Source organism: Juglans regia, chromosome 11, assembly GCF_001411555.2.
Source record: "Juglans regia cultivar Chandler chromosome 11, Walnut 2.0, whole genome shotgun sequence".
NCBI classification, from domain to species: Eukaryota; Viridiplantae; Streptophyta; class Magnoliopsida; order Fagales; family Juglandaceae; genus Juglans; species Juglans regia.
This window is the reverse complement of record NC_049911.1, coordinates 27,437,912-27,578,905: the sequence shown is the minus strand read 5'-3', so window position 1 is coordinate 27,578,905 and position 140,994 is coordinate 27,437,912. Positions and strand designations below refer to the sequence as shown.

At 37.0% G+C, this 140,994-nt stretch overlaps 17 protein-coding genes and 1 pseudogene across 25 annotated transcripts; 11 read left to right on the top strand and 7 right to left on the bottom strand.

The window, feature by feature from the left end:
• Positions 1-2,057: 2,057 nt before the first annotated feature.
• Positions 2,058-4,151, top strand: LOC109011696 (glycosyltransferase family 92 protein Os08g0121900-like). Its single transcript, XM_035695555.1, has 2 exons — positions 2,058-2,179; positions 2,280-4,151. Exon 2 carries the CDS (start codon positions 2,353-2,355, stop codon positions 4,087-4,089), a length of 1,737 nt encoding a protein of 578 aa, XP_035551448.1. The 5' UTR covers positions 2,058-2,179; positions 2,280-2,352; the 3' UTR covers positions 4,090-4,151.
• Positions 4,152-5,127: 976 nt separating this feature from the next.
• Positions 5,128-10,780, bottom strand: LOC109002947. Its single transcript, XM_018980881.2, has 9 exons — positions 10,275-10,780; positions 9,623-9,659; positions 9,425-9,503; positions 9,291-9,336; positions 9,110-9,208; positions 7,107-7,175; positions 6,676-7,024; positions 6,408-6,556; positions 5,128-6,062 (listed from the first exon to the last, which is right to left on the bottom strand). Exons 1-9 carry the CDS (start codon positions 10,707-10,709, stop codon positions 5,247-5,249), a joined length of 2,079 nt encoding a protein of 692 aa, XP_018836426.1. The 5' UTR covers positions 10,710-10,780; the 3' UTR covers positions 5,128-5,246.
• A 731-nt stretch (positions 10,781-11,511) lies between these two features.
• LOC109011475 (disease resistance protein RPP13-like) lies at positions 11,512-14,808 on the bottom strand. Its single transcript, XM_018992702.2, has 2 exons — positions 11,879-14,808; positions 11,512-11,792 (listed from the first exon to the last, which is right to left on the bottom strand). The coding sequence occupies exon 1, from the start codon at positions 14,613-14,615 to the stop codon at positions 11,910-11,912; it is 2,706 nt and encodes a 901-aa protein (XP_018848247.2). The 5' UTR covers positions 14,616-14,808; the 3' UTR covers positions 11,512-11,792; positions 11,879-11,909.
• A 905-nt stretch (positions 14,809-15,713) lies between these two features.
• LOC109002907 lies at positions 15,714-16,433 on the top strand. Its single transcript, XM_018980830.1, has 2 exons — positions 15,714-16,046; positions 16,122-16,433. The coding sequence occupies exons 1-2, from the start codon at positions 15,714-15,716 to the stop codon at positions 16,431-16,433; spliced, it is 645 nt and encodes a 214-aa protein (XP_018836375.1).
• Positions 16,434-20,440: 4,007 nt separating this feature from the next.
• LOC109002908 lies at positions 20,441-24,927 on the top strand (annotated as a pseudogene).
• Positions 24,928-38,002: 13,075 nt separating this feature from the next.
• Positions 38,003-40,433, bottom strand: LOC109011502 (putative disease resistance RPP13-like protein 3). Its single transcript, XM_035682591.1, has 2 exons — positions 38,154-40,433; positions 38,003-38,044 (listed from the first exon to the last, which is right to left on the bottom strand). Exons 1-2 carry the CDS (start codon positions 40,431-40,433, stop codon positions 38,003-38,005), a joined length of 2,322 nt encoding a protein of 773 aa, XP_035538484.1.
• A 7,235-nt stretch (positions 40,434-47,668) lies between these two features.
• On the top strand, positions 47,669-48,022 carry LOC118343801 (disease resistance protein RPM1-like). The gene has a single exon (XM_035682590.1). The coding sequence runs from the start codon at positions 47,669-47,671 to the stop codon at positions 48,020-48,022; it is 354 nt and encodes a 117-aa protein (XP_035538483.1).
• A 520-nt stretch (positions 48,023-48,542) lies between these two features.
• LOC118343800 (disease resistance protein RPP13-like) lies at positions 48,543-49,543 on the top strand. Its single transcript, XM_035682589.1, has one exon. It carries the CDS (start codon positions 48,602-48,604, stop codon positions 49,541-49,543), a length of 942 nt encoding a protein of 313 aa, XP_035538482.1. The 5' UTR covers positions 48,543-48,601.
• A 76-nt stretch (positions 49,544-49,619) lies between these two features.
• Positions 49,620-50,486, top strand: LOC109019095 (volume-regulated anion channel subunit LRRC8B-like). Its single transcript, XM_035682588.1, has one exon. It carries the CDS (start codon positions 49,620-49,622, stop codon positions 50,484-50,486), a length of 867 nt encoding a protein of 288 aa, XP_035538481.1.
• Positions 50,487-60,652: 10,166 nt separating this feature from the next.
• Positions 60,653-68,458, bottom strand: LOC109011476 (pentatricopeptide repeat-containing protein At2g01860). 2 transcript variants are annotated; one of them, XM_018992707.2, is made up of 2 exons: positions 68,364-68,458; positions 60,653-62,185 (listed from the first exon to the last, which is right to left on the bottom strand). In XM_018992707.2, exons 1-2 carry the CDS (start codon positions 68,433-68,435, stop codon positions 60,722-60,724), a joined length of 1,536 nt encoding a protein of 511 aa, XP_018848252.2. In that variant the 5' UTR covers positions 68,436-68,458; the 3' UTR covers positions 60,653-60,721. The 2 variants fall into 2 exon arrangements, with proteins under 2 accessions (XP_018848252.2, XP_018848250.2); XM_018992705.2 differs by having other exon boundaries at positions 60,653-62,237; positions 68,416-68,458.
• A 6,522-nt stretch (positions 68,459-74,980) lies between these two features.
• On the top strand, positions 74,981-77,001 carry LOC109011479 (HMG1/2-like protein). The gene is made up of 8 exons (XM_018992712.2): positions 74,981-75,209; positions 75,294-75,348; positions 75,535-75,657; positions 76,063-76,120; positions 76,220-76,264; positions 76,347-76,427; positions 76,515-76,613; positions 76,702-77,001. The coding sequence occupies exons 2-8, from the start codon at positions 75,302-75,304 to the stop codon at positions 76,717-76,719; spliced, it is 471 nt and encodes a 156-aa protein (XP_018848257.1). The 5' UTR covers positions 74,981-75,209; positions 75,294-75,301; the 3' UTR covers positions 76,720-77,001.
• Positions 77,002-79,817: 2,816 nt separating this feature from the next.
• LOC109011478 lies at positions 79,818-82,667 on the bottom strand. Its single transcript, XM_018992711.2, has 2 exons — positions 82,285-82,667; positions 79,818-82,158 (listed from the first exon to the last, which is right to left on the bottom strand). Exons 1-2 carry the CDS (start codon positions 82,295-82,297, stop codon positions 79,922-79,924), a joined length of 2,250 nt encoding a protein of 749 aa, XP_018848256.2. The 5' UTR covers positions 82,298-82,667; the 3' UTR covers positions 79,818-79,921.
• Positions 82,668-84,428: 1,761 nt separating this feature from the next.
• On the top strand, positions 84,429-88,999 carry LOC109011477 (disease resistance protein RPP13-like). Its single transcript, XM_018992708.2, has 3 exons — positions 84,429-84,535; positions 85,219-88,581; positions 88,664-88,999. The coding sequence occupies exon 2, from the start codon at positions 85,347-85,349 to the stop codon at positions 88,542-88,544; it is 3,198 nt and encodes a 1,065-aa protein (XP_018848253.2). The 5' UTR covers positions 84,429-84,535; positions 85,219-85,346; the 3' UTR covers positions 88,545-88,581; positions 88,664-88,999.
• Positions 89,000-89,716: 717 nt separating this feature from the next.
• Positions 89,717-105,524, bottom strand: LOC109011481 (Fanconi anemia group J protein homolog). 4 transcript variants are annotated; one of them, XM_018992714.2, is made up of 28 exons: positions 105,129-105,524; positions 104,565-104,658; positions 103,699-103,774; positions 101,856-101,920; positions 101,706-101,750; positions 101,500-101,600; positions 101,278-101,419; positions 100,846-100,907; positions 100,686-100,759; positions 100,533-100,603; positions 97,115-97,202; positions 96,956-97,028; positions 96,764-96,859; positions 96,346-96,451; positions 95,830-95,923; positions 95,664-95,747; positions 95,421-95,577; positions 95,015-95,208; positions 94,432-94,476; positions 94,214-94,242; positions 94,002-94,123; positions 93,762-93,809; positions 92,983-93,110; positions 92,604-92,896; positions 91,105-92,041; positions 90,904-90,975; positions 90,364-90,480; positions 89,717-90,276 (listed from the first exon to the last, which is right to left on the bottom strand). In XM_018992714.2, the coding sequence occupies exons 1-28, from the start codon at positions 105,469-105,471 to the stop codon at positions 90,232-90,234; spliced, it is 3,801 nt and encodes a 1,266-aa protein (XP_018848259.1). In that variant the 5' UTR covers positions 105,472-105,524; the 3' UTR covers positions 89,717-90,231. The 4 variants fall into 4 exon arrangements, with proteins under 4 accessions (XP_018848259.1, XP_018848260.1, XP_035551266.1 ...); XM_018992715.2 differs by having other exon boundaries at positions 92,983-93,107; positions 105,129-105,523; XM_035695373.1 differs by having other exon boundaries at positions 104,565-104,668; positions 105,129-105,309.
• A 6,819-nt stretch (positions 105,525-112,343) lies between these two features.
• On the top strand, positions 112,344-123,094 carry LOC109011482 (epidermal growth factor receptor substrate 15-like 1). Of its 3 annotated transcripts, XM_018992720.2 has the most exons (14): positions 112,344-112,511; positions 112,610-112,826; positions 113,660-114,641; positions 116,294-116,512; positions 116,602-116,828; positions 117,870-117,944; positions 118,463-118,534; positions 118,623-118,721; positions 119,406-119,477; positions 119,745-119,859; positions 120,794-120,862; positions 121,034-121,349; positions 121,442-121,529; positions 122,460-123,094. In XM_018992720.2, the coding sequence occupies exons 2-14, from the start codon at positions 112,680-112,682 to the stop codon at positions 122,934-122,936; spliced, it is 2,958 nt and encodes a 985-aa protein (XP_018848265.1). In that variant the 5' UTR covers positions 112,344-112,511; positions 112,610-112,679; the 3' UTR covers positions 122,937-123,094. The 3 variants fall into 3 exon arrangements, with proteins under 3 accessions (XP_018848265.1, XP_018848266.1, XP_018848264.1); XM_018992721.2 differs by having other exon boundaries at positions 112,344-112,826; positions 121,445-121,529; XM_018992719.2 differs by having other exon boundaries at positions 112,344-112,826.
• A 4,103-nt stretch (positions 123,095-127,197) lies between these two features.
• On the top strand, positions 127,198-129,493 carry LOC109011483 (uncharacterized protein At5g43822). 3 transcript variants are annotated; one of them, XM_018992723.2, is made up of 6 exons: positions 127,198-127,481; positions 127,598-127,716; positions 127,992-128,171; positions 128,288-128,344; positions 128,574-128,638; positions 128,973-129,493. In XM_018992723.2, the coding sequence occupies exons 1-6, from the start codon at positions 127,350-127,352 to the stop codon at positions 129,014-129,016; spliced, it is 597 nt and encodes a 198-aa protein (XP_018848268.1). In that variant the 5' UTR covers positions 127,198-127,349; the 3' UTR covers positions 129,017-129,493. The 3 variants fall into 3 exon arrangements, with proteins under 3 accessions (XP_018848268.1, XP_035551376.1, XP_035551375.1); XM_035695483.1 differs by having other exon boundaries at positions 127,562-127,716; positions 129,038-129,493; XM_035695482.1 differs by having other exon boundaries at positions 127,562-127,716.
• A 1,404-nt stretch (positions 129,494-130,897) lies between these two features.
• Positions 130,898-135,696, top strand: LOC109011484 (U-box domain-containing protein 44-like). The gene is made up of 4 exons (XM_018992724.2): positions 130,898-131,159; positions 131,974-132,545; positions 132,643-132,952; positions 133,769-135,696. Exons 2-4 carry the CDS (start codon positions 131,991-131,993, stop codon positions 135,343-135,345), a joined length of 2,442 nt encoding a protein of 813 aa, XP_018848269.1. The 5' UTR covers positions 130,898-131,159; positions 131,974-131,990; the 3' UTR covers positions 135,346-135,696.
• Positions 135,697-137,120: 1,424 nt separating this feature from the next.
• On the bottom strand, positions 137,121-140,359 carry LOC109011485 (F-box/kelch-repeat protein At5g42350-like). The gene is made up of 2 exons (XM_018992725.2): positions 140,100-140,359; positions 137,121-139,289 (listed from the first exon to the last, which is right to left on the bottom strand). Exon 2 carries the CDS (start codon positions 139,283-139,285, stop codon positions 137,453-137,455), a length of 1,833 nt encoding a protein of 610 aa, XP_018848270.1. The 5' UTR covers positions 139,286-139,289; positions 140,100-140,359; the 3' UTR covers positions 137,121-137,452.
• Between the last annotated feature and the right edge of the window lie 635 nt (positions 140,360-140,994).

The window sequence follows — 140,994 nt, the reverse complement described above, 5'->3', positions numbered from 1 at the left end:
CAAATGAAATGGATGCCCCAGGCCGGCCTCATGTGTCGTACGCGGCCCAAGGCCATTGGATTGGAGCAGCTAGCTGTGCATGCAGAACTTTTCACCCATCTAATTTATTCTATATATTAATTCAATTATTGATAGATATAATATCTTAATTATTATAAGCAAATCAATACTAGATCGAGACCATTGGCTGAGGTCCTATGTCTATCTTTCTTTTTTATACGCCTCTCTCGATCGTCAACAAAGTTACGTATTAGATTTTTTTTATTGTTATTTTGAGTCTCATGATATATCATATATAAATGGTGTATTAATAATAATATGATTAATTCTATACATCAATCATTATTCAATTTCACATTTCATATTTATAATTTATAATTTTTTTTTTACAAGATACGGAGATAATTTTTATAAGGTGTAGGATAGTGAATAGTGACAGATAGGGATAATTTTTCTAATCATATATCCACTTACAAACATGATTAGACGTTTTATGAGAATTTAGAAGAAGGTATTAAATTGATCTTAAAGATGAAATTAATAATAACAAATAAGCATATATAATTAAGGGAAATGTGGAATTTTTGGTTAAATCGATCGGGAACCGGATAAAGCTTCACGTTAGGTTAACTTTGGAAACAATCAAAGGATACAATGATCCCTTTCGTCATCAAAATGGAATGAAGTTTTCATTTGGAGCCAACTTTGTGTGCATTGGAAGGAGAATATATCTTGGGACAACAAAAGCGATCTCAATTTTTTTATAAAATATTATAAAATATACATATATATTACATAAATTAATTAATAGATATTGCACGAAATTAAATTTAATAATCGTCAACCTTTTGCTCAAGAGTCAAGACATGTTAATATTAACGTGCGAGATGACTTTATAGCCTGAGATTTAAAGCCATACATGGACCCGCCGGCGGGCGTCGGTATTTTACTGTGTATTTCACGCCACTAATCCCATTGATTTGATAGCAGAAAATCCAGACGTTCTAGCATATTCTTTCTTTATTAGGAATACAGATTTAATTACCACGCGTCAACAGCTCTAATTCCTTCCTTTTTTTTTTATTTTTAATCCTAATTACATCCAACTTACATTATTTCATGAATAATGCTAAATGTAATTGTATAGTAAAGATTGTGTAGTTATTTTAAAAAAGAGTGAGTTTTATTATTAAAAGGTTTATTTTTTTCATGTGGATCATGTATTTATTTATTTATTTTTTAAATGATTGTACGACGTTTACACACTCATAATTATAACTACCATTTCTCTTATTCTATATACGTATAATTTATTATAATTATTTATTCATTTGCTGTGGACAAAACCTAAATAATTTTTCTATTTTTTTACGTGAATTTTAAGTTTTTTTTTTTTTTAAAGATGGTGTATAGTTTCATTTTAAAACTATAAATATAATTTATTTTCATAAATTCACCATCTTGATTCTTGATTCTTGACAGATGGTTTTTTCATTCTGATTTGTTATCTCCACAAAGGCTGATGTAATTAATGAATTTTAACTGATTTGTATTCTTATATTTTAAGAGATAAACTCTAAATCAATAAATTCAAAATTGAAAATACTTCAAAATGCAGTAAATTATTAGCATTATATTTGATTAATATCTTAGTTTAGACGATGCTAGCTTTATAGTCATACTTTGCAAAAGGTGAGCCTTAAAGCATACTCTCTCGGATATACCAATTTACTACCCATTTTGGCCAAAGAATATGGCCAAATATTTAATTGTAATCCAAGTATATATATATGGTAACATCATGTACCAATTCATATTTGATATTTCTTTCCATAACAATGATTTATTTTTCTTTTCTTAAACAATAAATTTTTAACCTAAAGTGTAATTTTATTCCTAATATATTTAAGAAAAAGTCATAATTAGCTTAAATTAAGGATTTGTTTTTTTTTTTTTTAAATCTAGTTAAGAAGTCGTGATTAGTAGTGTAATATTAAAACATATGTTATTCCAATTCCGGGAACATCCCAAAAATAAAAGGCCGTCACAACAAACAAGCAGAGCTGCCTGTGACGCAATCGGAACTTCACAATCCTTCTCGATCGATCCCCTGCGGGTAGGACCTCCATTAAGATACACCTCCTCCCTCTTCAATGGAAGCTCTGCGAACTTGGGGAAGGTGAACCAAAACCCTTTTCCATTTCATGCAAATATAGTCTCATGCAGAGATCAATCCTGCAGATTAAGCGAGTATGAATGATCCTTATGTTTCCTTTCAGGAAATTCCTACCCTGTACATTTAATAGGAATTCCAGTTCCGTTGGGAATTTGTAGCTCTACCTCCAAGAAAGCATGCGCCCGAGGGTCCGTAAGGCCCTTCTTTCCTGTTTTCTTGCGATCGTTCTCTTCGCTTTCTTTTCTGTTCGTCTCTCTCGCAAGGCAATCTCGGTGGCAACAGTTCGGTACTCGACGTCCAATCTCACTGTTCGATCAAAGATTAACCCGAATAGTCTCAACTATGCGGTCCAAGAGAATCATCATGACCGTGATGCTCAAGAACTCAGCCGCCCCCGGACTCGCCACGTGTCCTCTATATGGGATTCTATCGCCACCCTCTCGGTTCTCTTGCCGGCGTGGGAGGTCCTAGTGATCGTTCCGCCAGAGACTCCCCTCTCTCCCGGTCTCGGCGAGGAGTACCGGTGTATATTCCAAAATAACGCCACGTCGACTGCGACCTTCTCCGGGGTGTTGGCGTTCACGAATCGGACCACGTTCAAGTGCGTTATGCCGGACAGCGTTCGTCGTCTCCGTCCGTTCTTACAGCCGATTCTCATAAAACAGTCGGAGAACGAATCTCCAGTAACGAAACCGATGCCAGAGCTTATAAGGTGGACGTTCATGGCGTACGAGTCTTTCTCAACGGAGGACGACGTCATTCTGTTCGTGAAGGGGGTGAACCACCGCCAGGGACTCAACCGGTCTCCCCAGGAGTTCCTGTGCTTGTTCGGCGACGGAACTACAAGCTTTGTCAAAACCGCAGTTACGAGCTCCATCCAAGAGGTATTCAGGTGTCCTCACCCGAATCTAATGGGAGTTATTTCTGGCGCGGACAGCGAGCGAATAAAAATCTCCCTCGAAATCGTGACAGAAAATCTGGTGGTCCCTTCGGTTGCGTACTACACGCCCCGACGAAGCTTAGTCATAGGGAGACCAGAAGAACCGAGGTCAATATTGTGTGCATGCACCATGGTTCACAACGTGGCTAAGTTCTTGAAAGAGTGGGTCGTGTACCACTCCATGATCGGCGTCCAAAAGTTCATCCTCTACAACAACGACAGCGACGACGATCTTGAACGCGTCGTTGAGGAGCTCAATCAAGACGGTTACAACGTAACGACGCTGTTTTGGATTTGGCCCAAGACCCAGGAGGCTGGGTTCTCACACGGTGCGGTCTACGCTAAGGATTCGTGCACTTGGATGCTGTACGTTGATGTCGATGAATTCGTTTTTAGTCCCTCGTGGGATCAATTTAAGAAACCTTCCAATGACATGCTTACCTCACTTCTGTCGAGGACCCCACAGAAAACGCCGTCGTCTTCGTCATTAATGCTGCCCGCATCACACCGTAGGATCGGCCAAGTCGTTATGAGGTGCAACGAGTTTGGACCGTCGAATCAGACTTCGCATCCAGCGGAGGGTGTAACACAGGGGTACACGTGTCGTCGGAAAATTGAGCAGCGGCACAAGTCCATGGTGCTGTTGGATGCAATGGATCCGTCATTGCTGAACGTGATACACCATTTTCAGTTGAAGGAGGGGTTCAGGTCAAAGACAATGAGCATGGAGGACGCAGTGGTCAACCATTACAAGTATCAAGCGTGGTCCGAATTTCGAACCAAGTTCCGGCGGCGAGTCTCCGCATATGTCGTGGACTGGATGCAAGCAGTCAACCCGAAATCGAAGGATAGGACACCCGGTTTAGGGTTTGAACCGATAGAGCCCAAAGGATGGGCCCAGAAGTTTTGCGAGGTTAGAGATGAGAGATTGAAGTTGTTGACCCAAAAGTGGTTTGGGTCTACTGAGTACTGAGTCGCACGGATATGGAAGAATGGCTTGGTAAAGATGAATCAATTCGAGGTTTGAACTGGCCCCCCCCCCCCGACAACAATTGCCTCTATTTATTTGATTTTTTCTCAAATGTTTTCGTTTTCCAGTTCATGAAGGTTTGGAGACGAGTTTTAAAAGTCATAACAGTTGTCAGTTGTATTGGATAGGGGGTGGGGCCGGGTAGGTTTTAACTTTTCCTAGTACTGTTTTTTTAAAGGAGGATTATCAATTGCTTTTTTTTTTTTTCCCTAAATAGTAACATAAAAAAAAAAATATAAATACCGAGTCTTAATGAAAGTTGAGACTTTGATTTGATCATGTAGAGAATTTGATCCATTTCAAACAAAAAGAAGTCGGCATGCCAGGGGCATAATTTGAAGAAATCAGGGTCGCTCGAACAAGCCCTGCTCCTTCATCCACTATATTTATGGTTGGAAAATGATATTTACAATTTTTAACGCAATTTAATCTCTTTAAAAAAAAAATAAATATAAAATTTATATAAAAATAAATTAATTTTTTAATAATAAACTCTACTCTCTTACAAAAATGATTATACGATATTTACGCACTCTACAACTGTATGTAATATTTCTCTTTATCGTTTAAAATCAACGCACTCTTTGTAGTGACAACAAAGAAATATAAAGGAACTAATAGTCATAGCATTATAATTACAAAGAGAAGAAAATTCACCTCAGATAATAATAATTACAAAAAAAATCAATTATGTTATCCATATCAAATTAAGAACAAAAACAGGGATCAGAGTTAGCCTGTTTGTGTGTTTACAGGACATCCCATGTTGATAGATACGAGTGTTGCTACGATTACTCTGAATGGAGAAAGAGAATAAAAAGGAGTTCATTACTTGTTTTTGATTGAAAAGTGCAACCATCCGTTACGTGTCTATATACCATCGACGATTGTGCATTAAATGGATTATTCCACTGTTTATATAATCTTGTCTCGATATGATACTTTGAGATCGGATATACTTATCTATACAAAGCTTCATCAATAGGAAAAATAGAACGCCTCGTGGAGGCACCCTGGTAATTTACTTCCCAATGTTCCTAGGAACTGCAATCCTATGTAAATTGAAAAATCAAAAAAGAAAAGAAAAAAACAGCATATCCTCAGAGCTGCAACACTAAATCCGGCTGCTGAGGTGAACCGATCTGGACAATAGAACTAGGTGAACTCGTTTGCTGAATTCTCACATTTACATCAGGAGGAAATGAATGGTGCACTAACAATCTCTCCCAAGATGCCTCACCACCGGGCATCATTTCTGCTGTTCCATGTGACTTAAGACCAGAGCCCAAGGCCAATAAATTTCCAGAATTTGTTCTGGCAATTTCAGAGAACCTGGCTTCATTTGACTCAATATCATTTCTGGGCATTCGGTAAATGGTAGGGTTGTTACCTGGATATGTTCCGAGTGCTTGAGAAGGCAATGAAGTATCATCAGAACAAGACATTCCAGTTAATCTGGAAAGACTTACCATCCTGATTTGTGATGGAAAGCCAGATCCCAACCCACCATTAGAACCATCCATATCTGAGCAAACTAACGATTTCGGCTGAACCTGAAAAGGAGGCATGGATTTTTTCCCACTGATACTACAGTTCAGTGAAATCAACTCACATTGTGAATCAAATCCTGTACTTTCTTCTTGAGCTTGCAACAACAATCCATTTTTGAAAGCCATATTTGATTCGGATTTCATGTGATATAGAAGCTTACTTTTACCATCATCTGATATTGAGCTCTCTGAAGATTGCTCCTGCTTTAATGCCTCATTTTCTCCTATCCATCCAGGACCAAACTTGAGTCCAAATGGCAATACTCTTTCAATTTTCTTCGAAGCAATCTTCCAAACTACTGGACCAAGATCAGCAGCAAATTGAGTTAGGCTTCTCGCATAACCATGCTCCAAGTTTAGACCTACCTGATATATAAATTTACATTGAAAGAAAAAAAAGAGTCACAAGTAGATAATACCATAAATCATATCAAGAGCATAGATATTGCACAAGAATAAATTGGTGAAAATAAGAGCGTATCATCCAAACCAAGAAACATAACTAACTTCACGCACATTATTTTCTGGTTTTTGACAATCACATTTCATTATAGGTGATATAAATTGCATTCAGAGTAGACATTAAATTATTGTACCTACGTTCTAATAGAAGCAGCATCACCACATTTTTCCCCAGTATCAAGAGAGAGATAGGGAGAAGAAGAAGAAGAAGAGAACACCATGAGAGAGAAGAAAAACAGGAATACACACCGCCATTAGTTGCTTCCAGTTCCCTTCAAGGGTGGCCATTACAGATGGCCCATGACCAGAGTCCAAGAAATCCTTATAGGTGTCACGCCTATTCTCATCTATTGCAAATTGTTTCTTCCCATACTTGACAACACTCTTCAAAACAGAAGCTGCTTACCAAGAGGAAAATGGCTCAGCAGTTGTTGCAAAGGCTAGAAATTTCAAATGAGGTTAACAAAGTACATACAGAATATACAAAGCAATACAACAAACTCAATTCAAAGCTTACGTGGAAATTCGTTCTCCCATTCAGGCCACCAACTGGTACAAGTTTCACTGTTACGAGATCCATGTGAAGCCCTGAGCACTGTCTCAGCAGGTGGGAACCTGTATGAAGGCTGTCCTTTTCTTAGATTGTAAGCATTGGACTCCCTTGCATTACCTCCTTCAGAGGCAAGACTTGCATCGAAGGCAGGCTCGGGACAAACATGATCGAAAGGAGAGCTGTCAAGGGACTTCCTCAGGTTCTTTCCTGGAGGCCTGCCTCTCCTCACAACTTTGGGTTGTGGCTCATTATCATCACTATCCTGCCTCAAATTTTCGAAATCCTTGTTTGCCAACTCTTGCATAGACCGTGCCTAAGAAAAACGCAAATTTCCAGCTATTCAATAAAGAAAACCCCGGAAAAAGATGAGAATTGAAGTTCAGAGATGACTGAACCTGTCTAAAAAAAATAGTATCTGGTGCATTATACTGCATTGCATTTGTACATATCAGAAACACGTCTTTCTGCACAAATTAGAAAGTGAAGAGTTTTAGATTCCTTGACCAGGAAGTCAGGATATAAAAGAGGGCCTTGCTATAATCAAGCTTAGAGGAAAATAAAAAAAGCTTCACCATAACCAATATCACAAGAAACTAAAATCCAGTGTACAAGGTAAAATTAAAAGACATTTTGTCACATTTTTAACAAAATGTATCACAAAAGAGCATAATAGCATTTCATGCACAAACTCTTTGTTAACTGATCCAAGACCAAATCCATTTATAATCATTCCCAAGTATAACATACTAACTACATAAACGAACTGCGACATAAAACAGCAAGAACCATTCATCAGAGATGTTGGACTCCTTAACCCAAACCGTACAAGCACATTTTCTTAGGACACCATAGCACTCACTGGAGCATGGACTATTTCCTATATTGATCCAATTTCCATTCTATATTTATCTTTTTTCCAGACAGTAAGGCATCTAGCATATACTAATGATGACACAATGCTACGTTGTCTTCATGTTTCCCACCTGTGAGTTCTATTCCTCTTGTTCTCATAGCAGCCTCATGTTGAATCAAATTTCTTTCTCCTTATTGATGGAGTATTAAAAACTATCACTGGAGAGCTTATTTACCTAACATGAATCAGATCCATCAACACTGAGAAGACCAAAGTCAACACTGACAAATGGAACTTCAAGAAAAACAAGATGAAGTATATTTGCACCATTCAATGGAAATGAAACTTACATAACCATAAACGTTGGTAAAGAATTAATGTTATAGGTAAAGATCATTCAACCAAAGTTCGCATATGGCTTCCACTTTTACATATCCACAGTCATAAACACATCTAGTACTTTGTTTATAACGTGGAATCTTATGAAGGCAGGGTCCGGAGTAATCTCTGGATACATGACCCCACACGCTAGAACCGTAATCTAATGGAACTTCCAATGTTTGACCACTAGGCTGTACCTGTACAGGTGAATCTATTTCATTATTCTATATTATTTTTTTCCTTTTTCTGGTATGGTAAGGGGTGTGGACCAGATTTTTAACTACGAGGAAGGAGATCCCAAATCATATACTACAAATAGAGCATGCGATCCACAAAAACTACTCAAGTACACATCACAGACCCCATTCAGTAACTAGCTTAAATCATTTCCCTGTGAAAAATACAAAAATACACGTGAACAGATTCAATGACATTTATCTAAAGATTTAACTCTAGATTGGTAAGTTGTAACGCAAGGTCCTGGTTTCTGAGATTCTCATCTACCTTTACCCTGGAGAGCTGCATGACGCAACCTGATATGAATTTTAATACTTACCCCTGAAAGTGTTTCCTTGATGGGATAACCATGGACAACTAATCAAGAAACCGCTTTTTTCCAATCTCCCCATCCAGTTTGTTTGGTACTTCCTTTGCCATTTGCTTCATAGAAAATACCAATACCAAAGCAACAATTCCAACACTCTTGTTTTTTAAGCCCTTGTTTCATTTAGTAGCGATGTGCTCAAACAATTATTTTCGTTCGGAGAAAATCAAGACTATTTTAATACTTGATCGAGGCAAAAAATCAAAAGAAACCAACAAATTTGTAAGAAGTGAGCTGACTGCATGAAATTGCAGGTCACAATGGAAATTACTATAAGAACGAACAAACTTCATTGAAAAACGGCTGCTAGCACTGACAAGTTCATAACTATAAAAAATAAAGCAAGGAGTGAAGGCATTAAAGTACATGTGAGCGTGCACAAACAGTGGCAAGAATATAAAATAACTAGCAGAAAATCTATGACCTGTATTATTGTCAAAATGAAATTAAAATTCAGAGACAGGGCGATATTTTTGCAATTCTGGTTAGAGAAATATAAATGTAACATATTGTGTGTCTGTGTGCGCGCAAATCTGCAGGAAATGCAGTCTAAAACCAACCTCAAACAGTTCCAAGTTGGCATAACCTCCCCCATCTAGTTTCTTCCTCACGGTTCCAAAATCCATTGGATTCTCGATGATGTCATGGTAATCAGGAAGCTGGAGGGAAATAAATTTCTAACAAATCAGAAATGGGTATTCAAATATCCTACGAAAATGGAGAATCACCATAGAAATGCACCTCTTCCGGATCCACTGGCTCTGAGAATACCCCATGAGTGTCCTTTCTGCGAACGAGTTGGAATAAACCGATCAAACTCCAAACTCAAACAAGAAAAAAAGGAATATAAAATCGGAGCAAAAAACAAAACACACTTTTGAAGCCTGTCAAGGATGAACACCAACAACTTTTTGTCCGGCAAAGGTGTCGTGGGACCGGACTCCACCTGCGACGCTGCCCATATAAAATGATACCATACGATTAATACATGTAGAAAGAAAAAATCAAGCACTACAAAAATTCCCCACAGAGGCTTTTCAGCAAAGAATTGCGATTGATTGATAGTTCGATACCATGTATGGTGTTTGTCGCTTTCAAAAGCTTTTCACCCTGCAAAATTAGTCCAATATCTCTGTTAAATTACCCACATACAGACAAAAAAAAAAAAAAAACTAAAAGAAAAGGAATTGCATTAGCACTCGGTCATTAATAGAAACCGAAAACAATAATCATATGGAAAGTTGCATTAAGGGCGGAGGAGGAACGCGAGGAAGTACAAGTGGAAAAAAGAAAAGATCTGGAAATAATCTAGGAAAAGACAAGTTGAAGCTTTTACAGACACGAGGGCGTGTCTTTCTGCGTATTAATACAGACGATAAGAATACAGAAGCAAGAAACGGATAAATAAATAGATGCAAGATGTAAATTAGGAAATAATAATAATAATAAAGAGAAAATTGAGAGCCCACCCAGATTTCAATAAAAATTAACGAATATTACAAACTTAGACCGAGTCAAAGGTGTCTATCCACTCGTTGATCAAACGAACCCACCAACAAAAAAGCTATGAAATTGCGCGCGGAATCCCAAGCGACTCGAATTACTTTTCAAAACGCAACCGCAGCAGGAACACACTATATATGCCTTTTGGTTCTTCAAAACGTTTTCAGAACTTCACTTTAAAAAATAAGGGAAAATTGTGTTATATAAATTGATGATCATCACCATTGCATCAGATGCGTAAGGTACGGGGCTGAAATTGCGCCTCTTGATGGCCGCCTCGGTATCCTCAACATTCGCATTAGAATCTGAGGCGTATGGATTGGAGCTAAACGACAGGGAATTCTGCGACAATGTCGGGTAATGTGGATGGGGGTTCAGACCATTTAGGAGCTTGTGCTTCTTCTCTTTGCGTTCGTCGTCGTCTCCAGAACCGGAAACCCACTCCGGTTGGTCAGGGTAAGAGTTCCGACGAGTGGAGAGACGGGCAGGGTGAGGACTTAAATTGATCGGGTTAGGGATTTGTTGTTGTTGTTGTTGCTGCTGCTGCTTGAGAGAGCGTTTTTGGAGATCCAAAAGAGATGGGCGTCCCTTCTTCTTCTTCCTCTTCTTCTGATGTTGCGTCGTCATCGTTATCGTTGTCTCTGATACCTCGCCCATTGTCTTTTCTCTTCTTCCCCTTTGCTTCGTCGTTTTTTCCCCCTCTCTCTCTCTCTTCCCAAACAGCGCTTAATTAATTTTAGAATAATTTTATTTTCAGCCTCTTTTTCCTTTAAAAAATATTTAGGATATTGCGGTTGGTTGGTTGTCACGTACGAGTTACACGTACGGCGTGGGAAATGTGGTCAGATATTGCTTCTGCTTTTTTAAATTTTGTTTATATATTTAGAAGATTTATTTAAAAATATAAAATTTATAAATTAAGTCCCATTTAAATTGATAGATGAGATTAGATTAGTTGAAATAATTTATAAATAATAATAAAATTAATGAGTTAAAATTTATGAATAATAGTAAGAGATCATATCTCTCAATACAAACCGACTCTAAATCTCATTATTTAAAAAATAATAATAATAAGTTAATAACTCAATTAGATATTTTATATGTTCAAAATAGGGCATGAAGTTGGTCTTTCTTACATTTATTTTTTTAACCAATGTATTTTTTTTTATATGAAACTAAAAAGAACAAGATTTAATATACGTCCGTTTATTCTCATATTAAAACGATTTTCAATAAAATGTAAAGCCAAATTCTTATCTTATCAGATATGTATTTAAATCCAAAACATTGCTTCCAAAACCAATAATAAATATTTATAATTTTAAAATTTAAAGAAATTTAAAAACAGTGAATATCTATATTATTCTAAAATGATAAATAATGATGAGACCAAATCTTAAGAGTGTATTTTGAAAACAACTTTTAAAATTTGAATAAATTTGATAAAATAGCCTACAAAGTCGTTCAAGATTTGTATTTAAAAGTAACCCAAACATAAGTTACAATATCCCAAATTCGAAGTGATGGACCCTACAAGTAGGAAGCTGGGGATACAAAGTATAAAGAGTAGGAAAATGAGGACATTCAAGCGGATTCAAACCAAATCATTCCACAATAATCAAAAGAAAAGCAACTCGGAGGAAACCATAGCCTTTTCTTCCCCTCCAAACCCTTGCAGGGAAGAAAGTTGTAGCAGCAATTGAAAGGAACACCATTGTCCAATTCCACGGAAGTTGTCTGTCATCATGTTTTAAAAATTGTGGAAAAGATAAAAGCAAGAACATTTAACTGGAACTCAAATTTGACAGAAAGATGAAGCGTACCTGAACTCCAGCTCTCAGGGTAAAGCCACCGTTATACAGCCCTTCTTTGATAAAACTCGTCATCCGGAGGTGGACAGATGTGCAGATTAAACCCAAGATTCCTCTGCGATTCCTGAAGAAGGGTTACCAATTCCAAGTTGCTCCATAACACCTCCACATCTTGCATAGCACTCGAACTCCATAGTCTCGAGGGGAGCACGTTCAAGTTAGTGCAACGTTTGATGACCAAATGCCTGAGGCATGGCATTGCGCGTCTCCTCTGCTTCCATCTCTTAATTTTCAATTTTTCCAATTTAAGAACTTCAAGACGAGGGAACGAATCTGCAAAGAATGTGAGCTTACTAGAAATCAAGCAACTCTGTAGTTTCAGTATATAAAGATTGGGAAGCTTCCCCAGCACACTCATGTCGCGGCGGCCTTTTAAGCACACTTGTCTTAAGGTGATCTTGGTGATTGTTGATGGAAATGAAGTCGGAAGACGGGGAGGAAGACGGTGAAGACGGAGACCTTCTGAGCAATTTACGACTTTCAATGTTTGAAGATGAGGTAAATCGTGGAGCTCTGCCAAAACCTCAACGGCTCTGCAATTGCTGTCGTCCGAAGCAAACCATATTCCTATTTTTCTTAAGAGTTCAGATTGAACAATGAGGCTCACATTTTGTGGGTTAAGGGATACAGTCGAAAGGACTTGGAGCTTCCAAAGAGCTTTGACGTCTGGGTTCAATTGGTTAGGTAAACTCACTGGCCCAGACATGTACAGATTTCTAAGATTTCTGAGATTCCATATCCCTATAGGCAAGCAATTCAGAAAAGTACCTTTCAGGTCAAGGGTTTCTAGGTGCTTAAGATTGCAAATGGAAGCTGGAATTACTTTGAGAACATCAGACTTTATTCTCAAGTACCTCAAACAGATCAACTCTTCTATATTTGACGGAATGGAGTAAATATTTAGTTGACCAAAATGAAGCACCCGAACCAAGCAGAAATTCTCGTGGACCCATTTCCAATGGTTTGGATCAAGGTCGCCGTAGGTCTGCTTGTTTTTGTTGGATGACTCGAAGCCAAATTCCTTTTGGCGAAAAAACAACAAAGAGCGGGCACGAGTAGCACAAAAGAGATTTGAAGAAATATAACGAGGAGTGCTACAATATTGGACGGAAATTCTACGGGATTTGTTCTCGGATAAAAGATTAACGTGTCTAAGTACCTCAAGAAACTTCTCTTCTTTGCCCTCGCAAATGGAGATGTGTCGTAGAAGAGCATGAATACGACATGTCTTTGCTCCTCGATATGTCCTCCTGCTTGCCACTCGGATCAAGCTTTGATCACACAGCTCATCGAAGTAGTTTTTGGCAACATCCTCTTTGTTTCTAGAGCCAGTATTCTCTATGAATCCCTCGGCTATCCAAAGTTGGATCAATTGCCTTACAGGGATCTCAAATTCTTCTGGGTATACTCCAAAGTACAAAAACAATGATTTCAAGTGCTGCGACAGGTGGGTGTAGCTCAAGGACAGTATGTCCTTGCAACTTGTCTTACTATAAAGATAGGAATTTACATTGCCACCATATTCGGACAGTGCTAGGTTTGTCATGATCTCACCGACTGCTGCAAGACCCCCTAATTCCACAATTGAAAGTGGGAAGCCTTCGCAACTTTTAACGATTCTTCGCAAATCTTCTGACTCGAGAAGAAATTTCTCTCTTCTGAGTACCTTCTTCCTAAAGAGTTCCCAGCTTTCATCTTCATCGAGAATTGGGGGAAAGTGGGGAGTACTAAGGCTTATAGCTGAAGCCACCCTTTTTATACGGCTGGTGATCAATATTCTGCTTCCGTTTGAGTTATCAGGAAAAGCCGCAATTAGCTCATTCCAACCATTGGTTGTCCAGATGTTGTCGATGACTACTAGGTACCTCTTTCCTTCCAAGTATTTGGATAAATTCTCTTCCACTTCGTCTTCACTCATACCTCTGATTTCCTTCATCGACCTCTTCGTTTTTTTCCTCTGAGTATCTTCGAGTGCCCCATTAATGGATTCATAAGACCCTCGTATCGCAAACCTTAACATTTCCCGCAGCAAGTCTTTGGTTCTGAATTGGTAAGATGCATGCACCCATATACCGCAAACAAAGTGCCCCTCGACGAGAAGAGTATTGTAGATCTTCCAGGCAAGAGTGGTCTTACCCGACCCTCCCATGCCGATGATTGAAATGACACCAAGCTTTGAATCCCCTTCCATAAGCTGCTTCTCCAATTTAGAGTCAATAGCAAAGCCTACCACGTCTTTTTCGTTGACGACCCTCCTATGTCTTTCCAGTGCAAGGTCCACCGCTGCAACTGGAGTAGCTTTCGCTTCGTGACTTTGTACAAGGTTCCGGATTTGATTGATTTTATGGTTGAAGCCCTCTATCTTCTTTGCTGCATCATGACACATCATTGGGTAGCTAACAAAACGGATTATCTTCCACACCAAGTTCCTCCTCCTCTGGTCTTCGAACTTCAATGTGTCCATCACATCCTCAGCCTCGTGAGCAATGTCCCTTAATTGCCACCTTGCCTCTGTCAGTAATTCATGCTCGTTGTGTTTTCTCCTGCATTCGTTGATAAATGCTTCTGCCAGATTTAGGTCACTATTAAACGAAACGAATTCATCCTGCCCTCCACCAAAGAGTTTTTCTTTTTGTTCAAATACCCACGACAATTTCTCTAGCACGAAACTACAAATACTCTCCCCCATTCTTGCTCAGTTTGGAAGGCACATGTATTAACAAAGAAAAAGAAAAAGAAAAAGAAAAGAAAAGCATCGATCAGAAATAAAGATTTGTCATTTGTGAGATATCCTGTAGAAGAATGACTCGCCGGGTGGGTAGAGAAAAAAGAAAGTCTTTTGGGGCAATTTCCATGATATCTTCGTATCAATGACTAGCTCAAGCAAGTTCCTCTTGATCATTAGATTGGGATAAGCTCTCAGCCGGTCGGGTGGGAATCCAACTTTAACACCGACCAATACGAGTCTGCCACGTAGGACGCGTACCAAACTAAAATTTACACCTACATGCACGCGATTTCATTTTATTCATCTCTTTCCCTTCACTCTCTCCCTCCCTCCCCCACCCTCGACGCCTGCAACACACCCCCTCTCTCTCTCTCTCTAAAATACACTCTTTCTCTCTCTAGAATACGCCTGCCACCTTCTCTTGCTTGAAGCTTTCATCTACCCAATGCCTCCTTTCTACATCTAAAAGATCATTTCCTGCGCGTGGGAGGGGATTGCAGAAAATGTAGGAGTTCATCTAAATGTAAACTTTGGGAAAAGATGAACTCTTCTTTGAAATAAATCCTATTGGTGCCTCTCTCTTAGTCCAATATATCTTAAGCTTCTCTGTCATTTTTCCAGACCAAATATATCTTAAGCTTCTCAGTCATTTTTCCAGACCAGTTTGGGGGGATGGGTGCTACCACATTTTTGCGTCTTGCATTGTTTTCCTTCAGCCATTTCCTCAACTCTGGTAATTTGTTTGCAATGTTATGGGGGCTTATTTGGTTCTCGTGTTCTTTCTAATTGCAATAAGAAAGCTATTTGGATTGGCTATTTTCCTTGTGAAGCTGTAAAACTGTAGACAATCTCAAATAAATGTTTCGTTGGAGTGAGCTGTAAAATGGGGGACAAATCCGAATAATTATAGGAATTCTTTCATTGTAAAATCCCGTCCTTAAAGGATCAACCATTATGTCTAGCCTCAGATTTCATATATCCTAGAATAGCTTCATCTTGTATCTATATATACTCTTATATGCTGTTATGAAATATATAGAAAAAGAAAGAGTATTTAACATGGTATCAAAGCGGGATCCTAGATCTTTGCTCCATCCGCCCACTGACCAGAAGCTCTGGTATTTAGCAACCATGGCAGAATCCATTCTTGATGATTGGACAACCAAAATGACAGAGGCCTTGACTAGAGTCCATACCTCATCTCACACCCCATTAGATTCTTCGACTGTTCCTATTGGCATTAAGTTGGATGGTTCTAACTATGCCTTATGGTCTCAAGTCATCGAGATGTATATCTCTGGCAAAGATAAACTTGGGTATATTATTGGCGACTTCCCACAACCTCTTGAAATAGATCCATCCTTTCGAAAATGGCGGACTGAAAACGCCATCGTCAAGGGATGGTTGATCAACTCGATGGAGCCCTCTTTGATTGGCAATTTCATTTGATTCCCAACTGCAAAACAGGTTTGGGATTCTGTTGCCACAACTTACTTTGATGGGACTGATACATCCCAAATATATGATCTTCGGCATCGTGTAACTCGTATGAGACAAACTGGTGTGTCCATTGAAAAATATTACACTAATCTTCAAGGCTTATGGTGTGAAATTGATTTTCTTCGTCCTAACCTGATGAAATGTGCGATTGATATTCAGAAATATAACTCCATCGTGCAGGAAGAAAGAGTCTATGTCTTCCTTGATGGCTTGGATGACCGGCTGGATAATATTCGAAGTGATGTACTTCAATTACAACTTTTTCCTACAGTTGAGTAGGCCTACGCCCATGTTCGGCGAGAAAATATTCGGCAAACTGTTATGACATCTAGTAGAGACAGTGCCTCTGGTGCAGTTATAGTGTCTAAAGGTTTCAAACCAAGGAAGTTGACCCAAATCTCCAAATCTAAACCTCAATCTGATGAAGGAAAATGCACATACTGTGGCAATATGAAACATACTCGTGAGATGTGTTTCAAGCTACATGGGTATCCTAATTGGTGGAATGACTTTCAGGCAAGGAAAAAACGTGAGGGGGTTGGCATAAGTGAAGGCACAGGTAGAGCAGCTATAGTCAATGCTGAACCACAATTATCCCTTATTGTGCAACTCGAATCTACAAATAATTTCGCACCACTCAGTGATCAAGGTAACTGTGGACAAGTGTGTGTTACATCTCATTCTCAGGATGATGGTATGTGGATTATAAATTCCGGGACTACCAATCACATTACTTTTGATTTCCATGATTTTTCGCACATCACTCAACCTAGAAGAACTTCGCAAATAATTTGACTTTTGATTCTTGCTTATTCCCAACTCCTACTTCTCCTCTCGGATCCACAATGTTCAGATTGTCTACCCTTTGCCTTCTTTTTCTTTTTTCCACCCTCTCGCTTTATTCCTTTTCTTGGTTGCGACGGTGGTAACTAGAAACGGAGAAAGTTCAGAAGGCACAAGTATTCAGATAAAAAAGAAAAGGAAAAAAAAAAAAAAAAGCATTCAGAAAGAAAAAGGCTCGTGGGGAGCTGACAAGAAAGACGGCTAGTCAGGTGCTCTCATACAAAAAAAAAAACAGAAAAAAAAGAAAATGATATTACGTTGCTTAAGTCTGTCTCTTCAATTTGACTCTTGTGTTTTATTTTTTTTTAATTTTTTTATTTAATAATTAAGAAATTGTCTATTTGAACAGACAAAGTAGATATACTTAGATGGCATAATAGTATTATTAGAGGTGTAATCGTTTGGTTTGATATGATTTTGAAAAGATTTTAAAATCGAGTCGATATATACTGATTTTAAAAATTTAAGAATCAATACGAATCGATTCATCATTAAAACCAAAATTTTCTATTTTTACAATTTTGGACTGGTCTGATTTTCATATTAATAAACTTGAGTAATAAGATAAAATAGTATAATTAGTGTCTAATTATAATAGTATAAGTAGCGTCTGACTTACATAAAATATTATATTAATTTTATGTTATAAGATTAATAGATTTGAATAATAAAATTAAAATTTTATGTTAAATTAATTAACAATTTAACATATAATATAATATAAAAATGATATATAATATAAAAAATTAAAAATATATATCAATCTAATTCAATTTAAACTGATTTTCAAAACTGATTTTCAATTTAGAATCGACTTACCGCACTGAATCGATTACAAACTGGTCCAAATCCACTCAATTAGATCCGAGCCGATTTTTTCCTTTTTTTTTTTTTATTAAACATGGCTAAGGATTACGCATAAAAGAAAAACTTTTGGGACAATAAACCAGTGATGTGGTCGCATGTATGACTTGCTCATATCAGAGAAAGACTTCTGGCCATCTGGACACCTCGATTAAGAAATTATTTCAATTTAATTCATCTTGTCGTATTATTATAAATTTCTTAAATTCTTATATAAAATATAATAAATAATTTAATTTTTTTAAATTTTAAAATAATAATAATATTTTATTTAACTTTTAACTTTTATATAAAATTAAATCATCTTATTTTACCGTATAAACGGGACAAGTCAATGATATTGTCGTATATATGAGTTGCTCATATCGTGTCTGTAATTACAACTATGATAGAATGATTTCTGGGACAATAATTACAACCATGCTAAAGTCAGAAAAATGGCTAATAAAAAATAGTTTTGATACAATAATTTCAATGATTTAAGAAGTATTGATTTTGTTGTGCCGGGTCAATAACTACTACTATGACAGATAAAAAAGAAAGATCTCTAGACAACACCATTGATGACTTATCCCTAGTTTGTTTTTATAAATTATCTTATTTTATTTTATTTAATTATTATAATTTTTTTATATTTTCATATAAAATATAATAAATAATTTAATATTTTTAAATTATTATATAAAAATTATATTAAAAATTATATTTTAATAATATTTTATTAAATTTTTAACTTTCATTTCATCTCATTTAAATAAACAAGCCTCAAAATTGCACTCAATTACGATAAAGAATGACTTCTGGTACAATAATTCAATGATATAATAATATCTATGAATTGGTCGGTCAATAATTGGTTGGACAATAATTCAATAATTTATGGCATGACTTGTGAGATTTATAAATACAAAAGGTCAATTTCTTTATCATCTTGTTCCATCGACCAATGAATCACCCTGGCTAAAAAAATGAAAAAAGTTGAAATTATTGCTAAGATCGTACAAGAACATCAGGTGTAAAGGCTTTTTTAACCTATCAGTTCATATAATAAGTCCACGAGTGATTATTGGAGAAGTACGTTAGAGAGTTCGGCCAAGTCTAATCAAGCCCAACGACCTTCCTCTAAGAGTGAATGTAAGAATCAACAAATACACATTTTGAACCTTTACAAGAATTAGCTTTCGTGAAAGATTTAAAATCGTAATTTCACTAGAGTTTACAATATGGTAAGGAATTTGTGTGCTCTTGGCAAAAATCAAATGCTTCCACTATTGTTTCATGCTAATCTAGGGAAGGGAGGGATAAAGGTTTGTCGATTTGAGAGAGAGAGAGATAGAGAGAGAGAGAGAGAGGAAGATTTGTTTTTATTTATTTATTAAATTTGGCATATCTACATCAATGGTAAACTCAACGGTAATTTTGAACGGACTAAATAGATATACCATGAATGGAGAGAAAGGGGGGGGGGGGGGGGAGAGAGGGGCTGATAGAATTCACCGCCACATACGGTAGAAGATATCACCGTATTGATGACTTCGTCATGCCGGCTAAAGACAACAGCCATGCTAAAGCCAAAAAAAAAACAAAACATTGTCTAATAAAATATTTCGAAGATATCACCGTATTGATGACTTCGTCATGCCGGCTAAAGAATACAGCCATGCTAAAGCCAAGAAATAAAAAAACAAAACATTGTCTAATAAAATATTTAGAAGATATCACCGTATTGATGACTTCGTCATGCCGGCTAAAGAATACAGCCATGCTAAAGCCAAGAAAAAAAAAAACAAAACATTGTCTAATAAAATATTTCGAAGATATCACCGTATTGATGACTTCGTCATGCCGGCTAAAGAATACAGCCATGCTAAAGCCAAGAAATAAAAAAACAAAACATTGTCTAATAAAATATTTAGAAGATATCACCGTATTGATGACTTCGTCATGCCGGCTAAAGAATACAGCCATGCTAAAGCCAAGAAAAAAAAAAACAAAACATTGTCTAATAAAATATTTCGAAGATATCACCGTATTGATGACTTCGTCATGCCGGCTAAAGAATACAGCCATGCTAAAGCCAAGAAAAAAAAAAAACAAAACATTGTCTAATAAAATATTTAGAAGATATCACCGTATTGATGACTTCGTCATGCCGGCTAAAGAATACAGCCATGCTAAAGCCAAGAAAAAAAAAAAAAAACATTGTCTAATAAAATAGAAATAGTTTTGGGATAATAATTACAATGATTTTATCGCATTGATGACTTCGTCATTCCAATCAATAATACAACTATGACCAATAGAAAAGAAGATTTTTTGGACAATAATTTCTGCACACCGTCACTACTTCCTCATATTGTACCTTCAATTGCGATTAACAATCATTTTTGAGACAATAATTCAATGATATAATAGTATTTTATGAATTGATCGGTCAATAATTACAATTATGAGATTTATAAATACGAAATGTTAATTTTTTTATCATCTTTCTCAATCCACTGAACCACCACAGCTAACATAATGAAAAAAATCCAGGAAATTATTGCTAAATTCATGCGGGAACATCACGCATCAATTGTCTTCAAGAACTTTGTAGATTGTTTCTAGCATCCTTCTTTTCCCATTTCCTCACCACTCCTTACCAAAGAGAGGAACAAAAGTTTAGGAGTTTCTAAGCAAATATGGCCTACTGTGCTGTTACTTTCCTCTTACATCGCCTGTCGCGGTTGATTGATGAAGAACCACATTTCTTTCGTGGGGTGGAGGTTCAGGCAGAATCAATCCGCATCGAGCTCTCTTGGATGATGCACAAATGCGTCGAGTACTTTGACAAGGAACGGGACGAGCATAAAAGAGTGGAGCAGTATCTCAGGCAAATCAGAGACATTGTTTTCGATGTTGAGGATGCTATCGACATGCTGATTCTCAAAGGCGCGACAGCGAAAGGGAGGCAGATAGAAGTCGTCATCAAAGCCAAAATGTTCGATGATGTTGTAAAGAAGATAAAAGGCAGCAAAGTAGGGATCGAAGAAATAGCCACAAATATAGAAAAGTTCGGTATCGAAGATGGTGCAGCAAGTCATGTAGATCCAACGGAGGAGGAGACACGTCAGAGGCGAAAGAGAGACGTCGAGGAAGATGACGTGGTGGGCTTCGTTAAACACTTTGCTGCATTGACTGACTGGCTTACTAAGGGGATCCCAAACCTTGGTGTGATTCAAATCGTGGGCAAGAGTGGGTTAGGCAAGACCACAATTGCCAGGAAATTGTTTAATAGTGACTGCATCAAGACACATTTTAAATGCCGTGTATGGGTGCCACTATCTCCATTTTCAGTAGCCGAAGAAGTGTTGCTTAATATTTTAGAAGAGATGCCAATAACCCTTGAGTTGGGAAGGACACTCAACAAGACCCCAAAGGAATTATTACGTAAGAAGCTGTCTACATACTTGCTAGAGAAGAGGTATCTTGTAGTCCTGGACGGCATCCCGAGTCTTCAACTGTGGGAGAAGGTAAGATCTGTTTTTCCTGATAACTTGAACGGAAGCAGAATATTAATCACAACCAAGCTGATACTCGATGTACCTGCATGGTTTTCTTACACTTACTCTCTCCCATTGCTTAATAAAGATGAAAGCTGGGAGCTATTCCATAAGAAGGTGTTCCGAGGAGGAGAATGTCCTCCCGTGTTGGAAACTCTAGGGAAACAAATGATAGAATATTGTGAGGGCTTACCCTCTTCAATTGTGGTATTAGGAAGCTGTTTAGCAAACACTGAGAAGACAAACGAAGCATGGTCGAAAGTGCTTGATGAAATAAATTTGTCTCTTACGGGGGAAAAAGCACATAAATTTTTTTTAAAATTTATCTATACCCTTCTGCCCCTGTACCTGAAGCCATGCCTTTTGCATTTTAATAAATACCAATATGGCATTGAAATCCCCGTGGAATTTCTAATTCAAGAATGGATCAGTCTGGGATTCATAGAGCAGAGTGGAGAAAGAAACACGGTGGATGTTGCTAGAGACTACTTCAAGGAGCTCGTAGATCGAAGCTTGATCCAAGTGGTCAGTAGGAGGTCAGATGGAGAAGCAATGACATGTAGTACTCATGGTCTTGTGCGACAACTATGCAAATACACACGCGGCATTGAAAGGGCTAAAGCTAGTAAAGAAGGAAACAAAGGTAAGGCTATCATAGCTTCGGCTAAATATCCGTGCACACCACTGAATAAGGGTACCGTCAAGATGGCGAGTATTCGGAGTGAAGTCGTCACATTACTAAAGCAGCAGCTTATTGAAGGGAATTCAAAACTTGATGTGATTTCAATCACAGGTATGGGTGGTTTGGGGAAGACCACCCTAGCCACAGAAATCTTTAATAATGATGCAATCAAGAGTCGCTTTAATTGTCGAGTATGGATGAGTCAAGTATCTCAAAATCTCAGAACCAGGGAGTTGTTGTTTCAAATTCTGACACATTCTGAAGTGTCAGATTCCAAAATCAGATGACTCGATAAGGAGCCTCGAAGACATGAGTAGGGATGAATTAAAGAAGAAGCTGTTGGAATACTTGCGAGGGAAGAGGTACCTAATAGTTATGGATGACGTTTGGATAACTGAAATCTGGGATGAGATAAGATCTGCTTTTCCTGACGACTTCAATGGAAGTAGGATATTAATCACTAGCCGCATACAAGAAGTTGCTTCACATGCAAGTCTTGATCCCCCCTACTCTCTTCCAATCATTAAAGAAGATGAAAGCTGGAACCTCTTTCGTAAGATGGTACAACCAGGAGGAAATCCTAAAATATCCTTAGCTGATCTAGGGAGACAAATAGCACAAGGTTGTCTTGGCATACCACTTTCAATTCTGGTAATATGTGGCGTTTTAGCAAACAAAGGGAAGACTCGTCGAATATGGTCAAAAGTGATTGCCGATGTAAATTGGTACCCGGCTCAGGCTACAACAATACGCGATGACATTCTGAACCTAAGCTACACCCACCTGCCGCCAAACTTGAAACCGTGTTTTTTGTATTTAGGTGCGTACCCGAAAGACTTTGAAATCCTTGCAAGCCAACTGATCCACTTATGGATAGCAGAGGGACTCATAAATTGCGATGGCAATGAAGACATTGAGGACGTTGCTGAAAACTACTTGAACGAGCTCATTGACCGAAACTTGATCCAAGTGGTTGAGAGGAGGTCGGATGGAGGTGCAAAGACATGTCATGTCCACGACCTTGTGCGAGACCTCTGCATATCCGAGGGTGCGGAAGAGAAGTTTTTTGACGTATCTGAAAATGTCAATCTTTCATCGTGGAAAAAATCTCGGAGGCTTTCCATCCAGGGTAGCACTCTTGATCTATACATGTCTTCAAACACCCCCAGCCCCTCAATTGCTCGTTCTTTGTTGTTCTTCGGCGAAGATACATATGGTGGCTTTGATCCAAACCACTGGAAATGGGTCCAAGAAAACTTCAACTTGCTTCGGGTGCTTAACTTTGGGAATCTGAATGTCTACTCCATTCCCACGTGGATAAAACGATTGAACCATTTGAGGTACTTGCGTGTGCAGTCAGATGCACTGAAAGCTATTCCCGCTTCTATTGGCAACCTTACGAACCTAGAAACGCTTGATCTTAGAGGTACTTTTCTGAATAGTTTGCCAATCGGGATATGGAAGCTGCGAAATTTAAGGAATCTCTATATGTCTGGGCCAGTGAGTTTACCGAACCAGTCGGACACAGAAATTAAAGCTCTTTCAAATCTCCAACTCCTCTCCACCGTATCACTTGACGCACAAACAGTCCGTCCCATTGTCGAGGATAAGCTCCCTAATGTAAGGAAATTAGGAATATGGTTTGCATCAAACGAGAGCAACAGCGAAGCAGTACATGCTTTGGCCAGCCTCCAACATTTACGCCGCCTTCGAAAATTGAAAATTATAAACTGTTCGGTGATTCTTAGTCTGCCTAATTCATTTCCAGAAACAATCACAAAAATAACCTTGCGACAAGTGTGCTTAGAAGACGGTGACTGCATGAAAGTGCTGGGAAATCTCGTCAATCTTCAGATTCTGAAATTACAAAGCTGCTTGCTTTCCAGTCAGCTCTACATCTTTGGAGATTCGTTTCCTGCACTCATATTTCTTAAATTGGAAAATTTGAGGATTAAAGAATGGAAACAGGGGGAAGGTGCAATGCTGGGCCTAAGGCATTTGGTTGTCGATCGATGCTTTGAGTTGAACATGCTTCCTTGGAAATTATGCAATTTGATTAACTTGCGAGAGGTGGAGGTGTTAGAGAGCATATTAGTGTCGGTAAAGGTGCTTCAGGCATTGCAGATGAAGGCTGAGATTAAGGTACTGATCGATCCTCCCCTAGATGACTTTTCTGGTAAATCCGCCAATTGGAGAGGAACGCTGAGATTATGGTACTAAGGCATATTAGTGTAATTTATACTATTACGAGGTTGTCCCCTCGAGTGTTGTTGTCTTAGGTTGCAGCCAAAGTAAACAAGGGAAGGCATGATCTTTGTTTCTTTTTCTAAACTCCAAGTCGTTTAAACTGGAAAATTTGATGATTAAAGGATGGAAACAGGGGAGAGGTGCGCTGCGGCGACTTTAAGGCATTTGGTTATCTATCGATGCTATGAGTTGACTTTGCTCCCTTCAGAGATATTCCGTTGGAATTTCTTTGGAGAGGTGGAGGTGTTAGAGAGCAACTAGATAGACTAAAATGTTGCAGGAATTTCAGACGACGTCTAGGTTCCAGATCTTTGGAGATGTGGAGGTGTAAGAGAGCAACTCGATAGATGCAGACGTTGCAGGAATTTCAGAAAACGTCTGGGTTCAAGCTACTGATCGATCCACCTCTAGATGGTGATTTTTATGGAGAAATCGCAGCGTCAAAATTTGAACATTTCTAGTTTTACGTTTGTGCAATGCTTGCTAATGTGGTGACAGGGAACTTCGTCACGTACAGAAATTGTTGTTTCCTAGTCCGTTGGTTTTGTCTGCTTATCATGTAATGATTTATAGTTAAGGAATTTATGCTTTACGTCGAGGATGTCTTTTTACAAAGTTTGTGATACGAAGTTTGTGGTACAAGAGCATTAGAGCCATCTTTAAAATTTGAAAAAATATAGATAAAATCATCTACATTCGCTTCGTCAAAATGCAAAAATTTGAACTTTTAGCTCATAGTGATTTTAAGTATATCTTCAAATTTAAAGATATACTGTTTATCATCTAATGTAATATTTTATTATAAAAATTAAAATCAACTTCTTTCTTGTGTCAATAGTGTACAATAATATAATATATTTTTTTTTTAAATAATAACCCAACTAAGTTCTTATAAGGTTAATACTATATGATTATAGCTACAGTAATTTTTATTTGTTATAATAATATAATATAATTTTATTAGCTAAAAAATCTAATGCTTCCATCTAATTCATGCCAGCAAAAAAGTTGTCGATATTATCTGGGATGTCTTTTCTTTAATCTTTGATTATTGATTGTTGGGCTTTTTTTAAATAGTATATTTTTACATTGTTACTAAATAACGTGTGCGACTTGGGAGTGGGTTTATTTTTTATCCTGTTAAATGGCCTCAGGAGCAAATGGATGAAGATTTTGTCAAGCTATCGAAAATGTTCAATGTATGAGATCTGTTGTCCGGGTGCCAGCTTTGGACTCCAAATACAAGATTGTTGTCCTTGCTTTTAAGCAGATATATGTTATCATTTTTAAACGACTTGTTTGGTGAGATGAAAATTTTATGAATAGTAATAAAGTAGTTTATGAATATTAGTGAAATAGTTTGAGTTGAGTATTTTTTTAGATTTTGAAAAAAGAGAGAGAAAAAGTTGAATAAAAAATATTATAAAGTTAAAATATTGTAATAATATAGTTTTATAATATTATTTTTGTTTAGAGATTTGAGAAAATTGGAATTGTTTTTTTTTTTATTTGAAAGTTTGAAAAAGTTGTAATGATTATTTTGAAAAAATTATAATAATTAGTTTGAAAATTTTGTATTTGAATTATGTTTGAGAATAAGATAAAATGAGATGAAATCAAATCAAATGATAATTTTGTGTCTCATCTAAGATTCCAAACCTGCAGAGATGGGATGAAATGATGAGATCATATGAGAATTCCAACAATCAACAGTGAACCACCTCCTCAAACAAATGTCTCATCCCACCCACGCATTTCATACTTAGAACCTACTTCATTGCATTTCACACTTACCATCTGAACTTAGGATTGGAAGAAAGAGTCACCTAAGGGCGGTTGGATATGAAAGTCAGTAGCTCTGTGACACACCTAGCCACTGTTGCATATTGTTGAGGCTTTGAGAATATTTTAAGTTCATGCCAAAGAAGTACAGCATTTTTTGTGTCCAAGTTTTAGGAATGATGATCGTCCAAGCCAGAATGTAAACTTAATTTCTTGACTTAATGATGTACACTCAATGGTTCTTGTCTCAATTACTATCTCTTGTAATATTCTTTTCAGGAAAATTCTAGTGTGTCAAATTATTATGGAACATTAATACAAAGGTGGCAAAAGAAATAGTAGAGTAATTCACTGAGTTCACTTAGGACCCGTTTAAATAGTGAGGTAAAATTATATATTTTTAAATAAAAGTTGAATAAAATATTATTAGAATATTATTTTTTAATATTATTATTATTTTGATATTTGAAAAAATTGAATTATTTATTATATTTTATGTAGAAATTTAAAAAAATTATATTGATGAGATAAGATAAAATCGTTTCTATATCTAAACTTTTTTTATAGTTGCTCTGCAGTATTTATTTGGTGGAGAATAATATGTACGTTCGCGTGTGCACATGTGATTTCTGTTCTATTATGAACAACTCAAAATAATTCCTACTTCCAAATTTCCGTAGCAGATTGAGAGAGTGTCCCACATAGATAACTTGCATACTTTTGTTCAGAGACCTTGAGAAACATTAATGCCTTGCCAGGGCTATAAAATCAAACTGCGAGCAGCGAGTTTTACGTTATGAACAAAAAAAGTCTGTTGAGAATGTAAAATGGTTGAAATGGGGCTAATTGTATGTATATGATTATTAATTAATATAGGATCGGTAAAACTGCAAAATACGATAAAAAGAATTTAGACAAAAAATAATAATAAAGTCAACAGAAGATTCCGCCACTGTCAACCTAAGAGAGAAATCCTTGGTCGAGTTTCACAACCAAGCTGTGGAGGAAGAAATATTAAAAGCAGCGGAGATGGTGGAGAAATTGGCGCTTTCCACAAAAGTGGAGCCCAAAGAAATTTCCAATGGAAGTCGTGTTCTTCGAAACCCAGATCCGCACTTGTTCGCTTAGAATATCACCTTTGTGCTCATCAAGATGAACTACTGTGGCCCCATCTCCATCTCCATCACCCTCAATGCAATCGCATCTCAGAAACCCCACCATCCCCAAAAATCACAAATCCAACCCAAACCATTTCAGTCTTCGTTAACTACCCCACCGTCACATCACCACCACCTGTCTCAGCCAGTCGCCTTCGTCATATTCTCAGATCGGCATTTTGCAAGTATGGCTATGCATGCACTAAATGGATGGTGTTCGATTTTGAGAAGGAGACAAACCTGAGAGGTAAGAAGATTTCCGCTCATCTTTTGCTTGATGTATTGTTGCCGAGGGTTGTTTTAGAGCCTTTGGTATAGAAAGGGAGCCCTTGGATGTGCTATTGGGTTCTAGTTGTTCAAGTTGCCCAGGTACAATCACACGAGTCAGCTGGTATGTTGCATAACTTATCTGAGGAGCATATGATCTTTTAAGATATAAAATAAATAATAAATAAAAAAATTTATTTCTTTTCATTATCTTTGAAATAAGTGATGATTTCACATGATATCAGAATATAAATCTTGAATTCGAAGTCTGATTCTACACTCTATCCCATTTAATTAAATATTTTACGTGTTGGGCCACTCATTAAGGGAGAGTGTAGTCCACACGTGAGGAGAGTATTAAGATATAAAATAAATAATAAAATATATATCTTCTCGATAGCTTAAACTTTTGAGATAAGTGGTAATTTCACTGGATCCACGTGACATGAATTCTATTGCTGAGTTTGTCTTTAGGTGCTTTTTTTTTTTTTGGCTACTATGGGGGGTTATCGTACTAATGTGGGTGAGGAATTAATGTCCAGGGGCATCCTTTTGTGACTGAAATTGAAGCTGATATTATGGTGGCAGCACTACCCATGGCTGAAAGGCGTACCACTGCATTTGGCTTGATGAAGGTTGATGAAGCAGACTGCATGTTTGAGCTTGTCGAGAATTTTAAGGGTAAGAAACCATTGGCTCCTTAGTTGGTTGATGCTTTGCCCCTTAAAGTGGTCTTTAAGCCCTTTGATCGAGGAAGATGACAAAAATGATGAAATTCATGGGCCTAACTCATCTCACAAAACCGGTTGTATAAGAGAGGATTGCTCATTGCTTATAAACATGCCCAAGACCTTGTCCACAGTCAATGTGGGATTATTCCTCAACACCCTCCCTCACGTGCAGGCCAGTATTTTTTCTAGTCCTTGTCACGGGTAAGTAGTGTAGGCTCACATTCGTCCTGTGGCAGGCTCTGATACCATGATGAAATTTATGGGCCTAACTCATCTCATAAAACCGGTTGTATAAGAGATGATTTCTCATTGTTTATAAACATGCCCAAGACCTTGTCCACAGTCAATGTAGGATTATTCTTCAACAAAAAACATGTGAGAAGTCATGTGCTGAAGTGGTCACTGGAAGGGAAGCCGCCAGTTGTTGTAGCCTTTGTTCAATTTGAAAAATGCATTGGATGGCTATCAAGCGCATACCCAAGTCGCAAAGACGTTGAAGAATCCCCTTCTATCGTTTAGAGGAATACTCGGCCGCAGGTCCTGTTCATTATAATGAATTGGTGTAACACAAATAACATGGTGGGGAAAGAACAAGTTATTCTTCTGGCAGCAAGGGCTTCGAGCAATGAAAATCAAGATTTCGTTGATGCCGTTGTTGTAGGAATGCTTGCATATCCAAATGCGGCAAGAGCTAGTATCGGGTATGTAAGTGGAGCTACCCTCCCAAGTATTTTATTGTGTTATCATGGCTATAAATATAAGCAGAGAAGTTCCTCGTGTTCATACAAATTCTGAAATTGAGAATGCTTGTTGGGGAGCTGCCGCATGCATTGCTTTTCCACATGTGATTTCTCTAAAGCATTGTTTCTTTTCCACAACTAGTACGAATGAATTTTTTCTGAACCTTGCGGTGGAATGTCCGGGAGATCATGTATCGGGTATTGAAGCAGTACAACAGTGCATATCAGAGAATCCCACTCATCTTCGGGAAACCTTACTTGTACCAGATTTTTTTGGACCTGGCTTATATACACATGAGTATTGGAGTTGGCCATAGGGATTTGAAGCCTCAAAAGTTTTTGGTTGATCCTCTCACTCACCAGGTAAAGCCTTGCGATTATGGAAGTGCAAGAATGCTCGTGAAAGGCGAAGCTAACATGTCAGACATGTGTTCACAATTCTACCGAGCTTCCGAACATATAATTGGTGCCACAGAATATACAACCCTCACTTGATATAAGTTGTTTAGTGAAAATGAACCTTGAGGACATTTCTTTATAAGGGAGGAATTTGTTATGAATCCCATTAAATGGGCCGGGCCCGATAAATAAAAGTGGTTTAGTGGCCCATGGGCATAGATAATGTTGGTTAGAATTGGCCAATGCCTTAGTTGGCATTGCCGAATTAGATCATCTTCTAGCATATGAGAGGGAAGGAGGTCGTTGTTCAAAATCTGGAATATAGTCTAAAACAATTTGTTATGTTCTTTGGGAGGATTTTGAGACCTCGAATACTCCAAGATGTAGTTATTTTCATCTTCTTTCTTTCTGTGACTCTCTTTCTTATTTCATCAAACATCTTGTATGCATTATGTTTATTCATCGCAACAATCATCCTCCATTTCCTTATTACAACACAATGAAGAATAGCAAGGGCCAATACAATTACATCTTCGTCATCATCTTTATACCTCGCCCATTGTCTTTTCTCTTCTTCCGCTTTGCTTCGTCGTTTTTTCCCTCTCTCTCTCTCTCTCTCTCTCTCCCCCCAAACAGCGCTTAATTAATTTTAGAATAATTTTATTTTCAGACTCATTTTCCTTTAAAACATATTTAGGATATTGCGGTTGGTTGGTAGGTTCGTTGTCACGTACGAGTTACACGTACGCCGTGGGAAATGTGGTCACGTAAAATGAAGATATTGCATCTGCTTTTTTAAATTTTGTTTATATATTTAGAAGATTTATTTTAAAATTTAAATTTTAGAAATTAAGTCTCATTATTTAAAGATAAATGATATAGATAGTGTAATTTATATAGAATTTTTTTTTTAAATTGTCATCATTAATTCATCAATAAATTTACATCTATGACCGAATACTTATAATATCTCAGTTAGATATTTGATATCTTTAAAGTAGGGCATGAGTTGGTCTTTCTTCCATTTATTTTTTAACCAATGTATTTTTTATATGAAAATAAAAAAAAAATAAGATTTAATATACGTCCGTTTATTCTCATATTCAAACGATTTTCAGTAAAATGTAAAGCCAAATTCTTATCTCATCAGATATGCATTTAAATCCAAAACCAATAATAAATATTTATAATTTTAAAATTTAAAGAAATTTAAAAACAATGAATATCTATATTATTCTAAAATGATAAATAATGATGAGACCAAATCTTAAGAGTGTATTTTGAAACAACTTTTAAAATTTGAATAAATTTGATAAAGTAGCCTACAAAGTCGTTCAAGATTTATATTTAAAAGTAATCCAAACATAAGTTACAATATCCCAAAAATGATCTTAAACAACCAAATTCGAAGTGATGGACCCTACAAGTAGGAAGCTGGGGATACAAAGTATACACAGTAGGAAAATGAGGCATACAAGCGGATTCAAACCAAATCATTCCACAATAATCAAAAGAAAAGCAACTCAGAGGAAACCATAGCCTTTTCTTCCCCTCCAAACCCTTGCAGGGAAGAAAGTTGTAGCAACAATTGAAAGGAACACCATTGTCCAATTCCACGGAAGTTGTTTGTCATCATGTTTTAAAAATTGTGGAAAAGAACATTTAACTGGAACTCAAATTTGACACAAAGATGAAGCGTACCAGAACTCTAGCTCTCCGGATGAAGCCACCGGTTATACAGCCCTTCTTTGATAAAATTCGTCATCCGGAGGAGGACAGATGTCCAGATTAAACCCAAGATTCCTATGCGATTCCTGAAGATGGGTTACCAATTCCAAGTTGCTCCATAACACCTCCACATCATGCATAGCATTCGAACTCCATAGTCTCGAGGGGAGCATGTTCAAGTTAGTGCAACGTTTGATGACCAAATGCCTGAGGCACATATAGTGTTGGTAGCCTTTTCCTTGAACACGTGAGGAGAGAGAAACGCTCTGTACATCAATACGCCCGGTGAGGAGAGAGGATCCGTTGAGGAGAGAGACTCCCGATCGCCGCCCCTGTCCGGCGAGTGGCGGCTCACCGCCGGCACAGAAAGACTCGCCCGGCTCAGGCGACCCCTCCGTGGGTCTTCCGGCGCTTTGATCAGCCTCCCCCCAGTACGTTACGCCCGTTGAGGAGAGAGGAACCGTTGAGGAGAGAGTATCCCGATCGCCGCCCCTGTCCGGCGAGTGGCGGCTCACCGCCGACACAGAAAGACTCGCCCGGCTTAGGCGACCCCGCCGTGGGTCTTCCGGCGCGTTGACCACCCCCCAGTCCGATCACAGTTCTCCCTCACCGATCTCTGTCCGGCGCGTGGCTGCGCACCGCCGCTTCAGACCGCCTCGCCGGGCTCAGGCGCCCTCGCCGAGGGTCCTCTGGCACGCTGATCGGCTCTAAACTCCGGGCTATGGCCAGTGACTGAACAGCAAGCCACTGCTCGTGCAAGGAACTGCTCGTGCTGGAACCGTTCGTGGGAGGGGCTACATGGCGGACGTAGAGCCACCGGTGGCAGGTCGCCGCACCTTTGCTGATGTCTTCGCAGCACCTCAACCATTGCCTGAAGTGGAGGTTGTGCTTAGGCCACCGAAGATAATAGAAGGGGAAATATGCTTTATTTTCTCTGCAGAGGAAACAGAGGCCACTGCAAGGCCATTTCGATTTTCCATTGTTCTGAAGTTCCTCCGTCAGAGACCCTCACTTGACTCTATAAGGTCTTTCATCAGTAGTCGATGGGGTTTATCCTGCTGTCCTGTAGTCTCGGCAATGCAAAATTCTAGAAATGTGTTCATCAGGATGTCGAAAGAAGAGGATTTTAACAAAGCTCTGTCCAGAGAGTCATGTGAGATCAATGGCGTCTGCTATAGGCCTTTTGCATGGTCTCCAGATTACACAGAGGAATATGAGTCACCATGCGTGCCTGTGTGGGTTTTCTTGCCTGGACTCCCCCCGCATTTTTACCATGCTTCGGTATTAAAAATGATAACGGCGCCGATTGGAAAGTTCATTCGAAGAGACAACCCGACCACATGCGCTACTAGAACTGATGGAGCAAGGATTTGTTTAGAGGTCGATGCCTCCCGAGATCCAATTACTCACTTCTGGCTTGGATGTCCAGGACTACCTCACAGCAGGAGACAAGAAGTGGTCTATGAAACATTACCTGCTTACTGCTGCAATTGCCACCAACAGGGCCATAATTCTAAGACATGCCGCATTGGTAAAGACCATACCAAGAAAGGGACTGGGAACCAAGTCTGGGTCAAGAAATGATCTTCAGCAGAATCCAAGACAGAATTAGAAGTTGGGAAAAATCAGATGGATGAGAATGAAGCAGGAGGGTCTTCGAAAAATGAGAATAATACAGACAATGGAACAGGGGGCCAACTAGTTTTTCAGGAGAAGGGAGGCGAACAAGAAAAAGTGCAGCATGCCACACACAACCTGCATGAAGTAGAAGAAGAAGAAGAAGAAAGTAGCGAGCTTAAAGGGGCGAATAGAGTTAATAACCAGGAGTGTAGTGGAACAACAGGGCACACTGTAGCTACAGATCAAGGTCAGGACAGCGTTGTGGTCCAATTGAATGATGATCTACCAGAGAAGTTTCCTGCCCCCTCCACACAATCAATAGAAGAGCAAGTTGTTGAGGACATAGGGAAAGTTTTAATTGAGCAAGAGAGCCTGCAAATCGTTAAATCTACATATCCCCTACCAAACCCACAAGAGGTTAGCACAGAAGCCATTAATCCAGTTGTGAGCGAAGTCACTGAGTCGGGCGAAGAATGGGAGAATCCTCTGATAAGCCTAAAGAGGAAATCGAAGAAGAAAAATGCAAGATCCTTAGCAGTCAGTGTTAATGAGACGTTTATGGTTGCACATGAAGAGGAAAGAAGGGATGAGATACTATTTTCCCATTCTGATCACGAGAGTGAGAGAGACAAAATCAAGGATGATATGCGCAAGGAATACTGCACAGACTCTGAGGGCTCCAACAACCCCAGAAAAACAGGCCAGAAAAGGGGCGCTACCAGAGTGGTAATTCGTCCTTCCAAATTTAAATTATGATCAGTCCTATTATTTTTTGGAATATTAGAGGAGTAGGCACTTCTTATAGGAGGTTGAGGAAAATTATTAAGCAATTTAGCCCTAATATCATAGCTTTAGCTGAGCCCTTTTTGTTAGAGGATAGAATCCCGTCATTCTTAGGAAGATTTAGTTGCAATTGTTTTGTCACAAATGAGGTGCATGGTGGTAAAATTTGGTTGATGTGGAATTCACTGGTTTCGATACAGTGGGTGGCGGGGTCTAATCAGTTTATTACTGTGAAAGTAGAGGAGAATGGTCATACGTTTCTACTATCTATTATATATGCAAAGTGCAACCGTAATGATAGAGAGAGCTTTGGGCGGATTTGGAAAATATGGGGACTGCCAGAATTCCTTGGGTTCTCTGTGGGGACTTTAATATCATTAAGGACGAATCAGAAAGAAGAGGTGGGCGTCCTCGTCCTTTTGTAGCCATGGAAGAATTCAACCAGTGCATTCAAACCTGTGGTCTTTTAGAGATGTGCTCCAAAGGCCCGAATATGACCTGGTGCAATGGTCAAGGGGGTCAAGCGCGCAGTTGGGCCAGGTTAGACAGATGTTTTATTGATACTAATTTTCTTAATTCTTTTCCTAATGTGTCTTACCAGGTTTTGGCGCGCTCTACTTCGGATCACTCCCCGTTGGTTATTCAAATGGGGGAGAACTTATTCAGGTATGGTCCTAGTCCTTTCCGCTTTCAATATATGTGGACTGATCATTTGGATTTCTATAGTTTTGTGGATGGAGTGTGGAAACGTGAGGGCCTAGGGCACGGTTTAATCAACCTTTCCTCTAAATTACAAAGGGTTAAGGTGGCTTTAAAAGAGTGGAATAAGAGTGTTTTTGGTAGGACTAACATCATAATCAAGGGTCTAGAGGCTCGTATTGATTATCTGGGAAGCCGTCTTCAAGTCTCTTTTAATGCCGAGGACGACTCTGACCTATTAGCATCCAAGTTGGAACTTTCAACTTGGTTGGGTAGAGAGGACACTAGGCTTGCTCATATGGCAAAGAAAAACTGGTTGAAAGATGGGGACCAGAACTCTAAATTCTTTCATGCTTTCTTAAAGGCCAAACTGCATAAAAGAGTTCAGGAGATGAGTATGTCAGATGGTAGGGTCTTACAGTCCCCTCTTGACATTCATACTGCTGCTGTTGATCATTTTCAGGAATTTCTGGGTCAGAGTAGTTCTCGTGTTCTTCCGAATTTGAGTGACTTGATCTCTCCCATTATTACTAATGAGGATAACTTGACTATTGGTAGAGATCCTTCCATAGAGGAAGTAAAGGATGCTCTATTCTCTATTCCCATTGATAGTAGCCCAGGGCCAGATGGTTTTGGATCAGGTTTTTTCAGAGTTTGTTGGGACTTGGTTAAAGATGATCTCCTTTCAGCCATTGTTGAATTTTTCCATAGCCATATGCTCCCAAAAAATTTCACTGCATCTTATATTGTGCTAATTCCGAAGGTGGATAAGCCCTCTGGCTTTGATAAATTTCGGCCCATTAGCCTTTGCTCCGTGGTCTACAAAATTTGTTCAAAAATCATTGTGGCTCGTATGACTAGTTTTCTCCCTAGAATGATATCGAAGGAGCAAGGGGCTTTTATTCCAGGCCGCAGTATCTTTGAGAATATCAGCTTAACTCAGGAAATGGTCCACTCTATTCATAGGAAATCCATTGGGGGCAATGTTCTGGTTAAGCTTGACATGTCTAAGGCTTATGATCGAGTAGACTGGAATTTTTTATTACATGTTCTGTTTAGCTTTGGGTTCTCTCCTAATGTTTGTGACCTGATTAACTCTTGTATATCCTCACCGTGGTACTCTGTCATGATGAATGGGACCCCCATGGGTTTCTTTAAGGGAAAGCGAGGCCTAAGGCAAGGTGACCCTTTATCGCCTTACCTTTTCATAATAATGCAAGAGGTGTTCTCTCGTCTCCTTAAGAATTCCTTTGAGACAGGTAAAATTGGTCAATTTGTTCAAGCTAGAGGGACCCCGATTATCTCTCACCTTATGTATGCAGATGATATAGTTATATTTGCAAATGGTGGAAAAAGAAGTATGAGAGCTTTGATGGAAGTTTTGAACAAATATGAGGAGTGGACTGGTCAAGTGCTCAGTAAAGAGAAGAGTGCTATTTTTTTCTCTAAGAAAATTTCAGTCTCTAGGAAACATGCTCTTCTCTGCTCTACTGGGTTTACCGAGGGTTCTTTTCCTTTTAAGTACCTGGGGGTGCCTATTATGGATGGTAGGCTAAAGGCTTGCGATTTTGGCGACTTACTGGGCAAAGTGAACAAGAAGATTGCAGGATGGAAGATGAAGATTCTCTCTGCTGGTGGTAGAACTATTCTGCTGCGTCATGTTTTATCTAGCATGGCCACCCACCTGCTGGCGGTTTTAGATGTCCCTAAAGTGGTGATACGTAGCCTGAATAAACTCATAAGCTCTTTCTTTTGGGGTGAATCGGGAGGCAAGAGTAGGAGGAAATGGATTTCTTGGAAACACATATGTACGCCTACGGACGAAGGTGGTTTGGGTATTAGGGACTTTGGGGATGTTCAGAGAGCCTTACACATGAAACTTGCCTGGATCTTATTAAGGGCAACTCTCTTTGGGCGGAATTTTTTAGAGGTAAATATGTTAAAGGAAATCACTTATCCCTCCTTGAGCCTACTAAAGGGACCCGCTTTTGGAAATCTATTGTCCGTAGTATTCCGGAGGTGATGAATAGCTCCAAATGGATTGTGAAGGAAGGTAATATCTCCTTTTGGTATGACAATTGGGACAACGAAGGCCCTCTCTATGCTCAATTTCCTGTGACTGAACAACCTTTGATTAAGATAAATGAGGGCCGTATTGAGAATGGGTGGGATATTTCTCTTCTGAACAGATTAGTGGGCCATCAGAAAGCCAATGATCTGTATGAGTTTTTTGCTAGACAGAAGGAGGGTGAAGATGTGCTTGTTTGGTTGAAGGATAATGAAGGCAATTTTACTACTAAGAGTGCCTGGGACTGTATAAGGGTTCGGGCGCCCCCTTTACCCTGGGCTCAGTGGATATGGCATACTAATCTTCCCAAGAAGATTTCTATCATGATGTGGAAGGCTACTAATAACTGCCTCAGTGTTGACAAGAATATTAGTATGGTGGGTGTTTCAATGGCCTCTAAATGTAATTGCTGTCAAAAGGGTCATACTGAGGACCTGAACCATGTGCTCTGCACGGGAGATTTCGCTAGACACATTTGGCGTCTAGCGGCCACTCATCTAGGGGTTCATATGGCCCCTTTCTACACTTGGAAGGATCAAACTAATTTTTGGTTTCGTCGTGCGGGTAAGTCTTCACAGGTTAGAACCATCTTTGGCCTTCTGCCTCCATTATTTCCTGGAAACTTTGGGAGAGGCGCTGTAAAGCCCGATATGAAGATAAGGCTCACTCAAAAGAGTCGGTTTGGCATGCTATTAAAATTTGGCTCCGGCGCATCATGGACCAGATCATGAAAGTGAGTTCTCTTTCCGCCCAGGACATGAATATTTTGCATAGACTGGAAATTCCAGTCTTGTTCCCTAAGCCCAAGAGGGTCCGGGTGGTAAAATGGCACCGGCCCCCTCGGGGCTGGGTAAAACTCAATACCGATGGAAGTAGTTTCGGGAACCCTGGAACCTCTGGTGCTGGGGGTGTTATTCGGGATGAGGAAGGTAGATTACTTCTGGCTTACTCTGTTCCATTGGGTTTAGGTACCAATAATTTTGCAGAACTCAGCAGCTTATTGGAAGGTGTTCGCAGATGTCACGCGCTTGGATTTTATCGTGTTCAAATAGAGACTGACTCCCAACTGGTGGTCAATTGGATTGTTAAGAATAAGTGCCCCATTTGGTATTTAGAAGACTTTTGGGAAGATTTACAAGGACATCTTAATAGCCTGGAGTATACAGTAACACACATTTTTCGTGAAGGCAATGTCGTGGCTGACTTTCTAGCTAAGTGTGGGGCTGAAGGTTTGAACTCTGATTGGTCTGATATTCACATGTTGCCTAGCCTGTTAAGGGGTCTTCTCCGCATGGACAAATTGGGTATGCCCTACCTGAGGATATCATGAGCCTCTTGCCAGGTTTGTTTTGTGTTTTTGCTTGTCTAATTTTGATATCTTGGTATTTGCGTCTCTTTGTTCTTGTTTTCTTGGTTTTTTGCAGGTTTCCCTCTTTGGCTTTCTCGGAAGTAGGTTATATATATTTCTTTAGGCTTGTTCCCTATATAGTTACACTTGTTTTGATGCTTGGGTACTCTTTTTCTAGATTTAGGTTTTTGTACCTCCCAAGTGTCGTGATTGTAACCACGGTTTTCCTCCGCCAAAAGTGAGGGCAATCAATAAAATTGGGGCTCCGTCCTCTTTTAAAAAAAAAAAAAAAAAAATGCCTGAGGCATGGCATTGCGCGTCTCCTCTGCTTCCATCTCTTAATTTTCAATTTTTCCAATTTAAGAACTTCAAGACGAGGGAACGAATCTGCAAAGAATGTGAGCTTACTAGAAATCAAGCAACTCTGTAGTTTCAGTATATAAAGATTGAGAAGCTTCCCCAGCACACTCATGTCGCGGCGGCCTTTTAAGCACACTTGTCTTAAGGTGATCTTGGTGATTGTCGATGGAAATGAAGTCGGAAGACGGAGACCTTCTGAGCAATTTACGACTTTCAATGTTTGAAGATGAGGTAAATCGTGGAGCTCTGCCAAAACCTCAACGGCTCTGCAATTGCTGTCGTCCGAAGCAAACCATATTCCTATTTTTCTTAAGAGTTCAGATTGAACAATGAGGCTCACATTTTGTGGGTTAAGGGATACAGTCGAAAGGACTTGGAGCTTCCAAAGAGCTTTGACGTCTGGGTTCAATTGGTTAGGTAAACTCACTGGCCCAGACATGTACAGATTTCTAAGATTTCTGAGATTCCATATCCCTATAGGCAAGCAATTCAGAAAAGTACCTTTCAGGTCAAGGGTTTCTAGGTGCTTAAGATTGCAAATGGAAGTTGGAATTACTTTGAGAACATCAGACTTTATTCTCAAGTACCTCAAACAGATCAACTCTTCTATATTTGACGGAATGGAGTAAATATTTAGTTGACCAAAATGAAGCACCCGAACCAAGCAGAAATTCTCGTGGACCCATTTCCAATGGTTTGGATCAAGGTCGCCGTAGGTCTGCTTCTTTTTGTTGGATGAGTCGAAGCTGAACTCCTTTTGGCGAAAAAACAACAAAGAGCGGGCACGAGTAGCACGAAAGAGATTTGAAGAAATATAATGAGGAGTGCTACAATATTGGACGGAAACTCTACGGGATTTGTTCTCGGATAAAAGATTAACGTGTCTAAATACCTCAAGAAACTTCTCTTCTTTGCCCTCGCAAATGGAGATTTGTCGTAGAAGAGCATGAATACGACATGTCTTTGCTCCTCGATATGTCCTGCTGCTAGCCACTTGGATCAAGCTTTGATCACAAAGCTCATCGAAGTAGTCTTCGGCAACATCCTCTATGTTTCTAGAGCCAGTATGCGGTATGAATCCCTCGGCTATCCAAAGTTGGACCAATTGCCTTACAGGGATCTCAAATTCTTCTGGGTATACTCCAAAGTAGAAAAAGCATGATTTCAAGTCCTGCGACAGGTGGGTGTAGCTCAAGGACAGTATATCCTTGCATCTTGTCTTACTACAAAGATAGGAATTTACATTGCCAACATATTTGGACAGTGTTAGGTGTGTCAGCTTCTCTTCGACTGCTGCAAGACCCCCTAATTCCACAATTGAAAGTGGTAAGCCTTCGCAACTTTTAGCGATTTGTCTTCCCAAAGTTTCTAACTGGGGAAGAAATTTCTCTCTTATGAATACCTTCTTCCTAAAGAGTTCCCAGCTTTCATCTTCATCGAGAATTGGGGGAAAGTGGGAAGTACTAAGGCTTATACCTGAAGCCACCCTTTTTATACGGCTGGTGATCAATATTCTGCTTCCGTTTGAGTTATCAGGAAAAGCCGCAATTAGCTCATTCCAACCTTCGGTTGGCCAGATGTTGTCCATGACTACTAGGTACCTCTTTCCTTCCAAGTATTTGGATAACTTCTCTTTCAATTCGTCTTCACTCATATCTCCGATTTCCTTCATCCTTCTCCTTTTTATCCTCTTAGAGTCTTCGAGTGCCCCATTAATGGATTCATCAGACTCTGGTATCTCAAACTTTAACATTTCAAGCAGCAAGTCTCTGGTTCTGAATTGGTAAGATGCATGCACCCATATACGGCAAACAAAGTGCCCCTCGACGAGAAGAGTATTGTAGATCTTCCAGGCAAGAGTGGTCTTACCCGACCCTCCCATGCCGATGATTGAAATTACACCAAGCTTTGAATCCCCTTCCATAAGCTGCTTCTCCAATTTTGTAGAGTCAATAGCAAAGCCCACCACGTCTTTTTCCTTGACGACCCTCCTATGTCTTTCCAGTGCAACGTCCACCGCTGCAACTGGAGTAGCTTCCGCTTCGTACCTTTGTACAGTGTCCAGGATTTTATTGATTTTATGGTTGAAGCCCTCTATCTTCTTTGCTGCATCATGACACATCATTGGGTAGCGGATTATCTTCCACACCAAGTTCCTCCTTCTCAGATCTTCGACCTTCAATGCATCCATAACATCCTCAGCCTCATAGGCAATGTCCCTTAATTGCCTCCTTGCCTCTGTCAGTAATTCATGCTCGTTGTGTTTTCCCCTGGATTCGTTGATAAATGCATATGCCAGCTTAAGGTCACTATTAAGCGAATCGAATTCATCCTGCCCTCCACCAAAGAGCTTTTCTTTTTGTTCAAATACCCACGATAATTTCTCTAGCACGAAACTACAAATACTCTCCTCCATTCTTGCTCAAACCCAAACCAATCTTCAACTTATTTTTTTTTCTCTCGCTTAATTCCTTTCATTGGTTGAGGCTGTGATGAAGATATAGAGAGGGAAGGAATTGTAGTAGAAACTCAGTTTGGAAGGCACATTTATTGGCAAAGAAAAATAAAAGAAAAGCATCGATCAACAGAAAGATTTGTGAGATGCCCTGTAGAAGAATGACTCGCCGGGTGGCTAGAGAAAAAAGAAAGCCTTTTGTGGCAATTTCCATGATATCTTCGTATCAATGACTAGCTCAAGCTAGTTCAATAATTCCAATTATGGTTAAAAGCAACATTTTCACTCATTTGTGATAAAGTATCTGGATTTTCAATTTTAACAATTTAGTCCTCCATAAATCATTCCAACTCATCTTATCTTATCTAATCATTATAATTTTTAAATTTTTACATAAAATATAATAAATAATTCAACATTTTCAAATTTTAAAATAAAAATTATATGAAAAAATTATATTCTAATAATATTTAATTCAACTTTTACTTATAATCAAACAAGATTTTAATCTTTGGATTAAAGGGCACTCTGAAACAGCAAGAGCAAGAGCAACTTATCATAAGGATAGACTAGAAAGGTTTTGGAAGTGTTTGAAAAGTGAAGATAGTTTTAAGATTTTTCAATTGGATTATAGATATAGATAATCATATTGAATCATCAAAAGAATTAAATCGGTTTTGATCCCTACCAACTAATCACATTTAGGTAAGAAGTAAAACAATTAAGAATCCTTTTTATTTTTTAAAAGACCTTGGGGTCCAGTGAAGATTAATATTGAGAATTATTACAAGGTGTTGTGTTCGATCAAGACTCCGGCCGCGACTTCAGAACTTTGACTTCCTTTGTCCAGTAATAGTACTCCAGCTTGCAATTCCAGTTAATTTGCAATGCAAAATACACGAGTCTTATTACCCTGTTGATAATGAGATCCAGCTCAATGTACTGCATTATTGATCTAATCCTTTATGTCCCTTAACACACACACACACATATAGTTGGGATTTCCGAGTCTTTAGGATCCGGATTAGGTTTAAACGCTCCATTTTTCTTTTGCTTTTGATCGAGCACGAAATGGATTTTGCAAATTCTCAAGTTAGAAGATTGCATACTGGTGTGTTTCATGATTTCATCGATAAGATTTAGAGAACAAAACATCGAGGTGTTCAGAGTAGAAATTATAAAAGGAGCTCCTGCTTTTCCCCACAGTCAGTCCCTGCACTAACCCTCTCCCACCCAAACCCATCATTTTCACTCCCGCTCCAAACCTAACCCACCGAATCCAAAATTAATCCCAAGATTCGACTTTCACCCCAAAGTCTAAAACCCATCACAACCGAATAATACCGTAGTCAACCGAATAATGATCATTTTCGGGGCATGATCTTTGGCTAAAGGAACCCACGATCTGGGCAAATCAGTAGTGAAAAACAATACATGTTTAAAAATAAGAAACAGATGTAGGAGAACCATGTTTATAAATGCTCTAAGATCGGGAGAGAGAATGGCTTATCGATATGTCAGCGGTAAGAGCATTCAGAGAGACGGCCGTAGAAACAGGGTTGTATGCTGTTTATAAAACCTATTGGTGCCTCTCTCTTAGTCCAATATATCTTAAGCTTCTCTGTCATTTTTCCAGACCAGTTTGGGGGGATGGGTGCTACCACTTTTTTGCGTCTTGCATTGTTTTCCTTCGGCCATTTCCTCAACTCTGGTAATTTGTTTGCATTGTTATGGGGGCTTATTTGGTTCTCGTGTTCTGTCTAATTGCAATAAGAAAGCTGTTTGGATTGGCTATTTTCCTTGTGAAGCTGTAAAACCGTAGACAATCTCAAATAAATGTTTTGTTGGAGTGAGCTGTAAAATGGGGGACAAATCAGAATAATTATAAGAATTCTTTCATTGTAAAATCCCGTCCTTAAAGGGTCAACCATTATGTCTAGCCTTAGATTTCGTATATCCTAGAATAGCTTCATCTTGTATCTATATATACTCTTGTATGCTGTTATGAAATATATAGAAAAAGAAAGAGGATTTGACATGTTTCATAGCAGAAAATCATCACTGCATATACATCCTTGAGAGAGAGGGATTGCGGGCATTGGAGTGGGAGAGAGATAAAAAAAGAAATCATGTAACTGTGGGTGTAAATTTTAGGTTAGTACACAGCCTACGTGGCAGATTTGTATTGGCTGGTGTTAAAATTACATTCACACCCGACCGACTTATGGCAGTTACAGCGGTGATGGAAAAAAAGAAAAAAAAGACTAATGGCAGTTGGCACAATAATTTGAATGATGAAAAAATCTACGCAACTTTTACATATTTTTTTAAAATTTTTATTAAATATTTAATATATAAATAATGAATAGAATAATTGAATAATTTCAAAGAGAATAAACTTAAAATAAATTTAAAACAAATATTAAAAAATTTAAAAAGATATAATATATATAAATTGAAGAGATTGTGTAGCATTACTCTACTATCATTACGAAGACTTCCTGACGTTGGTTGAATGATTCTCCCTACCCCGCATATCCACAAGATTCAGATTGTGTGCTCGTTGAGATCTTTTTCTCTCTCACAATAAGGAACAATGGCATAAATAAACCCAATTCAAAAGTCGTAAAGATTTAGAAAAAGATAAAGAGAAGTATCGAAAAAGAAGGGCTTGCGAGGTGCTACCCTTGCTAGGTGATCACAGAGAAAGGAAAGACTCGTAGGACAATAATTTTTAAGGCATCATCGTAACACTGCAACAAATTTGGCCTTCCAAACTCGAAACTCGGACCGAGACTCTAAGGGCAGGTTTGGGGCTAAAAATAAAACACAAAATTCTCATCTCATCTCATCTCATCATTACACCTTTTTCAAATTCCCATATAAAATATAATAAACAATTCAACTTTTTCAAATCCTAATACACCTTTTTCAAATCCCAAAACAATAATAATATTAAAACTTAATATTTTAAACTTATAAAGACTTCGTTTAAACAAATAAAAGAAATAAGAATGCATCTGTGCAGGTCCTTAACCCTCACATGCCTAGGATGGATCACACTAGGGTAGGTTTGGGGGGTGAGATGAAAATTTTGTGTTTTGTTTTAAAGTTTAAAATATTAAGTTTTAATATTATTATTGTTTTGGAATTTGAAAAAGGTATATTGGGATTTGAAAAAATTGAATTGTTTATTATATTTTATATTGGGATTTGAAAAAGGTGTAATGATGAGATGAGATGAGATGAAAATTTTGTATTTAGTTTGAGGTCCCAAACCTGCACTAAAGGGACTCGTGACAGACCCTCTTCCATCGAGGACCTTGTCTCCCAGGGCCCCAATTTTTTCTCTGAAATTTTTATGTTGAAACCAAGGTTTCAATTTTTATATAATTATATATATATATGAATTTTAATGATAATAAATAAATTTAAACATAAAAAAATCTCAAATTCAAGTTATCTACACAATAAAGTTAAGCACATCAACAAATCAAGCATAAATAAGAAAGGAAACAAACCTTCAAATAAAGTTTTTAAAGTAATTTTGTATATCTTTTGATAAAATTTGAAATTAGATTAAGGCTCAAAATTAATATTTTCTCATAAAATATCAAATTGCATCTTTTACATGTGCATGAAATATTTGAAAATTAAAAGTTTAAAATTTTTAAAGATGATTGATTGTCATCTTTCACATGTACATGTTTTGTTTAAAATTTTGAAAAAGTGATTGATGCTATTTTTTTAAATACAAAAGATAGATGATTTTGTTTGAAAATTTTGAAAAGTAAATAATGCTCCTTTTTTTTCATATGCAAAAAGTAAAAGATTAGATTTAAAGATTTTTAAAAGTGACTAATGTTCTTTTTGACCTATGCAAAAGGTAAATGATTTTGTTTAAAACTTTTGAAAAGTAAATCATGTTCATTTTGTCATATGCGAAAAGTAAAAGATTGGATTTGAAAATTGAATGATATTGGTTTTGACAAATTGTAAAAATGAGAAACTTTTATTTGAAAATTTTGAAAAGTGAGTTGTGCTCCTTTTTGACATATGAATCTTTTTAAATTTGAAAATAAAGTCTCATATGCCTATAAATAGCTCAATTGAGATCTTCAAATAAAAAATACACAACAAAAAGAGCAAACACATATCAATTGCAACTTTTACAAAATTCATTTAAAGCTTTCAATATATCTTCTCTAAGCATTGAGTCTTAACTCCTATTCATTTTGAGAAAGATATAGTTTGCGTTGTATTGTTCTTATTCCACTCATTGATGAATGTTTTCTTATAACTTACCCACTATCAGCTCTTGTATCCATAAAAATGTGTATATAACTCTTGTGCGTGTAAATAGTATTCTACACAGGGAATAGTTGAATCACCACGTGTAAGGTAATTATAAGTGTATATGATGTTCTACACGGATTCTTTATAACGAAACTGCTCAAAAGTGTAATAAGTTTATATCTCTACCTGAATGATGTTAAATCGTAAATTTGGGAATCCTCAATAGGGGTGGGCAACGGGGCCCCGCCCATACTACCCCGCCCCGCTTCCTCTCCGCCCATGCCGCGGGGCGGGGCCCTTCGCCCCGCCCCCGTCCCCATTTTTAAATATATATATATATTATATACATATATATAAACATAAATATCTATTTATATTTTACAAATTTTATATATATAAATATATATTACAATTTGTTAGACTTGTTCACAAAATATGCATTGACAAATTTAAAAACTACATAGTTTAAAAATTAATACACTACAATTTACACAAAATATGCACTAACAAATTTAAAAATTATATAGTTTTTAAATTATAGTTATATTTACAAAATTTAAATTTATAATTTGGATCTAAAAATGTATTTTTAATTATTTTTACACTTATAAATAATTTTTAAATAAAATAAATATAGTATTTTTTTTAAGTGAAAAGAGGCAAGGTGGATTGGGAATCCGCCCCGCACCCCGCCCCCGCATCCCAAGGGACGGGGGACGGGGGTGAAAACCCCATCCCCCGCCCCATGCGAGGCAGGGTGCGGGGAAGGGGTGCCCCCGCCCCGTAGGGGGCGGGTAGCACCCCTAATCCTCGAGGGGTAACTTGAGGCTAAGACGTAGGAAGTGAGGCTGAATCTCGTTAAAATACTGAATTTGCTTCCTCTTACCCTTACTCTTTATATTTACTATTATTTCATATTTTGTTCATATTTTATATTATGTATTTGGTTTATAATTACAGATTTTTAAATACAATCTAATTCACCCCTTCTCGTGTTAATCATATGAGTGTGCCCCTTAGGCCAAATGACATTTTTATTTTTCCACAATTTCTTAAATATCTTGAAATATTTTTTTTTTAAAATACACTAATACACTAATAATCACTTATTTAACCTTATATATATATAATTAAATAGGTTAAAATGAGGGGAGTTGTGGGGCATACTATCATTTCAATGGACCGTTTGGATAGTGAAAGTCATCTCATTTTATTTCATATCATTTTATCATTACATAATTTTTAAATTTTCACACAAAATATAATAAATAATTTATTTTTTTCAAATATTAAAATAATAATAATATTAAAAATAATATTTTATTTAACTTTTAACTTTCATCTCAAGGTAGTAATAGGGTTAGTGATAAGATTACTATCCTATTACTACTCATCTACTACCAAACTGCATTTCAAGTTTTTTTTTTTTATCATTTTCTTTTAAGTATTTTTTGTACATCTTTAATCATTAAGAAAAAATTAAAAATATATATATTATTTTATTAATATTCACTTCCTTAATCATTAAGTAAAATAAAAAATTACAAAAAATCAATTACAAAAAAAATAATAAATAGATAGTAGTAGAATAGTAACTCTATGATTATTTTTTTTATAAAAATATCGTGCTACGTCAATTGCTCCCAGCCTACCGTTAGTATAATTGTTTTTTTTTTTTTGTCTTTTTTTATATGTACTTTTTTATGCTTTTAAATATTTTTAAAAAATAAAAAAAATCACAATATTATTTAAAAATACTTCCTTAATCATTAAATAAAATAATTCTCGTTTGTTATTTTGATGTGTTTTTTTTTCCTATTTTTATATATATATTTAACAGTTATAAATATATATTTAAAAAAAATTCATAACATCATTAATAAATACTTTTATAATTATAAAATAAAAAAAACAAAAACAAAAACAAAAAAAATGCTGGCGGCAGCTCCGGGAGCTGGGTGCGGGAGGCTTAGCATAACCAAACGCTGCAACCAAACGCAGCACGATAACAGCACTCCGTAGCTCCTTCCGAAATCCCAAAATCGAGCCGTCCGAAGCCAATCAAGTCGTCTGGTGGCACGGCACCCACACCAATTCCCAGCATCGTCGACCACTCCGTAACACTACCCAACCAGCTACAAACCATTTCCTCACCAGTCCTTATTAAAGAGAGGAACTAAATTTTAGGAGTTTCTAAGAGATAGAAGATAAGCAAATATGGCCTACCGTGCTGTTACTTTCCTCTTACATCGCCTGTCGCGGCTGATTGATGAAGAACCACATTTCTTTCGTGGGGTGGAGCTGGTTCAGGCAATATCAATCCGAACCGAGCTATCTTGGATGATGCACAACTGCGTCGAGTACTTTGACAACGAACGGGACGAGCATAAAAGAGTGGAGCAGTATCGCAGGCAAATCAGAGACATTGTTTTCGATGTTGAGGATGCTATCGACATGCTGATGCTCAAAGGTGCGACAGCAAAACGGAGGCAGATAGAAGTCGTCATCAAAGCAAAAGTGCTCGATGATGTTGTAAAGAAGATAAAAGGCATCAAAGTAGGGATCGAAGAAATGGCCACAAATATAGAAAAGTTAAGCATGGAAGGAGGTGCAGCAAGTCATGTAGATCCAACGGCGGAGGAGACACGTCAGAGGCGAAAGAGAGACGTCGAGGAAGATGACGTGGTGGGCTTCGTTAAACACTTTGCTGCATTGGCTGACTGGCTTACTAAGGGGATCCCAAACCTTGGTGTGATTCCAATCGTGGGCAGGAGTGGGTTAGGCAAGACCACAATTGCCAGGAAATTGTATAATAGTGACCACATTTTAAATGCCGTGTATGGGTGCCACTATCTCCATCTTCAGCAGCCGAAGAAGTGTTGCTTAATATTTTAGAAGAGATGCCAATAACCCTTGAGTTGGGAAGGACACTCAACAAGACCCCAAAGGAATTACATGAGAAGCTGTCTACATACTTGCTAGAGAAGAGGTATCTTGTAGTCCTGGACGGCATCCCGAGTCTTCAACTGTGGGAAAAGGTAAGATCTGCTTTTCCTGATACCTTGAACGGAAGCAGAATATTAATCACGACCACTCTGATACTTGATGTACCTGCAAGGTTTGCTTACACTTACTCTCTCCCATTGCTTAATAAAGATGAAAGCTGGGAGCTATTCCATAAGAAGGTGTTCCGAGGAGGAGAAATGTCCTCCCGTGTTGGAAACTCTAGGGAAACAAATGACAGAATATTGTGAGGGCTTACCCTTTTCAATTGTGGTATTAGGGAGCTGTTTAGCAAACACAGAGAAGACATACGAAGCATGGTCGAAAGTGCTTGATGAAATAAAGTTGTCTCCACCGGGGAGGAACGAAAGGGAAATAATTTTAAAATTGATCTATACCCTCCTGCCCCTGCACCTGAAGCCATGCCTTTTGCATTTAAAAAAATACGAAGAAGGCCTTGAAATCACCGTGGAATTTCTAATTCAAGAATGGATCAGTCTGGGATTCATAGAGCAGAGTGGAGGAAACACGGTGGATGTTGCTAGAGACTACTTCAAGGAGCTCGTAGATCGAAGCTTGATCCAAGTGGTCAGTAGGAGGTCAGATGGAGAAGCAACGACATGTAGTACTAATGGTCTTGTGCGACAACTATGCAGATCCGAGTACTTCACCGAAAGGGCTAAAACTAGTAAAGAAGAAAACAAAGGTAAGGCTATTTTAGCTTCGGCAAAATATCGGCACACACTGAATAGGAGTGAAGTCGTCTCACATTACTAAAGCAGCAGCTTATTGAAGGGAATTCAAAACTTGATGTGATTTCAATCACAGGTATGGGTGGGTTGGGGAAGACCACCCAAGCCAGAGAGATCTATAATAATGATGCAATCAAGAGTCGCTTTAATTGTCGAGCATGGATGACTGTGTCTCAAAATTTTAGAACCAGGGAGTTGTTGCTTCAAATTCTGAAGTGTCAGATGCCAAAATCAGATGACTTGATAAGGAGCCTTGAAGACATGAGTAGGGATGAATTAAAGAAGCGGCTGTTGGAATACTTGCGAGGGAAGAGGTACCTAATAGTCATGGATGACGTTTGGATAACAGAAATCTGGGATGAGATAAGATCTGCTTTTCCTGACGACTTCAATGGAAGTAGGATATTAATCACTAGCCGCATACAAGAAGTTGCTCCACATACAAGTCTTAATCCCCCCTACTCTCTTCCATTCATTAAAGAAGATGAAAGCTGGAACCTCTTTCGTGAGATGGTACTCCCAGGAGGATATCCTAAAAAATTCTTAGCTGATCTAGGGAGACAAATAGCACAACGTTGTCTTGGCATACCACTTTCAATTGTGTTACTATTTGGCGTTTTAGCAAACAAAGGGAAGACTCATCGAATATGGTCAAAAGTGATTGCCGATGTAAATTGGTACCCGGCTCAGGCTACAACATTACGCGATGACATTCTGAACCTAAGCTACACCCACCTGCCGCGAAACTTGAAACCGTGCTTTTTGTATTTAGGTGCGTACCCGAAAGACTTTGAAATCCCTGCAAGCCAACTGATCCACTTATGGATAGCAGAGGGACTCATAAATTGCGGTAGCAATGAAGACATTGAGGAAGTTGCTGAAAACTACTTGAAGGAGCTCATTGCCCGAAACTTGATTCAAGTGGTTGAGAGGAGGTCGGATGGAGGTGCAAAGACATGTCATGTCCACGACCTCCTGCAAGACCTCTGCATATCCAAGGGTGCGGAAGAAGTTTTTTGACGTACCAAATGTCAATCTTTCATCGTGGAAAAAATCTCGGAGGCTTTCCATCCAGGGTAGCACTCTTGATCTATACATGTCTTCAAACACCCCCAGCCCCTCAATTGCTCGTTCTTTGTTGTTCTTCGGCGAAGATACATATGGTGGCTTTGATCCAAACCACGGGAAATGGGTCGAAGAAAACTTCAACTTGCTTCGGGTGCTTAACTTAGGGAATCTAAATGTCTACTCCATTCCCACGTGGATAAAACGATTGATCCATTTGAGGTACTTACGTGTGCAGTCAGATGCACTGAAAGTTATTCCAGCTTCCATTGGCAACCTAAAGAACCTAGAAACGCTTGATCTTAGAGGTACTTTTCTGAATAGTTTGCCAATCGGGATATGGAAGCTGCGAAATTTAAGGAATCTCTATATGTCTGGGCCAGTGAGTTTACCGAACCAGTCGGACACAGAAATTAAAGCTCTTTCAAATCTCCAAGTCCTCTCCACCGTATCACTTGACGCACAAACTGTTCGTCCCATAGTCGAGGCTAAGCTCCCTAATGTAAGGAAATTAGGAATATGGTTTGCATCAAACGAGAGCAACAGCGAAGCAGGACATGCTTTGGCCAGCCTCCAACATTTACACCGCCTTCGAAAATTGAAACTTATAAACTGTTCAGAGATTCTTAGTCTGCCGAATTCATTTCCAGAGACAATCAGAAAAATAACCTTGCGACAAGTGTGCTTAGAAGACGGTGACTGCATGAAAGTGCTGGGAAATCTCGTCAATCTTGAGATTCTGAAATTACAAAGCTGCTTGCTTTCCAGTCAGCTCTACATATTTGGAGATTCGTTTCCTGCACTCATATTTCTTAAATTGGAAAATTTAAGGATTGAAGAATGGAAACAGGGGAGTCGTGCAATGCAGAAACTAAGGCATTTGGTTATCGATCGGTGATTTGAGTTGAACATGCTTCCTTGGGAATTATGCAATTTGATTAACTTGCAAGAGGTGGAGGTGTTAGAGAGCAAATTCGTGTCGGTAAAGGTGCTTCAGGAATTGCAGAGAAAGGCTGACCTCGTGAATTCATCCTTGATCCTCTTCTAGATGACTTTCCTGAATCCGACAATTGATAGATTTTCCACCTAGTGTAATTTATCAAGCTTTATGTTTTATACTATTACGAGGATGTCCCCTCGAGTGTTGTTGTCTCGGGTTGCAGCCAAAGCAAACAAGGGAAGGCATGATCTTTGTTGTCTGGGCGATTGTTGGAGCGTCACTTTGATGATTTGGTTAATAAAATCCGAGGTAGATTAGAGGGCTGGAAAGCTAAATTACTTTCTACAGGTGCTCGTCTCCTCTTAATTAAGCATATTTTGCAAAGTATTCCAATCTATTGTCTTTCCATTTTATTTACGCCAATTTCGGTGTTGGAAAAGATTAAGAGGCTTATAAGTACATTTTTTTGGGAAGTTTGGGAAGGAAAACCAAAAAGAAAATGGTGTTCACGGGATTCTTTGTGTAAACCTGTTTTGGAAGGGGGTGTGGGCCTTCGAAATCTTAATGAAGTTCAAAGTTCGCTCTATATGAAACTTGCTTGGAATCTTCTCCAAGGTAATTCTCTCTGGTCTCAATTTTTCCTAGCCAAGTATGTAGGTTCGGACCATATTTCGCTAGTTGACTCTAGCAGGGGTACTTGGTTTTGGCGTATGATTATGAAGAGCCTTCCTTTTGTGCAAAAAAAATCATTGTAGAGTGTAAAAAATGGAAATATTTCATTCTGGCGAGATAACTGGGTTGGTGAGGGCCCTTTGTGTGAGCAACAACCAATTACAGATCTTTCTTTTATCACGCTGACAGAGTGTAAATCCGAAGCAGGGTGGAATATTGACCTTTTTCACAGATTGGTTGGTTTGGAAAAAAAGAAACTTTTGATTGAAAATTTGGGGAATTTAAAAAATGGTCAAGATGTCCTTATTTGGGTCCCAAAGGCGGATGGTAGGTTTTCCACTAAAAGTGCTTGAGAGTGTTTTCGGGTTCAAGCACCTAGGCTTCCGTGGATGGATTGGGTTTGGCACCCGTTTATCCCTAAAAAAATGTCCATATTGATATGAAAAGCTTTGAATGGTTGTCTTCCTGTGGATGATAGGTTGAGGAGAGTGGGGATTTTTTTGGTTTCAAAGTGTGATTGTTGTGCTTTGGGTGCCTATGAGAATCAAGATCATGTTCTTGCATTGGGTGAGTTTGCATCACAAATTTGGTGTCGATCTTGTATCCTTTTAGGCATGCCAAGTTTGGTTGGAAGAAATTGGAAAGAGAGGATGGAGTGTTGGTTTCGTCGGGCCAAACGATCCTCTTGTCATGGTCAGATGCTTGGTCTCCTTCCTATTATTATCACTTGGCGTTTGTGGTGGTGGAGATGTAAAGCTCGGATGGTGGGTTCCTTTGAATCTATTGATACAGTTTGGATTTCTATTAAATATTGGTTGTCTTAGGTTGCCTTAAAATTTAAATATCAGAATAGTATCAAACAAAGAGACGAAGAATTGCTTCAATCTTTAAATCTTCCCGTCCCGAATGCTGGTATGAGGGGGGAGAAGTTTGTGAGATGGGAGAAACCACAATGTGGCTGGTACAAACTTAATGTTGATGGATGCTCATTGGGTAATCCGGGTGCTTCAGGGGTAGGAGGAGTTATTCGAGATCATGAGGGTGAGTTCCAGTTGGGTTTTTCTATTCCTATTAGGTGCTGCTCTAATAACCATGCTGAGGTTATGGGTTTGCTTTATGGCTTGAGGCATGCTAGGCGTATGGGTTGTGTTGCTATGGAGATTGAGATGGATTCAAAGTTGATTATTCACTGGATTGGTAATGGAAGATGTGGTTTGTGGTATCTAGAATATTACTGGGAAGAAATCATGGACATTCTTGGTCAAATGCGGTTCACTAGTAGGCACATATATCGGGAGTGCAATGCGGTGGCTAATGTTTTGGCAAAAGATGGTGCTAAGGGTAATAATTCTACTTATTATTATGCTTCGGATCTTTCTCGGTTGGCTAGAGGTTTCTTAAGACTTGATAAGGGTGGTTTGCCATATTTGAGACATAAGTAAGTCTTGTTGGTTTTTTTTTTAGAATTCTTTAGGTTTGGGTATTGGGTTTTGTTTGTATTTTTCATTTTTTATTATTACCACGGTTTTCTTCCGCCATAAGTGAGGGTCCTTTTTCTTTAATAAAATTGAGAGGGGATCACTCTTGGACATGTGATCTTCGTCTCTTCTAAAAAAAAAAAATAGAAAATTTGAGGATTAAAGGATGGAAACAGGGTAGAGGTGCGCTGCGAAGACTTAAGGTATTTGGTTATCGATCGATGCTATGAGTTGACTACGCTCCCTTAAGAGATATTCCGTTGGAATTTCTTTGGAGAGATGGAGGTGTTAGAGAGCAACTAGATAGACTAAGGGCTCGTTTGTTTTCAGAGATGAGATGAGATGAGATAAGATGAGTTGAGATTAAAGTTAAAAAATTGAATAAAATATTGTTAGAATATATTTTTTAATATTATTATTGTTTTGGGATTTGAAAAAGTTGAATTATTTATTTTATTTTGTGTGGGAATTTGAGAAAATTGTAATGATGAGATGAGATGAGATGACGTCTAGGTTCCAGATCTTTGGAGACGTGGAGGTGTAAGAGAGCAACTCGATAGATGCAGAGACGCTGCAGGAATTTCAGAAAACGTCTGGGTTCAAGCTACTGATCGATCCACCTCTAGATGGTGATTTTTATGGAGAAATCGCAGCGTCAAAATTTGAACATTAAGTTTAATTTTTCTAGTTTTATGTTTGTGCAATGCTTGCTAATGTGGTGACAGGGAACTTCGTCACGTACAGAAATTGTTGTTTCCTAGTCCGCTGGTTTCGTTTGCTTATCATGTACTGATTTATAGTTAAGGAATTTATGCTTTACGTCGAGGATGTCTTTTTACAAAGCTGGCCATTGTCAATCAATTCTCAGATACGAAGTTTGTGGTATCTAACAGCATTAGAGGATTGGCATTCACTTCAGTGCATCTTCAAAATTTTAAAAAATGTAGATAAAAATTTACATTGACTTCATTAAAATTCAAAAGTTTAAACTTTGAGCAACAATAATTTTAAGTACATGTATTGTTCATCAGCAAAAATAATATTTTATTATAAAAATTAAAACTAACTTCTTTCGTCCGTAAACAATATACAATAATATAAAAATTTATTTTTTAAATAATAACTCAATTAAATTTGTATAGGATTATAACTACAATAATTTTTATTTGTTATAATAATATAATATAATAATATTAGCTAAAAAATCCGATGCTCCCATCTAATTCAGGCCAGGAAAAAAGTTGCCAATGCTATCTGAGATACCTTCTCTTTAATGTTTGATTATTACTCGTTGGGCTTTCTTTGGATAGTGTGATTGCAAAATATGAAAAAAAAAATTATTATTATTAAAAAAATAATATTATATTATTATTTTGATGAATATAATGACTAATTTAATGAGGAATTATAGATATGAAGGTTTTAGAATTATGGAAAACTCAAAACACATACTTTCCATCAAATTTTTAAGATGGCATTGATTCTCTATATGCATATGCAAACTCACATCTTTTAGAGATTGATTTTGCATATCAAGAAAAACTCACATATTAGATTATACATTTTGTAGAAAAAATAATAATAAAATTTTATTATTTTATTATTATTTTATTATAAATATTATTTTTATATATTTTATAATTAGCACCCACTATATTTTTAAAATAACATTCGTATAGTTAATAATAAAATAATATTTTTAAAGTGAATAGTAAAACAACATTTGTGGTAGGAGAGAGAAAAAAATAAAAATAAGATTTAAAGAGTGAACAATACATCTTCAAATTTATTAAAAATATTGTTTATAACTATGCATATACAGATGCATAATTCAATGCTAATGCTCTTACAATTGAACAAATATCCTTATCCCTACCTTAAAACAAATATATCTTATATATAATAAGTGCCGACAATTGTTGTCCATCTTTTTTTCCATTTTTGTCTACTTTATATTTATTTTTCCTCTATGCCCGTATTGCCATTCTTGATCTATTTATGCTTTTGTCCTTACTTTTGGTAGTGTCGAATTACTGTGTTTTCTGAATGATTTTTGTTCATATTTTTTTTCCATTTCTATCCTTGAATTGGTATTTGTTTGTCATTTCTATCCCTCTTGCCACTCTTAGTCAATTTATGATTTTGTCCTTTTTTTTTGTTCTTCTCGAATTCTCGCGTTTTCATTTTATCAGATTCTACATTTTTCTTCTCTAGATGTCCATCACCTTCTAGATTTCTTTTTTTTTCATCTTATTAGATTCTAGATTTTTTTTTTTCTCTCTGTTTCCCACTGCCTCCATCGTTTTTCTCTTATCACATTCTCAAATTTTTTTTTACATTTTTTCACCGCTTCCACCACCTGCTTCTTTGTATAAGAATTATCTTCATTTTTACAATTACCAGAATCTGATTTTATTGTCTTTTCTACCGCTTAAACCGCTAACCACTTCGTATACTGTTTTCATCTTTTTTATTTTCTATTGTTTCCTATCTCTCGTTTTAACTTTTCCAAATCTGTTTCTTTCGACTCTGGGTTCTAAATTTGCCTCCCACCTCTCCAGTTTCACAGGTCAGTTTTTATATGTTCATTTCCTGAATGTTTTCTTCAGTTATTTACATATATGCAATATTTAAGAAATAAAAAAGTTACATGACTCTTTGGATTTAGAAAACTAAATTTAGTTGAGACTTGAGAAAGACGACTGAATCTCCATTTCTTATTGTGTTGTTGTTTTTTACTTCTTTACCTTCCATTCTATGTTATTAACGTATATAGCATCTGGAAAAAAATACAAGCAAGCAATAAAATGAGAGAAATAAATAAAATTAAAAACTTCATAACATGTACTACATCTGTACATCTACATATATTGAATGAACTCAAAAGAAAACTGCTACTAAAAAAAAACTATCGATATAGGTCGGAAAAAAGAAAAGAAAAAAAAAAAAACTCAACAACCCACAAACTACACATGTTAGATCACGTCTAAACAAATATCAAACATATTAAAGTATGTTAAACCAACACAAAAGCATATGTAAAAAATAAATCAGAAGATACGAATTAAAAACTTCAAAATATGTAGTATATGTTTACATCTACAGATATTGATTAAACTCAAAAGAAAACTGACACTCAAAAAAAAAAAAAAACTATCAATATAGGCCGAAAAAAACAATTCTCAAAAACCCACAAATTACACATGTTCAGATCACATATAAACAAATATCAAATATAGTAAAGTATGCTAAAACAACATAAAAACATATATAAAAAATAAATCAGAATATAAGAAACACAGAGATAAAGATTTATAAGCATCCAAAAAACAAAAACCTGCAACCAAATAATCATCACAACAACCCAACGCATAAAATAAAACGAAAAAATAAGAAAAAACCAAAATCTCATAAATATAACGTTAGATTTGTATGTATTGACAAAAATAGTTTAGATACCAGCACAAACATAAAGAGGAAACAAATCAGGAAGAGTAAACCTCAGAAGATGGTAACTATTAAAATAAAATGATAAAAAAAAAAGAAATAAATCAGAATCTCATTAATATAATCTTAGATCTGTATTTGTTGCAAAAAATAATTTAGATATGAGCACAGACATAAGGAGGAAACATATCAAGAAGAACAAACCACAGAAGATGGTAATTCTTAGCGATTGAGAATCTAAAAAAAAAAATACAACTAAGATAGTCAGATATAAAACAATATTGTAGTGACATGCGAGAAAGAAATAAAATTGAAAAAAATCAAAAGATGTAATGCATGTGTACATCTACAGAGATTTGTTAAACTCAAGAATTGTAGCCACTTGAAAAAAAAAATCAACCAAAAAAATCATCACAACAACCCCAATGCACAAAAATAGAAGGAAAAAATAAACAATAAATCAAGATCAATATGAATCAACAATAAATCTCATATTCGTGTGTGTTTTTAAAAAATATTTAAAAACGAGCACATATAGATAATCAACACGCATTAGGTGGAAAAAAAAAACCCATATCTGAAAGATAATAAAAATAAAAAAAATTGAAAAAAAAAACTCAGATCTAAAAGATGAGGCTTCAGATTCGTAACATTTTGAAAAAATGAAGTTGTAAAAAAAAAAGGAAAAAAACACAGATGACAATTCTTGAGAAATATAATCTCAGACTTGTATGTATTAACAAAAGAAAAGTAGAAACAAGCACAGAGAGAGAATCGACACGCATTAGATGAAAAAAAAAACAAGCAGACCTGAAAGATGAGGCTTCAGATCCGTTAGATTTAAAATTTTATTTCTAAAATGTCATAAAACAAAAATAAACAGAGATGTTGATTTTTACAGATAATAATAATAATAATAATAATAATAATAATAATAATAAACCAGAGCAGGAAGATTAAACCAACAAACAGCAACCGAAAAAATACCAAAACAACACAGAGCAGGAAGAGCAAACCAACAAACAGCAACCGAAAAAACACCAAAAAAAAAAAAAACACAGATTTGAAATATGAAACCTCAGACTCGTAAAATTTAAAAAGAATAAAGTTGTACAAATAAAGATAGAAAATGTTGTAGGTGAGTCCGAGTGAGTGTGCGAGGGTTAGAGAAGCAGATGGAGGTTGGAGGTTAGAGAGAATCGACAAAAAACAGAGAGAGTTGAAAGAGAGTAGGTCTGAAGGGGGAGAAAGACGGGAAAAGAATGAAAGACTATGGTTTATATTTTATGTGCTTAAAAAAGGCACCGTTTAAGTCTCAAAAGGTGGGCTTCAGAAGGCACACGGGCTGGGCCCTAACCTACACACACCGACCCAAACAAGCAAACCTTATTCCATACACTTGCTGGGCTCAATTCACACACACTCAAGTTGGTTATTGTCAATTTTTCCTATTTTCATTGTTCTTTTAGCTACCCTCTTGAAATGATTATTGAAATGAAATGATATATTATTGAAATGATTACATGATCTTATATAATATATTTCGTTACAATAGACATTTTGATTTTGTCATTTGTGCTTGTCTTTCTGTTTGTTGTTTGGCTCTATTTTCATTTATCTTTTATTTGCCCCTTCTCCAAGTACGTTTAATTATTGTTTATACAAATAGATGTTGTTATTTATATTTTATAATATTTAATGCATTTATTTCTACGAGGCATCTTGCAAATACATGTAATTGTGATTGTTAATTAGAATTGTTCAATATTTGTTTTATCTGTATTAAGAGTTTTAATTGTAAATAGTTCAATATTATATTAATTACTTTGGTTTTAATATTAAGCATATTTTATTGATTGGATGATATTTATTTATGCTTTAAATATAGATAATTGTACTATTGTTTATTTTTTATAATCTTGTTTCTGTGCTTTGTATGTTCGCATGTAAGAAAAGAAAAAGCAGTTTAAAGATTAAAAAAAAAATTGAACATTACATCTTATTACAAATAATTTTAAAATCTCTCGATGTATTTCCATATATATCTAATATGTATTTCTTCTTATTTCAATATTTTGCTTTAATTATTAATTCAAATTTCAGGTCAATAGAAAATATATTGGTTGAAGAAATAATTGCAAACAATTTTAATAGGCCAGGCACATCAACTTCAGGCAATTCTGCTGATCCATTAATAAAAATATTTGAAATTGCCGAAGGCTTGAAATCTATACAGTAATGACGGTATAATTTTATTGTTTAAAATCATATTTCTTATTTTTTTATAAATAATTATCTTTTTCACACTGTTGTTTTCTTTTCTTCTCTTAATATATGGAGACTGGAGGTTGGTTGGGATGAAATAGAGATGAAGGATAGGAACTTTTGAATTGTGTTGTGACTTTAGAATAGTGCATATTATTAAATTTAGAATGTGGATTGTTTGTTACGATTCAGTTTTGATTTTTTTTTTAATAATTTTGATATTTCTTATGTTTTTGTAAATATGTAGATATGTTATTTTACTCATTACATTTGTTATTATCTCAAAACATCTAAGATTTTAAATTTAAGATTATAACATATATGTCACAAAAAATAAATTTCCACATCTCACATAGAAATAATATTAACATTTCAAACTTCAAACATCTTAGAATTCAAATTTGAATATATCACAAAAGGTTTAAGACAATAGACATATGCGTCCCAAACAAATAACTCTCAACATCTCAGAAAGAAATCATATTAACATCCCAGACTTCAAACTTCTAAGATTTCAAGTTTAAGACAATAGACATATATGTCACAAACAAATAAATCTCCACATCTCACGAAAAAATAATATTAACATCTCATAATTCAACTTAGAATTCAGATTGGCTACTTGATAACCATAACATAGAAATTTTAACTATAAATTGATAGATTTATGTCTATATTTTTAGAATTTTTTTATTTTTTACAATACATATTATACACATGATTTGTATAATGTTTACAACTATAATACAATAACTTACAAGAACTAAGTCACAACTTTGAGATGTATACGATTGACTTTTATAATCGTCAAGTATCCCAACCTAGGTATCAAAATAGCTGAGTGGGTTTTGTTCTTGATTTTTGCCATGCCTACTCACACCAAAGTTCAACATGTTGATTGAATGAATAGCTATATAGGCATATCATACACTTCAAAATACACTTTACATCTAAAATATATATGGCTATTCATTCAACCAACATGTCGAACTCTAGTGTGAATAGGCACGGCGAAGACCATGAATAAAACCCATTCAGCTAGTTTGATAGCTAGGTTGTGATGCTCGACGATTATAAAAGTCGGTCGCATACATCTCAAAGTTGTGACTTGGTTCTTGTAAGTCGTCGTATTATAATTATAAACATTATGCGATCATGTGTATAATATGTATTGTAAACAATAAAAAAATTTTAAAAATATAGACATAAATCTGTCCATTTATAGTTGCAAAAAGAAAAATAGAAGAAAAAAAAAAGTGATTTAAAAATAAGATGAGAAATATTATTTTTAAAAGAAAAGTTCATGATGCATACACTCAAAGTTTTATGTCATGCATACATGTCCATACATTTATTTGCGTTTACTTTTATATGCCTATGATATTTGTAGTATGTTGTTTATTTACTTATTAAAATTTTTCGAAATCTCACTGTGGTAGTTTCCACTACTATTCCTTATCCGGAATGCTAAAAGTTGTAACAGAATTAAAAAATCACGATGGAAAATTACAAAATGACAGCAATTCTTCCGAAAAGGATTGTGCCTAAAATGATTATAAGCTCGCCCAAGCCCTTCATCTTGGAATGCCTTGAAACAATTGACCAAGGTATTACAGAAATACTCAACGATATAGAGGATTTCAAATGTCGTCACATTCGAGATAAAGATTAGAATCTAGAGAAAAGAGTGAAGTCCAAAACTTAAGATATTTTGTCGTATTTACTTTTTGAATAACAATATTTTAATAAATCTCGTGTTTGTGTTTTAGATTTTAGATTGTGCATATATTTAAATTTTATTATATCAACTATTTTATTACATGTCATATAAAAATTGCAACAAAACAACTAAATATGAAAAAATGAGAATGTTTTATGTTATAATTGCAAAAAAAATAGAGACTTCACAATCAAGATAAATATTTTTTCTCATATCTGGAGTTCAAACTTTTTATTTTATAATTAGAATATATTAATTGTTAATATCAATAAATAATAATTTATTTACTATTATTAGATATTAAGTTTATTTAGAAACGTATGATGATAGCACATCAACTCCAATAGTCGCTTTTGGATCTATAGTCATGGATATTCTACAGATAGTATATGTGATATTTTTTATGATCAATGAGAAAATCTTAAAATATAAATAAAACTATTACATTTCATAATTATATATATTAATCTATTTTTTATTATTACATATTTTTACAGAAAATTCTTATTTTTAAAAATATTTTTTATATTTATGCAATTGGGCACACGTGCAATGCACGTGTTTTCCCTTTACTAGTAGAAGAAATAAGCATCAATAATAACTCTAAAAGCTCATAGTAAAACCTTTTTTTCTCTTTCAAACTGCAACAACCGTGACGTTGTGTCTTTATCCAACTTGAATCCTGCTATCTCTGCCTCCTTGCAGACCTCCTTACACTTTGCAAGCCTCCCAGAAACCATGTAGATTTTAATCAACTCGCGATACATGTCATAAGTTGGAGAGAAACCTGCTTCTTTAAGCTTCGAAAAATATCTTACGGCCCTTGAGATGTCATTCAGAGCAACAAAAAGCTTTATTACCACACGATAAGCTGGAAGATCGAGAAGACAATTAGAAGCTTCCATTTCCCAGACCAAAGCCAATGCCTCCCTATATTTTCTCTCAGAATAGTGGCTGTGAATCAGAGTAGTGTACATTACCACACTTGGTTCGTACCCAGACTGTTTGAACCAATTAAACAGACCATCCACAACGTCAAATTTCCCGAGCCTAATGCAAATTTTCATTATAGCCGTGCAGTCCTGCTGGCTTAAATTCAAATCTTCTCTTTCTCCCAGCTCATCTAGTAAGCTCACAACGAGCATGTGTTTATCTGGGTTCTTCCCAAGCTCCAATATCAACTTTGCATAAATGCTTGGGTCCAACATTCTTTTGCCATCCCTGGCAACCGATAGAAGCTTCCAGGCAAGATGCAAGCTTCCTCCTCTTATGAACCCTCTCACCATTGCCTCCATCACACCACGACTTGCCAAACTTGTAAACTTTCCCAACTTGAATGGCACTTTTAGCTCATGGTTCCTTGCCAGAACTTCTACTGTCGAAGCCAAAATCCGGTCATCTGGGAAGAGTTGAGTCTGTTTCTGCGCCCAGCAGAATGTCTGCAAAGCTCTCTCAGGAAGACCCATGTGACCCAATTCCCGAATTGTCAAAGACAGGGATCCCTTCCTCAGAAACCTAGCCCACTTGTTGAGAACTACAGACACGTCTTCCTCTGAACTAATCATCTTGATCTCTCTGGCTATACCAATAAGGACACCCGGGTTCTTGTACACTTGCTTTGAAAGGGATGCACGCGAAGAAACAACCAGCGGAGAAGCTGATTTAACATGTTTCTTTGGCGTAGGAAGTCCTAGAGGTCGAAGCTTATAGGGAAGAGGTAGGGGTAGGGGTCTCTCTCTATTCAACTTTCCAGGCTTTTGAGGCACTCTTCCTTGGAAAAGAGATGAAATTGCTTCAATCTCATCTGAATCCCAACAAATACCAGTTTCTTGTCGACCCTCTTCTTCTTCAGTGTCTTCTTGTTCTTGTTCTTGTTCTTCTCCCTCTCCTTTTTTTCCAGCTAAACGTGGTTTTTTACCATCTATCAAATATGCAAGTGATATGTCTGTAGAGTTCGTGCTTGTCTTCTTCAAGAATAAATTAACACCGAAGTTGGGGGGACTCTTGGGGTGCCGTGGATAACGGAGGTTCTTGGGCGGTCTTCTCCTAGTCTTTGAACGTGCCAGCAAAGTTACCCTTCCAGTTGTTGTAAAATTTCTGTCTGATGCGATGGGATACAGGGTAATGGTTGATAATCTGAAATCCATTGTTTGAACTGGACTCCTGTGAATCCGAACTCTACAGACATATGGACCTCGGCGGCGGGAGGAGGCTGGGAACGCCATGCCGTCTCTTCCTCGCCGATGACTTCCACCATCGCACGGTACCGAAAGGAATATGGCGCTGGTCTGTGTGAGCTGCGGCGCCATCACAGAAGAAAGGAAGGATGTGGCACTGTGGGCGGGAGAGAAAGAAACCGTAGGGTTTCTTATAATTGATACGGGTCTGGGCCGTGGGTCTTGGCCCAGCCCGAGTTTTTATTGTATTTTCTTGTTTTTTCTGTTTTGTAAAGGGCCTGGGCCGTGGGCCTTGGCCCAGCCCGAGAGAAAGGCATATATTAAAAAAAAAAAAAACAGAATTGTATTGGGCTTTGTACAGTAGGCCCGGATTCTGGTCTACTGTAACCAGCCTCATCACTGAACCGGGTTTCGGCCCGGGTTACTGTACGGTCCGGTCCAGACCCGGACCGGTTATATTATATTATATTATAATAATATTATATTATTATTATTTTTTATTAAAAAAAAAAAAAATTCTGGAATTTATTTTCTGTTATTTTATGCATGTTATTATTGTTATAGACATGTATTAATTTTTATTAACATGTTATTGTTGGTATAAAATTGAATTTTATACATGTTATTATTGTTAAGGACATGTATTAAATTTATTAACATGTTATTATTATATACATGTATTAATTAGATTTTTTGCATATTATCAAATACATGTATGAATTGTTTATTTTGGCTGTTATTATGTCATGCATATTTTATCCAATATAGGGCAAATGATTTACTTCAAAAATTAAGGAAATATTGGTTGCCCAAAGGTACAAGATTTTCTTAATTTTTATGATAAATCATTAAACCCATAGTAAGGTGGATATGATGGAGTGAACAATTTGTGTGTCAAGATCTACTCCCAAAGGAGGGTCTTGATGACACTTCTAGTTGATCTATCAAAAGTAAAGATTGGAGGGAACACTTTGTATATCAGAGTTTACTCCCAAAGGAGAATTCTGATGATACAACTAGTTCATCCACAGAATTTAATACTGGTGAGAACACTTTGTGTATTAAGATCTACTCCCAAAGGAGGGTCTTGATGATACTATTAGTTTATCCATAATTGTTTAAATTCTGATTATTATTTATAAGTGTCTAACTCAAAGCATTATGTGATAAAATTTTCTTGCAGTAAGCGTACCTACATCACTACACTCACAAACTTCATCTATTCCTGTTTTGACTGGCTCTAATTTTTCTGAATGGGTTGAGCGAGTTAGGTTCACCTTGGGAGTCCTTGACTTGGACTCATCACTTACGAGTCCAAAACCACCACCCATCACTGAGAATAGTGATAGAGATGAGAGAGAGTCTTATAAACAATGGGAGAGATCAAATAGGCTGAGTTTGATGTTCATGAAAATGACCATAGCTGAAAATATAAAAAATTCACTCCCTAGTGCTGAGGAAGCCCAAATTTTTTTGAAAAATGCTGATGAGAGATTTAGGTCCGCAGATAAATCTTTAGCAGGAACACTTATGGCTAGACTTACCACCATGAAATATGATGGTGCTAAAAGAATGCAAGAGCATATCCTTGAAATGACCAATATTGCCGCTAGATTACAAACTCTTGGAATGAAAGTTGAGGAGTCCTTTATTGTTCAGTTTATTCTGAACTCATTGCCACCTCAGTATGGTCCATTCCAAATGCATTATAATTCAATTAAAGACAAATTGAATGTGAATGAGTTGGCAAGTATGGTAGTTCAAGAAGAAGCGAGACTGAAACAACAAGGTCATTACTCTGTTAATTTTGTGACCAAAGAAGCCGGAAAGAAAAAGCACCAGTATGGCAAGATGAAACGAATTGGACCACCGAAAGGAAAGCAACCTGAGAAAGTTAATCAGGTTCAACATAACAGTAGCAAATGCTACTTTTGTGGGAAGCATGGACACATGAAAGCTGAGTGTCCGAAACGTAAGGCTTGGTTTGAAAAGAAAGGTAAGTCACTTGCCTTTGTATGTTTTGAATCAAACCTTGTAAATGTTCCCACTAACTCTTGGTGGTTAGATTCAGGTGCTAATGTTCATGTTTCTATAACCATGCAGGGATACCTTACAAGCAAAACACCAAGCCCCAGTGAACGATTTATCTTTATGGGAAACGATAATAAGGCTGGAGTTTTAGCCATAGGAACTTTTCGTTTGGTTTTAAATACCGGTCAATATTTAGACCTTCATAACACAATATATGTGCCTTCTGTGAGGCGTAATTTGATTTCCTTATCCAGACTTGATACTGATGGTTATTCTTTTTCGTTCCATAATGGTAGTTTCAATTTATTTCGAAATGATTTATCTATTGGTTCTGGGTTTCTTTCCGATGGTCTTTATCGACTTTGCCTCGATAATACATTTATTAAAAATACATATACTCAGTACCATGAAACATGTATTGGAACTAAAAGAAACATTATGAATGAAAATTCTTATGACTTGTGGCATAAAAGATTGGGGCATATCTCCAAAGAACGGTTACAAAGATTAGTAAAAGAATGGATACTTCCGCATATTGATTTTACTAATCTTGAAGTGTGTGTGGATTGCATTAAAGGAAAGCAAACCAAACATACTAAGAAATGTGCCACAAGAAGTAAAGGGCTTCTTGAAATAATTCACACTGATATATGTGGACCATTCTCCACTGAATGTTTTGGTGGAGAAAAATATTTTATCACCTTTATTGATGATTTTTCACGGTTTGGATATATCTACCTACTACATGAGAAATCTCAAGCTGTTTCAGTACTTGAGGTATTTCTCATGGAGGTGGAAAGGCAGTTAGATAAAAAAGTAAAAATCATCAGGTCGGATCGAGGTGGAGAATATTATGGAAAGTATGATGAATCGGGCCGTAACCCTGGCCCATTCGCCAAACTTCTTGAACAGCGTGGCATTGTTGCACAATATACGATGCCCGGGACGCCACAGCAGAACGGTGTTGCTGAAAGGCGTAATCGGACCTTATTGGATATGATCAGAAGTATGGTAAGCAATACTACCTTACCCAAATCACTGTGGGGTGAAGCTATTAAGACGGCAATGTATATCTTAAACCGAGTTCCTAGTAAGTCAGTTCCAAAAACTCCTTTCGAGCTATGGACTGGTAGGACACCAAGTTTAAGGCACATGCATGTTTGGGGTTGCCCAGCCGAAGCGAGACTTTACAATCCACATGAAAGGAAATTGGATCCTAGAACTGTAAGCGGGTACTTTATTGGGTACCCAGAGAGATCCAAAGGGTATAGGTTTTACTGTCCTAATCACAGTCCGAGAATAGTGGAAACAGGAAATGCTAAATTCATTGAATTTGGTGAGATCAGTGGGAGAATTGAACCCAGAGATGTGATAATTGAGGAAGTACGGATAGATGTCCCTATACCTACATCCTCAGAAAGGATAATAGTTTCTCTAATTGATCATCACGATGATACATTGGAACATGTAAATGATTATCCATCTCAGAATGATAATATCACTGACGAACCAAATTAGGAGTCACCAGAACAGGTTGTCTTACGCAGGTCTCAGAGAGATCGAAGACCTGCTATTTCAACAGACTATGTGGTGTATCTCCAGGAATCTAAATTTGACATTGGGACAAGTAAGGATCCACTAACATTTTCACAAGCTATACACGGAAATGATTCTAGTAAATGGATCGATGCCATGAAAGAAAAATTGAAATCCATGGATCAAAATCACGTCTGGGATCTCGTTGAATTGCCTGAAGGGAGTAAAAGAGTCGGGTGTAAATGGGTCTTTAAGACCAAACGCGACTCAAAAGGCAATATTGAACGATATAAGGCCAGACTTGTTGCCAAGGGTTTCACTCAGAAAGAAAGCATTGATTATAAAGAGACTTTTTCTCCAGTATCTAAAAAGGATTCTTTTAGGATCATTATGGCATTGGTGGCTCATTATGATTTAGAGTTACACCAGATGGATGTGAAAACGGCATTTTTAAATGGAAGTTTGGATGAAGAGGTCTACATGGAGCAGCCAGAAGGCTACTCAGAAAAGGGCAAAGATCACCTAGTATGTAAGCTTAAGAAATCAATATACGGGCTTAAGCAAGCTTCCCGACAATGGTACTTAAAGTTCAATGATACCATTACTGCCTTTGGATTTAAAGAAAACATTGTTGATTGATGTATATACCTAAAGGTCAGTGGGAGTAAGTTCATAATTTTGATTCTGTATGTTGATGATATCTTGTTAGCTAGCAGTGATCTTGGCTTACTTTATGAAACCAAGGGTTTTCTCTCTAAGAACTTTGAAATGAAAGATATGGGTGATGCATCTTTTGTGATCGGAATCGAAATTTTTCGAGATCGAAAACAAGGACTGTTGGGATTGTCTCAGAAAAGTTACATAGAAAGAGTTCTTGAGAGATTTGGCATGAAACGTTGTTCATCACTGAACACTCCAATATCAAAAGGTGATAAGTTTAGCCTATCTCAATGTCCTAAAAATGAGTGGGAGCGCAAAGAGATGGCAAAAATCCCCTATGCATCAGTCGTGGGGAGCTTGATATATGCACAGATTTGCACGAGGCCAGATATTAGTTTTGCAGTTGGCATGCTTGGGCGCTACCAAAGCAACCCAGGGATGTCTCATTGGAAAGCAGCAAAGAGGGTGTTGCGATATTTGCAAGGAACTAAGGATTACCAGCTTACCTTCAGAAGAACTGACATTTTGGAGTAACTGGATACTCAGACTCTGATTTTGCTGGTTGCTCTGATAGCAGGAAATCCACTTCAGGTTATGTTTTCCTGCTGGCTGGTGGAGCGATCTCATGGAGAAGTATGAAGCAAACCATCACTGCTTCATCTACAATGGAGGCTGAGTTTGTGGCATGCTTTGAGGCCACAGTACATGGTTTATGGCTGAGGAACTTTATTTCAGGGCTTGGAGTTATCGACTCTATAGCCAGGCCGCTGAGAATTTATTGTGATAATTCCTCTGCAGTATTTTTTTCCAAGAACGATAGGTATTCTAAAGGTGCCAAGCACATGGAGCTCAAATACCTAAGCGTTAAGGAGGAAGTACAGAAACAAACAGTGTCCATAGAACATATTAGTACTATGCTCATGATAGCAGACCCATTAACAAAGGGTCTAGTAGCAAAGTTATTTAAGGAACATGTTGATAGAATGGGTCTTATGATATGAACATGTTAATGAGCTTGTAAATGTTTTGAATTCTATTTTGACACTTAATGATATCTATTATGGTTATTTTGTTTCTGTTTTCTTGTCTTTCCACTTTATATGTACATTAAATGATGTGGATGAATGATGACAAGATAATGTCAACAATAGACATGAATTGGAACCCAAGGCATTATAGCATTAGCCTTAATTATCCCAATCAAAGATCATGTTAAATTAAGTTACTGATGTTGTGGTACATGGAAGGGAATTTGTTGATTATATAACAGAGGACCGCCATGACTCGCATTAGTATCTAAGTTTGACATTGATATTACGAAACTCATGAAATGTAAATTAAGCTATGAAAATTTTCAGGAAATGAATTTGCGCAGTATGGTTAATTTCCTGTAATAAACTCATGAACGGAAAATATCATTTATGGGCGTATGGGCCAAGTGGGAGAATGTAAGAGTTCTATTTGAACTCTATGTCCCACTCACCCATATCTGATAGAGTTTTAAATAGTGTTAGAGTTATAGTGGGATTTAAACTCCTAAAAAATAAGATTAACTCTTATCTCTAATTATAGTCTGACTCAAAGACTTAGATTTCATGATGGCCAGAAATCTATAAATAGGACTGAGGGGTTAAAGGGTTCTCACCTACAACATTAGAGTGCCTCTAGCCATCGGGAGACACTAGTGAGGGCAAGTTGCTAGGGTGATCCTTCTCTCATAGCCAGATTTATTTCTTCATCAAACAGATGGAGAAAGGTACGGCTTTTACTATTACTGTTTATTATTGTAGATCATACAAAATCAAAGATCCATTTATTAATGTTCATGTTAAAATATCTAACAAGTTACCCTTCCAGTTGTTGTAAAATTTCTGTCTGATGCGATGGGATACAGGGTAATGGTTGATAATCTGAAATCCATTGTTTGAACTGGACTCCTGTGAATCCGAAAATGTGCCGCTGTTACTGAGACGTATTTTTAATGGCAAACAGAAATTTCAGCAAACATCTGGTCTGCTAAAATTTATATATTTCCCATATGCATGGGACGTTTCAGTTTCCGTTCAGCTTGGTTGAGGTAAGCTTCTCACTTTCCTCAGAACATTAAATAAGCACGAAAACACGCATTTCACTGTTACCCACACCATCTTTCCCTCCGACGATTTCTCAGCACCCAAACAGAGGTTCAGAATTTTTGATAATTCAAAAAAGCCAATCAAGAAGCCGTAATTACAAGAACGAGATTGATAAAGTAACCATGAGGACCGTTTAGCCTTGATTCGATTGGTGAGAGAGAGAGAGAGAACCTGAGAAGCAGATCGGCAAGAGAAAGAGGTTGCGGAGTCTCTTGAAACAGTCTGGAGAGCGGCTCCAGTAATAGTTGTGTATTTTAAGCACGCCAAAAGAAGACGACGCTGTGTAGGTCTTTTTTTTTTTTTTTTTGGTTTAATAACTCATTTCAGTTAACTGAACCAGTTACAAATTGTTCGAAGTTCAAACATGGAGAGTTTCCTACAATGTACTCTGATGTGGAACCAAACATGAACTGATTCCGCAATGCACTCTGATGTAAGCAGTGCTTTTTTTTTTTTCTTTTTTTTTAATAACTCATTTCAATTAACTGAACCAGTTACAAATTGTTCAAACATGGAGGCGTTTCCTCCAATTCACAATGCATTCTGATGTAAGCAGTGCATTTTTTCCCAACTTGTGAGCTATAACATTGGCTTTTCTAAAAGCATGTCTAACTATACAAGTATCAAAACACTTGACCCTAGTTCTAATGTCTGAGATGATCAATCCATAATAGCTGTCTTCTTTTTGTGGTTGAACATCCATGACTACTCTTTTGGAATCACCTTCTAGAATTACTCTTCTCATGCCGAGCTCCATTCCAAATTTTGTTGCTGTAAGAGCTCCTACAGCCTCAGCTATCAAAGGATCAGGACACATAGATTGGTTCTTCTTAGTTGCTAAGAAGTTTCCTTCCTCATCTCTGATTGCAATCCATATACCAATCTTGTTATTTTTACTTTCAACAAATATATCCCAGTTTATCTTACAGAAATTAGGAGAGGGAAAATCCCAAGTTGCAGTTCTTTGTATACTGCTTTGAGTGTTGGTACTGGATGTAGTTTGTATCCCTTCCATATCTTGTTGCATATGTTGTACTCTCTATATGATTGTCTTAGGATCAATGAGAATGTTGTTAAAAACATGTTGGTTCCTTTCTCTACCAAATGTTCCACAAAATCAGAGTCAATTCTTCCATTTCCTTTTTCTCAAGCTTATTGAACATATATGTCAGCAACTTCTTCAAACTTTGACATGATGCCTTGCTTTTTTGAATTTGTTTGGAGCTTTTTCCCAAAATGTCATTTGCAGCAATGCATTCCCATAAACTGTGTTCTGTGGTTTCTGGATCACTTAAACACAAGGGACAAGTATAATCAGTCAATACCTTCTTTTTGAACATATTTACCTTGGTAGGTAGGATATTAAAACATGCTCTCCACAAAAAAAAAAAAAAAAATTGTAGCAGGAGGAATGTGTAAGTTCCATATCCTAGTCCACTTTTCATTTTTCTGTAGACTTTTAAAATTTTGCCCCTTTTTTCTTTCTTGTAATTCACCTTGTAGTGATGTAGTTAATATATTTTTCAACTCTTGAAAACTTCTCTCACATTTGTTGGACTAAACAAACTCAACATTCTTCTTAGTAAGAGCAGTGAGAGGTCCAGACAATCGAGCAAAGCCTTCCACGAATCTTAGATAATATCCGATGAGTCCCAAGAAACTCTTAATTTCATGCACCGTTCAAAGACGTGGCCTTGCTAAGACAGCTTCTACTTTAATTGGATCAACTGCTACACCATCTCAGGACATAACATGACTAAGAAATTTAATTTCCTCCAACCAAAACTCACACTTACTTAGATTCGTATAAAGTTGATGTTCTCTCAATTTTCCCAGAACCAATTGAATGTGACAAGCATGCTCCTCCAGTTCTCGAGAATATACCAATATGTAATAGATAAAAACTATCACAAAAGAATCTAAATAGGGTCGGAATACTTTATTCATCATATCCATAAATGGTACAGGGGCATTGGCTAGTCCAAAAGGCATCACATTGAACTCATAATGCACATACCTAGACCTAATGGCAGTCTTGGGTATATCTTATATTTTATCCTCAATTGATAGTATCCCGATTTCAAGTCAATCTTTGATTGGTAGTTGCACCTTGGAGTTGATCGAATAAATCATCAATTCAAGGTAGGGGATACTTATTCTTGATGGTCACTTTATTGAGCTCTCGATAATCAATACACATCCAAAGGGTACCATCCTTATTCTTAACAAATAGCACTAGTGCTCCCCAAGGTGAAGAACTAGGCTAAATAAATCCCTTATCTACCAGTTCCTGCAATTGATTTTTCAACTCTTTTAACTCAGTTGGTGCCATTCAGTAAGGAGCCTTATGTACTAGTGCCGCTCCGGATTCTAAATCAATAGCAAACTCCAAATCGCAAACAGGAGGCAAGTCGGACAAATCATCCATGTACACATCAAAGAACTCTTTCACAATTGAAATATTTGCTATAGATTTCTTCTCAGATGGTGCCGACACCACTTGAACCAAAAATGCATCTGCTCCATTTGCTAGGTCCCTATTTGCTTGAATTACAGATATAACTGCAAGTTTCACCTTTATCTTACTTCCTGCAAACTCCAAATAATTTCCTCCTGACAGTTGGAAACTAATTATCCGCTACGACAATTAATGTTTGCAAAATGTTGAAATAACCATTTCATTCCTAAAATAATATCAAATTCAAGTAATTTAAACATTATTAAATCTACATCAAGTGTCATCCCACTAATATTCAAAGGACATCCTAGAGTAACCTTTGAACACCACACAGTCTCTCAATTTGATAATTTCACTACTAAAGATTGCGGTAAAGGTTTATGACCAGGTTGCATATCAGTGCAAAAGTAGTAGATACGAACGACTGAGATGCTCCCGAATCAAACAAGGTGCAAGTATAAAATTCATACAATCGAATTCTACCTAAAAAGATTAAAACTATTGATGAAATCTATAAATCAAACCACACAATATAGTAATTTCAAAGGATTGGATAGAAATCTATACTTGTGATGACTCCAGCATTTCGGGTTTCTGGAGCCACATCATCAGCCTTACTAGAGGTCACTGCGTACACCCTAGCCTGGACAGCTTGCCTTTGGTTAGTCCTACCTCCGTGATAATCGCCTCGATTCGCTTGGATCATGGTAGGGCAATTGTGAGCAAGATGTCCCATTTGTTTGCATTTGAAACATTGAATCCCTGCTAGACGACACTCGCCTTAATGCGACCTATTGCATTTACAACATACCGGAGCTCGTCCTCCCATACGTACTCTGGTGGCCATTTGTGGTCGGGCCCCAGGCCTTATAGTAAACTTAGGTGCAGACCCAGAACTACTTCCTTCTCCGAAATCTCTTCTCTTTTGGCCAATTGAAGAGCCAACAGGGTCAACAAACTCCCATTCTACAATTGTAGCTACCTCAACTAGCTGCTGGAAGGTTGAGATTTGTAAACAATAAACCTGTCTATAGATCTCCTACCGTAGACCCTATTGAAATCACTCGATTCTCATTTCTTCTGTAGCAATTAAGTGCGTTGCAAACTTTCCAAGTTCTATAAATTTTCGGGCATATTGCACTACCATCATCTCCCCTTGTACAAGATTGTTAAATTCTCAAACCTGTTGTTTCCTCATAGTGTTCTGGAAGAAGCAATCATTGAACTCCTTTTTAAAACACGACCAAGATACCGCTGCAATTGATCCTAATTCCATCTCAGGAAGCTCCAGCTTGGTCCCCCACCAAGCAGTCACATCACCTTGCAGCAGGTAACTTGCGTATAACACTTTTTGGGTTTCAGTACACCCACAAATCTCGAATGTCTTCTCGAGATCACTGATCCATCTCCCAGCACGAAGTGGATCCTCTTGACCGGAAAAAATAGGGGTTCTATGAGCTAAAAAATGCTCATACGGACATCCGATTTGCTGCTCCCTTTGTTGCTGATGAAAATTTTGTTGAAGAAATTTTGTCATACGAGTTAAGGCCCTAGCCATGGCGAGATTCCCATCAGCACGAGACAACTCGTCCTCAAGTTCAGGATGTGGCATTCTTGGACGGTCCATTTTTATGCTAAAACGCGTCTTTTAAAAGCCAATATTTAACTTAAATAAACAATTTAAAATACAAGAAAACTTTTCTGGTACTGAACCTAGGTATTTTTATGATTTTACCCAGAGCCAGACCGCTCTGATACCACCTATGGCGCCCACGACCCCCACGTGTATTTTAGTAGAGTTCACAATACCGAGATGATGACCACACGAATCACAAACCCCAAGGACAAGTGCAGAGTGTGTACAACATGTAATAAGTGTACAATATAATAATCGCAGTGAAAAATGAAAAAGGACATTCTTATTAAGTACTAGAAAGTTCAAAAATAGTAAAATATCTTTTACGAGAATTATATAATCATCCGACAGATAATTTAAAGAAAACAAATAACACAGGGAAACAAATCCCATATCGCCGAACAACATGTCAACAAGTCATGCCTCTGGCGAAGTAGATCCCTCAGGTTATACTCGACCTCTGCGTCAAAATCTACAGTACCATAAGACGGAACCGTATGGTAATATACTACAATAAGATTATGACATCTCAACAACTAATCAACCAAAACAAAACATCCAAAAGATTAAAAATACATTAATACCACCAACACGTCCACATACGGTCAAATATGAAGGAAACAAATCCACATTTTTTCCAAAAAGACACATTTAATCACTCACGCCAAAAATCTTATTTGGCCCAATCATATATATTATTTTATTATGCATGCATCACGGTCTTCCCAACGGACCATCCGTACACCGTGGCTCTCATCGTCACACCACGGGTAACATCATGCATATGACTTTTAACAAGCATCCTCTAACCCCGCCAGCAAGAGGCCACGTAATCAGTACGAGAGTGTTACCGTCTCATCTATTCCCGTCGTCGCTCGACGACAACTCATGGGACGTCACGTCAGTCTATTACGCTCTCGAGTGACCAGAGGAACTCCACCGAGATAATGCCTCATCTCAATTTGGGGTCGTGATATACACGCACCCACCCATTTATAATACAAACAGTCACAATTCCCAAACATGATTTCATAGCACAATTATTTATAAGACGATAAATATGCATGACAAAAAATATTGGATGACATAGTAAATTGCTCGTTTTTATAGTATCACAACAATTACAAATACACAGTTTCAAAACCAACTACATGCGTAATCTCATCCTCCAATTTGGCTTAAGGCCCAAATCCAACATCAACTGCAATTTAATCCCAACACTTCAACGACCAGAGGCCCATCTCAAACCAACAGTCTATAAATAACGTCAATTATAATAATGTCGTTTTAAAACTAATAGGTCGCATTTTGGAGAATTACTTACAATATAGATGTGAAAATTTCTGGAATATCTCGCGTATGGAGATATTGCCAAAGGTGGCAGCAGCGGCGGTTTTGGTGAGTTTTTCACAAGGGAATTTCGCTCTAGGGATAGATAGATGGAAGAAAGGGTTCTGGTGTGGTGAGTCGTGGTGGTGCACACGGCGGTGCAAGGCTGAGCTCACAACAGTGCACGGCAAAAACTACTCTAATACTCTCGAACTTTTTAGATCTGAGTACTAAAGAGTATTGACACTGGTCTGGCAAAAGTAAGTCTAAAATTTGGTTAAAAATGAATGTTTTGGCTAAAATCAAAGTTATTGAAGAAATTAGTCCACCTTGAACTAATCATCCTAAAGTTAAAATAATAATATAATATTATATATTTTAATAATAATTTTTTAGTATTTTTTTTATTCTCTAATGTTTATTGTATTTTGCAATGCAAAAGGGAAACATAATTTCTAATGTTTATGTTGATCATTTAGGAATAAAATATGAGTTGATGATTGAACAATACCTCGGAGAAGACTTTAAAATTATTTTAACTCAAAACTTAAGCCAGATATTTTTAATGAGTCCGGTCATTTTGACAAAAATTATCTATATTTTAGATGAGTCGAATGCCAATACTCGTAATTCACCTCATGATAAGAGATTTCGAACTTGGGCTCGGGTCACTGAAACTTTTGGTCCTATACATCAGAATTGGGCTTTTTCAGGAGCAAAGAAAATGTAATGGAATTGGGCTTAGACCTGGGCTTGGTCTGACTGCAATCCGAGTCCGCCAGAAGGTTGCTGACCGTCGGAGGAAGAAGAAACACAAAGGAAAACACAACAAGAGTCAAGGACAGAAGAGAGTGATCAAAGGACACGCTTAAGATCTACGCAGAGCCAATACCGTGAAAGCACAAGGATCGATGACTTGGCATAAATTTTCAAATCCCGCCTAAACCCCCAAATTTCATTTCGTTCGCAATTGAATTTCAATTTAACCCCCCGAGCTTAATATCTCCGGCTTTTGGCTTCTCAAAGCCCCTCACTTCCAATCAATCCCACTTATCCCTTGTTCTGTCTCTCTCTCGCTACGCGTTGAAACCCTTGCCCCAAACCTAACCCTAACCCTACTAACAAGGTCACCAACTCGTAAGTCCTGTTGGTTTCGATCAAATTTCGACGATTTTTCACGTATTTCGATTTATTTTCGCTGATCCGATCCTATATATGCAGGAATCATCATGAAGGGAGCAAAACCGAGGTCTGAGCCGAAGAAAGCTGATGCCAAGTAAGTTTTGTTGTTTTCGCTAGCTTTTACTAAGAATCCGTCGCTTCTTTGAGCGTTACGAGTCATAAACCCGTCGATCATGGTGGCTCAAATCTCAGATCTAGAAACTGACGAAAACGTTCTATGTCGGTGAAATTATATGTTAGTTTGTTCATTTTTATCGCATGGTTTTGTATATGATGGTAGGCTCTCCGTGAACAAGAAACGCGGTGCTTCCACGAAAGCGGTAGGGGCATCGACTAAGAAGGGAAAGGCAGCGAAGGACCCTAACAAGCCTAAGAGGCCTGCCAGTGCCTTCTTCGTTTTCATGTAATCATCTTCCTGACCCTCAGATCTCTATTTTCAACTTGCTATGTTTGTTTCGATGGAAAATACAATGTCTCCGATGAAGAAAAAAAGGGGAAAAGTCTGCGCAATATATTTAGAGGGACGCGTTATAAGATAGATAGATAGATAGATAGATGTGTGTGTGTGTATATATATATATATATATATTTATATTTGGAGGGTCGCGTGATAGGAGAGGGGAGTGGGGTTGTGGGAGCAAGCAGAGCCTTGTTACTAAAAAGTATATGTGAATTAAATTGCTGTTTCCCGTCAAATCATATGTGAAATATCTTCGTTTGGTAACAAAGTGAGGGCTATGACCTAATTTATGATTCTTAATAATCTTTATTCCTCACATTCTTTATTTCCCTGATATAATCGTCGCAGGGAAGAATTCAGGAAGCAGTTCAATAAAGATCACCCTGACAACAAATCAGTCTCTGCTGTAAGTCTTGTTGGTCTTCTCTGGGTTGGGTTGGGTTGGTTTGGAAATTGAAACGGTGCCAATAAATCTGAAATCTGTTGCTAATTTTAAAACAACCAGGTTGGTAAAGCTGCTGGAGCAAAATGGAAGTCTCTGTCTGAGGCCGTAAGATATCCCAGCATGAAAGTCCTTTATTAAAATAATGCATGGATAAATGCATTAAACTAAAGCGGTGTTTATATTTTAGGAGAAAGCACCATATGTAGCAAAGGCCGACAAAAGGAAGGTCGACTACGAGAAGAACATGAAAGCCTATAATAAGAAACAGGCAAGTCTTCTAATGTATATTCTTGTTTGCCATCGTGTTTGTGTACCCTATAAATGATTGACATGCTTGTCTTTCTTGTTGAATCAGGCTGAAGGTGCCAATGCAGCAGAGGAGGAGGTAGAGTCCGAGAAGTCAATGTCTGAGGTGAATGATGATGAGGAAGGAGACGAAGAGGGCAGTGATGAGGTTTGTTTTATTTGTTTTTTTCTTGATTCCGTACAATCAGATTTCAATCATCATTTTAATTGCTTCTTTTCTATTCCGTTCTTTTTAGGAAGAGGATGACGAGTAGAAGATGGAATGAAGTATAGGATAATCATTCAGGCTGTCAAAATGTTTGGTCATCCCATGCTAATGGTTCAACGATCTTATGTCTAGACTTTTGTTCTCTTTTCTGAGGATATATATCCATCCCTCCCTGTCAATTTGTTTTGCCCTTTCAGAAAAATGGGTAGTGATAGCTTGGAAGTTGTCCTCTATTGTACTTTTATTTGAATTCTAATGATTAGCAAAGGTGTTTGATCTATCGTAGGTTGTCACCTCCCTATCTCTGTGCATTAGCTCTTGGCGATAATGCATCGTCTAATTTATGTTTTGTTATATATTAAGTTTTTCCTTGTTATGCCCTCTGTGCTGTTGTATGTTTCCTTTTCCTTTTTTTAATTTTTGAAGTTTTGACACAATTCTTTTTCTTTATTTTTGAGTGGAAGTAAAGTCGGTTTGTAGTTAGTGTGTAATTTCGATAACTGGGATTTTTGTTTTGAAGATTCAAAAAAATCTTATAATGGGGAAAATTTGTTTTCGTTGTCTACTCTTTATCCAGATGCCGTTTGTATTATTCATTTTTGTTTTTGTTTTCACCTGTTCTGCCATGTGTGGTTGGAGTTGATCTGTATGTAGTTTTATCTTGCTAGGTTTGAGGATTCATATTCACCTCTCCTGCCCCTGTTTTTTCAATTTCCTGACTGGGTTTGGAATTGCTTCGCATTTTATGGTACTTTTCTGTGCCTTTTATTCTGTTGTGTGGACTAGCTTTGGATTTTCTATTTCTAGAGATTTTTCATCCTTTAGAAAGAATTCTTGTTCCTTTATCCGGGAGTGCTGTGCCAATGAGAGCTCTAGGATTGTTGGCTTGGATATCTTTGGGTGCTGGTGAACATTGGAGCAATTAACATTGTCGTTGACTTCAACTGATCATGGTACACGTGGTCAATGAAATTAAACAATTTTTTAGTTCTCGTTGAAATTCACGATCATCCTTCAAGACCCTATAAAAAAAAAAAAAGCATTACTAAATTATAGGGATGTTTTGATTATTTTATTTGCCCATACTTTTTTAATCTTTGAAAGAAGACAAATCTTTCATTTTTTGCTTGTAATCAATTCGAATTGAAATCAAACGCATCTTAAGATTCATTTGACAAATGCAACCAATTCATATGGGCTGCTAATTAATTCGTGCAGATTAGATTATTAAACTGGCAAATCATTAGAAGTTTTTCCTCAGTCTCGGATGGGTTCATGACATATTCCCTCCCTCTGTGGGAGACGACTTTGCTCAAGGGAGTCGTCCCGTGTTAGGTGTGTTTTTCCATAACGAACAGTCGCACTTTTCGTTAACATCTTCAAGAGAAAAATGTTACTCGCACTTTTATTGCTCAATGTTACCGTTAGAATTTTTTTAATTTTAATTTTTTACTTAAGAAGTATTTTTTAATAATATTATGATTTTGTTTTTAAAAAATATTTAAAGTGTTAAAAAAAGTAAAGAACAAAAGAATATAACTAATTACAGCCACCCTCTTCTAGATGCATTGCCAATCTAATTATTCTAATTTCTCTCTCTTTCTTAATTTTAACCATGCCTTGGTTTGAGGTACCCTCCCTTTCTGTCAAAAAGAAAATATAAGACTTAAAAATTTTCAAAAACATCTTCAAATTTTAATATGTAAAAAAAAAGACAAAAACTTAAAATAAAATAAAACAAAACAAAAAATTGAGGAAGCTAGAAGGTTGTTTGATTGAAAGTAATGTTATAAAAAAGGTTGTGTTTCTATCATTGACATTTTATGAGAATTTAGATCCCATTTATATTCCAGTGGTACTTAGAGCATTCACAGCCCTTTTTTATATCTCAAAATCTCAAAATTTTATTTTTGGAGATTTTGCCCAAACCTCTTCTCATTTCATTTCCTATTTTGTGGTAAATGGATGAGATGCTACAGTGGATCTCTAAATATGGGAATTGACTGTTCCTCCTTAAATTGAAATTGTTGATTGGTTTTTGGGTTCCATCTTGCGTCCCCTTTGACTGTTGGTTGTGTTCGTGGTTTTGGCCCTTTCCTCGCATTGCGGTTACCATTGATGACCTCAATCCTCTCATCATTGTAAGTCTAATTTTTTTCCTCACATTCGATTTCCCTAATCTTATGGGTTTCTCCATGCCCATTATGTTGTCACGACTGTTCAGCTTTCTCCATGGAAAACTCTTCTCCATTTAGGATCTTCCATGGCTATCTGCACCAAAGTTTTTTACCCCATTTGACACCTTATATGGTTCCTCCATGAATGGATTTTGAGATATAAGATTTTGAAAGAAAATCCTAGATTTCTCACGGGTTACCTATACGGGTTCGATTTGTGCATTTTTCTCGTTGGAAATTGGTATTACTGCTATGTCCATTGAGATTATTTGTGTTTTATTTGGTGTTTGGTTTGATTGTTATGTGATATTTCGATTGATGTTAAGACTGGTCTTTACACCCACGGGTTGGTCTGTGCAGACCCATTGTTATGTTCTGTTTGCATGCTTCGTGTGTGTTTTAATGGTATGTGTTGTGTCAATGCTTTGGGTTGGTCATGTGCAAACCTATTGTTATGTTTTGCTTCAACAACCTCCAACTCATCTTCAGAGGATAAGTTAAGCAACAATTTGTAGAAGAACGAACGAGCCATTTGATGAAGTGAGTAGGAGATAAAGTCAAAAATTGGAAATTTGTAAGATGAAATAGGGGTTGGGTTCAGGAGAATGTGAGAATGTGATTGTAACCAAAATGCCTATTTATATATATAAAAAAAAAAAGTTATTGTTATAATAGGATGAAAAAATGTTACTGTTGTAGAGAAGACAAAAAAAATTACCAATGGATAGAAGGCAAAATGTGATTTTTGAAAAGAAGAGGAAAAAGATAAAAAAATGTAGTAGTTAAGATGTAAATAGAAGTAAGAGAAAAAAGTAATAATTAATGAATACGAAAAAGTTATTTTAATAAGATAGAGAAAAGATAGGGAATGAGACGTAGGAGGTTTTTTTTAAGATAGTTAAAATTTGGAATAAAATTTAGGGAATGTTGTATTTAGTTAAATTTTAGGAAATTTTATAGGGAAGGATTGTGAATGTTCTTATGAGTTTTCCGAGTTTTTATTCTTGAAAAAGTTGAGCCACGTTCACATCAAGAATAATAATAATAATACAAAAGTGAAAGCATATATACTCAGTACACAGCCAACTTGGCTCTGGCATGGCCTCGGTTTATTTGAAATTGTTGTGTAATGCCTAGATGCGCCATAAGAAGCCAGACATGAGTGAGGAGCTCCCCACCTTTCATCAGCTGTTGAGCATGATAGTATCCTCTGCATTGACTGGCTGCGTAGCCTAGCATCTCTATCCACACGTCACAAACAAACTCCCACTTCTTCTCTCTATCCATTTCAAGCAATTCATGTGCAAGCCTGCATCCATTGAATAGCACAGATTTGCTCCTGTCCCCTTTTACCTTAGTTGGAAGAACTTCAGTACTCACTTCAAGCAACATCTTGCAGAGTTTCGTCTTGTGACTCTTGTCTTTAAATGACAAACCTTTTTCCTTGTAAAATTGCTTGGCCTCCTCACAAGTGTCTCGAAACCTGATCATCCCAATCCCAATGGGCAGCATGAAAGGACACATGACTAAAAGATATAACATGTAATCTGATAGGTTCTTGCTCCAACTTTTGACAGCTAAGTCTTCAACCCCATCTGAGTGATAGCAGAGATCTGTAGCAACATGCCAGACAAGAATGCTTTGATCGAATTCTAACTCAGTTGTCCATTTGAACGAGGGAAAACAGTTATTCTGTTCAAAAACAAGATTGCCTCTTGCACGACATAAAGATGCGATGACCTCCTCTGATTTGTCTTTGTTGTCCTTCTCTGTGGTGTCCTTTGATTTCCTCAGAAAGTGCTCGAAGATCCAAGATTTCAGTTCAGGAGAGATGTTGCAATGATATCTATGCAGGCGCTTCTCCAATGGTGGTATATGTTTCACAATCTTTAGGAAAAGATCGCATTTATCTTCCAGACAAGGTACAAGATTATCTTGAAGGGCGGAGCTTAGCAAACTGTACTGAGCCAAGGAATTTGACCACTTCATTTTATTAGAGGGTAGAGAATAAGATAACATTCGAGAAACCATAGGTGGAAAAAACTTGGAAACTGGAGAAACCATACATTGAAAACCAGAGATTAAGCGAGAAAGTATTGGTTTAAAAAAAGAAATTAGTCGAGAGACCAGTGATCCAAAACAACATATTTTTGGAGGAAACGGAAATTCATGCTTACTCCACCATAGCTTTGTCCTGTCGGAGTAGAGTAGCAAAATGACAGCATAGAATTCCAGAATAATAGCTCCGATCAGCAGTATGTAAGTAATGGCCAGATCAGTCATGAGATGATTGCCCTTATCAACAAACAGGAACACCACCAACACTATAATGGTTAAAGAGGGACTGATGAAGCGAAAAATGCATCCCCATCTAGTATATATTATAGGTGCTTTGGTATAGAAAACATCATATGCGAATCCAAGTTCAATTTCAACTAACTTGAAACCATCTTCTGAAGAGAGATCCATGAAGTAAGACTGGCTATGGTCACGGTCTTGGAAGCTAAGAATAAGATCTACAAAGAGCCGCTTGAAAGTCTGGAAGAAGTTGTATGCGGCGAGCAATAATGTCCGACTATTAGCAGCACCATTGTTGTTGCCATTGCGGGCACGAGACTGGTCAGCTTCCTCAATCACTTCAATGGCCAAGACACTAAACCCTTCACACTTTTTCAAAGTGAATTCCTCCATGAATTTAGCATAATTGGGGCCAGGATCAGGAGGCTCAAGCAAGGAATCAAGAAACTGCTCCCGATTTGCTGACCTCAAGGCTAATGACCTTTCTCCATACTTTATCACCCCTGTAAAAAGCATGGGAATTGTCAAGAATGAGAGCCAAGTTCCACTCCAAGCCGTGACAGTGACATACAATGCTACAAGAGTTTGGACAACTAGTCCAAGAAAGTGCCTTATCCACAACTCATTGTCTGCTAAAGCATAAGCAGTAATCGTGTCTGGGCCGCCGAGATGCAACAAGAGAAAAGGTGCCCAGAATGCCATGAGCTCCTCATCTATAGTTTCAGTTTTGTTGGCAGCACAGGTACAGGAATTTCCTTGCTTATTGGAGAGGACACCAAGTGCAACAGTTGCTACCCAGTCTGCCATTAGGTATGCAGACCAAATGGAAAATCTGAGCCAAGTTCCCGGATTGTACTTTCTGCGGTTGCCCATGACAATTAATAACATTTGCAAGGTAAGGCTGATCAAGACCATTATTCGTAGCTCCCAATCGTTCCATAGTTTCCGTACCGGTTCTGGGAACACCTGGACAAGCCTCCTCTTCTCCACAAAAACCCAGCCACTCAAAACTGAAAGCAGAAAGAATACACACACACACACACACGACGCTTAGACAAGAAGACCATATATATGGTAAATACAACTAATAATAACAAGAGAGAAGTTCCATGAGCTCGATGTTTCTGGTGACTTACTTGTAAGTAGCATCCTCAGTTCAGCTTCTGAGATCCCTAAACTGCATTTCTTGTTAACAGATTTCAGGTATGGTGTAAGAAATAGACCCAAAAGTGTAAACTTCAAATATGAGTTGCTTTACTCCGTAGGGAAAAAAATTGTTTTATGGATTGACAGGAAAGGAAAATAGAAAAAGAGAAATGCTTTGGATCTTTAATTCGGGACAAAAAATGTTTTGAGTAGATTTTTTTTTTGGGTAGTGATACCCTTACCACGCTATACTACCGGTCTACTACTGATTTATTTTTTTAATTTTTTTCCTCTGCAGGTCAGGACTTCACAAGTCCATTTCACTGCTCAGATCACGCGATTTGATCGAATCTCAGATGAAAGTGTCAGCTTCTGACAAAAATAATATAAAATTCGTTTCTATCAATATTCAAAGCAAAATGGTAGCCCACGAGTTTACTCTCACATTTTCACCTTTCATCTATTTAATTTTAATTTTTTAATTTTTTATTTAATAATTAAGGAAATAAAATTTAGAATAATGATATATTTTTTATTTTTTAAAAATATGAATAAAAAAAATAAAATAAAATATAAAATTTATATCAATAAACATGCTCAATCATATGTTAAAAATGTGAAATTTATATTAGAAAAAGGATAATACTAATCTTCTCGCTACCGTTTACTTTTTTTTTTTTTTACTTTAAGATTATGAAAGTGTTTTTTTAATGATGTTATCAATTTTTTAAAAAAAATATATATTTAAGTGTTAAAAAAATAAATATAAAAAAAATAAGAAAAAAAATACATCAAAATAACTAACAAAAATTAGTCGTAGTTGTAATGCCATCCTAAATTTAAAGAAAATGATACTCTTATCATTAATTCTTACAGTTCGATATTATTGCTGAAATTTTTTATTTTTTTTTATTTAATTATTATTAAAATATTTTTTAATAATATTATGATTTTTTTATTTTTTTTAAATATATTTAAAAATGTAAAAAAACATATATAAAAATATTAAAAAAAAAAAGGACCAATTATACTTAACTGTCGGAGTAGCACAAAAGCTAAAAAAAAAAAAAAATAAGTCCATATATTTACGTCAAATCTTACCGAAAACGTGTAGAAAGAGGAAATAGTAAAACTGACAGAAAATTCAAAATGAAGGGAGCGTGCAGCACTGCTGAGACAAAATAAATTTTAAAAAATAAACGGATAGTAGGCCGGTAGTACAGCGTAGTAAGGGTATCATTTTCTTTTTTTTTTTACTTAGTAGTTAAAGAATTATTTTTTAATGATTTTATGAATTTTTTATTTTTTTTTAAATATTTATAATGATTAAAAAAATATATAAAAATAAATAAAATGTGCTTTTCGAAACAATTCTTCGAAATATTTTTTAGGAATGTGCAGGGCTGCCCAGAAAAAATGGGAGTTGCTGCTCACTGCTTGCCAGAAACCTCTCGCCTCATACACATTCATTCAAGATATCGTATATGCTCCTGATGGACGAAAACGGAATAACACTATTCTGACAACTTCGAAAAGTCTAGTCAACTTGTCTTTATTTTTCAGAGTCTGCTATAGTGGCCCCACTGTTTTACGGTTTTACCACACGCTCTACACTTTTTATATTTTTTTCAACTTTATGTCAGAATTCATTACCATCACCTTCAATCTCAACCTCTCTCTCCCCGACCTCTCTCTATCTCCCTCAGCCTCTCTCTCTCCTTAATCTTTCTCTCTTCGACTTCTCCTTGGCCTCTCTCTCCTCGGCCTCTCTTTCCTCAAGTTTCTCCAACCTCTCTCTTCTCAAATTTTGTTAAAGGGAAGAGAAAAAATAATAAAACCCCACACCTGACGGATGTGGGATCAGCAACTGCTAATTCATACAGTTTTTCAAATCCCAAAACATGTTATTCTCAGGTCTGCTTGAATTTTGGTTTGATTACTGCAAGTAGTTGAAATTATTATGCATGTGACAGCTATAATAAACCCATCTGCGCATCCGCTAGGAAATAAAGAAAGACACGGAGAAATCCAGCAGCAAAGAAGCATCAATCTCAAACTGTCTCAGAGGGAAGGAATGCATAAGGATGGAAAAAAGAAACGTATATTTCTGACCATGCTCCATTAAAGAGAAGGTCTTTCTTGGTCTAACCCGAAATGAAGAGCCACTGGGAGAACTCTTCCATGTTCTAGATGAGCTGACATCCTGCTTGCCATGGTAAACTGCATCCAAAGAGTCCACAGGTAAAAAAAAAAAAAGAAATGTAAAGACTACGATTACTTTTGTGATTAATAGTAAAAACGTAATGATAAAATATTAAATAATAATAATAAAATAATAAATAATAGGAAAATATTTTAGTATCCAAATTAGATGTGCAAGTAGTTAGGAGTAGTGTCGCAAAGGAACCCATCTATCAGGTAATAAAAGACCATGGAAACCCAACGACTAGGAAGGATGCATTTCTTGATGATAGAAATGCATTTCCAAGAATCTTTTGTCATTTCTGAACTGCATTTCTTGATGATAGAATTTAAGCACCGGGTGAGGTGTAGACGCAGAAAGCGAGAAATTTTTTAAATGTGAATTGCTTGACTATCTTGGAGATTGACTGGAAAGAAATTCTTGCTTGCTCCTACATTTTCTACCTTTATGACAGACGAGAGAGATCCCTACTACACATTAAATATTCGTAATCGAGTCAAATTTCGACGGATTATATAATTACAAATCTGAAAACATCATGAGTTTCTTTTTTTTTTTTTTGATGGATAAAACATGATGAGTTTTTGCCTGCATTTGCATTGGGTGGAAAATCTTAGCTGGATAACATAACACCACAATTAAAACGCACCCACCCCATAGCTACTAATAATAAAGACAAGACTACAGAAATAACATTAATTTGTCTGGCTTTCTTTAACAGGAAGATCAAGGCCATCTGTACTCATCCACAACCAGTACTCAAACAATGAATCACCTCTTGGAACCACCATTTCTGGTTTGGCTGTGGTAAAGCAAAAGGATACGAAGAGGAAAGGCTGAAGACAATCAATGGATGTTGGGGCAGTTGTCTCTGTAGTCATAAGGAAACTTACTGACCTGCTCATTCAAGAATCAAACATCTTCAAAGAGGCGATAGATGAGGTGGAGCAAGTCAGAGTAAGTCTAAGACAGATGAAGAACTTCTTCATAGATGCAGAAGATAAGAAAGAATGCGGTGACGCAGTTACGAAGTGTATGGAAGAATTTCTTGCTCTTGTTTACAATGCAGAGGATGCCATTGAAACATTTGTCCTGCAGAGAATGCATAGCAGGAGAATGAACTTCCCTAGGAAGTACATTTGCATCCACAAGAATTTGAGGTATGGTGTAGACCTTCACAATGAGGTACAGAATATCAACAAGAAGATTGAGGAGGTCAAGACAAAGATCCAGAAGATCAAGGAGGAAAAGCCTGGCTCAAGTTATCAAGATGAAGGGCCGACACAAAATCAGCAAAACAGTCAAAGCCATTCTATGGATGAAAAATCATACACCTTTGGCTTCGAAGAGGCCAAAAGCAAGCTAGTGACCAGGCTAACTGACACTTCATTCCGAGGTCTTCCCTTCATCTCAATCGTAGGTGTGGGTGGCTCTGGCAAGACTGCCCTTGCAAGGACAATATATAACAGCAGGGAGATTATAGATCATTTTGCTTGCCGTGCATGGGTTTCTGCCTCTAAGAACCTAAGAGATGTCTTGCTGAGCATTTTGGAGCAGATGGGCATTTTAATAGTTGATGAGAAAGCCACTGATGAAGAATTGGTAGCCAAGATCCGTGAGAATTTGCAGAATAAAAAGTTTCTGGTTGTGTTGGATGATGTGCAGTCACTCGAAGTTTTGAAAGGCCTGCGTGTTGCCTTTTCAAAAGAAACTGTTGGTAGCAAGGTGCTGTTGACTACCATGGATGAAAAATTAGACATCGAAGAGGCCAAAAGCAAGATAGTGACCAGTCTAACTAAGACTTCATTCCGAGGTCTTCCCTTCATCTCAATCGTAGGTGTGGGTGGCTCTGGCAAGACTGCCCTTGCAAGGACAATATATAACAGCAGTGAGATTATAGGTCATTTTGATTGCCGTGCAAGGGTTTCTGCCTCTGAGAACCTAAGAGATGCCTTGCTGAGCATTTTGGAGCAGATGGGTTTAATAGTTGATGAGAAAGCCACTGATGAAGAATTGGTAGCCAAGATCCGTGAGAATTTGCAGAATAAAAAGTTTCTGGTTGTGTTGGATGATGTGCAGTCACTCAAAGTTTCGAAAGGCCTGCGTGTTGCCTTTTCAAAAGAAACTGTTACTAGCAAGGTGCTGTTGACTACTAGAAACGTAAACATAGCTAGGTTTGCAAATCCAAGTCGACCGCCTTATCAACTCATGCCACTAAACGATGAAGACACATGGAAATTGTTTCTGAAACATGTACACGTACCGGATGACGTTCAGTTCGATGATTCGGAAACAGTGAGCAAGCTTAGGAGAAAAATCATAACAACATGCAAGGGCTTACCTTTGACAATCATACTACTCGGAGGTCTTCTGTCTACAAAAACTGCCAGCTATAAGGAATGGCTGAAAGTTCTTGACCATCCAAGTTGGAATGTTGATATTCATAAAGATTTTTCTTATTCTTGTCAGCCTAGCCGTAAGTTTTTTCAGGGTAATGAAAATGTTGAGGTCTCAAAAATCTTGGCCTTGAAATATAGTTCTCTGCCCTTCCACTTGAGGCCTTGCCTACTTTATCTTGGGCTTTTCCCAAAAGGATACAAAATCCCTGTGAGGAGGTTATTGCGTTTATGGCTTGCAGAAGGCTTTGTAGAGCACTCACGAGACGAGACTCCAGAGGATATGGTGGAAGAGTATCTGGACGAACTTCTAAACCAGAAAATGATTGAAATAATAAGGAGGAAAGATGGGAGTCCCAAGATATGCGTTATTCGTGAAGAGCTACACGATATCATCTTGTCAAAAGCAAAATATGTTAGCCTTTTCCACATCCATAGAATAATGTCAGAGGAGGAAAAAAATGATTCTCCCAAGTCAGATAAGGAAACAAATGATTCTCCTATGCCCAGTGTTCGTCGAGTTGCTGGGCATGGAGACATCGTAGACTACCCATGTAAAGAACCATCATACATTCAACATCTACGCTCTTACTTGTCCTTCAATATTCAAAAGAAAGATATACCTGCAAAGGAAATAAGGAACTTTCTCAGCAATGTCATTGGTCATCGAGGCTTTGGACTACTCAGGGTGCTTGATCTAGAGCGTGTTTACAAACCTCAATTGCCCGAGAATCTGGAGAAACTGTTTCAATTAAGGTACTTGGGATTAAGGTGGACCTTCTTGGATACCCTTCCCAACTCTGTTGGTGAGTTGCCCTACCTTGAGACCTTGGATGTGAAGCACACGTATATCAGTTCTCTACCAAATTCTATTTGGAAGATGAAACACCTGCGACATCTATGTCTGAATGAAATACGCCTTGATATGTCTGTGCAAAAACATTGCTGTTCTCTTACCCAGCTCCAGACATTCTGGGGATTATTTGTGGACAAGAAGAGTCCGGTGAAGAATGGTTTGAATAGGTTGACAAGTCTCAGGAAACTAGGTCTGACATATTATCTTAACTCCATTGAAGAATTAAATGAGTGGATTGCAAGATTATCAAGTCTTCAATCTTTGAGGTTAAGATCCAAGGATGAAAATGGTCGGCCTTCAGAGCTTGCATTAAAGCCTCTGTCAAGCCTTGAGAATCTCACTCACTTGTATTTGCTCGGAAACTTACCAAAGCTATATGATGGAAATGAATTCCCCCCGAGACTTAGAGTTCTTACTCTGTCAGTTTCAAAGCTGACAAAAGATCCCATGCCAATCCTAGCGCAGTTGCCAAGTCTCTCTGTCCTGAGGCTGTTGGCTGATTCCTACACCGGGAAGAAGATGTTGTGCCCTCGTGAAGGCTTCGGTAAACTTCAAATTCTGCACCTCTGGATGCTAAAGGAATTGGAAGAATGGACAGTGGAGGAAGAAGCAATGCAAAATCTCCGAGAAATAGAAATCCGATGTTGTCATGAGCTAAACGAGATTCCGGATAGGTTGCTAAATCTGAGCACCATTGAGAAAATAATTTTAACGAACATGCCAGAGGAATTTGCAGGCAATGTTCAAGCCTACAAGCACAAGAAACTAATCATCACCAAAACTCTGCAGTTCTGACAGGGATGCCATTCGCTATGGGGGCAATGTAAAACAGGTTTCAATCATTCTCTCATTTACTAGTGGTTGCTAAGTTTTTTCTCATCTCTCTTAATCTCCTGTTGTGTTTACTTAACCAGACCAGTTTGGCACGTAGTTGGAGCACTAATATATTTGCTAGCAGGAGATATATGGCCAGTCTAATTAAAAGCACAGAAAACAACACGAGTCAAGGAGCAGCCACCTGAACACCAGTTCGGTAATTGGTGGTGTTGTTGTTTTTGTTCATTCCACTGTCGTTGTGTCGCCCCAGTTGTTAAGAGAGGGCTGTATCATCATGTGCTTGTATCAGACTTATTATCTGTAGGCGTTGTATCAACGCTAAAACAGGTCGACATATATAGTCATTCAAAGTTTCAAGCTTGTAGATTTGGACATATACTCGATTCATATGAGAGACTAAAATTTGTTGTTTTTTAAAATCGCAGGGAGTCAAACTCCCAACAATACTCGTAATGTTCTTCAGCGTCTTTCGGATTTGTTTGACATATGTATTATTCGGAAAAGATGCTATAGAAAAAACTAATCTATCGATTTCCCACTTTAAAACAAATTAAAACTTTAAAAAGAAAATACAACGCTTAGAAAGGACTGAGCATTACCAGTTATGACTTGAAATATTAAAGCATTTGAGATCTGAAGAAGTCCATCCATGGAATCTGAACGGTCGGTAACCAGGAATGGGATTTGTCGATAAAAATTCAGCATCAGGGACGATTGATGACGGATGAGAGAGGTTTCAAGCGTCCAATAGCGACTACAGAATCTCGCACTCGAAAAATCTATTTCGTAGCTTATTATGGTACGTTTTGGTATCAAGACTACTTCAAATATTCTCAAAATATTCCACTACTATTCATTTCTTTTCACTATTATTCAATATTCTATTATTACTTTTTAATTACTTTGTAAACTCGGTTAAAAAATGCCGAAACTCCCCATGCATGCTTAAATTGTCTACAACGTTAGCTGGACCTTATTGTCGTGCAAAACTAAAGATGAACTCATGGCCGAATCCAAGTACGCATCTACTTTGTGTTTGTTTACCTGAGAACACAAAAAGGCCGGCCTAGATGGGCCCGCAATTTCTCACTACTACTTGACTGTGAGAATTCACACCTCTCTAATCTTAATCGTGACTAAAAGCTCTTAATCTGTAAAGTAATTCCAAAATACTACAAAAACAATGCCTTAGCTTTGTTGATATAAACAAAAGGCCAGAGATACAAATGTTGAGCCCGTTTCATAGCCGTTTAAATTACAACCAGAAAACTGAAGTTTGCCCAATCCAACTGGCTTTAACTTATAATGAACTGCAAAGCCATAAATCCAACATGCTTCCAAATTCATCATAATAATGCAACGTGAAATACCTCCCCTTTAGAGACATTGGAAGATTGCTACTTTGCTAGATCAGCTGCTGCCAGGTAATTTGCCAGTGGCTTCACTTCCAGAACTATATCAGAAAAACAGATTACACCTGTAACCCAATGCCAAATCTGTGCATTATCAAGGCAGCTCCAGTGACGCTCATCAACTGGAAATTCAAATTTCAGAAGCAACATCTTGTGTGGAGAAGCACATCATCTCCCCAATACACATAATGTGCAACCAAACGTGCATTTTGAAATCCTGTATGCTTTCAGCATCAATCCTCTGCACTGGAAAGCAGGCCTTTCTTTGGTAGTCTTAACTGCAACATTTCAAACAATAAATCTTTTTGCTTCTAACCAAGTAAATGTCCCAAAATCAAGAGCTGGAGACATCTATAAGTTTCTACCTTTGATTTTGTAGTCCTCCAGCCTTCCAATTTCTGCTGGGGGGAGTATGAGAATTTATCAATAGAACTCAAGATGGCCATTTTTTCCATGCCAGAGCCACTGACCGACAAGAAATTCTACAATCATGCAGAGAAATTTTATTTTCCTTTTCTGAAGGGAATCATGAAATTTATACTTCAAGTAACTTATGAAAATGTAAATTTTTCGGACAGATTGACAAAATAAATCTTCTCTATTTTAATAAACAGCCAAAATAAGATTTTTACCGACCAAACCTTATAGGAACGGGAATCTTGCGATTTACTACCTACTAAAAAATGCTCCTGAACAAAGAGATCCTGGAATTTCAAACTCATTGTCAATTTCACTTTTTTTCCTGCCATTCATCTGCCTACTACAATGCAGAAGGCAATAATTTCCAATTTTTAATTCCTAATATATCTTCTTCACCTTAGAAACTCACATGCACCTCAGCACAGGGGGCACATTTTGACAAAATATAAATATATACCCACTAAAGCAGTATAGCACAATCTTACCTTTCCCTTTGTAACCTTGTCCCTTGAAGCTTCAAGATTCTCAATTTCCAAACGCTCAGGGTAAAGCAATATCTGCTCATGATTTTTAGTCAGAAATAAAATTCTACTTTGAAGTGTTAACTAAATCAGGATGATGGCATAAAACAAGTGCAAGTATCAAGCACAATCAAATTACCTATAAGCACGAGTAAAATGAGATACCTTGTTAAGTAACTGAACATTTGATGCATCAGTTGCCACAATCTGCACACCAAGACAAATGCAAGGGTTCCTGCAGGAAGGACAGAAAATAGTGTTGAATACACACCCATCTTCTTCACGCCAAATGCCGTGTCCTGGAGCACCTTCAATAGTTCTGGAGCAGAGTTCAGGATGAACAGATGATGTATCTGTCATGAACACTTGTATGCTTCTAGGTGTGTCCATAGAACATTTCATATTTTCATTTAAAAGAGATGCTGGGTAAGATTTCGATGATGAAGTTAACGAGCACATTACATACAGATCATTTTCAGGAAGACCCAATGGGCTTTTGCAGAGTGAACAAGAAACTTTTAGTCTTTTCTCCATCACAGGAACAGAAGACATGCATGGAGTGCCATAATCATCGTTTGTGAGCAATTGAGAAACATTTGAAATTTTCAATTTCTGATCTGCACAATTAGACTCACAACCAAATTCAATTCTGCGATTTGAGTCTCTGCTAGCCATTGAGCTTCTCATGAAACTCGAACAGACAAGAGTTTTAGCACTGGGGTCATCAGACTGTTCATCTTGTGTAAGGTCAATATGAAGAGATGCCATGGACTTTCTCCGTTTTTGGGTATGAGAATTGACACTCAAATTCAAATAAGATTCTATTTCCGGCGTAACGCTGCAGGTGTTCATAGTGATATTTTTATCAGGAGTAACTACAACTGAACACTGGGTTTCAGAAAGAGCTTTGCCTGGACAAGATAAACAAATTGAGGGAACCGATACTTGATCTAAAAACTCTGTGGAAGCCTCAATTATGGTTGAGCTAGAATAATCATCCTTAAGGAAGGATCCTGGACTAGCTGTAGTACATGGGGTTTCCTTGACAAGAGAAACCTCTGGATCTTCATGAGAGAAAGACATGGATAAAGCCTCTGTACACCTGCAAATGGATACCTCTTACCTTGTAATGGAGTTGTAACTGGAGACACATTATTATTACACCAGGATGGAAGATGTTTCATTAACTATCCAGCTATATACTTAAAAAATGAGATTTAGACGGACAATGTTGAAAGGCAAGTCAGGGGCCTAAAAAATGCATTCAAAACCCCTCTGATCAATGTTTTATATTTTTATGCATAAAGATAAGTGCGTGAACTATGTTAATGTGACGGGTCAAATCCCAAAGGAGTAGAAATCAAGTTAACTCACATAATGCATTGCTCCCCTAACTTCAATGAAGTTCTTACTCTCTGGCTTTCAGTATTACTACCTTCTGGCCTTTTATTTTACTCCCTTTTGGATGGTAGCAGGGGACCTTTAAACTTTCTGCAGATGCTAGTTTCATGCTCATCTCTTATATCTAATTGAATTCAAAAATTTGATCCAGAAACCTCAAAAGGAGACAGCTACCAACCATTTTACCAGAACACCAGTGGCCGGTCCAATTATCTAGAATATGCTAGTAGTTAATAAAATGAACAGTGGGATTCCAGAGCTACCTTGTTTCTTTCTGAAAACTGCATTCAAGATCAATATATGCAAAGTTAGTGCCCTCATCCACTTTCAGAGATGCATGAACTTCTGCATCTCCATGAGATTTCTGCCCACAAGGGGAAGCGTCATAATTTTTCACAGGAATTACTTTTTGTCCACAATGATCAGACTTGTTCAGTTTCCGACTTTCCTTTCTTCCAAACTCTTCACTTTGACCCTTCCCAATCATACTTTCAGACTTTTCTTCGTTATTGTCAATATTCTGCAAGACATTTATTGTACTCTTCCCTATCCGTTCCTGCAAGCACATTGACCACTTAGAATATATAGTTCATCCAACAACTTAACTCATGAAATAGATTAAGAACCAAAAATGGGAAGTACCTTGACATCCTTGAAAAAAGATTTTAATCCCTCCATTGATACTTCAAATCTTTCATATTGTCTAATTGAATTCCTGAGCCACTTTGATACGTATGCTCTATTCCTTTCTTCGTGATACCGCTCATCTGCTTGCAAAAAATAATTCCCTACAAAGTCAACGCTAACTGGGTGGCAATCGACATGCAAAATATGCCATCAAAGAAATACCAATCATGGAATATTTGCCTCACCATAAATGCCCAACACAAATAGTAACAACATCAATTAAATTTGAAGACAAATGCTGAATTTAAGCTCAACTAGCCAAACATAAATATAAGTAAAATAAAATGCTGGTTGCCTCAGCAGCCTGCAGAAGCTGTATGGTGAAGGTAAGTCTACCAAAGTTCAATACAATAAGACTTTTTAAGAAATCTTATCACACTTCCTGGTTGGACATAGGCAATATCTTTCTGGATACTGTTTGTTCCCATGGGAAATATTTCTAGGAGCTATATTTCCCAAGAACATATAAAATCTGGATGTTCTCAAAACAAGTGTAAGGATCGAACCCTTGGCTGCAAACAATTTCTAGGAGCCATCGGACCGGGCAAATTTTCCCTTAAATTACCTAAGGAAGTTGAGGGAAACTCCTTGCCAAGAAGGGCTTGTGCACCCTTGAGATTAGTCGGGATTTTGTTCCGGACACCCAATGCAAATAAATATATAATCTGGGTATATATAATTACTAATGAAGCCAACTAAAAGGACAAAGAAATCAGTAAGCTCAAAACATTTACCTAATAGGATGATGGCTCCATAATCAAACATATGTCGTATGCAACGTCCTATAGAAAGTAAAAGGCAGTTATTATCATGATAAATTATCAACAAGAGTAAGAATTATTAGATATGCATAGAAACTTATCATTTATGTAAAACAAAAAAATTTTCAAGTAAAGTATGATAGCAGGATAAATATAACACCTCATATCAAATTCAAGATAGAAACATTGAGTTAAAACCATGACAGAGCATACCTGCAGCTTGATTTAGGGCTCGGAAGGCTTGGTGGCAGTACCATTCATTCCCACTTAAAAGACTTTTGGATGATTTATGTGTATCATTATATTTCTTCTTTAATGCAACTTGAATATCATTTCTGATAAGAACTTCAATCAATCAGAAATCACGGCTTGTATAATAGGATATTTCTTCCACACAGAACTTTAAGAAAGGAAAGAACCCTTACATGTTTGGAAAAGGAATTCCAACAATTATCTGAGATAGTCAAGATCATACGTATTCAATAGACAACAATCATTTTTCACATGTATCAACAGTTAACAATCATAAAAGCTGAATAGATATGTTTCTAATTTAAATGAATGCTTTACTTTCTTTTTAAAAAAAAAAACTGTTATCATATAGAGACTAAACAACAGGTGTCAAAGGGGGCAAAAAGGATACAACCACCCGAGCATTATCATCTGAGAAGTCAATTCCCTCGGAAACCTGCAGGCATAGTATAATGACCGAGCACATTCAGACTCAACAAAAGGTCATATTCATACATTGTTTATAAGTCCACATGTTGGTTTTTATAGTGATAGAATGACATGGTCCCCTTTGTCTATGATAATAGAAAAACTTTTGGAATTTCTAAAAAATATTTTTTGGGGCAAATGAATAGAAAAGGTTCGGTGTCTCATGGAATCCATCTCCTTCAACACACCCCTGCCACTCTACATATAAATTTCCAGTAGTACCTACCGCATACCATTCAACTACATCTGAATCACATCAAACTAGCTGCCAAGGCATCGAACAGCTAGACCACTTTTTGTTATGTACAAATATGGGCATTCTGGCTCCAGAACATAAGTTGCAACAGTAACTAAATACAGCAGAAGATCAAATCGGCCCGGAACTTTCATGTTATTACAAGCATTAAAACTGGCATACAAGCCAAAATAAATACATTGGAGTGGAAGACAGCGCCAACCATTGCTAAAATTCCCTTTTTCCAAAGTGAATAAATATAATTATGTACCTTTCCTCGGAAAACTGCAAGAAATGCAGCTCCTTCCTTGGAATTATCAGGGGACTCAACTGCATTTACATGATTAAGGCCTGTTTTCTTAGCCCGTCGTTTTCTCCCCAAAACAGGTTTATTTCCTTGACGAATTGAGTCGTAATAACCTTTCAAAACATGCTCAAAATCATCTTGGCTTCCTCCTCTTGGCTCTGCACTAACAAGTGCAAAATAATATAACTAAAATTTTTATTAAGAGACAATAAAAATAATCAAGCCAAGTATGATGCAAGTAAGATGAACTCAACTTTAGCCTCACCACTAAAAGACAGCACACAGGAACTTAACATTCTTCATTAGATTTTCTTAAGGAATATTTGCATATTATAAGATAATAAGCACGAGGAAGAAAGGGAAGTCTTACCAACAAAAAGGGATTTTTTTGCATTTAGTTGTGACCATTGGCCAGTTTCACACCAACGCTTGCATAGTTTCTCCATTAGCTTATAACTTGGAAAGAACACTAGACAGCCGCCTGGAACAATCTTAAAAATCTCCTCTAAAGATCTTCCGACTGCATCCTTAAAATCATAACAGTAACTTATGTACAAATGAGAAGATATAATTACCAAATCAATTAAAAATCAACGATAATCCACAGATATACCTGAAATGCATATGCATCTGCTGTCTTATAACTTGCATTCAGTGGATAATTACCCGGGCCAGTGGAGATTATAGCAGGCCACACCTGCAGTGACAAAGTTAATTCCATAACTAGAACAATTGTTGAACCAATGAACAATACAGGAGCAAAGAAATGTCATTTGAACCTGTGACTCAACATCAATTACATGTGGAGCTTCCAGACAAGTACCAAACTGAACTCCAAGCTCGGATGAAAAAGAATTCATTGGTGACAGAGTCCTAAATCACCAAAACAAACTAGCTGAGTAATATTGTAAAAGAGAAATTCTATGTAACGGTAATGACAATGGAGCAAACTGCACGGAACTGAACAGAGCAAAATCAACAATATGTGAGCCCCCCCAAATTGCAGCACAGTATGTCACATCCTATATGTCAATTTGCATTTGAGAGAGATTGGAATTAAGAGTGTGTGTGGATAGAATTGTTCTGCTAACTGATTGAAATTGCTGAGGTCCTACTGGTAAGAACATGACCACCCAACCCAGATAGGCCAAGCTCATGAACATGTAGCCAGAAAGCTATGTTCAAAAGAATAACATGAATTTGTATAAGCAGCATAACCCATACTGTGAAATGGTAATTAAGGATCACTGCCTCAAACACAGTTAGAAGCCAGGTGTGCTAAGCAGTATGCTTACCCTGATGTTAACACGACTGACAGCGAAAGATCAGCAATATCTCTAAAAACAACAGCTGGATTCAGGCACCACAAACTTAGAGTGTGTGTCCAATTGCCAGCTTTTCCTGATACAGTATCAAAACCAATGATAGTGACATGACAACAAAAATAGCTGCAGCTGTAACTAATCTCACAAAAACTTTTATTTTTTTTTTATTGGCACCAAATGTCCAAGAACAAAGTCCCGACTAATCCCGAATCTCACGAAAAATTTTATAAAGAGACAGAATGGTAACCGACCAAATATCTATAGCAATAAGAACAGAAAGTGATTTAGGAAAGAAAAAAACCATAAAAATTACTGGGACAATGGCCAATTATTTTATGTATCATCACATAGTTAACGTTCAAAAAAACCTATGACATATACCACTCACCAGCATCTCTTTTAATGTATCGTTGTAAAGCCAGCTGATAATCAAAAGTGTGACACCCCTTTCTAGAGAAAAAATAAGTTAGAGAAGAGAATAATCCTGCACAGCATTGCCAAAAAAGGTAATCAGATGTGAAGCTTCAATGACCGGTAGATAAGCTCAGGATACATAAACATGAATATATGAAGCCTGTACCTTCCAGGGTCATCACCGACATGCCACTTAAATGTGCTACATCTGATTCTGCATCTGAAGCAGCTTTGATTGCCTTGAAAAAAAAAATATTACATTTCAGCAAAAACTTATAAGAATCCAGAGCCAATAAATTTATAAAAACTCAAGTATTTGAAATACCTTTGTGGCACATTCTAGCAAGATTGGGAAGCACTGCTGTGAAATATTAGCTTCTTGGAGCTCTCTCAAAGCCTTACCACCGGTCCAACTATGACATATATTAAGCAAAATAAAAATGAACAGATCAATACTTATGATTCTCTTTTACTTTCTCTGCAATTGGAATGATGAATCTTTATTGAACACAATGGCCATGAATGCAATGGTGAAAAGAAGACAGAATAAATTGACTGTTTTCATGAGAAAGATATCATTAAGGATTTATCACATAAGTACAGAGTCTCTAGGACATAAACATACTTGATAAATATTTCATATCAAGTTTAAATACTGCTCATGGTTTAAATATTCAGATACCGGAAGTTACACCGACGGACTCTCCCGTTGTTTCACTGGTGGTTTTGCCGGCATGTTCAAATCTGAAGGTTTTAACTGGGACAGAATGTGACGATGTCGCCTTCTCCTCTGCTCCCCCTAACCTCAAAAATTTATTGGTAAACCCAGTATGTGTTTCTGGATGTAATGGTGGAGTGCATCAGGATGAGGACTTTCTGTTTAATCTGATGGCGGAACATGAGTCTATAATTTTGGGGGAAGACCATAGTTGTGCTGAGATGCAGTTGGTTTTAAGGGATATGGAGAATCTGGTTTTTAATCAGACCGAGATGGAAAAGATGGGTGATCATCTGCTGCCCTTATGTACTCTGCTCCCGGGGGTAAATTTGGCTGGGTGCTCAAGAAGGTCCAAGAAATCCAGGAGTGCTTGGGGATTTTGAAGACCAATTCAGTGCCTTACTTATTGCCATTGAAGGGCCATCATTCGTTTGCTAAATCAGCATCAAAAAAAGAAAGAGAGTTGAAGAGACTTACCTGTACAATAAACTGACGCAAAGGAGGGGAGTATAAGTCGTGGAAGGAATAAGGCGAGGGTTTCTAATCTTGCTTTATGACGCCCAAGATTCTTTCGAGAGTGTTGTGAGGTTGTGAAGGGGGACATTGTGAGCATTTTTCATGAGTTCTTTGCCCATAAAAAGTTTGAGACATGTCTCAATACGACTTGTCTAGCACTCATACCTAAAAAGGCAAGGGCAACGGATGTCAAGGATTTTCATCCTATTAGCCTTATAAATGCGGTGTACAAGATTAGCTCCAAAGTTCTTGCTAACTGTATGAGTACGGTTATGGAGAAGATTATTTCAAAACCTCAAAATGCTTTTGTTAAGGGACATCAAATCCTTGATTTGGTTCTTATTGCAAATAAATGTTTGGAGAATAGATTGAGAATGGGAGTGCCATGTATTTTATGTAAGCTAGCTATGGAAAAAGCTTTCCATTGCCGACTAGTGTGGCAAATCAAATTGAGCAGATTTTCCATGCCTTATTGTGGGGAGGAAATGGAAACGAGACTAAGGAGATACTTGAAAAATGAGATGAGATGAGAATTTTGTGAATAGTAGTAAGATGGTTTGAGTTGAGATATTTTATTGGGTTTTGGGAAATAAGAGAGAAAAAGTTGAATAAAAAGTATTATGAAGTTAAAATATTGTTAGAATATCATTTTTGTTTTGAAATTTGAAAAAATAAAATTTTTTTTTTTTTTAAGTTTGGGAAAGTTGTAATGATTAGGTAGTGATTAGATAAAAATGTTAAATATTTGAAATTAAAAAGTGTTTGTGTTTGAGTGATATTTGAGAAGAAAATTATGAAAATTTTTTAGATAAGATGAGATGAGATGAGATTGTTTCCCAAACATGCCCTTGTTCCACTTCGTCATGTAGAATAAGGTATGCATATCGATCTCTAGTAGAGGGTTGAGAATTCGTAATTTGAGAATTTTTTTTTATGACAAGGGAACCACTCCACGATAGAGCCCTTAGGACTCACCCATAGAACCTAAACCCTCAGGGAGACTGGCACAGCAACCCACCGCCATGGCCTTCCACTTAAATCAAAGTTTGATCCCAGGGAGAATCAAACCTGTGGCTTAAGGCTCATGCACATAAGTTTGCCCCTACCACTTGGGCTACCCACGGGTGGGTATTTGAGAATCTTTAATAAGGCACTTATTAGGAAGTGGTATGGATGTATCATCAAGAAAAGGAGCCTTTATGGAAGACTATTATTAAGTTGAAGTATGAGAATCTGCAAGTGTCAGTGTTCAAATGAAGTGAGAAGTGTGCATGGTGCTGATTTGTGGAAGAATATTAGAAATGGATGGGATGATTTTGCTCTATTCATTAATTTTGAGGTTGGTGATGGTGCATTGTTCTGTTCCTGTCCAGAAAAATGTAGGGTAAGCCTTTAAGCCTAAGGGCTCATTTGGGAAGTGAGATGAGATTATAATTTTGTGAACAATAGTAAGATAGTTTGTGAATGGTAGTGATATAATTTGAGTTGAGTATTTTTTGACTTTGAGTTTTGGGAAAAGAGAGAGAAAATTTTGAATAAAAAATATTATAAAATTAAAATATTTTTAAAATATAGTTTTATAATATTATTTTGGTTTAGGAATTTGAAAATGTTGAATTATTTTTTATTTTTTGTTTGAAATTTTGAAAAAATTGTAATGATTAGTTTGAAAATCTTGTATTTGAATTATGTTTAGGAAGGAGACGGGATGAGAAGATAATTTTTGGATGAGATCTATTTCCAAACAAGCCCTTAATCTTACATGCAAACAAGTGTCTTTTCTTAAAAGAAGCAAATAATTGTAGAAACTCTTAATCCATGAGCTAACAACAATGAGGTGGACCAAAAATATATTTTATATTAAACCACAGATAGCGCCCTTGGAAAGCAAGTGTATAAATCATAGAAGAGGAAAAAATTGATATTATAAGTAATCGAACCATATTTTATTGGAGCCCACACCTCATATGTGTACATTACAATAGAAATCCCTCAAAATTGATAACATACCCATGACCATAATGCATTGCATTGTGAAATTCCAAAATCATAGCAGCCTATACTTAATTGAAGTACATGATGAACATCAGCAAAATGTGATTAAGGGAAGAATGACATTATTTTTTTCTAGTAGAAAGAAGCCAGTGGAGAAAAGTAGAATATATCCCTTAAGAGAAATGATAATTGCAGTCGTGAGTGTGCAAGCGTCGTGCAGTCACTTTAAAAAAATGAATAAATATGGAACCCACATGAAAAGAAATTAATTTTTTAATAGTGAACCCTACTCTTTTTCAAAGCCGACTGCACGGCGTTTGCGCATTCCACGACTGTATGTAGCATTACTCATCCCTTAAAAGCAATAGAATATCTTGGGCTGATTGAATTTTTATATTGAATTTTTTGAACATCAGCTTCTAAGGGATTTAGACGGCATCACAATTATTGAATACCTTGAAATAAAGAATTTCAGAAACAAAGATTTAGAGGAGCATAAAACAAGTTAACTCACCAGGAGACGTGATGTTGAAACTCATGCTTTTCTAATGTAATTTTCCTCCGCTCAATCCAATTAATAAGGTCCTAGAAATTACTGGCACATTTAGATCATTTAATCATCAATGAATTGTGGAACAAACTATTGTCATATTGCCCAAGCAATTACCTGTGTCATTTCATGTAAAGGTTGATAAGTTAAAACATCAACTCCGCAGAGTTGCTCTAGTTCCATCTGCAATTCTTCCAAAAGGTACTACAACTATAAGAAACTAACTTATAAAATCATGAAATAGAAAGCATAGTCGTTTCATAACCTCATAACCTACTATGCAAAACGTCTTCTTCAACATCCACACTGCCAGCATCACGAGCAATATCCTCTATATTGCTGTAAACAAGTTAAACCAGTTTAGAACTACTAGAAATATCCTCACATCTCACCATATTCATGTATCAGGTAATCAGAGAGAACTACTAGTAATATTTTTTTTATAAGTAGTACTCCTAGAAATTCAAAAACATACAAGGCAACAAAGAAAGAATTGAAAATCCCAACCAACAAACTTGCCTATGCTTCCAAAACCAGTGTGGAAAAATGACATTTCACAATTTAGAAATTCACCAACTATCATTCATTTTATAAATAGTCCAAGTAATAAACTGTAAACTTACCATTTATTTTATTTTTCTACACATTCAACAACCAGAGAGAAGATCATGAAATGTTAAACTTAATCCAGAGAGTTTATAAAACATACTGGGCTTCATCAAGAATCACAATGGCTCCTTTAATATCCACTTCCATTGCTCCACGGATGACTGGATTAATGATGTAGTTGTATGGGCAGAAAACTAATTGTGCATCATCTGCCATTGAACGTGCTGCATAATATGAACAACCTAGAGAAGGAAGAAAAGATGATGTAAGATTTGTTAAAAATAGAAATATATATATATAATACAAAATACAATAAATGAACCTTTCACAACTTGCCCAACTTTTACAAGATCTTCTATATCATGGGCCTCATGGCAACCTCCTTTCTGAAGGGATGGATGACCTTTGACTTTGTGTACATTTCTGTTGGTAATAAAATTATCCGATTGCCATTATGCCAACTTATTACACTAGTGTAAACCAAGATAACTAAGATGAGGAAAGCATGTGATAAGAGATGTAACTCACTTAAATTCTGGGCATCCTACTTCTCGATTACTCAAAAGCAATTTGCTGGATAATCCCAAACCATTTTCAGAAAGGAAAAATGGAAGGTAATTTTCTCACAAGCAAGGAAAAAAACAAAATACAAAAGAAGCCATAAGTTTAGAAGTGCACCATTCTTCATCAATATTATCTTTCCCACGAATATGCTTGTTTGTGCAATAATGCTTTCGTGATGCCTGGAAGGGAGAGAGACAAAGAAACAGACAACATTACTATGCGGTCACTGTAAGCTTGAACTAGGGAAAAACCATGTAAAACAAAACATTATTCGAGAGTGGGAGTACATGTGAATATACATTAGTCCAAAGGGTTCTGGTTCAAACAGCTATACATCAAATATTTTTTTTATAACCCAAGGGGGGCTTCATTGAAAGCTGTTATTGACTCAGAGTTTGGTGAAGCATGGGGTGGATCATGCTCGAATGATGTGTGCAGATCACATGGGGTGGGTCTTTGGAAACACATAAGAAGAGAATGGGAGACTTTCTTTAGATGCACGCATATTGAGGTGGGTGATGGCTACCGGGTCAAGTTTTGGCATGACGTATGGTGCAGTGATCAGAGCCTCAAATACACATTTCCCAAGTTAATAGAAATCGCATGAGCTAATAGCTCCCCTCGATGGAATGTCAATTTCACCAGAGTAGCGCATGATTGGGAGTTGGATGTCATCATTGAGTTCTTTGTTTTACCATATTCCACAAGAGTGACAATAGGGGCTATGAACAAGATCAATTGGAGCCTCTACAAAAAAAGGTTAATTCACCGTTAGATAGTTCTATCATAATTTGACTAGCCAACTCAATAATTCCTTTCTGTGGAGGAAGATATGGAAGACTAAAGCACCTATGAAAGTAGATGTCTTTGTCTAAACAGCTTTTTCTTTAGGAAAGATCCTTACTATAGACAACCTAAGGAAACCTCAAATCAAGTTGTAGGATTGGTGTTGCATGTCTATGAAGAATGGGGGAATGGCAGATCACTTGTTTTTACACTGCGAGGTGGCCAAAACCATGTGGAATGATTTTTTTGTGGGAATGGGTTTAACATGGATTATGCCTAGAAGGCTGATGGATTTCCTAGCAAGTTGTAGTCGTCTCCAAGGAAATCCACAAAGTGACTGCAACATGGAAGATGGTCCCTATATGTATGTGTTGGTGTATTTGGAGGGAAAGAAATAATAAAAGTGTTTTGAATACTGCAAGAGGACGGTGGATGAATTGATTACTACTTGCTAAGATATATATTATAAATATATATAATATGAATTGCAAACAAGTTAAACCAGTTCATTACTACTTAAAGTTTTGAATACGCTGGAATTAGTCATATTGGGCATCGGGGAGAGAGAGAGAGAGAGAGAGAGAGAGAGAGAGAGAGAGGAAGACCATGCCTTTTGTTATGAATAAAACTCATTGATTACCAATTAAAAAAATTTATAGGCATATCGCATATTAAATAATGACTAAATAACATTCCAAAAACTTTTTGTGGTCAAGAAAATTCCTAATTTAGTTGACAACTGCTAACAAGGACAGCATATCCCAGTTAATGATTAAATGTTTATTTATTTGTCCAGGACAACATAAGGAGAGCAAAATTGATCTCGACTGTTATTCAAACAAATATGACCAATCCAAATTTTTCCAATATATATTAAGCAATAACAATGTTTGTTCCATAACCAGATTCAATGCCCAATCCAAAAATGCTTGCAAGTGTCAGGCATGTGGCTACCATTAGCATGCATTCTAAAAGAATCTAGAAAAATGATTTATTCGCTAATAATGAAAGTTCTATTAGGTTGATGAACAGGTCACAATCAAGAAAAAAGACAATTTGCAAGGGGAGGACTAGTAAAAAATTTCCAGGCTGTAAGTGAAACATGAATGTGTGGGCATGTGTGAAATTTGTGATTGCTGAATACAAACTGAAAAGGAAAAGGCAAACCTACCAAAACTGCCATTGGCACTCGATAAGCAGTTTTCCGGTATTCACGAATCACTTGAGAAATTTGTGAATGTGTCCTCCTTAAAAAAGAGAAGATAGTTTATAATACTTTGAGAATTGAATTCAACATTTGACAACCCAGTAAGCAATTTTTTTATACTCTTGAGATTGTAAAATCTTCTTTCAATGTTCACAAATAATCAAATGAAAAATACAAAATGACTGATTTCACTTGACCTAAATAATTTATAATGTCTAGTTTCAGCTAAAATTGTTGCTAATAATAATCAGAAAAGAAATAACTCACAACCAATTTCAAATTAAAATTGTAAAACCTGAGGAATTCATACTAGAGTGAAACTATAATTTTACATTTAAAAAATCATTATCACAACATCAAAGTAATATAGTGAGGCTATGCCTACTTTTCTCATCAATAAAATTCTTCTGTACTGATAAAAAAACATTGAAGTAAGTGTTGAAATCAAGTATTCGACTAAATAAAGTAATTGAATACAACCTAATATGGGAAGCTATACTATAAAGTTGATACTATTCATGAAACGCAAGATCATAACATGGAAAATAAACTAAATAACTATTACATTTTTGCCTTTGTAAATACTACAAAGAGATTTCATTGTCACTATACAGATTTTTATGAAGTGGTCGTCAGATGTTTTTTGTGGAGTTTTTAGAACAGCTCTCCTTGCTTTCAAAAGCAATACTACAAACTTAATAAATAAACATAGAAAATAAATAAAATAGTCCTGAGTAGTAACAGATAGGATAGAACTGCCTATATTTAATAAAAATCCTATTTACTGATAAAAATAAATAAAAAAATAAAAAGTTAGGATAGAACTTTACGATGCATAATAAATGGTAGGTGTTGTCGGTTTCTTTTGGTTCTTGGTTTTTGCTGCAGATTGAGCTGGCTCCACAATTTCTGACCCTGGGTTACCTAATAAAAACTGTAATGTCAGTGGCATAGTGCATCGACTAAGAAATAGAAATAATGAATAAAGGATTGTTTGACCATATTTTTCACTCTAATAATCAGAAACCAGAATTCATCAATTAGAAACTCCTTTTAAAAAAAAATCAGAATGCAGGTTTCACACCTGCTTCGAAACCACAAGGTAAAAGGCCAGTAGGAAAGGTTTTACTCTATGTTCCTTTCTTCTAAATTTGCAATAACCAAACAAAGATCCAATATTAACGCTTTAGGTTTAATACGAATGGCTAATTTCTCACTTTCTCGGAATCCCTAACAGCGTGAGATATATATTATAATTATGCAATATGAACGTATTAGGGTTTAAATTGTTTATAATATATATTTCTTTGATAATGCATTAGGGTTTAAATTTGATAATATCATTTTGTTATAATGTAGTAGGGTTTAAATCAATCATTAAATTCTTGATTTACCTGAAGGCTCCACTTCCGGAACAAATCCGCCACCGTAAGCCAGAGGATCCGTGACCGCCTCCGGAGCAGGCTTCGACTGAGAAAGATTCCCATACTGATTCTTCAACTTATAGTTCTGCTGCCATGCGAGGCTCGAGCAGAGAAGCGATAGCGATTTGCCGGTACCGGTCGGGGACTCTAGGAGCGCATGGCAGTGGCCCTCTCTCTGGGCTCGATCCAGCGTGGATATGACGCGGCCCATGAACGCAAGCTGCGACCCGTACGGTCGGTAGGGGAATTCCACTTGAATGCCTCCGATGTGGTACACATTCTTATGGTTCGGTCCTGAAGTTGCAGAGGCCATTTCTTGGCGCTCTGGCGATGATCTTTAGAAGAAGAAAACGTTGTCAGGCTTTGTCGGTGGGGTTTATAAGACCAATCGGAAAGTTGGGGGAGTTTTGGCGGGAACTTGGATTTTGTGGGATTTGATCAAGGCGGTAACTTGCTTTCGAAGAATCGAAGCAGTGCTTAACCTCGCAATCCAACGGTTTGTGACGGTTGCACGTATTAATTACGATTCCACTTTTTTTTTTCACAATTACGATCTTACTTAGGGTATGTTTGGCAAGTGAGAGTACCTTACTCTCATTACTATTCTTTATTTTTTTATTATTTATTACTTTTTACCTAATTTTTACTACTATTTAATATTTTATTATTACTTTTTCATTACTTTTTCACTACTATTCATAAACATTCTCAACACTTCTCACTACCCAAACGTACCAAAAAATAGTTTAGCAATAAAGGAGTTAGATTAAACTAAGGGTGAGTTTGGTTGCCAAATTCATCTCAATTCATTTTAACTCATCATTACAACTTTTTCAAATTCCAATACAAAATATAATAAACAATTCAACTTTTTCAAATCTCAAAATAATAATAATATTAAAAAATAATATTCTAACAATATTTTATCATCTCAACTCAACTCACTTTAACATCCAAACACATCCTAAATCCACGAAGTGGTGTAATTTGATGCATTAGCTAGATTATAAATTATTTTTATTATAAAATAAATCTAATGAATCACGTGAAGTCATGTTACTTTATAAATTTATTTTTATAACACTATTTTATATTTATAGCACTTCTCACTTATGCATCGAAAATATCTTTCTAATCTTTTTCCACATTGAGCACAATGCACTTGTAATGTTATAATGCAACTGAATTCTCTATTCTAAGGTCTCGTTTGAATAGTAAAATGAGATGAGATTATATATAAATAGTAATTAAATGATTTGTAAATACTAGTGAAATGATTGAATTAATATGTTTTACGAGATTTTGAGAAATGAGAGATAACAAATTTAAGAAAAATATTATAAAATTAAAATATCATTATAATATAATTTTTATTTTAAAATTTGAAAAAGTTAAATTGTTATTTATAGTTTGTTTCAAAACTGGAAAAGTTGTAATAATTAGATAATGATTAGATGAAAAAGTTAAAAATTTGAAATTGAAAATTGTTTGTGTTTGTGATATTTGAATATTGAAATGAGATGAGATGAGATTGGATGACTTAGCAAGACTTTGTTATCCAAACCAAGCCTAAGTTTTGTTTTTGTTTTCGTATTCCTTATTTATTTATTGGACTAGTCAAGTTGGTTTTAGGGGTGTTACCCGCACCTTATGGGGCAAGGTGGCCCCCTCTTGCCCCCCGCCCCAACATCGGTGAGGGGCGGAGTTTTTTTCCCCCGCACACAGGGGTCAGGGTACCCCATCCAAATGCCAAGGTGCGAGGATGGACACCCATCTAAAAAATAATATAAATTGTCACGTAATCTAAATAAAATATGATAACACAATCAGCTGTTAAGGGACAAATTGTAGCAACATTACATTTAAGTGAATTAAGATAAAACTATTACAAATTCATCTAAAAAATATTACAAGTTGTCACATAATTTAAATAAAAGATAACAACACGATAAACTAGTAAGGGACAAATTGTAGTAAGATTACAATTAACTGAATTAACACAAGAATATCATTTTAATCGGAGAATTGACTTTGACAATATGACATTGGAATTTGGGATGACCATGGTGGTGAAAAAGTCAGTGAGATGTGCTGCGATACTATGAGATCATAAAACCTGAAACATTAATAGGAAAACAAATCAGAATTACAAACAACAAATAAAATTAAAATATATATTAAAAATTAAAAAATTACAAACATTAAAAGTACTAAACAAGACGAGATTGGGATGAAGATGACAATAAGAATGAGATCATTGGGTCATTGGGATTACGATTGGGCATATGATAGTAAGACTATAAAAAACTAAAGAAAAATACAAGAAAAACATTTAAAATTATCAAAAATTATATAAACACAAAAAATAATTAAGGGACAAATTGTACAAACCAATGGGCAAATGGCAATAATGGGTCCAATAGACATGAAGTCATATTGCAACGAAGGTAGACGTCGTCTTGTATATCGTTACAACAATTAAATTTGAAATTAATATCATTTAAATGAATATAAATAAAGTAAAATAACAAAATGAAATCTACGATTACCAGATTCAAATTGATCACCACCCTCATCCTCCTCGGCTTCCTCAAAATCAGTAACATTTGGAACATGAAGGAATGTCTCATTAATCAAATTTTGCGTGCAAATCAATGCCTCCACAGTGGTAGCAGATAATAAACTCTGGAATTGATCTAATATGTGTCATCTGGTGCTAAAGACCAACTCTGAGGCTACGGTGCTAATAAAGATAGTCAAAATATTGCATGTTATCTCTCAAACGACGGTATACTTCAAGGCATTAGTCTTCCACCAAGATAATATATCAAATCCTCATGTAAATGGGTGAAAATTCGCTGCCAAGTATCTATCTACATTCGGTTGAACCTCTATAGGATGACGAACTAGGGAGTTCTGCTCCAATCTCTCACCCCACTTTAACCTACACCTTTTCCCAACTCCAGCTTCTAGAGGAGACCGCCTCGGGCGAGGGGGGTAGATGTAGGTGCTGGAATATTACTACCATTGAACATGGTAAACTCATCAAACAATCTAGCAACAGTTTCCTTGCCGCAATATGCTCCGCCCATGCGTTCTTGTGTGCCAATCCCAAGTCATATACTATGCTATCAATCTTGTGCTGAGAGTTCAATAGCAACAGTCACATATAACAAATATTCACCCTACTTAAATATCTATAATATTTGTTTGTCATATTTAACTCTCATCATCAATGACATTTCCTGCATTCTAATATGATCAATTGCACACATCTCATCTAATTCTTCTTTTACATTACATATTTGTTGACATAAATTATTGGATATAAGTTACAAAGAATCGAATAGCCTCATTGTGAACTGGTAGAAAAGCTTCAAAAAGTCTACAAAAGTAGCAATAGCCTCCCAATCATCATCAGTAGGCTTGTCTAATCCCTCATGGTCATCAAAATATCTGACATATTAAATGTCTTAATCACCCAGTAATGCAAAGGTCGACTTATATTATTGAGCTGCCTCCAACATAAAGAAGGTTGAGTTCCATCTTGTAGGAACATATTGGATGTTATACCCGCAACCCTCACAACAACTTTGAATTTATCTAATATCACAGGTGAAAATCTCACAAATCTCACAGCAGTTCTAGCTCATGCAACCGAGTCATCAAGATCTTTCAAATCATCACTGATAATTTAATTTAGAATGTGTACAGCACATCTCACATACAAATACTCACCACCCAATATTGCCTTATTTGCTTCTCTAAGATAGGTCTAAAGATGCTCCAATGTAACATCATTAGACGAGGTACTGTTAACTATAACTATCACAACCCGTACCAACCTCCACTCATTTATTGCGGCCTCCAAGTCGTTTCCAACCGTCTCACCCTTGTGATCGAAAATTTGACAAAATTTTAAAATTTTTTTGTTCAATTTCCAATCACAATCAATAAAATGCACAGTCAAAGACATATAATTATAATTTTGGATGGATGTTCATGTATCAGTGGTGAGGCAAACTCTTTAACCCACCAATTGGCCCCTTAACAAGTATTTCTCTATTCTGTAATATTTATTTTTATATATTTTGCCACCGTGTGGCGAGAGTGAAGGTTAAACCTAAATTGTAAGTGCTTATAATATACTTGGAATCTTTTCCTCTCCACAAACTGAAACGGTAGTTCATCTATGATGACCATACAAGTTAGGAGTCTCATACACTTATCCAGATTATACTCAATATACCTATTTAACGTTGCACTCCCATTATTCTCATCCGCCATTTTTTTAAAGTCTAATCTTTAGTCTAGATTGACTATTATATTGTAAAGATTTTAATATTTGACTATTATTGCATTGCTGCTCTAAGTGGACATTTAATCTGAATGTATCATGTCTTCTATAGTGGCATCCATACACTTTACTACAATAGTTACACTTAGCTTGGGGTTATTGAGGTCACCACTCTCTAGTTTGGTGAAGTGAGTCCAAACTATTGAAGCCGGTTTTTTGCTTTATGGGGGCAGCAGTAAGGGTAGGCCATGTAGGGTTAGTGGCAGGTGTGGATGTAGGGTTCGTAGGGTTAGTGACAATTGTAAGGTTAGGTGTTGGGGTAGGTGCAGGAAAACTAGTACTAAAATCTGACTGGTTATTTATTCCCCAAAACTCACAAAAATTTGAAATGAAGCAAAGATCATAACAACAATTAAAACCATGCACAAATAACCCAAAACAGTTTTGGGTTCCAAAATCAAAACCTTAAAACAGAGCGGGGTTTCATGTTGAAATCCCAAAATAGATTGGATTTTCGATATCGAAACCCTAAAATAGATCGGGGTTTCATATCGAAACCTCTAAACTAATTTAGAGTTTTAATCCGAAATCCTAAAATGACAATTTCACGTGCACAATTTTGTTTACACAACAATCAACACACATGCACAATGTCCACACTCCACAGCACACAATTCACAATTCTATCATCCAACTCTTCAATTTAATTTCATCCTCCATAACTTAAAAAAAAAAACATAAAAGTATACAACAGCGTGCATGGAAACATACCTTTGGTGACAAATTATGCGTGGAATGAAGATGGAGATGGATGATGTACGATAGACAGGGCGGGAGAGAGAGCGCCTAGGGTTTCAAAAATCATAGAGATGAGAGAGAGATAAAAGAGAAGTTTAAGGGTGGGGATTCGGGGGGGTTCAGTGTCATTTTGATATATGGGGGGATTTTAAGTTAAAACTTATCAAAACGACACTATTTTATCTATCCCAAAACAACGTTGTTTTGATACATGGTGGGGTTTTTCGTATATAATATGCGTATATATTTATACGTGATGCGGGGGCGAGCTAAGGGAAAAGCAGGTCAGGTCAGGGCAGGGCCACCCACCCCCTGCATCTAGAAAACGGGGGTGGGTCAACGGGGTTCGATCATTCTAAACAACATCAGCAGATAAAGCTAAAAAAAGGTTGCCAAAATAAAATAGTTAACTCATATTGAAACTAAAAGATGAAGGACATTACTTATATGGAAAAAAATAAGTAGCAATGCACTTCATCTCTTGGCCCTTTTTGTTTGTTCTTTTTATCTCTAGTCATTTTGCTCTCAACGAAAACCCACCCAAAGATCACCATCTTCTCCGCTCGATTTTGGGGGGGGGGGGGTGGAGCTTTGGCTCCTCCCTCACTCATCCTATCAAACTGTGCAGCTCGTTTCTTTATGATTTTTATTTTGTTTTATGTCCATAGTAAGAAGAAGCGCTAGCCTATTGCTTTTCGGAGCCCAGCGACCACCATGCTCCCCATCGCATGACTCCTTAGCCACCGATCCTTCAAACGGCCGAACTAGAATGTCGAACAAAATAGCGCATGCGTCACATGCGCGAATCAAAGCTTTCGTAAGATTCACACGCCGCCGCACTGAGTGACTATTGCCGCCACGCACGATATTTCTGGTGCTAGAGACATTGGATTCTTTAGATCCAATCGACCTCGATTCTCTTAGAGTGGCGTGGCCTCCATTCGCCGTCACAATCCCTAATTGTTATCCTTCAATGATTCGACGCATCTCATGTTTGTTATCTACCTATGTTTTCGCTTTTTCTAACTAAGGATTGTAGGAAAGAGGTAGTGGAAGTCTCTTGCAACCAGTCCAGACCAGTGAAATGCATCACAAATCTCTTTACTGCGACTTTCAGTCATAATATTACAATCTATTTATCGGATTGTATCAAAATCACTTTAAGCGGCTTCGTGGATGTCAAGTCACTGAACCCAAATTTCTCTCTCTCTCTCTCTCTCTCTCTCTCTCTCTTTATTCCTTGTATTGTGTTTGTTGGTTTGAGTTGAATGTTGAGACTTTCCACCATATTGACTATTGTATCATATAACTGTTAAATATATCTATAATATGTTTGCTTAAAAAAAGTAGCAATGAATTTCTCAATCCCACTATTTGAACATATTGCATTCATCTAACAAGAGTAGTAACTAGGTTTCGAATATTTTGAGACTTACATGGAGGCATAGCTCCTGATTGCCAAAACCCAAGATAAAGAGGGACAAATAAAAAGGCGAAGGAGAGGGATCCTCACCTAAGACGGCGCCGTTGAATAGCGGCCACACTGCAGGAGGTGTGACATCGAGCAGAACAAATGTTGGCCTGGGCTCAACGCGAGAGAGAGAGAGAGAGAGAGAGAGAGAGAGAGAGAGAGAGAGAGAGAGAGAGAGAGAGAGAGAGAGAGACCCGTCTTGGACCGTCACCGTTGATGGTGGCTTTTGGGCACAGAGGGAAGAGCTTGGGCGCGGAGGGAGAGAGTGAAAGGGTTGGGCGCGAAGAAGTGAAAATATTGGGTCTAAGAGTGGCTTCGTTTGTTTTCAGATATGAGATAAAATAAGTTGAGATAAAAGTTAAAAATTGAATAAAATATTGTTAGAATATATATTTTTAGTATTATTTTTGTTTTGGAATTTGAAAAAGTTAAATTGTTTATTTTATTTTAAGTGAAAATTTATAAAATATTATAATGATAAGAAAAAATGAGATAAGATGAAATGAAAGTGTTACTAAATCATTTCCTATCATTGTAATTAAAACAGAAAAATATTTTGATTTGTTATAATTATTAAGTTGAATCGAAGGAACTGGAAGCAGGACAAGAGTCATAATACGCTTACACATGCGTGTTTGCAAGAAAGAGAAGGCAGAGCTATCCATCACTATTTCATTTTCCTAGCTCCAACCTCCAAATTCACGTTAAACTAGCGCTCGTCTCCCCTCGACCTTACCATCATATTCAACCAAGAAGCGGTCCGACGAAACCAAATTCCAGCTCCTCCGTACACTCCTTCGTCCACTACCACTATTTCGATTTTTATTTTTCACCTTTTGGTTTCGCATTTTCTTTCTAGTTTTCTGATTTCTTGATCGAATTTAGAATTCTTGATCTGCGGGAATCTCAATTGGAAAAAAAACGTTTGGAAAATCTTCGTAAAATATAAAAGGAGATGGCGGGGCAAAATCAAGGGTCCAACTTGGATCAGTTCGAGGCGTACTTTAGGAGAGCGGATTTGGACGGCGATGGTAGGATCAGTGGAGCTGAAGCTGTTGCTTTCTTTCAGGGATCCAATCTGGCCAAACAAGTTCTTGCTCAGGTTGCTCACTTTTTTTAACCCCCAATTTCCATTTCATGATGAATTTGTATGGATAATTTAGTTATTTGTGCCTCGAATGTGAATGAATGATGGATGGAGTTTACGTTGGAGCTACCTCTTGGTCGATTATGTGTGTGTATATATATGTATTTTGATAAGTCTATATATATATATGTATAAATACATGTTTCCTAATTTGGTCAAAGCTGCGGTTTCTGATAATTATTTTGAATAATTGCGGTCTATCATAGTGAGATTTGTTGGTTGCCTGACGGATGCTCTCTCATGAGTCGTCAATGAACTTTAAAGTTTTAGCGGTCTCTTTTTGTTAGCTTGACTAAAAGGCATTGGGATCAATCTTATAGAATGCAATAGTTTGCTGTAAGTTCTCTATCTACTACGATCTGGTTTACTTATGCCAATAAATGTATGTTTGGGGGATAACCCGTATAAGGATGCCCTTAATGTATACTCATTAAAAAAACGAAAGAAATAAATTAGTATGTTAATGTTTGCCTTTTTCGGTGAATATTGGATTGACTGACACGAGGGAAGACTTCTACTAGTGATTCTTATGAAGCGGTTATTTTTATCTTGGGATGATCATAGTTGCATTGAGCATTTGGTGCTAAGCACGAGGCATATCCCAGATGTTGTTTGTTTTGTGTTTTTTATCTTTTAGTCTTTTTTCTTGTCAGTGATATCTTCAAAAAGTAAATTTATCTGTTTATCTTTCTTTCTTGAGGAATTTTAAGACCTTGTTGAACATGACTTGCATGTTGATCAAAATGCTAGGGATGTACGTTAATTAAAATGTTCGAGATGACTTGCAGATATGGATGCATGCTGATCAGAGCAAAACTGGTTTCCTTGGTCGTGTAGAATTTTTTAATGCTCTCAAACTTGTAACTGTGGCACAGAGTAAACGGGAATTAACCCAAGATATTGTGAACGCAGCACTATATGGTCCGGCTGCGGCTAAAATTCCTCCGCCGCAAATCAATCTTGCAGCCACATCTGTGCCTCAATTGAATTCAATGGGTGCTGCATCTGCCCCACGGATGGGTGCAGTTGCACCAACATCCTCTCAAAATCTTGGCTTTAGAGCACAAGGAGTGCCAAATCCTAGTATGAACCAGCATTATTTTCCTTCTCAGCAAAATCAGTCCATGAGACCACCTCAAGTTATGCCATTACCTTCTGTTACTGCTTCCCACCCATCACAGGGTACTGCTAGTCCAGACCTCGCTAGGGGAGGTAATATGTTAGGTCCCAATGTCCCAAACTCAAATATCTCAAATGATTGGCTCAGTGGACAGGCTGGTTCAGTTCCTAATGGGCCCAGAGGTATTGGTCCATCAACGCCCCTGCAGGCTTCACAGCCGCAATCTCCAGTTTCTATGACCTCCCAGCCAACAGCTAATGCCTCTAAAGCGTTAGTTGTTTCAGGAAATGGGTTTGCTACTGCCTCTTCTGCCATCACTCCTGTTTCTGCTGTACCTCAACCTTTGGGTAAGCAGAGCTCACTCGATTCATTGCAAAGTGCATTCTCAGTGCAACCTGTTGCTGTACCTCGACATTTGGGTTCAACGATGACAGTCTCAGCTCCAGGTTCTTCCTCAATCACGTCATCTGGGATTTCGGTTGGACTTGGAAATCCTACTTCTGACAATATGCACCTTCATTGGCCAAAGATGAAACCATCTGACGTTCAGAAATATACAAAAGTTTTTTTGGACGTAGACATTGACAGGGATGGGAAAATCACTGGTGAGGAGGCACGGAATCTATTTTTGAGTTGGAGATTACCAAGAGGTAAGGATCCTTCAATATGGAAGTTTGGCTGATATCTCCTTGTGTTGTTGTCTATTACTAAGTTGGCTGATTCTGAAACTGTTTCTCATGTTTATTTCCTAAATATTGCCGTTATGGATTGTGACGCCACCAGTATTCTGTGTTGCACCCAATACTTTCTTAGTTTTAGGAGAAGTTGTGGGCAAAACCCCAGTGCATAAGATGTATACCTATTTAAACATGACTGCCTCTAGAAAGTTGAAAAAAGTAGGATCATGATAAAAAAAACAAAGGTCTCAGAACATTCTTCCACACTCCAATAGTTAGATCTAAATTCTCTAAAATCCTTAAATTCTGTTCTAAAAAACACAGCACCCTATCATTATTAAAGCTTTACTGATACACAAGTGCACACTATAAAACACGACTTGTTGCACCATATAGTTTTTCACCCAACGCTCCTGATCATGTGCTTTTTGATAAATAGTTAATTAAAGTATTATCGTTAGAAATAGAGCATTAAAAAAAGAAAGGAAATAGAGGATCCAAAGGGATAAAATAATAGTGGAATTATATTGTGTTTCAGACTTTCAGTACTTATGCTGTGTTTCAGTACTAATAAGGGTATTCTTCATTGATTGATCTTTTTTTTTTTTTTTTTTGCTGCGATCGTTATCTCTTTACATAGCAGAATGTGGCCTTTTCTCCATGCTACCTCAAGTGTAGTGCATAGTTTAGGCGAATTGAAACTACGGAGTTATATGTGGCTTGTCCCCAAAAAATTATTTGGATCATTGTTCAACAAATATTTTTTTGGTTACCAATCCCTTACAAATTGATTGGGAACAAATGATTTTTCTTGTAACTAAAGGTGCCCCATTTTATTAAAAAGTACCGGGGTTACTACTTTAAAATATTCTTAATTTCTCAGAAAAATATCAGTTTTTTTTTTTTTTTAATTTCCCCTTCTATCCAAACATCTTTTACATACCAAAAACATTTTATCATCTCTCAAAAATAATTTTCATCTAGTCATTTGCATTTCTTTTCATGATTTAAAGATATAGAAACCTAAAACCCAAATCAATTTTCACAAATAGAAATATCCCACCAAAATCTCTCTCTCCAAACATCATTTAAATGGACCACAGTTTTTTTAAACTCCAATTTTCTCAATCCAAAATTTCTATGGCCCATCGACTTTCCCAAAACCCCACAAACTCATCTCTAAAAATGTATTCAAAGACTACAAAATTTTTCAGGAAAATCGTTAATCCAAACAAGCCTGTTGTCTCTATTTTCACATATTTGGTAAATGAAATTCACTTTTGCTACTATCTTTTGGCATTTAAATCCTGCAGTTCCATTTAAATTGCTTGGCTATTGATTTGCATTATGAAGTTTTATGTATGTTATGAAGGGAAATTTAGGAATGGCCAAAAATTTCATCTTTTTGCTAAGACATCTGTCATGCCTTAGAATGAAGGTGCCACTAGAATGTACTAATGATTATATTAGATGAATTCTTCTTTACTGGACTTTGTGTTCTTGTAATGGAACTGATGTTTACTCCTGTACTTCTTCTGAATTCTTCTTCTTGGACAAGCTTACTGAGGACTTGGTTGTAGTCTAGGATTACATATGCTCAATAATGTCTTTGTTGCCTTTTTCAGAGGTCTTAAAGCAGGTGTGGGACTTATCCGACCAGGATAATGATAGCATGCTGTCTTTGAGGGAATTTTGCTTTGCTCTCTATATGATGGAAAGATACAGGGAAGGTCGCCCTCTGCCAGCTGCGCTGCCACCTAATGTCATGTTTGACGAGACACTGCTGTCTATGACAGGTCAATCCAAAGTCCCTTATGGGAACGCAGCTTGGGGCCCCAGTCCTGGTATTAATTAGAACTGCTTTAAATATTCTTAATTTCTTCTCTCGTGCCATACAGATTTTTCTTGATGAAGCATTTGGTTCTATACTTAGGTTTTGGACAGCAGCAAGGGATGCAAGGTGCCCGGCCGATTGCACCTGCAACTGGTTTGAGGCCTCCAATGCAGGTAAGTGCCCCCCAGGCTGATGGTGTATTGCAATCCAATCAGCAGAAATCTGGAGTGCCTGCATTGGAGGATTCCTTTGTAAACCAACTTGATACCAGAGGACCAAATTCAATGAACTCAAAGCCTCCAGAGGCAACAACTGCTGGGAAAAAGGCATATTTTCTGTCCTTTTGGTTGCCTTACCATAGAAGTATTTGAATTATGAATGGGTGTGGTGAAAAATTATGCATGCCTTATAGGAATAGTTCTTAAGAAAAACGCAAGAAAATAGACACCACTTTTTGTTTTTTTGACAAGTAATAAGATTTTCATTATAAGCGCGAATGGCGCAATCCAAGTACAATGAGATGTGTACAAGAAAACACTTTTAGCTTAATAAACCAAAAAAATATGGCAATGGTACATTCTCATTGTAAGAAAAAATGATGTGGAAGCATGTGTATTTTTTATTTTTTTTATAAGTAAGAAAATTTATTAATCCACATAATTACACAGGAACTATACAAGAGAAAACACCTCATTACAAAACTAAAGCTGGAAAAACTGCAATAAAGGCATTAAGACTAGTCCCATCCAACACAATAATCGAAGCCCAAAACAACAATGTATGAAAGAAAAAATCTCTAGTCCCTCCCAACAAACATTCTCTATTGTCAAAACAACGCCCATTTCTCTCAGTCAAAATACACCACATAAGGCATAGAGGTACCATCTTCCAAACAGCTGCAATTTGTCGATTGCCTTGAATACCTCTCCAACAAGCCAAAAGATTTGCCAGCAATGCCAAGCCTAACAAAAACCTCATCCCACAAGGCCTTCGACACATTACAATGGAAGCAGGTGTATGTAAGCAATTACTTTAGGATTTCAGTATAACCACTTTTTAAAATCAAATTAACTCAGAAAGTGCACTCAATTTTCTCCCATGTTCCCCTTCTTGAAAAAGATATTTGTCAAAAAGATTGTTTTAAGATTGTAGTTATTTTTTTCCTATAATCATCCCTCTTCTTTTGCTTTCTTACTGGATGGTTTAGATCAAGATGTTACTTATAGTCTGTGACTTCTGCAACTTTTTAACTTCAATAGCGATTTATTATATCGTATGTTTTTTAGAGCTTTTAGTGTTTTTAGTCTACTTTTCAGTATTCGTGAACTTTCTTAGGGGTACGAAAATACTTTCTTTATTTATGGTAGGTTGAAGAAACACAAAACGTGATATTGGATTCTAAAGAGAAGCTCGAGTTCTACCGCACCAAAATGCAAGAACTTGTGAGTTATTTTTGTCTTATTCGTTTGCTTCTAGTTTTTTTCAACCGTTGTTTCCTTTCTATATAATTGTGGTCAAGAACTGGTTCAGGCTAGGCCTGCAGGGAATCGGAAAGGCGTGATGCTTTACTTTATGTGTGGAATGGTTGGTGATGCTAGAACGTCAATGTAGGTTAAGTTAAATAAAGAAGTTTACAAAAATACTCAACCAAGTTGCAGTGACAGGACTCTGTACCAACTTGGATCTTTATTCCAAATTCAGCGGGAATGATGAAAAAAGTTAAAATAATTGAAACAAATTGCTGAAATTACTGTTGGAATTCAATCATGAAATAACCACTTTGTCATGACATTATTGGGAGCCTTAATATGTTCATGTAATTTGACCTTGTATAGTTACCACAGTTACGTATACCCTTAAATGATGCAACCTTGAAGCTATTGGTGAACCATTTGCCACTTGTGTTTCTTCTTTTTCATTCTCTTAGTTGTCTTTGTTCATGTTTATTCTCTGGTATCAGGTTCTATATAAAAGCAGATGTGATAATAAACTAAATGAGATCACAGAAAGGGCATCTGCTGATAAGCGTGAGGTACCCTTTAAGATGTAAAGAATTATGCTGCAGTTATCTGACAAGAATTAGATTCTTATTGTATTTATGTCAACAATGTTTATTGCAGGCAGAGTCTCTGGGTTCGAAATATGAAGAGAAGTACAAGCAAGTGGCAGAGATAGCATCTAAGTTAACCATTGAAGAGGCTAGATTTCGTGATATTCAGGTATATGGGTAATCTTCACTTTTATATAATGAGGGCCTGGAGTTGCTTATGAGACGGTGTGACCATGGGCTTATTGAACAGCCAATGAGTTTTGTTATCGATTGTACTTATTTTTTATGAGTGATCCAACTGAGCCCAATAAAGCATAGTTATGAACATATGAGATAGTACAGCAATGTGTTTTTGTCTCATTGCTCAATTAGAGCCATAGTTGCTCCTACATCAATGGTGGTTGTGGTGTTTTCCCTGACTGGCCTTTTCATCTCCCTCTGGTTACTTCCTCTCTCTCTCTCTAATTGGTAGTTGAGACGTTAATTTCTTGCTAAGGTGGAACTCAACTTGTATCTTATCATCTATGCTTAATTTGTCAGTTTCTTTTTCCCCTTATTATGCTCATTTTATTGAGATGATTCTCTTTCATTTTTGCTTAGGGCTTAGTAGAAAGAAAAGGATTTTTCGTTTTTTTTTTTTTTTTTGGGGGGGGGGGGGGGATTACAAGTAATAACATTCATGGATAACACTGCTAAACATACTAATTTTATCTTGAGCTGCAGCCCATTGGCGACATTCATTCCCTGATCAAGAATTTGTACCTCCGAGTCCTTTAAACATGGATTTTTATTAGAGTTTTATCTCTAAGGAAGTTTTTCGCATGATTTTGAATTTTACTTGATTTACTATTAGGAGAGGAAGGTGGAGTTGCATCAAGCAATTGTTAACATGGAACATGGAGGCAGTGCAGATGGTATCCTTCAGGTACGCCTACCCAAATTTCTATGAAGAGTCAATGGAGACTCCTTTTACCCATTTGTATACAAGAAGTGTTTCATTTCATCTCATCATTACAACTTTCTCAAATTCTCACACAAAAGATAATAAACAATTCAACTTTTTCAAATCCTAAAACAATAATAATATTAAAAAATAATATTCTAATAATATTTTATTCAACTTTCATCTCAACTCACTATCCAAACGGCACCTTAATCTTGTCCAACATCATTGCATTTGCTACTTATATAGGTGCGAGCTGACCGTATTCAATCAGATCTTGAGGAGCTGCTGAAGGCTCTAACTGAACGTTGCAAGAAACATGGATTGGATATTAAGTCGACTGCATTAATTGAGCTTCCAATTGGTATTTTTAGTCCCATGTTAACCGTTTATTTAGACTCATCCATGCGGCTTCTTTAAAAATACAATTCCATGCCTTTTTCAATGTCTTGCTATTTACATTTAGAACACTTTGCTGCTGTGCCGAGATATATGATTCCTTTTTATGTAACCATAGTGATCCAAATTCTTGAAACCTGTTGTAGCACGCGGGTTTTATTTTAAGTTAATTATTTTTCCAAATAAAAGCATTGAATAGGATACAGGGTTCCACAACTTCCATTATTGTTTAACTTTGAAGACTTTAAAACAGATAATATTACTTAAAGTGGGTTTTAATGATCAGTCACCATATCCTGGGTGGAGTTTTGGGGAGAGGAAGATTGTATCATTTTTTTTGCATACATGTGTATATATATATGGATTTCTGTATTTCTCCATGAAGTGTGTGAGGATTTCATCCCCCATATTAGTATTTGATCAGAAATGTACACCTGAATGACCTTTTATATAGAAACCTCTTATTGTTTCTCCTTTGCCGGTTCAATGGGTAAATTCTCTGGGTTTTTGAGGGTTTTGACGCAACTAGCTCCGATTGATATGCATGGTGGGCCTCCGAGACAAATAAAAAAAGTAGTCAATACTTTGTGCAGGCAATGTTTGCCGAATATGTTGAGGAAGCTAATGTCCCGCGTTGCTATCCAATTTCTGAAATAGGCTACTTTGTTGTTTCTATAACCCACGTTCTCTCTCTCTCTCTCTCTCTCTCTCTCTCTTGGGGGTTTGGTAGGAGTAGCCACAGTTTATTGCCATTGCTCCTGTACTTAAGGGCAATACTTTTGTGATAAACTGCAAATCATATATGGTCATTTTGCATGATTAATTTTGATACTTAAGGGCAATACTTTTGTGATAAACTGCAAATCATATATGGTCATTTTGCATGATTAATTTTGAAGGTTGGGAACCTGGAATTCAAGAAGGAGCAGCTCTTTGGGATGAAGAGTGGGATAAGTTTGAAGATGAAGGTATGCCCCCTGCTTCCTATCTTTTTTTTTTAAAAAAGGTAGTAGTTGCTTACTTTTTCTGTCTCCAGTTAATGCCATCAGCTCTGCGTATCATTTTAAGAAATTGAGTAATTTGGCATAGTTATTAAAAAGAATTATTTATCAATGTGGGTATACCTTTTGAACTTTCAGGTTTTGTTAATGATCTCACTCTTGATGCAAAAAATACTTCTGTCTCTCCAAGACCAAAATCTGCATCTGTTCACATAGAAAAATCGTATGGTGGTGATAGTTCACCCCATGATTTATATGCTAATGGAAAGCCAGGCAATTCTTTGAGCCCTGAACCTGCCTTTGAGAGTGAATCTGCGTATTCCCACAGTGAAGATGAATTGGCCAGAAGCCCTCGGGATAGTCTGGCTGGAAGGACTCAATTTGAGAGTCCATCTCAAGAATTTTCAGATGTTCATTATGGAAAAGGTTCCGAAGCAGATGCAGAAACACATAGGTATAGGCGTTGATTTATGCCTTTGTTTCACCTAATTTGCAGTTTCATCTCTTTCTCTAGTGCTCACTGTGTTCACTCATATATGGTGACAGAAGTTTTGATGAATCGACGACATGGGGTGCCTTCGACAATAATGATGATATGGACTCAGTGTGGGGATTTAATACTACCACTACCAAGGTGAGCCAAAACCTCCTTTAGCACATGGAGATGTGTTTGGGCATTTTCCTATACAAAAGGTGAAAAGATGTGTGTTGTTTATAAGCTCCCTAGGATTTTTTTATTTTATCAAGATTTTCCTTGAATTTATGCAATAACTTAAAATTTCTCTGTAAGGCATGCAACGGCCACACCCAATGGAAAACTGTTTCTGCCATATCAAATGGAAATACTTGGGACATTTCCAACAACATAGGCTTCACCACAATGTAATTTTATAATCTCTTAACATTCAGTGCTTAGATGGATCTCATACCTCAATCTATACTTGCACTTGACAGATGTCATTTGTCCACATAACATATGCTGCCCTCCAATATATGGCACATTGGAAAGCCTAAAGTTTGCACCCTTAGAGTCCACACGCATCTACATTCAAACTGTTCAATAATACATTAGGATGCTTATCTACAGTTGGGGGATGGATAGAAGAACCTGCCTTGCTGTATAATGCATCAAAGGATTCATCCCTACTTATTCAGAATTTGTTTATGTTTTTGTGTTGACCTGACTTCTGGGCTGATTAAGATCAAGATTCCACTGAGGGAAAGGGTTTGAGTTCAAGGAAAACTAACTATTTAATACATGCTTTTGACTGAAAAAAAAGTGTTTTGGTCGACATGTAAAACAGTTTCAATGCTATTGATCTATTCCATTAGAAGCGAGAACACGCTTCTTTTATCATTGGACAATCCAAGACTTGAAATGTATTTGATTCTTGACTGTCTTATTCCAAAGCTTTATGCTGCTAGGTTTCTGCATTCCAACTGTATAAGATGCTACTTTCATGGCAGACTGCTTGTTCACATATTTGCTGTCAAACCACTTTTGTTGCATATGGTATCTTGTTATAATGCATGATGTTTAATTCCCTGCCCATGATTCCTGCAGTACTCGGATAATGAGAAGCACAAAGATAACTTTGGATCTAGTGACTTTGATGTAAAGCCCGTAAGAACAGGATCCTCACATGCAGAAAGCATCTTTCCGACAAAGAGCCCATTTATGTTTGAAGATTCTGTTCCTGGCACTCCAACGTCCAAGTTTGGCAATTCTCCGAGGTACAGTGAGGCGGGGGATCACTTCTTTGACAACTCCACAAGGTTTGATTCCTTTAGCATGCATGACGGTGGATTTTCGCCACGGGAGAGGTTTACAAGGTTTGATTCCATGAGCAGCAGCAAAGATTTCGGATACGGTGGTGACAGGCTTACAAGGTTTGATTCTATGAGCAGCACCAAAGACTTCAGCCACAGTGGTGCATCTACTTTTGATGACACAGACCCTTTCGGCTCCTCTGGCCCATTTAGGGTCTCATCAGAGAATCAAACGCCAAAAAGAAGTTCGGATAATTGGAGTGCTTTCTAGCTGGCAATTTACCTTGCTTTTGTACTGCTTCCCTTATCTTCCCTATTTTTTTTTCGAGGTGTTAATGGGAGCCATTTTTTTGTAGTAATGTATAGCTTGGAACTAAATCCCAACAGTTGTATTTTTGTATGGCATGGCCTTATATTTTGTCGAGGACATTCTGCCTTTGTATTTTTTGGGATGAAAGAGCGCACGAATTGAAAAAGAAAAGGAGAAAAAAAAAAGCTTGTTTCTCTGAGGTTTAAACGAAAAACGCTGGATGGTAGGATTATGGTACGCTTAACACCAACTACTACTTTACTATGCGTTCGACGTGTTTTATTTTTTATTTATTTTTATTATTATTTTTTTTTTACTTAACTCTGTTGATAACGCCTTTGACTTGAATTTCGGAGTAGCCTCTGCTCCAACCGTCCCAGACTGATCCTGCTAGAAGCGTGGAGCGAAATTTTCCAATATTGCGCCAAAACAGCCTGAGCTAGCTCCTTTAACGGCGTTCGTTTTCCGTTCATTTTCGGATTGCGGCATCAAGCCCAACCCTTGAGCCCAGCAACGTCAAGCCCACTTGTTGAGCCCAAACGAAGTCGAGCCCAGAAGATGACGAGCCCAATTCTTGAGCCCACCTCTGCGACGCACCGCCTCTAGTTCTGTCTCACTTCCGTCTTGCCTCCACATTGAACCTCCTGTAGTATGGAAAAATCAGTTGCTTGTGTAATGAAATTCTCATTTTTACTTGTGTAATCAGTTGAATATTCACAATGAACTTTCTGGCGTATGTGCCACTTGTACAAGTAAATTTAATTTGTTATTGAAATTTCTCATTTTTGAATATTTTTCACAATGAACTAGATGTATATTTTCCAGTGAATTTAATTTGTTATTGAAATTCTCATTTTTGCTTGTGTAGTTGGTTGAATATTTCTCACAATGAACCAAATGTGTATGCCACTAGTACAAGTGAATTTAATTTGTTATTGTAATTCTCATTTTTGCTTATGTAGTGAGTTGAATATTTTTCATAATGAATCAGGTGTGCATTTGCCACCAGTACAAGTGAATTTAATTTGTATTGTAATTCTAATTTTTACTTGTGTTTGATCGTCTGATATTATGCCATGCCAGGATAGGGGCGGGGCAACCATTTTTGCTTGCGTTTGTTTGCATAACTTCTTTAATAGTTTTAGTTCCAAACTTAAAATTTGATGATGAATGCAAAATATGCACTATATTTGAAATAGTTTTCAACATAAAAGTGATCATTTTTTAAATCTTGAGATGTTGCCATAGAAGGGATTTCTTTTATAAATATTTGGATATTTTAAATGCTTGTTGGTTGTGGATTGACATGGTTTTGAACCATAATTAAAGTTAAACCAAAATTAATACAAATGATAAATTCACAACTTCAAATTTATCTGCTATGAAGTTCAATGATGATATATATATATATATATCTATATATGAAAATGCATTGGATGTGTGATGTGTGTATTTTTGCTATATGGTATTTGATCTATCATTGATTTTTTCTTACATGCTTCATTGATTTTTTTTTTCTTTGTAGGGTTATTATTATTATTTTGTCTTTCTTTGTTATGTTATGTCTATGTAGAGATGAAACAAAATGTTGAAAATGAGGGTGTTGTTGAAGAGCCAAGGGTGGAAATGTCATTTTCATCAATTGAGGAAGTAAGGACATACTACCCGAGGTATACACAGCAAGTTGGGTTCGAAGTGACAAAGCGAAGTTCTAAAATCGAAGCCAATGAGAAAATAAGGTATTTCATCCTTACTTGTGTTCGTCAAGGCATGTCTGTGAACACAACATTGGATATTCTTAAACTGAGATCAATGGAACATAACGGATTCAAGGCAAAGATCAATGTCATATTAGGTTTTGAAGGTGAGTTTTGTTTTACCCATGCTGTCCTTGAGCACAATCATGTTCTCAGTCCTAGAAAAGCAAGATACATTAGATGTCATAAGAGATTGGATGGGTCGATCAAGAGAAGACTAGAATACAATAATATGGTCGGCATTCAATTGAGCAAGAACTATAGTTATTGCGTCGCTGAAGCATGAGGATATGATAATCTCACATTTGGAGAGAGAGATGGAGTGATTACATACGTGATGTGAGATTACTTCGACTTGGATTAGGAGGTGTTGAAGCACTAAAAAACTACTTCACTTGTATGCAATCGCAAAATGATGGTTTCTATTATGTCATGGACGTTGATGATTGTTAGGATCAAGCGCTTACCACTAGGTCAAAAACAATTGTTGTTAGCAGAGGATGGATTGGTCAAAAAAGGCGCTGTTTTCTTTGCTTTTTATAGATAAATTTAATTTTAATCTTAATCTTTGTTTAGGCTTTTAACCGTAAGTTTTTATATTTATAGTTTTTATAATTGTTACTATTAATTATTATTATTACTTATATGTTATCACTTATCATAGATTCATATAATACTTTTAATATTTTATCATATTATAGTGTCTTATTATAAGTTATCAACTTATCATTCTATTTATGATTTTTAAATTTTTTTCCATCACTCAATTTAATTATTAGTATTAATTAATGAAAATTATTATTTAAATTGACTTGTACTATATTGACTAAAATTTAAATATAATTATTATACTAGTATTATTATACATTGGTATTAAGTGTAGACTATAAGTCTATAATGTTATTAACGTTAGTATTTATACTTGTACTATAGGATTGATTATTGATAATTACATATTATTATACTATAGTATTGCATGTTATTAACAATTACATGTTATAGTGTATAGACTTGTACTATGACCAATCCATCATATTGCATAAACAAAGGAAATTGAATAATGAAAACCAAAGGAATAAGAGATACAAGGGTTATTTTGTAATCTGAAAATTTTAAAACAGCATACATCCATGCACTTAATACCAATGTATAATAATACTAGTATAATAATTATATTTAAATTTTAGTCAATATAGTACAAGTCAATTTAAATAATAATTTTCATTAATTAATACTAATAATTAAATTGAGTGATGGAAAAAAATTTAAAAATCATAAATAGAATGATAAGTTGATAACTTATAATAAGACACTATAATATGATAAAATATTAAAAGTATTATATGTATCTATGATAAGTGATAACATATAAGTAATAATAATAATTAATAGTAACAATTATAAAAACTATAAATATAAAAACTTAAGGTTAAAAGCCTAAACAAAGATTAAGATTAAAATTAAATTTATCTATAAAAAGCAAAGAAAACCGCGCCTTTTTTGACCAATCTATGATAGATAGTTCAATTTATCTATAAGATCACTGAACTGTTATTCTCTGTGAAATTCATGGAGGATAATGGATATTTACTGCATAGCAAAATTCTTAGTTAGCTCTGTTGTCATTATCATTTTCTGGTTGGCATAGCAAATATTTTCATATTTTTTTTAAGCACAACTTAGAAGTTGGAAAGGCAGTGTGGCACTTGGAACATTTAATTTCTGTAATATGTTTATTGTTGGGAACATTTAATTTGGTTGGCACTTAGAAAATGTTGGGTTTCTCTTTTTTTCAAAATTAGAACATAAAAAATGTTTCTAATTGTTGTAAGAACATATTATTATTATTAATGTGGATGATTTTGGATGTGGTTGATGAATGATGGATGATGGATGATGGGTGTGGATGTTTATTGTATACTTGAAGTGATTAGTTGGATGTGGATGATGGATGATGCATTGATGGGAGTGGATGTTTATTGCAGTGATTAGTCATTTTTAATTTTTTGAAGCATGTTAGTAACTTAGTATGTTACTTGTTTCTATTTACTTTTATTTTTTCTTATGTTTTTAGTAAAAAGTAAATGATTGTATTTTTGAAAAAAAATAAATTTAAAATCTCACACAAAATTCTTTTTTAAAAAGTGTGCTAAATATGAAGTTGAAAACAGTAAAAAAAAAAGGCCCAAATCTGACTCCGCTCCGACAAGTCAGAGTTGGAGTGGAGGATGAACATGTCTGAGTCGGAAGTCGGAGGTCGGAGGTTGGAGGTCGGATTCGACCTCTGACAAAGTCAAAGTTGGAGGATGGCCATACCAACTCCGACTTGGTCGGTGCTCAGCCCTACTCGGTCTATGCCACAGGTCCGTAATTTCAATAACTTTTGGGGACTCAATTGTCATTGCCTAACACGAAGCTGGGTCGGGTTATAGTATTTTCGGGTTAGGGGTTAGGCACAAGGAGCGACTTGCGACGATATTCCACTCCACGACTGGTCGTCCCTTGAAAAACAAAGCAATGAACGGACTGCAAATGGCGCTGCAGCTTAGGCTAGCTCGGTCACTTTGATTCTCTCTTTATTCCTGTATTGTGTTATTGTCGGCGGTCGGAGACAGTCATGGAGGCGATGGTGAAGAAATATCAGCAAAAATTCAGAAAGGTTAGGGACGAAATGAACCGTTGGGACGAGCTTCAATCTCGCTTAATTTCACAGTTCAGGAATGCCTCCTCCATCATCGAGAGGCTGCAGGTCGTTCTTGCGCCAGATGGTTCCTCGTTTTATACACTATCCTTTTTTTTTTTTTTCCTTCTCAATTTTGTTTTATGCAGAATGTTAAATTTTGGGCGTCTGTTGTCTGCGATCAGGTGCTTCAAGACCCTAGCAATTATGGTGCTCTGAATTGTATCGACGGCATCAGGGACGAGGTGCTGAGAAAGCAGATGGAGTCTTTAGAAATAAATTTCCTTTCTATGAAGAGAACCATGTGAGTTGCCCCCCTACTTTTTTTTTTGTCGATTCGGGTTTTGGCGACTGATTAGCGAGGATTAAAGATGGGCATCAGTTGTCTGATAGATGTACGTAGAGACCATAGGAGTTTAGTGGCAATGAATTGAGCAACCACTTTGTATGCGTATCAGTTCTTAAACTTCTAGCCACTATATTTAATCAAATTGTTCAGAGTTTGCTACTCAGCATTTACCCTAGAGGATTCTTATTTTTTGCTTTATTCATTACATCTAAGTTCTATAATTGTTTTAGGGAAGAGTTTCATGGTATTGTTTTTTCAATTGAGAAGATTCATCGAGACAGTAAACAGCAAATTAAAGGTGGTTCCAGTAAGCCAAATGCAAAGCAACTGCAGCAACGAGTTGGCGTAAAACCCAGCCTTGTTGATTGCTTGGATGGGCTTTTAGTTCTTTATGACATGCACCATTCAGAGTATGGAACTTTTCTGTCTGTGAACTCTGGAACATGTCCTTTATGATTTATGGTCCTGTATTACTGCTAGATAAAGATTTTGATTATCAATGACTTGCCTGTTTTTTGTTTACAAGGTACCGTCTCAAAGCATCAGTGGTTTCAGCACTATCAGCACTTACCTTGAAACCCAGGTACGAAACAGAAAAAAGAAGAAGCTCTAAATATATTTGTTTACCCCGTTCATAATTTATCTGTTCTAGATAATTAGATCTGCCATATTTTTTCTCAACTATACTTTATTTCACTTTTGGCTGATGTGTTTATGTTAGCATGTCTTGACTTGTTTTTAGTTGCGTGCTCTGTGTGTGTATTCTATTGTTCTTCGGCTTTGACATGTATATTGGACTATCTACATTGCAGTGCCAGTGATCTATGTGCTCTCCAGCAGCTCCTGGTTGATCAGCCTAATATCCCCAAAGAGGAAGGTATGCCAAGGACAAATGGAGAACATGTCATAGAATAAGGAGCATAATTCTTCTGGTTCAATGTGCAACACATTATTGCCATTTAATAAAAATTTAAACAAATCTAAGAAACATAGGGACAGAATAAATGCGAAAAGATAAATACTCCTTTGGCCTTTGGTGGGCTCTGCTAGCTGGATTGCTGGGTTTTTGACATTTTTAAAGCAATCCAGCTGGGAGAACCCACCAATGTCGAAACCAGCAAAATTTTCATCTGCTCAGGGGAAAACGTATGGTTGCTTCACCAACTTTTGCAGTTTACTTCGATCATCTGATTGCAGCATTTTTCTTTCAGTTCAATTCATATTTGATATCATATTTGCTGAAGAAATCTGTTGATTCCACCGTGGTACAAAATAGCATATCTTGTACCGGGAGTAAAGAGTGGAATCGTTTTTTGAGGTTTACTACGGTGATCATCTAGCATGCTTGTTGCCTGGTAAGGAGACTCCATAAAAGCTGTCTGCAGAGAGAATCCTCGAGAAATTGGTGCTTGATAGCACAAACAAGGCACTCAGAATTCCGTTAGATGACAATCTTATGTGATCATATCCCAGGAAGTGATGTGATACATAGGCGTGTATACAAGGGAGGTGTCCATGATTTTCCTGTATCGGTTGCAAGATATACTTAGGTCTCTCCCTTGTATACGTTATGTGTACATGGGCTATGCCTATTATTCTCATCAACAAATGATTTGTTAGTTATAGGTAAAACTTGTTTCTGCCAAAACAAACATTGACTTGCAGAAATTCGATATCGATGAGTTGGGAGGCTTTATATAATAGTACTTCATTTGGACATGTTTATTCTTTAGTCTTTATTATTTGTTTTTATCATACTATAATCATATGTAGCAAACCTTGACTAACAGGTAGCACCGTGGCAGGTTTAACTTTCAGCCCTTGACATGTTTTTGTATCAGCCGCCCAAATAAGATTGAATCTTTGACTTTTTAAAAAAAAACTTTTGGAAATCAGATTTGGTCAATACAAGGTTTCATAAGGAGAAGGGTGCACTCTCTCTCTTTCAATGAAGGTTTTTTCTTTATTGATGTCCAGTCAAAATGAACCACATTTGACGCATAATAGTTTTTGGAGAAAATTAAACGCATGGAAGTGATAAAAAGAAAAAACTCTCTCGCTCTGTGTGTGTGTGTGTGTGTGGTGAACATGTAGACATCATTGGATCCATTAGTTTATGAAGTCAAAGCAATACTCGTTATAACTTCTGAGGCAAAAAAAAAAAAAAAAAAAAAAAAAAAGAAAGAACTTGGAACTGGACGAGATCATCTTTGAAAGGGGACTTCAAAGTTGTAGTGCTGCTTCTCAGCTTTAGTACATGACATCGTTGTACGTAATTTAGTTCAATGTAAAGCTTAGTCATGACATGATATCTGGCCAATTATTGTGCTATATATATATATATATATATTCAATGGCAAACGTAGGAGGATTAAAAAATGATTAGCTTTTGGAAAAGAAGCTAGAGAAATTCCAAAAGGTGTGAGTTCTTTGTTATCAAGGTAAACAAGTTTAAGAAGATGGATGGAGATAACACGTTGATATATACTCATCATCTGCGTATAGACGTAATTGTAGTTCAGCAGCATTTTATATCTGAAGACGAACCATAGAGTCGCATTATATAAAAGAAATAGTACACATTAATTTCATGTTTTTAGCATCGTACTTGTGAAGACTTCAAATTTCAACTCCCAATTATCCAAACTAAATCAGAGGAAGGTTTTTACCGTTAAGTCAACGCCTTTAATGGAACAGCCGCCGGAAGTCCCCTCAGGGTCAGTCAGTCGATGCAGTAATCTTGCAATGCACCAGTCTTGCAAGCTAGTGTAATAATAATGAATTAATAACGGTACATCCGATAAGACTACGCAACAAATTCTATTTGCCATGTCTTTCATCGAAAAACCGGGTTTTTGCCTGTCGGTACCAACGTGGAACTGACCTCCATTCCCTGCCGCCCGTCTCCCTCTCTCATACTATTTTGGTCCCAACAGCCTCTGCCAGCCTGGTTTTTGGAGCTTGGTGGGTCACCCGCGAGGTAAACCAACGTGGGCTCCACAGACACATACTCTCTCTCTCTCTCTCTCTCTCTCTCTCATACGACTGTTCTTGTCCAGTCGACCCTCTTACATCTTCCACGAAATGTACGCGCTGTATTATGATATTACTTATCTGGCTCTTTGTCCTGTAGCGTTCGTTGCTTTCCTGATTCACCACAAAGCCCCTCCTCCTCTTTCCTTTTTCTCCATGTTTAAAACATCCCACTTCCAGCAACAACAGTCTTTGATACTTATTGCTCTCAGCGAGTTTAAAGTCAATTCTTATTTATGGAACAAGTGCTCCATATCGGAGTCTTCTCTGCTCAACGAATCCATCCAGTGATCATTGCCTCCAAACTGTGAGACTAGAATTAGGGTTTCCTTGGAGGCAAGTTGTTCAAGAATTTCAGAGTAAAGGTATGTTCTTGGTATACCCTTCTTATCGTTTCTTTGTATTTATCTCTTTCCTTCTGTTTTCTAATTCTCTAACCGTGTCTTTTCCTCCTTGTGCTTCTTGGGTTGCTTACGATCGCTTTGAAAGAGTGGAAACAAATTAGGGATGGGTTTAATCTGAATTGTCCGGAACGCACCTTGACGTGAATCTTTGAGATTAAAATGGTTGCGTTTTACGATATTGATTAAAACTTGGTCATTATTTTTACGATCAATTTGTGAGTTGTGGTTGCTTAAATTTAGAAAAGTTTGGGATTTAATTTAGAACGGGTTAAATTGAATCTTAGGATTAATACCATGCTGTTGTTCTTGTGGTTGAATGTAGATAGTACTTTTGGCAAAGTTTGGCTCAGTATTCTTGGTGTCCATATATTTCAAATGATGCTTATAATTCTGGGGATTATAAGATTTGCTTTTTGGTTCAAAATTGGATAATATCTGGCCAGATGTACGAGTCTTCAATGAAGAAGGGGGATTTGGAGTGGTTATTCGAAGTTTGGGAGTTTGGGTCCAACGTAGTATTTACTTGGAACGAGCTCTTCTAGGGTCTTGTTTGCTTACTTACTGCACACTAGCTTAGTGCCTTTCTCTACGAAGTGTATGTTTTCATGATCAAATTCTGAACTTTCCATGTCTCACTTCCCTTGATGAGTTGAGGGTTGATGTTATTGTAAAGCAGCTTCCTTTTTTCCCCTATCACAAAAATGATTTAGTTGTATCTTCTTGCATTACTTCTCTAATGACTGTCTACACTGGTTTTACCTTATCTTTGTCACAGGGGATAATTTAGATCAGATGGCTAATAGCTGGGATGGGAGTTTTGACCTTGGCAGCCAATCAGACGAGAGCGGTCATTTTGAAAGACTATACCTTGAGCCTATTTATGATGCATTTGTCTGCCCATTGACAAAGCAAGTTATGCGTGATCCTGTTACCTTAGAGAATGGGCAAACTTTTGAACGAGAAGCAATTGAAAAGTGGTTCAAGGAATGCAGGGAGAGTGCAAGAAAGCTGGTGTGTCCGTTAACGCTGAAGGAATTAAAAAGCACAGATCTGAAACCTAGTATAGCTTTGAGGAACACTATTGAAGAGTGGACTGCTAGGAATGAAGCTGTTCAGATTGATATGGCTCGTAAGTCATTGAATCTGGGGAGTTCAGATAGTGATATTCTGCAGGCTTTGAAGTGTGTCCAGTACGTCTGCCAAAAGAGCAGATCCAATAAGCATATCCCACGTAATGCAGGGTTGATACCCTTGATTGTTGACATGTTAAAGAGCAGCAGCCGTAAAGTTCGGTGTAAAACTCTAGAAACTCTTCGAATTGTGGTGGAGGATGATGATGAGAATAAGGTTTTTATTGGTTTATGATTCTCTAAATTGCTTTTATGGAATCATTGGCAGGGATGGGCTTAGTGCCTCTTGTTAATGGTTTCTTTTTGTTTTGCAGAAAATGTTGGCTGAGGGAGACACTGTGCGCACTATAGTAAAGTTCTTGTCCCATGAACTCTCCAAAGAGAGGGAGGAAGCTGTATCTTTGCTGTATGAGCTCTCCAAATCCGAAACATTGTGTGAGAAGATTGGCTCAGTTAATGGAGCAATTCTTATCTTGGTTGGAATGACAAGCAGCAATTCAGAGGATCTTTTAACTGTTGAAAAGGCTGATAAAACGCTAGAAAATTTGGAGAAGTGTGAGAACAATGTGCGGCAGATGGCTGAAAATGGCAGACTGCAGCCTCTTCTGATGCAACTCCTTGAAGGTGCTTGCACTGTCAGTCTTATTTTATGCTTATTTCATTGATTACAAAAGCTGTACTCCTTGGCCAGTTTTTTTTTCCCAAAACAAACTGGACTACAAAAATGTTGCTTTTCATGTGTGTTTGAAGTAGAATTTATGTCGAGTGATATCCAAGTCACTCGATTACTGAGCTCCCTAATTTCTTTTATCTCTATAAGTACAAATACATAAATATATATTATTCTCACTATTAGTAAAAAGCGCAAGAAGCATAAACTGATTGTGCAATATTTATGCCCTGAGATTTGATAGTTTTAAGAAATCTTAGAATTACAAATTTTGGCTGGGCTTCTTCTTTAGCCAACTATGTAGGTCACACTGTAGTTCAGACATGTCCTGCTTCTTGCAGGGGTAGAGCAAGGAATATTTTGTTTTGCTTGCTGAAGTTAATTGTTAAAGATAATGCATGAATATGCAAGTCAATTATAACTTGATTCAAACCAAACTTCTACACATTGCCAAATATTTTACCTACTGATTTTGTTATCTTCAATTGATTTTCATCTTTTTACTTGAAGAGGGGTTGATGTTTGGGTTGAATATAGTACGAGGCAATCCAAATGCCAAACATGATATTCTGAAATGAGAATTAGACTATTTCTTGTACGAGATCCGTAATCCTTTCTTCTAATCATTATTGGTTGGTAGCTGGAGAAGTCGAGTGGTGGGTCCACCTTAGCAATTTAAGAGTTCAGATGTGGTAGGATTTTTTTTTTTATGAAGTAACAGTTAGTTAAAGAAATTCCAGATTAACTCGGTTCCCTTGTGCTGGTTGCAGGGCCACCAGAAACCAAACTGTCCATGGCTGCATATCTTGGTGAGCTAGGCTTGAACAATGATGTAAAAGTCATTGTGGCCAACACCGTCGGTCCATCTTTGATTAATATAATGAGAAATGGTAATATTCAGTCAAGAGAAGCTGCTTTAAAAGCTCTAAACCAGATCTCATCTTATGAGGCAAGTGCCAAGGTGTTGATAGAGGCTGGGATACTTCCCCCTCTTGTGAAGGATCTCTTTGCTGTTGGTTCCAATCATCTTCCCATGAGACTAAAAGAGGTTTCTGCAACAATTCTTGCTAATGTTGTGAGCTCGGGTTATGACTGTGATTCTATCCCAGTTGGATCCGACCACCAGACTCTGGTCTCAGAAGACATAGTCCATAACCTACTACATCTCATTAGCAACACAGGTCCAGCAATCGAGTGCAAGCTTCTCCAGGTTCTTGTTGGGCTCACTAACTCTCCAACTACCGTTGTTAATGTTGTTTCTGCCATCAAAAGCTCTGGTGCTGCTATCAGTTTGGTTCAGTTTATTGAGGCTCCACAGAGAGATTTGCGTTTAGCTTCCATTAAACTTCTGAAGAACCTCTCCTCACTCATGGGTCAGGAATTGGCTGATGCCCTGCGCGGCTCAGTCGGCCAGCTCAGCAGCCTAATTAAAATCATATCAGAAAATATAGGAATCAGTGAAGAGCAGGCTGCAGCTGTTGGCCTTTTAGCTGAACTTCCGGAGAGGGACTTGGGCCTTACCAGGCAGATGCTGGATGAGGGTGCCTTTCGGATGATCTTCTCTAGAGTTGTTAATATCCGTCAAGGAGAGACTAGGGGCAGTCGATTTGTCACTCCATTTCTAGAAGGGCTTGTACAGGTTCTTGCGAGGGTTACATTTGTCTTGGCTGATGAACCTGACTGCATTGCTTTCTGCCGTGAGGAGAATGTCGCTGCATTGTTTATTGAACTGCTTCAGGCCAATGGACTAGACAATGTACAGATGATCTCTGCCACAGCGCTGGAGAACTTATCACTAGAATCCAAGAATTTGACAACATTGCCCGAGTTGCCAGCACCTGGTTTTTGTGCCTCAATCTTCACATGTTTTAGCAAACAGCAGGTCATAACTGGATTGTGTAGGCTTCATCGAGGAACATGTTCACTAAAAGAATCCTTTTGCCTTCTGGAAGGACAGGCCGTGGCAAAGTTAGTCGCTCTTTTAGACCATACAAATGAGAAGGTGGTTGAGGCAGCACTGGCGGCATTATCTACTTTACTGGATGATGGTGTTGACATTGAACAAGGCGTAACAGTGCTGAATGAGGTAGAGGGAATCAAACCTATACTCGATGTTTTACTCGAGAAACGAACAGATAATCTGAGGAGGAGGGCAGTTTGGGCTGTTGAAAGACTTTTGCGAACTGAAGATATAGCCTATGAAGTTTCTGGAGATCCAAATGTGACTACAGCACTTGTTGATGCATTTCAGCATGCTGATTACCGAACCCGGCAGATTGCCGAGCGTGCCTTGAAGCATGTCGATAAGATACCAAACTTCTCTGGAATCTTTCCAAATATGGGATAGGCGATTTCTTTAAGTTGATGAGTACAAGTACCCCCATATGTAACTCTCCTTTTGTCTGGAGCGTTATGTTTCAATGGTGGCTTGGAAAGCATAAAGTTGAAGGTAGATATTGTTGTATACAGATTTTCTCATTTTCCCTTTGTTGAGGTTTTTGAAAGCTGCTTATTTTTTCTGAATGATTCTATTCTATCGACTTGTATTGCACAGCGCTTGAGTTGAGAGTGGGAAATTGTTAAATTCTTTTATAGGGAGTCTTTACCTTTTTAACAAAGCATAAACGGAGGGATTGTTATGGGGTTCCACCAACACAGAAGTATTGATCTCCCATGCACCTTAATTATCTTGAGACAACGTAGGCATTTGCCGTGTATATGCGTTCGGCCGCATTGAAACATTACTTAAAATTTAGGAAAAAGTTCCATTTTGTGCTCTTGAATTGCAACCGTTTTCCAATTTGTATCATAATCTAACAAAATTAATACTTGTTATCTTTAAATTATCGAAACTTGATCCCTAAGAATTGGTTCAAGTGGTAAAGGCCTTGGGCTTAGGGATATGCTCCCCTTGGGTCTAAGGTTCAAATCCTCTTAGATGCAAACAATCTCTCAAGATCATCGGACTGAAAGATTTTTTTCTTGAATTATCCGAGGTCCACTTGCGGAAAGCTCCTTGCCGAGGGGCTTGTGCACCCTGGGATTAGTCGGGACGCTGTTCCGGATACCTAGTGCCAATTAAAAAAAAAAAACAAACAAATTACCGAATCTTGACAATTTGCACCTTCAGCCAAAATTTGACAAGTTAAGATTGTGCTGTATATTTTATTTTTCATCGATGACCTTGTGTAAAAGGTTAAAAACTGGTAGCTTAAGGTGCCAATAGATAATTTTGGTAAATGTATAGCTTGTCCATTGTAATCAATCCTTGGGGTTGTATTTTGTATGTAATAATGGTTTTTGAGGTTTTAACGGAGGTTGATAAACCACAATTTAAAAACAAAGCAAAAGGCAAGTATCATAACCCAACGATTAGCCTTTCGATCGAACAATGTGAAGTTACTTCCTCACAAGATCATGCTATGATAAGCACCGTTCGTGAGTGCATGCGAAATGTTCTCACTGCCACAACTAGAAATGCCCAGTGCAATCTCAATGCTCTTTCCGTTTCACATACCCAGCAGCCATTACAAAGAGAGTAAACAACACTCCCTTGCCGGCATTACATCAGTTCAATCAGAATAAAACTACTGTAGTCGAGGCAGCCCAAGTTCCCTCCTGCATCTCCGTAACCAATTTCATAGAAAACACGAGGGGTTGTCCCGGTCCTACCAACCGGACTTATCATAGAATTCAAAAAGTTTTTCACTAAACATTAAAACACAACTAAGGATATTGTTCAATTAGACTGAACATCAAAGGGTACACCTGAGAGAGGTGATTGTGGCATAAAGGTTACAGACTTTTAAAGGTATGGTCCTTCGTGGTCAAGACACGAGTCTGTGTGCATATGGCTTAGAATCTTTTAGCTTCTTGAAACAACCATGAACCTAAAATCTTAAACTCTAAAACATAATGTAGCATACTAGGTCTGAAACAACATGGTCGTTTTATAAGCGATTGGTCATTTACAATTAAATTCTCAATCACTGGCCATCTAATGTTTGTGCTCAAATGATATGTTTTTGGGTGATATACATCATATGCTTAATACCAAAGTACATTTCAAACAAGTTAATGACAGATAATAAGATACTTCGATTCAGCGACTTTATACCCATGAGGTTCTGAAGGGCTATAAATTGAGCTGAAACAAAATCCACAAATTGGACGTTTAACAGGAAAGAAATATACTGGTGCAATATATGCAAAAGCAAAAGTACAGAATCAATTGTATGAATGGTGGTGGAATAAATTACATCAAATGTTACACGAGCAAGCCATACCTCTAGTCGCTGCCAGAATCAGAAACTGAGACCAGATGTGTAGTGTCCAGGATTATGTCCAAAGAATTCCAAACAGAATTTTCCCCCAGTTGTTATGTCCTCTCAGAATGACCATTAGGGGTTAGGACGTCTTTAATTTTCTGCACGAGTTGCTGTTTACAATAGGCTTCACAGATGTAGCACTGCCAGTGATTTTGTTGTGCATGAAGAAGCATCAAATTCATGAGTTACATGATTCCTTGTAATATGGCTCCATTTAGCCCCATGATCAGACACGTCACATACAGTCAAGAAATCCAAGACCTGACCAAATATTTTGAACATTTCAACCCCAAATATCAGGTTTCTGTCCCCGACAAATGCAGCATTCCAGTCCATTGGAGCATCAGGATGTACCGAGGCCTCAGTCCATGTAAGATACATGAGATCCAGTTCCCATAGTTTCCTAACAGCCTTGTTTCTTCGGCCTATTTGACCGTCTCCTTCACACCAGGAGACAGAAAGCATGAACAGCCGCCCATTACAAGATACAAGTTTTGGATGGTACTCGTGAACATAGGATGGGAAAGGAGTCATTTGGACCCGAATCCAGTAACCCCTTTCTATGTCATATCCTGCAAGTTTATCAGTCTCAGAATATACATAAAAGACACCTTTACAAAAAACACCAGAACAAACAATTCCCAAATCTACAGGCATCCTCTGGATTTCTGCCCATTTATTTGATGCAGAGTCATAGATTTCTCCAGAATCCAAAGGCTCATCCCAAGATCCAAGACCTCCAACAGCAATCAGCACAAACCTTCGACAGCCCTTTGTGCCCAACTGATCACTTTTTTGCCTAGTAAATTTGTATGACTTTTTATTGGGCAACAATGAAGCCTCGTTTTCTTCCAAAGCATTTCTGCATTGTCTTCTTAGTGAAAGCCTGTGAGGATCCTCATAAACATCTGAAACCCCACCAACCCGTGATCTGGAAAAGCGTCTATCATGCCGATTTTGATGACTTTGATAGATTGAAAAATCTGAACTGACCTTGGAAACCCCTAAAATAGGCGTTGACCTCCCATACTTCATAGATGCAGCTTTACGCCATGATTTAGTCAAGGGACTAAACACTAGCACCCCTTTATGTGTCTTGAATGAGCTCCTGTCCAACATCCCAAAGTTGGTCAAGCTGGAACAACCTCCAACGATATATATATCATCCTGAATGCTGGAAACAGAGAACATGAACCTTCCCTTTAGAATATCAGCATCTATCCTACGCCATTGGTCTAGAGAAACATCTAATGCATGTATCTCGCCAGAGCAATAGCCATCTTTAACAGCACCAAAAAGAAACAACCATGGATTCTGATGTGAACCTTCCCGTCTCATATGCAGGAACCTAGGAGTGGTAGTTAGGTATCGCCATTTCTTGCAGACAAGGCGGGCAGTCATAAGACTTGTCAGTGGAAGCCTCACCAAGCACATTTCCAGAATATCATCTGGAAGAAATATGTGCATTCTACTGTTTCTTACGGATTCTTCAAGTTCAAAATCTTTTTTACTAGTTTTCTTCCAAAACTTCTCCTTCACCCCATATGAGAAGCAATCCACCCCAGTTTCCTCAGTGCCACATATCATTTTGTATCCCTTTCCTTCTTCACTGGAACTTGACCTTCTTCTGCTACTTGGATCCCGAAATTCACCACTAGTGTCAGCCCCCACTTTGCAGCCCCCACCTCTACCATATAAAGTAAGACATCTCAAAGAAACCCCCCGCACATCATCCTCTTCTTCTCCTCCACCTTTGGACTTCTTCTTCCACTTCTGGCTTACACTTCTGAAGAGACGTTTCGACACACTCAAAGCCTCAAAATCTTGACCAAGAGATTCTTCTCCAGTCAGTTTCTCAGAAAACATTCTGTTCTCTAGTCTTTTGCCAGAAAAAGCACATACCCACTCACTATCTCGCAAATTGCAATGATACCCATCACTAAACTTGCCTATCGGCATTCATCTGAAACAGAAGAACCAAGAAGCATTAGGCCCAAACATTAACGAAGAAGAAACTATGACCGAAAAGACATCTGCTTCAAGAGCACAAAAGCATATACAATTTATATAAGCACTGAGCAGAAGTTGAAACTTTTCCTGATTATTCGTGCACAGAGAAATAAATCACAAGTTAAGAGAAACTAATTAGCCCCAACATTTCAATAACCCGGTGAGTTTCTCCTTTAATCGAAAGGCTAGAACAAGGAGTTAAGCACGACCCAATTCAAGAAATAACAGAAAAACAACAAAATAAATGGGTGTCATGAAGATTCAATTCTAAACCTGAAAATTTACCTAATTAATCGGTAGAATTTACAGATCCGCTGCATTGAGTGCATAATTAAGCTAAAAAGAAAACGTTTATAACAGGATATGTAACGGTCTTTCATAACACTGTATATCCTAATTCATCAATTTCCGGAACTGTTCAAATTTGTTTTACATAAATGTGGAAAACCAAAGGTAAAAAAAAAACCGCAATATGGAATCGGGTAGAACTACACGAATCACGTTCAAATCAAAATCCTGAAAGAATTTTAAAGCGAGTTGTAGAGAGATTCAAAAGCCAAGAACGAAGCAAGAAAAAAAATGAACGAGAAAACGCCCCGTTTGGTTGTGGAGAAACAAAAGGGGAAACTCGAAATCTAGAAACGGAAACGTACTACGGCAACAGAATTCAAGTTCTATCTCTTTCCTACGAATCCTCGTCGACCAAATGTCGGAAAAACGAAGTCCAAAGCCCAGAAAACACAAAATTAACCCAAAAACTCACATTTCGCAGCAATGTGAAAGCGCCTAGAGAAACCAAAGCAAATCTGAGACGAGATTGGATCGTTCGAGCTCAGAGGAATGGGCGAATAATCTTGTGATTATCTTAATGGAAAGCCAGACAGGGATCGATCATAGAGGGCCTGAAAAACAAAATTCAAAAAACAAAATGTGGGGTTTGGTTGGTGTCGGAGGTGGAATTTAGTAAAGCGACGCAACACTGATCTAAAAAGCGACCCAACAGCTTCGGCTCCTCCTCTCTTTACTCTTTATCCCAATTCCATTTGCATTTGTGCATTCTTCACTGTGTTTCTATCTGCTACGACCTTGCCCACGGAGATTATTGTGCTACTCATATCTCTCAGCCGTCCGATTTTATCGCGGGAGTCGACACGTCGGCACCGGCCATTGTTGTACTTTTTTGTTTTTTCTTTGCCTTTATAAATTTGCTGGAGCTTTTTGTATTGGCACGAGTGTGAATGGTAACACGTGCGAAGTGAGAATTTTCTCCAGTAGTTGGTGAAGGGTGGAACCCATCATCCTGTTTTCACTGTCTGTACTTTTTTCCTTCCTTTGGGGCAGGGGTGAGTTTTTTATTAGCATTTTTTTATTATTAATTAATAATTATACGTATAAATGTTGGAAGAAGAATTATATTTACAAATAAATTCTATAATATAAATACTATAAGAAAAATATATTTCTTATCTATTTTATTATTATCTTTTCATCATTTTATTATGTAGTATTAGATGGCAGGATCACAAATAAATATAATAAATAATTTTTAATCATCTAATATCACCTCTGTATGAGGTGTTTTCTCTATCCATAAAGTATCATGGGCCCAAGCATTAAGTGGGGACTCACTAGAAAATAAAGTATGAGGGAAGGAGAGG

Coding starts and splice junctions, on each gene's coding strand:
- LOC109002907 (XM_018980830.1), top strand. CDS start 15,714: ATGGTATCAAAGCGGGATCCTAGATCTTTGCTCCATCCGCCCACTGAC. Junction 16,047..16,121: donor GGCGGACTGAAAACGCCATC/GTCAAGGGATGG, acceptor ACTGCAAAACAG/GTTTGGGATTCTGTTGCCAC.
- LOC109011479 (XM_018992712.2), top strand. CDS start 75,302: ATGAAGGGAGCAAAACCGAGGTCTGAGCCGAAGAAAGCTGATGCCAA. Junction 75,349..75,534: donor CCGAAGAAAGCTGATGCCAA/GTAAGTTTTGTT, acceptor ATATGATGGTAG/GCTCTCCGTGAACAAGAAAC. Junction 75,658..76,062: donor AGTGCCTTCTTCGTTTTCAT/GTAATCATCTTC, acceptor TAATCGTCGCAG/GGAAGAATTCAGGAAGCAGT.
- LOC109011476 (XM_018992707.2), bottom strand. CDS start 68,435: ATGGATTTCAGATTATCAACCATTACCCTGTATCCCATCGCATCAGAC. Junction 62,186..68,363: donor ATTTTACAACAACTGGAAGG/GTAACTTGTTAG, acceptor ACAACTGGAAGG/GTAACTTTGCTGGCACGTTC.
- LOC109011484 (XM_018992724.2), top strand. CDS start 131,991: ATGGCTAATAGCTGGGATGGGAGTTTTGACCTTGGCAGCCAATCAGAC. Junction 132,546..132,642: donor AGGATGATGATGAGAATAAG/GTTTTTATTGGT, acceptor TTTGTTTTGCAG/AAAATGTTGGCTGAGGGAGA. Junction 132,953..133,768: donor TCTGATGCAACTCCTTGAAG/GTGCTTGCACTG, acceptor TGCTGGTTGCAG/GGCCACCAGAAACCAAACTG.
- LOC109002947 (XM_018980881.2), bottom strand. CDS start 10,709: ATGGGCGAGGTATCAGAGACAACGATAACGATGACGACGCAACATCAG. Junction 9,504..9,622: donor AGCGACAAACACCATACATG/GTATCGAACTAT, acceptor TTATATGGGCAG/CGTCGCAGGTGGAGTCCGGT. Junction 6,557..6,675: donor ATGGGAGAACGAATTTCCAC/GTAAGCTTTGAA, acceptor CTTGGTAAGCAG/CTTCTGTTTTGAAGAGTGTT.
- LOC109011481 (XM_018992714.2), bottom strand. CDS start 105,471: ATGGCCTCTGCAACTTCAGGACCGAACCATAAGAATGTGTACCACATC. Junction 96,452..96,763: donor ATACATTAAAAGAGATGCTG/GTGAGTGGTATA, acceptor ATACTGTATCAG/GAAAAGCTGGCAATTGGACA. Junction 90,277..90,363: donor GGAGGACTACAAAATCAAAG/GTAGAAACTTAT, acceptor GAAATGTTGCAG/TTAAGACTACCAAAGAAAGG.
- LOC109011485 (XM_018992725.2), bottom strand. CDS start 139,285: ATGCCGATAGGCAAGTTTAGTGATGGGTATCATTGCAATTTGCGAGAT.
- LOC109011696 (XM_035695555.1), top strand. CDS start 2,353: ATGCGCCCGAGGGTCCGTAAGGCCCTTCTTTCCTGTTTTCTTGCGATC.
- LOC109011482 (XM_018992720.2), top strand. CDS start 112,680: ATGGCGGGGCAAAATCAAGGGTCCAACTTGGATCAGTTCGAGGCGTAC. Junction 114,642..116,293: donor GAGTTGGAGATTACCAAGAG/GTAAGGATCCTT, acceptor TGCCTTTTTCAG/AGGTCTTAAAGCAGGTGTGG. Junction 117,945..118,462: donor GCACCAAAATGCAAGAACTT/GTGAGTTATTTT, acceptor CTCTGGTATCAG/GTTCTATATAAAAGCAGATG.
- LOC109011483 (XM_035695482.1), top strand. CDS start 127,350: ATGGAGGCGATGGTGAAGAAATATCAGCAAAAATTCAGAAAGGTTAGG. Junction 127,717..127,991: donor CTTTCTATGAAGAGAACCAT/GTGAGTTGCCCC, acceptor TAATTGTTTTAG/GGAAGAGTTTCATGGTATTG. Junction 128,639..128,972: donor TAATATCCCCAAAGAGGAAG/GTATGCCAAGGA, acceptor TTTTTCTTTCAG/TTCAATTCATATTTGATATC.
- LOC109019095 (XM_035682588.1), top strand. CDS start 49,620: ATGTCTTCAAACACCCCCAGCCCCTCAATTGCTCGTTCTTTGTTGTTC.
- LOC118343801 (XM_035682590.1), top strand. CDS start 47,669: ATGCCAATAACCCTTGAGTTGGGAAGGACACTCAACAAGACCCCAAAG.
- LOC118343800 (XM_035682589.1), top strand. CDS start 48,602: ATGGGTGGGTTGGGGAAGACCACCCAAGCCAGAGAGATCTATAATAAT.
- LOC109011477 (XM_018992708.2), top strand. CDS start 85,347: ATGGATGTTGGGGCAGTTGTCTCTGTAGTCATAAGGAAACTTACTGAC.
- LOC109011502 (XM_035682591.1), bottom strand. CDS start 40,433: ATGGAGGAGAGTATTTGTAGTTTCGTGCTAGAGAAATTATCGTGGGTA. Junction 38,045..38,153: donor CCAAGATCACCTTAAGACAA/GTGTGCTTAAAA, acceptor CATTCTTTGCAG/ATTCGTTCCCTCGTCTTGAA.
- LOC109011475 (XM_018992702.2), bottom strand. CDS start 14,615: ATGGGGGAGAGTATTTGTAGTTTCGTGCTAGAGAAATTGTCGTGGGTA.